This window comes from Octopus bimaculoides, chromosome 2 (genome assembly GCF_046866305.1).
Source record: "Octopus bimaculoides isolate indiv1 chromosome 2, ASM4686630v1, whole genome shotgun sequence".
NCBI classification, from domain to species: domain Eukaryota; kingdom Metazoa; phylum Mollusca; class Cephalopoda; order Octopoda; family Octopodidae; genus Octopus; species Octopus bimaculoides.
The window spans coordinates 74,838,171-74,968,198 of NC_142929.1; the positions used below are offsets into that span (position 1 = coordinate 74,838,171).

The 130,028-nt window shown below is 36.9% G+C and overlaps 1 protein-coding gene and 1 long non-coding RNA gene across 3 annotated transcripts in view; one reads left to right on the forward strand and one right to left on the reverse strand.

The window, feature by feature from the left end:
- Window positions 1–35,603: 35,603 nt before the first annotated feature.
- On the forward strand, window positions 35,604–113,670 carry LOC106874245 (MAU2 chromatid cohesion factor homolog). Of its 2 annotated transcripts, none has more exons than XM_014921901.3 (19): window positions 35,604–36,070; window positions 36,216–36,233; window positions 81,751–81,816; window positions 84,035–84,130; window positions 85,758–85,880; window positions 86,694–86,849; window positions 88,694–88,769; window positions 91,417–91,490; window positions 93,333–93,423; window positions 94,986–95,089; window positions 97,942–98,019; window positions 98,769–98,834; window positions 100,195–100,328; window positions 101,323–101,367; window positions 102,575–102,652; window positions 104,871–104,982; window positions 106,985–107,075; window positions 108,409–108,536; window positions 112,994–113,670. In XM_014921901.3, the coding sequence occupies exons 1-19, from the start codon at window positions 35,840–35,842 to the stop codon at window positions 113,051–113,053; spliced, it is 1,827 nt and encodes a 608-aa protein (XP_014777387.1). In that variant the 5' UTR covers window positions 35,604–35,839; the 3' UTR covers window positions 113,054–113,670. The 2 variants fall into 2 exon arrangements, with proteins under 2 accessions (XP_014777387.1, XP_089203154.1); XM_089347028.1 differs by having other exon boundaries at window positions 35,729–36,070; window positions 84,038–84,130; window positions 112,994–113,192.
- Window positions 113,671–123,373: 9,703 nt separating this feature from the next.
- The window catches only part of LOC149137123 (uncharacterized), a 102,801-nt gene continuing 96,146 nt past the window's right edge, over window positions 123,374–130,028 (reverse strand). The window contains exons 2-3 of the long non-coding RNA XR_016240643.1: window positions 123,616–123,684; window positions 123,374–123,496 (exon numbers count right to left, since the gene is read on the reverse strand). This is a non-coding gene — a long non-coding RNA (uncharacterized LOC149137123). The remainder of the gene's footprint in view (window positions 123,497–123,615; window positions 123,685–130,028) is intronic.

A 130,028-nucleotide genomic window follows, 5' to 3' on the forward strand; every position in this document is an offset into this window, starting at 1 on the left:
ATCAACGAAGGCGCCAGTAAAGAGAAATTATAATTATGAGAGCAAGCTTATATAAATAATATGGACTAGACCAAAAAAAAAAAAAAAATTTTAAATATACCCTTTAGAATAGTTAAGCAGGTTTGGTAACTAAATAAAACTACTAGGTTTCAAATCCAACGTAAGCTATGATAATAAATAAATACTACCATTGTATCCATATTTTTATTATTATTTTATATCAATATTTTTGTCTTTTTATTTTTATTTTTATTTCTATCATTACTATTATTATCACCATTACTACCATTATTACCACTACTAATACTATTATTTTTGTTCTTATTTTTATTTTTATATAGTTTTAGGAAGGTGGAGGAAAATTTGTGATTGCAAAAAGGGATTACCTCAATAAACTTATTCAAGGTTTTCGGCCCAAAAGACCTAAGAATGGAAAGGGATTCCCTAATGCATAGTAAACACTTGCTAATATTAGCCTTAAATTGGGGGGTTCTAGATAGGATTGACCATTCAAGATAGTACTTCTTATTCCTCCTCTTGAGGTCATGCAGGTAAGAGGCGAGTGTTGTGGAATTATATTTCTCATTAGAAAAAGAACTCATGTGCGCTCTATACCTGGCTTTAAAATTCACTGAGCTTCCAATATAAAACCTATTTTGCTTGTCCTCGTCTCTAACTACGCATTTATACACTACGTTTGTGGACAAACAAAAAAGGGTCCCTACAATTACATAATTTTTTACGGCCACCCTTAAGGTTATTTCCAACATCATTAACCGCCCTTACAAATTTATTCTTATCAGCCATACCACTTGTCTCATTCCCAGATTTAGGCATAATCCGAGGGAATGAAGAGCCCGTTCCACTATCGTCGCGTGGCTTACAGTTGGTTTTATTAGAAACAGGGTTTCCCTGAGACGGACATTCGCATATTTTAACTTATTTATTTTATTTCCTATTTAAAGAAGCAATAATGAATGCTAAATTTGGCATTCCAGAGTAGGAACACTTAATTGTAGACCTGTTACAAATACTGTAGTATTTGTGGTCCCTAGGAAAATTATTTTCCAAGATTCTAAAAAACATTTTTGGTAGATTTCTTACCCTGAGGGAAAAAAGTGGTGGTGGTGGTGGTGGTGGGGAACCAGATTACTTCTCTTATTCTGGGTCGCGAAACTTTTGTTTTAAATATCCCCATATTAGGATTTTCCGGTATCGTATGCCTATTTGAAGTGTCCTTACTTTTATTTATATTTTTATTAATATTTTTATATCTATTCTTATTTTTATTTATATTTCCACTGTTCCCAGTCCCGTTTCTAAAAGATTGCTTACTACGGTTACTACTCAACTAGTTTGAGCACTTCTTTTACAGCCTTGTATAATTTCTATTGGTTTTCTAATACAAAACTGTTAATATTGAATAATTATATATATATTCTATAATAATAACTACTGAGCTTCTTAACTTTTGGGATCCTCCTGGAAAGCCTTCTTACAAACTGGCATTGAAGAAAGTTAGTTTCATTCATGCTTCTGAGAAATCTGGATCTCCCAAAGCTGTGCAATGGAATAAGACTGATTGTCAAGTAAATGCATTCACATCTTTTGGAATCAACAATCCTCACTGGACAAGGAAAGGGAGAAAAATGCGTTTATTCCAAGAATTCCACTGATTCTAGCAGACATACCCTTTAAATTCAAAGGACTTCAATTTTCAGTAATAGTTAGTTTTGCAATGTCAATGACTATCACTCAAGATTGTTGGACTTCGCCTCATGCAGCACTGCTTTTCCCATGGTAAGCTTTATGTTGGTCGTTCTAGAGTTGGAAACGGCAACAATTTCTTCATATTCACACCAAATGTTAAAACTAAGAATATTATTTATCCAGCTGCTTTACAGTGATCTCCAAATGTCACAATGATGCAAAATTCTCCAAATGTGATATTTCTGTGATATAAATCTGAGATGGTAGGATACCAATAAATGCTTTATTATTATTTCTCTCTTTAGTTTTGGGCCGCAAACCCAATTAGCCCTTCTCAGGAGCTAGCTTAGAAGTCCAACGGAGCATGGCTTTTAAGCTAGTATATATATATATATATGTATATATATATATATATATATATATATATATATATATATATATATATATATATATATATATATATATATATATATATATATATATATATGTGTGTGTGTGTGTGTGTGTGTGTGTGTGTGTGTAACCTCGTGGATATCGGTGGCGACTTTTTCTTCCTCCGTTTTTCCCTTCTTTGGACTTTCTTTGTTTCCGACGAAGAGCTCCGATCGAAACGTCAAATTCTCTTTCTTTCCTGTCCCGAGCGTCTAGTAACACAATCTGTATCACGTCCTCACGTTGTTATTTTTTGTTGTTGTTTTTTTTTGTCTTTTTCCTTTTTTGAACATATATATATATATATATATATATATATATATATATATATATATATATTCTTTTATTCTAACTACATATATACACGACGGGCTTCTTTCAGTTTCCGTCTGCCAAATTCACTCACAGGGATTTGGTCGGCCTGAGCTATAATGGAAGACACTCGCCCAAGGTGCCACGCAGTAGAACTGAACGCGGAACCATGTGGTTGGGAAGCAAGCTTCTTACCACACAGCCACGTCTACGCGTATAAAAAATTTTTGGGGGGGAAATGGGTCGTGAAGCACATATAAAGCTATAGTGATAGCATGAGAATATTGGGTGGAAAACAATTCTTTTGAATAGGAAAAGTAGAAGTCTATCCAAAAGGGTTTTTCAACCCAACGTTTACATGCTATTATATACAGTTGTATGTATATAGCTTCGAGATCCAGTTCCAAAAAGAATTGCTTCTCGTTCTCTCAAATGGTTATAAATTCTTATGACCTCAACAACGTATGTATGTATAAATGTATATATGTATGTATGTATGTATGTATATATATACATACGTGCATTCACATATATAAGCATATATATATATATATATATATATATACACACACACACATAAGCATATATACATACATATATATGTATGCAAGTACGTACACACACACACACACACACATATATATATATACACACGCACACACATAAAATTTCTCATATGAATATCTCTTTCCATAACTATTCTGTCATTTAATACCTCTCCTCTTACTCTCTCCCCTACGTTTTTCTATGTACAAAGCAAAGTGTGGTACACGTCACTGACAATGCTCAAGAAAATCGAAATACATTTGCTGTGCTCTGTAGCTACTCCCAGGATAATTTTTTCCATCTCTCTCCATTTTTAAACGTTACGCGTCCGTACGAGATTTTATCTGTCCTAACTTGCCTGTCAACGATATATAATCGTTATATGTATATAGCACAGATGGTTGTTTTTATTAAATACTGTTTCAGTTGTGTTCTGATATATATATATATATATATATATATATATATATATATATATATATATATATATATATATATATATATATATATATATCTGTACAGATAAATTCCTCTATTTACATAATATCGAGATCTCTTTCTTTTGTTGTCCTTCCTATCAATATATATATATATATATATATATATATATATATATATAATTATTTATACATACATCTACACAAGCAAATGCATACATCTTATATATATAATAAAACGGATGATGTGTGTGTGTGTGCCTTTTTCTTGATCCCCCTAAAATCAATATTTTTCATACAATTTCGTTCCAGAGATGGTCATAGACTCTTCAAATTTTCCACATAATGAGTAATACCGCCACAGGGAACGAAAACACCTTCTAGGTAAATAAATACCAACGATCGTTGCTTCAAGGGACATTAGTTTTGATGATGTTAGTTATGCTACTTTCACTTGGTCTTCAGCTACAGTTTTTACAATGCCCATTCACTACAAACTGCTGATATTTGCATATTAGCACTTCCTTGAGGTAGCCATGCAATTTAAATCAACATTCATTTATTTTTAAAATGCCTTCAGAAATTAATCCATATTATATATATTCTCTGCTTTTACTCATACAAAGTTGTAACAGTTATACAGTTTTTACAATGCCCATTCATTGCAAACTGTCGATATTTGCACGTTAGAACAGGGCTGTTCTTGCACCTACAAATGCAGCTATCACCACTCTTAACTATAACTTACTCAGTAAGCTACCTTCTTAAGAACGTTGTTACAGATCAGTTGACACCGTTACCGACCTCGATCAGGTTATATACTTTCCAATAGAATTTCTCAACTCCCAACATACCTCAGGACACCCTCCTCATGAACTTCACTTAAAAGTTGGTTGCCCTGTCATCCTCCTGTGATATTTAAATGCACCCACACTATGCAATGGAATTCGCCTAGTGGTAAAACTAATGATGGACCACGTCGTTGAAGCCCAAATTATCACGGGACACTGCAAAAATGATACCGTTTTTATTGCGAAAATTCCGCTAATCCCAACAGACTGTCCCTACCGTATGCAGAGAATTCAGTTCCCTCAAACTCAGCCTCGCCATGACAATTAACAAAGCCGAAGGTCAGTCGCTCAAAGTTGTCGGATTGGACCTTCTCACGTGGACAGTTCTATGTCGGTTGTTCCAGAGTTGGCCATCCAGACAACCAAAAATGTTGTCTACAAAGCAATCCTACAGTAGTTATTCCTCTACTGCAATCTTCACATCTACGCCATACTGTAGCCGTTAGCAATCAGATTTCCCACAAGAACTTCATTGATATTTTGCTTCATTTCCATGATTGCTGTTAAGTGTACATTACTTTCAATGAACCTTCTTACTTCACACATGCTGTTCACTCATAAGCGTGCTCTGACATTTGTTTTTGTACATGCCATTATTTTATTTGTGTGTTTGTTACAAATGTTTGCTTTTGTTTATCATATATGACTTTCATTGAAGAAGTTTCAATTCAGTTGTGTCAGGCATTACGAGTAAAATAACTACATGCTACAAAATGCTTCAGGTAAGATATAAGATCCCTAATGCCTACTGAAATTGCGATCTCATTTCATGGACTTTCATTTATTACTAACTGCCAAATTTGTGTTGAAAAAACTTTATTCATTACGTAGGTTGTTTAATACCATATAATAAACTGCTAAAGAAATCGGTAATTATACATTTTACGTTTATCAACTTGAAGTGATTTCTAACTGCAGGCTAATTCAATTAAAACCGTCCAAAGGAGTGCGCCATTATAATAAATTACACCGTCCAAAGGACGGGTGCGTTTGCTAGTATATATATGAAAACCTCTATAGTAGACCGGCCAAATTTTCCTATTTCTCTGTTGATTGAAACAGTGAGGAACAACCTTAATTAAAGGTGTCTACATCACCTGACCAATACTAGAGAAAGAAGCAACCAGTCGTTTACGTATGCATTGAAACTAGTAGTTCTAGAGAACTGGAGCTACTAATTTGCATACTCAATATCAACGGCCTGTCAGCGAGGAACTCTGGTCCACAGTGTCAAAATATGGCGTAGTAGTGTCCCTAATATAAGTAACATGAGGACGAAAAAAACCCTGAGTTTACGCCCAGGAAGTAGGTGACATGGAAACATTAGAAGGAAAAGTCTTTTATGTTTCGAGCATAAGCTCTTCTTCCAAAAGAATTGACAGGGCGAGAAAAAGCAAACAAACAAAAAGATGAAGAGAAGACCACCAGTGTGTCTATCGAACGATCACAACATAGCGAGCTGAGAGAATCATTTGCGCGTCTGACAAAATACTTAGTGACATTTCTTCCTGCTTCTTGCGTTATTAGTTCAAATCCCGCCGAGATCAACTGCATAATTCATTCTGTCAAGATGCATAAAATAAGTACTGAGGTTGATGTAATTGACTAGCCTCTTCCCACAAAATTTCAGGACTTGTGCCAATGGCAGAAAGAAAATACATGTATAAAAGTTTAATCTGAAGGTAGGGGCTTATATACCCATGGTCTTGGCAGCAACCCCGAGCGCTTTCTGATCCGTGGTTAACTCTAATGTTTTTATTGAACAGTTTACTAACAATTTACTGTTATGACATTCATTCATTTCTCTTCTAATGTCACTTCTAGGACATTCATTCACATATGAAGTATTGGCTTACTTTGACTAGACACCAAGGATCGATCTGCTCCGCGCGTTTGTGTATTGGAGTAAATGTAATTGATGCTTTCCCTGAAAGCTTTAGCGACGAAAATAAATAGAAAATGCTACACCGTCAACACCAGCCAACTTAGGAAATATCCAGAAAAGTGACTGTGTTTTGAGAATTGAATCGTAGTGTCAGGAATGTCATGAAGGTGTCTCGGCTGTTTGAAGGTGATTAAACATATAGCGACAGTGACACAACATGCGTGTGTGTGTGTGTTTATACATACATATACACATACATACATACATATCTATCTATCTATCTATCTATCTATCTATCTATCTATCTATCTATCTATATATATATATATATATATATGTATATATGGAGGCGCAATGGCCCAGTGTTTAGGGCAGCGGACTCGCGGTTGTAGGATCGCGGTTTCGATTCCCAGACCGGGCATTGTGAGTGTTTATTGAGCGAAAACACCTAAAGCTCCACGACCCCACCCCCCAGTAGGGCGGGGGCGAACCTTGCGAATGGGTTATTTCCCTTGGTTTTGAAAATAAAATATATTAAATATATGTAAAGAATGTAAAGATCCATTCCAGGGGCCCTATTATCGATTTTTTCCACAATCTGAGTATTTCATGAGTTTTCCAGTTATACTCACGTGTCAAGTTTCATCAAAATTGATAAAACGATATAGGAGGAGTTAGCTAACAACTCCTTAAGCATACCCACAAACAGAATTTCCCTCATATATAGTAGATATAATGCTGATCGTCATGGCCTGTCAGAGAATGACCATTGGTTTCGCACCTATAAGGTGCTTAGCTGTTTGGGAGTCGCCTATAACTAACAACCCTCTAAATATTACTGCTCTAATGTTCCAGTTTGCTTCTCTTTCGGATATATGAACTACTGACCAATATATATACACACACATAGAGAGAGAGTTGTGAAGATAAATATGGTCGGTCTATGGAGTTACCCGGGTTTTACGTCCGTAAAGCGCTTAGCTTTACAACATTTCTTCAGACCCTAAAATCAGTTGGTCTATGGTCTCCCTGTGTATATGTGAAGGCGCATGGTTTAGTGCTTAGAGCGCTGATCTTACGATCGTGAGGTTGTGAGTTCGATTCCCGGATCGGGCTGCGATTTGTATTCTTGAGCAAGACACTTTATTTCACATTGCTCCAGTTTACTTAGCTGTAGGAATGAGTTGCAACATAACTGGTGCCAAGCTGTATTGGCCTTTGCTTTTCCCTTGGATAACATCGGTGGCGTGGAGAGGGGAGGTTGGTATGCATGGGCGACTGCTGGTCTTCCATAAACAACCTTGTCCGGACTTGTGCCTCGGAGGGTAACTTTCTAGGTGCAATTCCATGATCATTCATGACCGAAGGGGGTCCTAAATTCGTATATATATATGCATGGTGTTCATCAATTACCTTTTCAACTTCCACAATTTACTGTATTGGATCGTCTAGAATTGCGTGCAACCAATGGAGCCCACGTGGTAGTGTTCTGATGTTTTATATAAAATTTACTCAGCTGAGTTATCCTTAGTTTTCAATTTTTCTTTAGTGAACTTTTTATGTAAAATTAAGTTATGAACATATTACATACCATTTGACACTATGGATCTTCAAAACGCAGACTGGGATGCGATCGATCATGATCTTTCACAAGTTGATTGGGCCTTCACGCAAGCACACACCCAACCAACATAAACACATCATGGCAGACATTTGTAGATACCATAACAAATGTATGCGCAAAACATGCTCCATTAAGATCAGTATACAAATCTAAGTGCAGAATCCCTAGAAACAGAAGAGCAATTATCAGAAAAACAAAAAGAATTAACAAGAAAATCAACCAACTTAAATATTGCCAGCAGCAACGCACCCATTCGACTGCCATTGATTGCATCATTCGAATCGAAAAAACGCAACCTCCAAAAAAGCATGATGGTCATCATTAACAAACAAAGAGCAGCTGAGGAGAATTGAGCCATTGAGAAAATAAAACGCAATCTCAAAATGTTCTTTTCATCTACCCACTCAAAAGCCCCCAAAACATAAAGTCGCTGTTTCCACTGTTGGTCCTCTGGTTGATGAGAACACTCTACATGATGATGCAAAATCCATGTGTGAGATATTGTAGAGACAATACTGCTCTGTTTTCAGTAACGCCAATGCGGTAGATCTGGCTAGTACCAGTGATGTAAACCCTCAACTAACTATATCTGACATAACTTTTGGTGTTCCTGATATCCTAACAGAAATAATAAGATCGAGCACAACTCGACAGTAGGTCCCGATAAGTTCCCGGCCACTGTCCTGAAGATGTGTCGACATCAAATTGCAACCCCTCTACCTGAGCTCCGGACGAACTCACTTGATGCAGGCTACATTCCTGATCATTTTCTTTCCCAGTCTGTCGTTCCAGTCTTCAAAAAGGGAAACAAATCTCTTGCAGTGAACTACCGTCCGATTTCACTCACCCTCATATCATTAAAGTATTTGAGAGGGTGGTGAGATCGCCAATGACTCACTTCCTCGAAGACAACAATCTGCTGAACCCCAACTAGTATGGTTTCAGTGATGGCAGGGACTGCCTGTCGCAGCTTCTGCACCATTTTGATGACATCTTAAAAGTTTTGGGAGAAGGCTTCAACGCTGACGTCATATACCTTGATTTCAACAAGGCATTTGACAAAGTAGACCATAAAATCCTGCTGAAAAAATTGTCCAAAATTGGAGTCCGTGGAAAGCTGCTGCAGTGGATAAAGCGTTTCCTGACGAACAGAACTCAACGTGTGTTTGAGGGAATCCGATCCAGCTCAACCATAGTCAGTAGTGGTGTCCCACAAGGTGCTGTGTTAGGTCCACTCCTCTTCATTATCTACATCAATGACATAGTAGACGTCATCAAACATTCTACACTGAAAATCTTTGCAGATGATTCCAACCCCCAGAAAGCCATAAACGGTATGGAAGACCGAACATGCCTTCAGTCGGATCTATTTGCTGTTGTCTAATGGACGGAAAAATACAATATGCCTCTAAAGTTTAATTTGATCCACTTTGGAAAAGAGGATACCCTGAAACCACTATATGCTCTTCCCTCGGGTGACTCCCTAGTGTCATCCAACAACACCAGAGACCTTGGAGTAATCGTTGATAACAATCTAAGCTGAAGTTCCCACGTAAACAGCAAGGTTAACTTGGCCCGCAAGATGTGCTCCTGGATTCTGAGAACTTTCCGGTCTAGAGATGCCCACACCATCATCCTTCTCTACTCTACTTTTGCCCGAATACTGTTGCCCACTGTGGTCTCCCAACTGTGGTCTACCTTGAATACTGTTGCCCACTGTGGTCTTCCCATACGAAGCGACTCATTATTGAAGTGGAAGCACTCTAGAGGTCAATAACAAGAAAGATAGACGACATGCCAGGCATTGACTATTGGGGTCGACTTAAAATACTCAATCTCTACTCTCTCCAACGCCGCTGGGAGCGCTACATCATTTATGTGATGTGGAAAATATTCCATCAATATTTCACAAATGATGTTGGCATCAATTTTAAAATCCACCCAAGACTTGGCCCCCGTGCTATCCGCTCACTACAAAAATGAAACACAGGACACATAACATTACGGCACAACTACTTTACCTCAACTGGTCTAGTTTTCTTTAATACCATAACAAAATACGTCAAAACGGAAAGGGATCCCATAAAACTCAGAAGTTCACTGGACAAATTTCTTCAAAAAATCCCGGACCAACCTCCTACACCCGGACATGTCTCCAACAATAATAACTCTTTGCTAGAGTGGGCCATGGTGTCCCATATATGACTGAAAGACTTCACCAGGTGGTGCTATCAAGTTAGACATGGCCTGGGCCTATACTGGCCGAAACCTACCAAAGTTATCATATTGTCAGATAAGTGTGTATACATTCATACATACACACTCTCGCATATATATATATATATATATATATATATATATATATATATATATATATATATATATCAGTGGCGACTCCGGCACTCGGGCTGTTCGGGCTTAGCCAGAGTATCAATTTAGTAAAGTGAACGTGTATTTGCAAGCTGATTTAATTTCTAACAACACCGACTTCAAGTGTGTAATTGCAGCCAATAACACAGGCTCCTTTTATTGAGCTTGGTCGGAGTTCATTTCGTTCAGCGTCTGGCGGTGTCTTAGAAATGCCCTGTGTCAAAAAATATCATTCGTAGCAGATGTTCTCTCGACATCGTTCACACGCACCTAACTCGGGCTCAGAAGTTACAGCCCAAGTTGTTATCTATAATTGTAAAAATTAAAAGTAATTCAAATTCAATGTTTTCTTGAAACAATAACTTTCTATAGAGATTAGTATTTAAATTCCAATCTAAGAAAAGTTTCCATTCTACAATATTCTTAAAGGAACGAAATATTTTCCAGCAACTTGGGCTTATACGAACGAGCCTAGTAGGTGTAAAAAACTAACTGGCATCTCTTGTCAAGAGTACAGGCGACAGATCGCTGATGATTGGTGTGCACTCCGCTGTCGTTATTTGATTGCTGTTATTCTGTGCACCTATGTGTAAAGATCAGTTGTGTTTTGCAGGGTTGCTTTATTTTAACCCTCAACTTGGAAATGGAGAAAGACATAGTACTATATATAAAAAAAAAAGCCATTTGGGGCCAGAGATAAAGCGGAAAGCGTGATATTCTTCGAGTAGACATTTGTCTTATGCGAAATCTGTCATGAGCCCAAGTGACGCTGATAACCTGGAGTCGCCTCTGGTATAAATATGTGTGTGTGTGTGTGTCGTGTATGTATATTTGTGCTTGTTTTTATCCCTTCCCCCCATACACACACCGTATTGATTTCTTTACGTCCTCGTAACTCAGTGGTTTCGCAAGAGACCGATAGCAGAAGTAGCAGACTTAAAAAAAAAAAAATGCACTGAAATCGATTTGTTCGATTTGTTCAAAGCGGTATCCCAGTATGGCCGTAGTCCAGTGACTAAAGCAAGCAAAAGATAAAGATATTTACATACATAAATATGTATATACATATAATTACACATACATACATACATACATACATGCATACACACACACACATACATACATATTTATAAACATATATGCATACACATACACACACACAGATACAGAAAGGCATAACGCATGACATACTCGTGCACAAGTCAGTGCATGTGCATTTTGTATATGAGCGTATACACACACATACACACATACATACATACATACATACATACATACATATGTGAGTGTGTGTGTCAACATAGTCGTAAGTATCCTGTTACAATAACAGATCGAATTTTGAAGTTAAAACTGATCACAGTACGTAATCGATACTTACCAAACAGTTCGTTGGTGACCATGGCAACGTCATGATACGCTATGCTAAGCTAAACTAAGCTAAGCTAAACCGAGACATCAAAAGATTATTTGTCTTCAAGATCGAATTCATACATAAAATAACAATGGAAACGTGTCCTCCCTTCCCCACCTCGTTGTGTCTGAGATTTCGCAGACCATGGCTACTTGTTCGCATATGAGATCAATAGAACAGATCTTTACTGGCTACCTCTGCACTGTAACCCACTGAAATGTGTTATGGTGATGTGGCTGTTTTTTTCTTTTCTTTTTTCTTTTTTTTTGACAGAGGTGAACTGGTCAAGTGGAGGCGTATGGCCCAGTGGTTAGGGTGTTACACTTACGATCTGAAGATCGTGGCTTCGATTCTCGACCGGGTGCTACGTTGTGTTCTTGAACAAAAAAAAATAAAAACACTCAACTGTGAGTGGGTAACTCTACGACTGACTAGGGGTGGGGGTCTGTTGTGATCTTGGTTACTTATCCACTATGGAAACTGGGCAACCAACCCTATGAGTCCTAAGACACGAGATAATAATGTTAAAGAGATGATGATAATGAAGTATTCTACCTAGTGATCTGTAGCGAATTTACACTTGGAGAGACCTTAATTTAGGAGTTTAGATCATGGAGTGCACGTAGAACAGCGAGAATCCAAACATGAACGTGTCTATTATTTTCCAATACATTTTGGCAGATTCGAACGTGGTTGTCGTTTTCCGTCATCGGAAACAACTCTTCTCTTTAGACAACGTGTATTCAAAACACACATGAATTCACCAGTGTAGCAGTGCAGGATTGTTGCATGACCCATATGTAACCGTGGTGGCTGTCAAGCATCGACATACAAGTTACCGAATCACCTTCTCCGTTGCGTTTGTTGTTGGGTATAGTACATTGGAACGGTCTACCTCAGCTACTATTTCTAAAGTACTTAAGATATCACTATATGGTACTATAGAAGTAGATGCCTGTGGACGCGGCATAATGAAAGAGTTCTGCTAATAAAATTAAGGGATTACACCTGTTCGCTTTATATTCGTTTTATGTAACCATGGGATGTTACTATCGTCACTTCCGATCAGTTTACTTCCATTAAAAAAAAATCCTACAAATTGCATGTTAACCACAATAGGTACTGACCATACTAACAACTAAAATAAATCTCTATCGTTATGGCACTGGCGTAAAATATAGAATATTATATATTATATATTTTATATATCTATATATATCTTATATACATATGTATGTTCTCTCTATGCGTGCGTGCGTGCGTGCGTGTGTGTGTGTGTGTGTGTGTGTGAGTGTGTATATAATGTATATAATGTGTATATAATGTATATAGTGTGTATATAATGTATATATATATATATGTATATAATGTGTATATATATATATATATATATATGCGGTTTTTGTTCGAGATAAAGAAGAAAAAAAAAATTCACGTGGACGCACTGTGTTTAAAAACGCAACATATATCGGTAGGGGATTAAAAATCGTCCCGGGCGGCAGCGAGAACGGAAGATGCATTTCGGCTTTTGGGGGCCTTTTCAGTTACTTGTACTGGCTGGTAGCCATATGCATTGACGAGGTTTGTCGCTTCTGATATGTAGTAACTGTAAATAATGCATTTACTGGTTGTATTGCGAAAAGCCACCGGGAACGTTTCCTTTCTCTACAGCTTGTTTTTAAATACTGCCTATCCACAAGAAATTTTATTCCAGACGAAGCCGCAGTAACTTGTCGTTCAGCAATGTATTCACATTAAGTATGATGCACAGCTAGCTAGATATTTTTTAATTCAATACTGCTTCAATTGCATACATCAGATTATTTCATTCTGAGTAGACATGAATGACAGATATTTTAGAGGAATCGAACTGAGAAATTTGATGTTTAAAACCTTTGTTAGAGGGCTTTCGTATCATTTATGGAAGGAAATCGAAACTGTGTCTGCAGTCTCGGCTTGCTAGTAAGTCTATGACTCGTTTCTTACAAATTTGATATCGATTTTTTTTTTGTAGGGAAGTTGTTGTTATTTTATTTTGCCTTTAGAATATAAAACCTTTTGCAAGGAGGCGGTTTGGGAAGAAGAGAAGCAAAATGTCTTCTTTCCGTGACATTTTGCCGTTTGTTTTGTGTCTCCGAAAGACCCAGGAGGTGGAATATTTATTATTCAAAGTTCAACAGACGACCGACAGTAAAACTAAACTGTTATCTCTCACGTGATGGCTCAAGATTTTTTTTCTTTAACCTTCAATGTAAACCAGTACAAGTATGGCTGCGTTCAGCCTGCTCCACTTCTATTCCCCTAGTTAGGGAATAAGGCATAAGACCTTGCAAATTTGATGAGTGAGGCGGGAGTTAATCATACCACCGACTTCAGTGCTTGGCTGGTACTTTATTTTATTCATTTTATCAACTTCTAAAAGGATGATAGGCAAAGCTGACCCTGGTGGGATTTCGATTCAGAACGTAAAGAACTGGAACAAATACTTTTCGAGATAAAATAAAGTACCAGTGAGATACTGGAGTCAATGTAATCGGTTAACTACTCCCTTAAATTTGATGGCCTTGTTCCAAATTAGAATGAATTATTATTAATCCTCAACGACGAGGATCCTTGTGGCCAATAAAAGAAATTTTTATTATCATTTGGCGAGCTGGCATAATCGTTAGCACGCTGAACGAAATGCTTAGCGATATTTCGCCCGTCGCTCCGTTCTGAGTTAAAATTCCGTCGAGGTCGACTTTGCCTTTCATCTTTTCAGAGTCGATAAATTAAGTACCAGTGAAACACTGGGGTCGATATGATCGACAAGTCCCCTTCCAAACAAATTTCAGGCCTTGTACCTGTTGTAGAAAAGATTATTATCATTATTACTATTATTGTTATTATTTTTGTTTGACACAGGTTCGGTCTTATTCCTAGTGCGATTTATGTGGGTAGCGGATTACTACCTGTTACTACCTGTAATCTTAGGTATCCACAAGTTTCCAGCAGTCTTTCAAGTGCTTAGAACCCTCCTGATAGTCCTCGCTGTCCCTAATAGACAAACTTTCTGTAGGATTTCTGGCATTATATTTCTATCTCTTTCAGCAATTTGTCTTTATCTTTGTTTACTGTTCCCAACGCACTGGTTATTATAGGCACAACCTTTACTGTTCGCATGTTCCAAATTCTTCTTATTTCAAATTTTAAGGGTTTGTATTTTTTGTTTTTGCTTATTTTTGCTGGTTTGTTTGTTTATTTATTTATTTATTTATCATCATCATCATCATCATCATCATCATCATCATCATCATCATCATCATCATCATCATCACCATCATCATCATTATTGAAGGCGGTCAGATGGCGATGAAAATCGTCAGCTCACCGAGCAAAATGCTTAGCAGTTTTTCGTCCGGCTCTTTACATTCTCAGTTCAAATTCCGCTGAGGTTGATCTTGCCTTTCATCCTTTCGGGCTCGATTAAATAAGCACCAGCTGAGCACTCCTGATGATGTAGTCGACTGGTCCCTCCCCTCAAAAAAGGCTTATTGTTATATTTTCTTTTTTCTTTCTTTTTTAACTTTTGTCTCGTCTTATGTATATATATATATATATATATATATACTCTCTTTCCTTTCCCGAGCGTCCAATAACACTATCCGTATCACGTCCTCACTTTGTTGTTTTTTTGTTATTGTTTTTTTGTGTGTTTTTTAAACCTATATATATATATATATATATATATATATATATATATATATATATATATATATATATATATATATATATATATATGTAGTATATTGCCACTTAAGTGTGGCTGACCCCTAGGGGTGGATGTTACTGTTGCTTTTAGCCCCAGGAGGACATCTCCTCCAGCTGGCTTATCGACACACGACTGTGTCCTGTTTGCCAAGGGAGTTATCCCTCTCACCACGACCAGCAGCACGAACGTATCCGGATTTCAGGGTTATTTCCCTTCTTCGGCGTTCGACAGCTGATGACCTTGGTGAGAGAGAAAAACCTGGCAAAATCTTATATCTTCTTTTCCAGTGACATTCTTCACTGATATTGAAAAGGTGAAAACAAGCAATGTTAATTCTCTAAATGAAGTATTAACAGTAACTGCACGATAAAGTGTAGTATATTGCCACTTAAGTGTGGCTGACCCCTAGGGGTGGATACGTTCGTGCTGCTGGTCGTGGTGAGAGGGATAACTCCCTTGGCAAACAGGACACAGTCGTGTGTCGATAAGCCAGCTGGAGGAGATGTCCTCCTGGGGCTAAAAGCAACAGTAACATCCACCCCTAGGGGTCAGCCACACTTAAGTGGCAATATACTACACTTTATCGTGCAGTTACTGTTAATACTTCATTTAGAGAATTAACATTGCTTGTTTTCACCTTTTCAATATCAGTGAAGAATGTCACTGGAAAAGAAGATATAAGATTTTGCCAGGTTTTTCTCTCTCACCAAGGTCATCAGCTGTCGAACGCCGAAGAAGGGAAATAACCCTGAAATCCGGATACGTTCGTGCTGCTGGTCGTGGTGAGAGGGATAACTCCCTTGGCAAACAGGACACAGTCGTGTGTCGATAAGCCAGCTGGAGGAGATGTCCTCCTGGGGCTAAAAGCAACAGTAACATCCACCCCTAGGGGTCAGCCACACTTAAGTGGCAATATACTACACTTTATCGTGCAGTTACTGTTAATACTTCATTTAGAGAATTAACATTGCTTGTTTTCACCTTTTCAATATCAGTGAAGAATGTCACTGGAAAAGAAGATATAAGATTTTGCCAGGTTTTTCTCTCTCACCAAGGTCATCAGCTGTCGAACGCCGAAGAAGGGAAATAACCCTGAAATCCGGATACGTTCGTGCTGCTGGTCGTGGTGAGAGGGATAACTCCCTTGGCAAACAGGACACAGTCGTGTGTCGATAAGCCAGCTGGAGGAGATGTCCTCCTGGGGCTAAAAGCAACAGTAACATCCACCCCTAGGGGTCAGCCACACTTAAGTGGCAATATACTACACTTTATCGTGCAGTTACTGTTAATACTTCATTTAGAGAATTAACATATATATATATGCATATATATATATGCATATATATGTATATGCTTATATATATATGCATGTATATATATATATATATATATATATATATATATATATATATATATATATATAATACAAAATGGGACAAGAACGCAAAACATCCAGATAGACGATACAAAGAAAACAAGAACGGGTCATTCGGAGTTTTCTTTCCTCAGTCAAGTTCCTGATAATCTTTGCAATTTCGGCTGGTTATACTCGAGATTGCTCTAATCTGGCCAGCCCCAAGGAAAAACTAAGCTAAGAGCATTAGATTCCTTGGAAGAAAGCAGCGAATGCATATGATAACAAGGACTGAAAAAAAACGGAAAATGTTACACAAATACAAATAACAGGATATAACAACAGGTGTCTTTCGACTAAGGATGGATTAAATTAAGCTGGCGTGTGTGGAAGTAAAGCCTTACGGCAGGGGTACAGGATTTCACAGGCACAGGGAGGAATATAGATGTTGCACGGACAGCGGCCGAACCAAGAGAGAAAGGTTAGGCTTGGCCGAACAGCGGTCACGTGGGGAGAGAAGAGGGAGAAGTAGAGGCAGAGGGACAGAAGAAATAAGAAGGGGCGAGAAAAAATGACGGACACAGTGAAGTGAAAAGAGGAGGGAAGGTGAGCATGAAGAGAAGGCAAGGAAATGTGAGAGAGGGGGAACGAAAGAACGAAGTGTGGAATGAACGAAGTAAGCGTGAAAGGGCTGATAGAAAAAAATGCATATATGGGTACAGGACGTTACCAACAGTAAACAACATGAAGTACGAAAACAAATGACTTCAATACGCAAACAAAGAGAAAAACAAATGGAAAGCAGGAAAGTAGCACAAAGAACGACCCTTCATCAGTTGTCGGCTGTCTATCTACTCCTCATTTCGAGCATTGAATGACAATATGAGTCTTCAAAGACAGTTGCACCCATAAATACCAAAATAAAATTTTGGATTTATGGAGGGTCAAAGTTGGGAACAAAAACAGGACAGTGGAGACATAAAAGGAAACCGAACGAAAACAAATATGGAGGGTCGTTAGAATAGAACGAGGGTAAAATAGCGAATTCTGGAGAAATATTTTCTTTGAAAAGAGAAAAGATAGAAGAGAGAGATAGATTACGTCCAGTTTTAAGGACAATCCTGAAGGAAAAGAAAGATGATCACGTGATACGTAAAGGTTAGATCCAAGGACCCAGGTGTAGGAAGCTTCGAGCAGTCCGTAAAAGGTGTAAAAAAAAAACCCACTTTCAGGAATAATAGTGGTTTATTGGCGCAGAAGGTTGTAAATTTTTCCTATACCGAAGTTCGATAAGCTGAAAAAAGTTATTTTATAGTTCACGGTTAGTAACTGGGGTTGCTGTATATGCGGATACAAATTCAAATTTAGGGAATGGAGCAGATAAAATTCAGACTACATATGTTTCCTAGCTACCAGAACCTCGAAAGTAGTAATTACTCAATGAGGAGGGGGTAGTATTCCACTAGCTACTAACCAGGCTGAAGATACCTTAGTTAAATGAATGTTACATTGTCGTCAAGGGATCTCAAGTTAACTCGCAGATTTGATCGAAAATGAGTGGAAAGCACAGAGTGAAAGAACAAATGAAGAAAAGCATATGTGTGAAGAAATTAATATATAGAAGTGGGCGAATATCTAAAGTTGTTAAGAAAAAGAATAAGAATAAAAAAGGAGACGAGGAAGAGTAGGGAAAAATATATATACATACATACATATACATATATATGCGTAGTGCTTCCTTAATTTTTTCGTTCGTTCATCCATACCTGGACCACCACCACCACCACCACCATCTTTGTAACATCTAATTTTTTCCCATCGATATTTCTCAATGAAATTCAATTAATATTAGTTTCTCACAAACTAACAAATTCATTAAGCATGAATTCTTCAGTGAAATCTCTTGCTTGCTCATCATTTTAAAAATTTCCTTCAATTCACAAACCCTGAGTGAAAGGGACTTTCATGTAAAAGAATGCTTAAGAGCAATATTAAAAGTATTCCACAGGAAAGTGAGAATTCTTATTTATGAGGATCTGTTCTGAAAATTGTAAGGGAATATTAATGAAATTGAAAAGATAGAATTATGTATAGCTTGAATTTGAATAGAACTGTTATGTAATGCAAATGAATTCATGGACATATATGTATGAAATCGTCTATCGTATATTTAATGTATATTTTACCTATCAGAAACTCAAGCCTGTAAACAGCCGCTTGTTCTGTTGCAGATGTAATAGATGCTTCTTGTATCTTTTGTTGCTGTGTGGTCGGGCTGGACCATTTATAGAAAGACACCTTAGATTTAAAGACGCTACATAATGGAGAATAAGTTCAAAAGAAATAGATGTTAATGGAGCCTCACTGAAACAGACATAAAATGAAAGGTGATATTAATTTATTAGGGGTCTGTTTTGAAAATGAAAGAAAATTTTAATAAAACTGAAAATGAAGTTATTTCGAATGGAATTAACTGAAAAAGAAATAGCTAATCGAAATATCAAAAGAATTTAGACATGCGTGAGACATTAGAACAATATATTTAGAAAGACTGATGAATAAAGAAATGGGATACATTGATAATAGATATAGACAAAGAGGTAGAGATGAAGAAAGAAGACGGTGTGTTTGAAGAATAACCTTATTTAATATTTCGGAGTAAAAATGACATTAGTCCGCTCTTGTACAAGCTATGTAAAAAAAGAAGGAAGTTCAGATAGACAATAATTCTAATGTGTGTGTGTGTGTGTGTGTGTGTGTGTGTGAGTGTGTGTGTGTGCATGTATGTATGTATGTATGTATGTATGTGCATATATATATATGTATGTGTGTGTGTATATATTTATATATATATATATATATATATATATATATATATATATATATATATATATATATATATTAATAAATTTCAGGGTAGTAAAAAAAAATTTGAAATTCTTTTTTGCTACCAGTGGTCTAGACGATTTCATACATATATGTCCATTCTTTTTGCTACCAATGGTCTAGCGGGTTAGATGTCCTATTATGGACATCTGTTATGTGTTTAAATGTACACTGTATGTATATATACATACATACATATATATATATATATATATATATATATATATGTGTGTGTGCGTGTGTGTGTGTGCGTGCGTGTGTGTGTGTGTGTGTGTGTGTGTGTGTGTAATAAATGAAAAATTGTATGGTAAATAAACGACATAACGTATACTGAGAGTACAACCGGACGGGAGACAAACACAGAAGGTCCCTAATTCTTCTTCAGTTATCAACCAATTAGTAATACTCAGTTAATGATAAGACTGAGGGCTTCCCATATTGGCAGTGTCTGCATAATTTTTTTTTTTTTTGCGGGCAATTCAGGACCGAGAGCAAACAAATCAAAGCAAAACAACACAGAATGTGATTTAGAACAGTGGATAAGGACAAACAGACGAGCAAAATACTTCCTTAGAGCTCTCTCTCTCTCTCTCTCTCTCTCTCTCTCTCTCTCTCTCTCTCTCTCTCTCTCTCTCTCTCTCTCTCTCTCTCTCCCTATATATATATACTACATATTTGGAAAATCGGTGTGTGTTTGTGTCGTTGTTAGCTAACTCCTCCTACATCGTTATATTGATTTTGATGAACCTTGATACTTGAGTACAACTCATGTCTGGAAACCTCGTGACATACTTAGATTGCTGAAAAATCGATAATACTGCCCTTGGAAGGGACCTTTATATCTACCTCATATAGCTAATTTTTTTAAACACCCAAGGGAAATAACCCATAGCACCTGTGCAATATTTTTTTAAACACTCAATTTCATTGTTTATGTTCGATTACTTTGAATATTGATTTTTTGTGTGTCCTATTTATAATTTTTGCAGACAATGTCACTTTTATACTTTATTTGACACGTGATTAGAACTCATGTCTGGAAATATCGTGACATACTTAGATTGTTGAAAAAGTCGATAATAGGGCCCTTCCAATGGATCCTTCTATCTACTATATATTACTAATATTGTATTTAAACAACCCAAGGGAAATAAGCCATACCACCTGCAGATTTTAGCGAAGCGATCAATATTTGATTCTCACGATCAGCCGACCTATTTCTGCATTTCACTACTCACAGTTTTGAACTGCTAAACATTATTATTGCACTTCCTTAAAGACTTCATTCATACATTTCTATACATACATACTTTTTTAAATGCCAATTACTCCGATAATTCTGCATTTTTACAGTTACACTTTTTCCGTGAGAGTAGATAATTTTTTTAATCCACAACGTATTTGTAGCGGCTTCATGCAGGCATAGCGTAGATTCGATCCTTGATTGCCAAATTTCACTTAACACTTCAGCAACGCTTTTCTCACGGTAAAACAATAGTTTTCAGTGAATGACAGCAGATACACATTTCCCAGATGCCTTCGCTAAGCAGAATAATGTCTTTGCCTCTCGCCAACCTCCGACATCCTCTCTCACAAACCTCCGACAATCTTTCTTGCCAACCTCCGAAAACCTCTCTCGCCAACTTCCAACAATCTCTCCCTCCTCCAGCTGACAGTTTTTTTTATACCTTTACGTGACGGAAAATACACCTTTTGTGGCATTTATGACGGAATTGCTTTCTTATATCAGAGTAATTAGGCGTTTCAATAGAACATCTTTACCCCCAGAAATTACCGGATACACCAGCTAGTATACTACATATGTGGGAAATTCTGTCTGTGGGTGTGTTTGTGGAGTTGTTAGCTAACTCCTCCTACATCGTTATATCGATTTTGATGAAACTTGACACGTGAGTAGAACTCATGCCTGGAATCCTCATGGCATATTCAAATTGGTGGAAAAAATCGATAATAGGGCCCCTGGAAGGGATCATTATATATCTAATATATCTTATTTAAAAAACCAAAGGAAATAAACCGGTCGCCCCTGGAAGGGATCCTTATATATAGCCAAGGGAAATAAACCATTCATTTTCCTAAATTATTTGGTAAAAATCAAATTAAGTATGCTTATTTCTTAGTATTTGAACTGTTAGTTATTTTCGCAATTTATCCAGTACAAACCTTAAAGAAGTAAATAGCATTTTCCTGAAGAATAGATCCACTTATTTCGGTTAGTGACTTATTCACGAATATGCCAACACCAGCGCCCTTGAGGGTAATATTCTCTGGGAACGCACAAATGCCCTTTTCAGAGTTATTTATATTGAATTGTTATTATCTCATATCTGATTAGCCTGTTATTCCATAACATGCTTCACGATTTTAGTATACATACCTTATTAGTATTTCCTCCTATGTTTAATACTCTGGGAATGCATTAAAGCCTTTTTCGGGGCTACTTTATTTGAATTCTTACTATCGGGTAACTAATTTCATGTTATTACATAACTGACTTTACAATTTGGGTATTCATAACTTACTGGGAATTCCTAAAAACAAGATCCTGTGTAAGACAGTTCGGTATTCTCTGTAAATATACAAAGCCCGTTTTAAGGGCTACATACTTTGTATTGTTGTTATTGGATTAGCGAAACAATTATGAGAACGGAACCAATGGATAAGTCCCGCTTTCCCGAGAATTACTGGGTACGTCAGCTAGTATATATATATATATATATATATATATATATATATATATATATATATATATACACGTGTGTGTGTGTGTGTGTGTGTGTGTGTGTGTTAGTGTGTTTGTGCACACACACACACACATACACATTACTGGTTCTCGCATATAATCTGGTTAAGATGTTGCCGCCCGTTTCACGCCGAATATTGTTCCTGAAAAATTGCAGAAAAATGTTACTAAGGTTTAAAGTTTAATCAATTTTACTTAATCAGAAAACAGGATTTAGAAGTTGGCATTTTTTGCATGGTAGCTGTCTATCACAAAATGAAAGCAAAATCATTACGAGAAGGAATTTTTATTAAACAAACGAAAGCAAAGCATTAAGACGACCAAAGTTGTAAGAACTTCTGAAGATTTAATAAATTTTAATGAATAAACTCATGAGAAACGGTCGAACAGACATGTAAATAATTTAAAAAGAAAAAAAAAACCCTCAACGAAGTTTTTTGCTAAAAATTGCACAAATCTGTCCTGATCAAGAGGCCTATCTGTCGGGGAAGGCATGGTCTGACATGGAATAAACAAAAATTTATGTAAGACATTCTAGTGTAAAAATTGCCCGGGCAACGACGGGCTATTCAGCTAGTGTATACATACACACACATACTGTCTTTGTGTCTGTATTTGTGTCTCATCACCGTCTAACAACCGGTATTGGTGCGTTCATGTCCCCGTAACCTAGTGGTTCAGTAAAAGAGGCCGATTGAACAAGTACCAGGCTTAAAAAAATAAATACTGGTGTCGAGTCGTTCGACTAAAATTGTTCAGCATGATACACACATACGTATTTATACACATACATATTATATATATATAATATATATAATACACACACACGCGCGCACACACACACACATATACATATATATATGTATGTATGCATGTATGTTTGTATATATATATACATATATATGTATATATATATATATATATATATATACACACATGTATATGTATATATATATATATATATATATATATATATATACACACACATGTATATGTATATATATATATATATATATATATATATACACACATGTATATGTATATATATATATATATATATATATATATATACACACACATATATATATATATACATATATATATATATATATATATATATATATATATGTATATACATATACACACACATATATATGTATATATATATATATATATATATATATATATATATATATATATATATATATATATATATATATGTATGTATATATCTGTATCTATCTATCTATCTATCCTTATTTATGTCAAAGACCTATAATCCTTAATCCTTTATGTGATGTTTGTATCCTAGTTCTCCGGTCTATACCAGTGTTCAGTGAAAAACTAAATACCTCAGTTTTGTATTGATGTATATTGGTATTTAAGATATTTATAAATGAGAAAAAGAAAAAAATAGAGAAAATGATATATAACCGTCAGTTTATTCAAAGATATTCAAATCAATATATGAAATTTTTATCCCTACAGCTGTTTCCATGTCCAGTTAATTCAGTTAGAGAATTAGATTAATTAAGTGTTTTCTTATTGAAACTGGTTAATATAGTATTTCATCAGGGGAGAATTTCCAGAAAGGAGATACATTCCAACACGTTGGAATGTAACTCCTTTCTGGAAGTTCTTCCCTGATGAAATACATATTAACCAGTTTCAATATGAAAATTTTAAATTAATTTGATTTAATTTAATTTAATTTATTCCTGAAAAATTGCAAAAAAATGTTACTGAGTTTTAAAGTTTATTCAATTTTACCTAATCAGAGAACAGGATTTAGAAGCTATCATTTTTTGCATGATAGCTGTCTATCACAGAAGGAAAGCAAAATCATTACGAGGAGGAATTTTTATTAAACAAACGAAAGCAAAGCATTGCGACGACCAAAGATGTAATGAAATGAAATGAAATTAAATTAATTTAAAATTTTCATATTGAAACTGGTTGATATAGTATTTCATCAGGGGAGAATTTCCAGAATGGAGTTACATTCCAACACGTTTGAATGTAACTCCTTTCTGGAAATTTAATTTGATTTAATCTAATTTCTCTAATTGAATAATTGGACATGGAAACGGCTGTAGGGATAAGAATTTCATATATTGGTTTGAATATCTTTGAAGAAGCTGATGTCTATATGTCAGTTTCTCCATTTTCTTCTTTTTCTCACACACATACACACGCGCGCGCGCACACACACATGTGTATATCTATCTACATACAGGAGTGGCTGTTTGGTAACTAACTTCCTTACCAAAAAAAGGTTCCGGGTTCAGTCCCACTGCGTGGAACCTTGGGCAAATGTTTTCTACTATAGCTTTGGGTCGACCAAAGCCTTGTGAGTGGATTTGGTAGACGGAAACTGAAAGAAGCACGTCGTGTGTTTGTTCCCCCAACATCGCTCGACAACCGATGCTGGTGTGTTTACGTCCCCGTAACTTAGCGGTTCGGTAAAACAGATCGATAGAATAAGTACTAGGCTTACAAAAAATAAGTCCTGGGATCGATTTGCTCGATTAAAGGCGGTGCTCCAACATAGCGGCAGTCAAATGACTGAAACAAATAAAAGAATAAATAAAAGTATATATATATATATCATCATGTAACCTCGTGGGCATCGGTACCATTTTCCTCTTTCTCCGTTCTTCCATTCTCCGAACTTTCCATCTTTCCGACGAAGGGCTACGCCCGAAACGTCATACACTCTCTCTTTCCTTTCCTGAGCGTCCAATAATACTATCCATATCACGTCCTCACTTTGTTGTTTTTTTGTTTTTTTGTTATTGTGTTTTTGAACTATATATATATATATATATATATATATATATATATATATATATATATATATATATATATATATATATATATATATATATATATATATATATATATATATATATATATATATATATATATATATATATATATATATATATATATATATATATATATATATATATATATATATATATATATATATATATATATATATATATATATATATATATATATATATATATATATATATATATATATATATATATATATATGTATATATAGGCGCCGGTGTGGCTGTGTGAAAAGAAGCTTGCTTTCCAACCACATGGTTCTAGGTTCAGTCCCACTGCGTGGTACCTTGGGCAAGTGTTTTCTACTATATCCTCGGGCCGACCAAAACTTTGTGAGTGGATTTGGTAGTTGGAATCTGAAAGAAGCTCGTCATATATATATATATATATATATATATATATATATATATATATATATATATATATATTTATATATTTGTGAGTCTGCGTCTGTTTGTCTTCCCACTATCGCTTGACAACCGATGTTGGTGTGCTTAGGTCCTCGTATCCAAGCTTACAAAGAATAAGTCCAGGGGTCGATTTCTTCGGCTAAATAGGTGTTGCTCCAGCATGGACACAGTAAATAATGACTGAAACAAGTAAAAGAATAAAGGAATAAAAGAATACATATATAAATACATATATGCCAATCTTTTGGTAAAAGTCTATGACGTCATGAATGAGTGTGTGACATGGTATTTTATCTGCTCGACGGGGCTGAACAGTCAAACACACTCGCATTCATCCACAACTGACGTCATATACAAATACCGAAGCATTGCCATATATAAATGTATATACCTATATCTATATATTTACAGCTATCTATCTATCTATCTATCTATCTATCTATCTATCTATCTATCTATCTATCTATCTATCTATTTCTGTCTCTGTGTCTGTCTTTCTCCTCCCTCTCTCTGTATAAAAAATCCAAAAAAAATCAACGAGGCCCATAAAACGTACATATCAACGATGAAGCCTCTGAATAATCGTTCGACTTGTTAGAAATAACAGCCAAATCTTTGTAAGAAAAAAACAAAATAAAAACATGAACCAAAAAGACCAGAACGACACATTAGATAATCTAGATAACCTCCACCCTTTCTATAAAAGAAAAAAAAAAGATTAAGACGGAGTAACATCTAGAATTCGTTTGATCATAGGTTTACTCGATCAGTAGTGTCCTGTGGCTAAACAACAACAACAAGGCGTAAACAACGCCATATACTTCAGCATACCCAGAATGCTTTGCAAAAGTTGTTTGACGTCACAACACGAAGGTTGTGTCAGATTACGATCGGCAGTTTCCTCCGAATACTTCCTTGTTTGTTTTTCTTTATTTATCTATCACCACCACCACCACCACCAGCTCGACCACCATCAAAACCTCTACCACTAACACAAACGTTAACAATAAAACAACAAAAAACTCCATCATCACCACCACCACCAATACGCCAGCAGTAGCACTGTTATGAACAACCACAGCAACCGACGCTGCTACCACCACCACCACCACCACATTTACTACTACTACTACCACTACTACTACTACCACCACTACTACTACTACCACCACCACCACCACCACTACTACCACCACCACCACTACTACCACCACCACCACTACTACCACCACCACCACTACTACTACTACTACTACCGTCCACGACCTCCCCTTCGTCGTCGTTATTGTCATCGTCATCATGATCATATCATCGCCATCCGCTTTACCTTTGTTGTTCTTCTTTCGTTCTTTCTTTCTCCTGCTTCTTCCTACATTTATCTACCAGTTTTACACACACACACACACACACACATTTGTTTTAACTTCACCTCACCTGTCAGTTGTATTATTCAGATGTGTTATAGATTACCCTCAGCAAAGCCATCACCGTCATCTTATCGTCCGCTACTCTAATTTAATTTTCTCTCTTATATTCCTATATACGTTTCGTCTTGCTTGTTATATTTGAATTTAAAATTTTAGCTTTTTAGCCTTTTTAAAAAAAATTATGTTTGAAAAGTAACAAAAGTAATGTGAAATAATTGTTGAACAAAAATTAAATTTAATGATATACAATCTCAGTAATGATAGCGAACTTTTAAATTTGCAAATTCTAGTGTTTCTGCATACATGTATATGTTTGTGTGTGTAAGGAAGTGTGTATGTGTGTATATATGTGTGTGTATACATGTTTGCGTTAATGTGTGTCTGTATATGTATGTATGTATGTATATGCGTGTGTGTATATATATATTCGTATGTATGTGTGTATATACATGTGTGTGTATTTGTATATATATGTGTGTGTGTGAGAAAGAGAGAGAAAGAAAGGTTTTTGAAAAAAACTATTTTTCAAAGTCCCATACCTCATGGAAAAGGAAAAGGGTAGGTTTCCCCCATTTTGGGAAATATTCCTTTGTTTTATACAACAAAATTAAGATATTGACAAATTTTTTTGCCCCAATAAATCCCGCCCCCCCCCCCCCACTGTATTCTTGCCTATCCATTTCTGTACCTCTTTTTCCTTTTCCATTAAGTATAGAACTTTATGGGACTTCGAGGAATAGCTATTCCCAACACTCTATCCATAAATAGTTCCGAATTGGGAGCCCCGTGCCTCATGGCAAAAGGAAAGGATAGCTTTTCCTTAAGTTTGATCTCTTTAAATTCAATTTTGTATTTCCGTGCTTCTTAAAACGGATATTACAATTCCATCGCGCGTTTTTATATTGGGTTGTTAAATAAATCCGTTTTTTCCCCTGTTTATTTTTATTCATACCCATCGAGTAAACGTACAAGACGGCAGTATCATGAGAGCATCCCATCTGCTGGGCCAGTTCCCTTGTGGATTGGCACGGGTTTTCATTGTACTGAGCAGGTCGGCCGGAACGCAAAGTCTGTGAGATCGAATTTCCCCTCCTTGAAGAGTGAAAACCACTTCTGTGCAGTTCTTTCAGTAATACCACACTCTCCACACACAACACAAATGTCTCGAACAACTTTGGCAGTTTTGGAACAGTTATTGAAAACGAAGAGATGCAGGTGTCGAAAATGCTCGTTGTTTTATACTTGTCTCTCTCTCTTGTTACATCGTCATATGCCTGAACAGAGGTAAAAATTTATCCAAATTTCAAAAACGATAAACAAAAGTTGTAGAAGAAGAATAGAGATACAAATAAATAAAACATTACGATCAAAATGTTTTTCGTGTAAATTAACAGTGAAAAGAAACGAACGAATTAAGCTGTCAACTCGTTATATGAAATGAAATTAAATGAAAACGTCCTGTACCGATAAAATCGAGTTGAAGAGATACTAAAAAGGTTTTGTATTCATTTAGAAGGCCTGTCAGCCTGATTGAATCTTTCTCTCTCATGTCACAGTATCAACTTAAAATTCGAGAGTAGAAATATAACTGCTGTGAGTGAGTTAATAGGGAATCGAACTTGCTATGTTGGGATCGCTGGGAGAATTACTACAAATTCTGCGCCGCTTGTATCACTTCCAATATATTAATCCATGCGGTAATGGATGGGTAATTTTGGAAGTATACTTTTTGCCGCCATGAATAATACCAGGAAATATGTCATACATAAAATAATTATGATTTAACTTTTATCACATTTTTTGGTGCTTATACAAAATAATGAAATCTTTTATCGTTTACTTGTTTCAGGCATTTGACTGTGGCCATACTGGAGCACCGCCTTGAATTTTAGTCGAACTAGTCGACCCTAGTGCTTCTTTTTAAGCCTGGTACTTATTCTATTAGTTTCTATTCCCGAATCGCTAAGTTACAGGGATGTAAATACACCAACACCGGGCTGCTAAGCGGTGGTGGTGGGACAAACACAGACACGAAGACGCTCGCGTGCGTGTATACGCACACACACAACACACACACACACACACACACACACACACAACGGGCTTCTTTCAGTTTCCGTTTGCCAAATCCACTCACAAGGCTTTGGTCGGTCCGAGGCTATAGTAGAAGACACTTGCTCAAGGTGCCATGCACCTCCCCAACCGCGTGGTTGGGAAGCAAACTTTTTACCACACAGCCACGTCTGCGCCTTGAAAACCAATTTTCAAAAGAAAAGTATTTATAACCTTAAAATAAATTTCTCATTCATAAAACTCCTCCCACGACTACTCTGTCATTTACTCCCGTCTCATACTCTGTCCCTGTGATTTTCTCTCTGCGCGCGTGTGTAGCGTTCTTTTACTTATTGCCTGACGTCAAGCACTCATCTTGCATCTCTTACAACAGTCTGTGCATCTCTCCTTTACTCTCTCTCTTTCTCCTCTCTTTATACAGTTTAAAACAGTGGTTCTCAACTGGGGGTCTATATAAGATTTTTGGAGTCCACACAAGCAAAATAGTAAGTTGGGAATTCACAGTAATATATTAAGGATCCATGAAAAAATTTTGCTTTTGATGTATTTATTGGAAGAAACAGCTAAAATTTTGATTTAAAGTTCATGTGTGTGTGTGTGTGTGTATATATATATATATATATATATATATATATATATATATATATATATATATATATATATATATATATATATATATATATATATATATATATATATATATATATATATATATATATATATATATGTATATATATATATATATATATATATATATATATATATATATATATATATATATATATATATATATATATATATATATATATATATATATATATATATATATATATATACATATATATATATATATATATATATATATCTATATATATATACATATATATATATATATATACATATATATATATATATATACATATATATATATATATATACATATATATATATATATATACATATATATATATAATATACTATATATATATATATATATATATATATATATATATATATATATGATATTAGGGAAAAAAATTCCAAATTTACAGGGACAAATTCAATTTAATTTATCAAAATTAAATTAAATTTCACAATATATATATAAATATATAATTTAGAGAAAAACCACAATTATATGTGATTGTGGATTTTCATGGATGAATTAAATAATTGTGGTTTTTTTCTCTAAATTATATATATATATGATTAAATATTCAAATGAATATTCATATAGATATTATTATTAGGATTTTAATGCGCAGACACGTACTCAGTTTGCACCACCTGCAGCGATTTCTAGAAGGTGAACGTGTGTGGGCTCCGTTTGTGAGACCTGCCTTTCTGCAGCTCGTCTCCTTGACGGAGCAACAGTCCTGGGTAAAGGACAGGTCGAGACTGGGCGCCTGGCACTTATAATGTCGTTAGGCGCTCACTGTCCTCTACAAGTCGGGCAGTAGGCTCGGTGGATGTTCCACATTAGATATTTACTGAGGATTAGTAGCGGGGAAATGCGACAATGTCTTCGGGGAGACCCTAGGCGTCGACGAAGACGAACTGGCAAGTCTATTCCGGAGGACTTCCCGGTTGGGGACTGTTACGGATAATTTCCAGATGTCTTTGGCCTGGCAGTGCTACCGGGGGCCGCTACCGGGGGCCGCTACCGGGGGCCGCTACCGGGGGCCGCTACCGGGGGCCGCTACCGGTTTGAGATAAACTCTACAGGCACGGATGTGCTGTCAGACGGTCTTGTCGGAGGTGCTCGCAGAGCGACGAAATCGTTCTGCATGCACTCGTTCAATGTCCGGGCATTGCTGACTTGTGGAGTTATGTCGAACAGCTGCTGTCGCGTGTAGGACAGATCCGTCTGTCGTCCGAGTCCATAATGATGATTGCTCCGCCGCCCTCCTTTAATCGGACTGGCAAGACAGTTTTCCTTTGTCTGGTGGCTGTGGCGAAAGAGGTTATCAGGTGGACAAGGCTGGAAGGAATGAGGACAGAAACATTCCTCTTTGGTAAAGCCCTCATCGACTTTTTCAAGCTTCACTTGGAAAGGAAAGTGAGGTTGGAGAGGGAAGTGCTGTCCTCGAGTGAATTTATGAAAACGTGGGTGGAAGTTGCGAAAATGGCATGAGTGGATGGCACCACTCTGTGTAGACCTGTGAGTCGGAGGAAAGAAGTTGGAGTGGGCTCTCGTCCTTGGTTCTCAGGGTGATCTTGGATGGTGGGGTTTCTTCATTATCCCTAGAGGTCCTCCTGTATCAGGAGGACCCCATCACGATCACTTGTTTGCCCTCTTTTTCTAGTGTCATATGCTTTGCATACTTCCCTTCCACTAATGTACACCGAGTATACTTTTTATTTTATCATTCCATTATATGTAAAACTCCTACACTTTATGTCTGTCTTTGTATTTGACCCCCTCATCCTTCACCCTGTTGGCAAATAAAAATCATCATCATCTCCATTATTATTATTATTATTATTGAGTGAGAGAGCAGTGCATGCCATCAAAGTGACACTGGGGTAAAATATACGAAGCCCAGTATACCCATCATGACTACCTGTCTGATAAGGGTACACCAGGCACATGCATCACAACCATATGTGCGCGACATGATGACCTCATATCAAGATAAACAGAGCATGACCTCGCAGGAGGGGCCCAGTTAGACATTTCTTCAGGTCGAGTAGCCCATCCCGCTCAAAAGGTCCCTGAATAAGGTTTGTTTAAGGATGTTGAGCAAAACACCCATGTTTCCAAAGGTGAATTATTCAAACCCCAAAGAATTCCTCTCAACACATGGCTATGATGCTCCCCCACTACTTCTGCTCATGATCAGAGATGCACATATCGTCAGCCACCAAGGGACATGCTCAACTGGTTAAGGTCAAACAACTGACAAGCAAATCTGTGGTATTAAGCAGAATATTTGCTGTAGCCCATCTTTTATACCAAGATAAAACAATGTACATGATAACACTTCCAATCAACTAAGATCAAAAGCCATGAGAGCCACTGCATGGTACTGCATCAGGGCATTTATTATTATTATTATTATTATTTGCGGTAAATCTAAATCTGTTGGTCCGTTGAACATTTTCAGTGAGATTGGTGGACAAGTTGAGGATTTTGACTCTCCTTTCTAGCAAGCTGGTGCTTCATGTACCCTCTATTATAATTATATGTGTGTGTGTGTGTGTGTGTGTGTGTGTGTGTGTGTGTGTGTGTGTGTGTGTGTGCGCACACGAGTGTGTGTATGTGTGTGTGTATGTATGTATGTATGTATGTATGTATGTATGTGTAATTGTAAGATCCAGGGATCTAGGTGTAGGAAGTTAATAAGCTTCGAGCAGTCCGTGGTAGGTAAAAAGCACTTTCAGAAACAATAATAGTTTAGTGGCGTAGAAAGTTGTAGATTTTTCCCATATCGAAGTTCAATATATGTATATATATAATCTGTTACTTGTTTCAGTCATTAGACAGTGGCCATGCTGGGGCACCGCTTGGATTTTTGTCGAATGAATCGACTCCAGTGCTTCATTTTTAAGCCTGGTACTTATTCTATCGCTCCCGTTGCCGAACCGCTATGTTACGGGGGCGCAATCACACCAACACCGGTTGCCAGGCGGTGGCAGGGGAACACACACACACACAGAGGCGCAAGAGTAGCTGTGTGGTAAGTAGCTTGCCTACCAACCACATGGTTCCAGTTTCAGTCGCACTGTATGATACCATGGGCAAGTGTCTTCTACTATAGCCTCGGGCCGACCAAAGCCTTGTGAGTGGATTTGGTAGACGGAAACTGAAAGAAACTCGTCGTGTAAATATATGTTTGTGTACCTGTTCCCCAATATCGCTTGACAACCGATGCTGGTGTGTTTACATCCCCGTAACTTAGCGGTTCGGCAAAAGAGGCCGATTGAATAAGTACTAGGCTTACAAAGAATAAGTCCTTGGGTAGATTTGCTCGATTAAAGGCGATGCTCCAGCATGGCCGCAGTCAAATGACTGAAACAAATAAAATATATATATTACGGGCTTCTTTCAGTTTCCGTCTATCAAATCCGCTCCCAAGGCTTTAGTAGAAGATACTTGTCCAAGGTGTCACGCAGTGAGATTGAACCCGGAACCATGTGGTTGGGAAGCAAGCTTCTTACCACACAGCTACATTGTATTTTTAATGCAAGAAATCTATGAAGTGATTTCATCTCAGACAATTCCACAGTGTCTATACATTTAGTATGACACACAGGTGGCGACTTTTGCTTATATAGTTTTTAACGTGATAAAAAAAAAAGCGTCGGCAGAAAGGTAACATGAATCAACAAAGTGCAAAGCAAACGGTTTCACCAAAAAAAAAAAAAAAAAAAAAAAAAAGGAGCTTGAAAGTCGTTACGAGAGAGAGGAGAGCAAGCTGTTATGGGAAAAATATATCTCCACTGTCTGTAAAACTGAACTTGTGGAGAGACTTGGAGTGCGATGTAAAATTGGGAACAAACTGGATACGGAAGGAAGAGTCACCGTTTACAAAGCGCAAGTCCGAAGTATCATGGAAGAATGTTTGTTTCTAACGGATGACTGCTTCGCACAACATACTCAATTAACTCAGCTGCATCGAAAAGACAACCTTCAGGATAGTCGTAATTGTTGGAGCTAAGACTATAGAAACATTTGCTTTCATCAACTTACATTATATAAGACATGTTGTAATAAAAAAAAAAGTAGACAAGATGTATTCAAGCTACAGTTCATCGGAACTCCAGTGCCACTACAATATAAAAGAAGTCGTTATAGGAGTGCAAACATCTTCACACCTGTACACTTCCTCTCAATACCTGATGCCAAGTGTCACACACCGGCCAGGAGTTTCTTACCCTCGGCTATTTTCATGGAACAGATCTCTGCAGGCTACAGTCGGAATCATTTTAACTGACGGAATATAGTTTTAAATACCGAAGGCACAAACACCTCCTGTCACCTCCACCCTCTCTCTATAATGCCGTGAACCAGCGATTGGTCTGTTGGACTCCTCTTTCAGCTTAAATGTCCAATGAGGCTATTTGTTCACGAATACATATAACAACAACAACAACAACATTATCTATCTATCTTAACATGTAACGTACCCGCACACACACAGACACATATGTAAACATACTTATACATGTGAGTGTGTGTGTATATATATATATGTATGTATATGTGCATGCTAGTATGTATGTAAATATATATATATATATTTATATGTATGTATATGTGTGTATGTGTATATAAACACATATATATTACATAGACAAGTATACATATACTACAGGCAGATAGGAATGTGAATGAATTTGTGATTTAATTTTATATCATTAAAAATCAGATAGTGAATTTTTAAAAATTTCTTTTATTATTTTTTTTCACCGAAAATACTATCAGACAGAGCAAATTTGCAATAAGGTATTTTTGTAATTTCAGAAATACTCTGGTCTTCAGTCTTCGATCTGCATTAAATTTCGTATTTCCACCACCCAAACAATCCACCCACACCTCACATATACATTCTTGGCCCTTGCTTATCAATATGTGTGTGCCTAATGCATTGAATTCCAACTTTCACACGTGCATTCCCAGCCATCTGTTCAAGTTATAAACACAGACATTATTATTAAGCTGTTAAGACTAAATAAATACAGAGAAGAGAAAAGAGGAGAGACAGGCGTGCACACACAAACACAAACGTGCACATACATGTACATATATAGAAGTTATTTAAATTTCTGTTGCGGGTGTATGTTTGTTTATAAATTATTCTAGCAACAAAACATCAAACATCGCTTGACTTGTTCAGTAATATATACAATTATATATATATATATATATATATATTTATATGTATACGCACACACCCATATATATATATATATATATACATATATATATACATACGCACACGTATATATATATATATATATATATATATAATATATATATATATATATATATATATATATATATTTACTAATACACATATATACAATAAATTCCCATATGGGTCTTTTTTTAAATTTTTGCTGTACTTTTAGTCCCCACCTCCTCTCCGAAGAAAAAAAAATTATTTTTCTATTCTACAAGCATGAAACCTGACATTTTTAATTAGAGGAAAGGGAAATGAGAAGTTATAAAAGTTAACATGCGTTTGGCATAAAGCAGTAAATGAAAAGAAATGGCTCTTGGCGAAATCGAAACCAGACCGAGAGCATTCAACTTGTGTGTGAAGGTTCTTTATACAGACATAAGAATGACACACGTAATTCACTGTATATACAGATATACTTATGTGTATACGCACACAGAAACTATATACATACATACATATATATATATATCACACGCATACATACATACGTATACATATATGTGTGTATATATATATATATGTATACACACACACATACATATATACATACACACGTATACATACACCAACTTATCAACACATCGTCCAGTGAAATCCATATAACGCAGCTTGACCTAGATTGGAGCAACTTGGCTCTGACCTGTCGAGTGCAGGGGAATGAAAGTTTTCATAAAATAATTAAATCAGTAATATTTAATAAATGGAAATTAAATTAATATTTTATTATTTAGAAAATCTTTCCGAGATAAAATTAATATTTGGAGCGTAAAATAAAAAAAGATCAGCTCAGCACCACTATTCCGCATTCAAAATTTAAGCTAGCAAAATGGCGTCGGCCGCTGATGCCGAACCTTGGTATGTTTCCCTTTTAGGTTTGGCAGAAACATTCCGGACGTCGAACCCTCCTAATATTCGGTTATGTATTCATTGTCTACAATCTATTTTCAATTTCAAACCACCTCCCCGGATTGAGTCAAGGACACATCTACAACTGGGTAACATATTACTGGCCCATACAAAAAACATAGATCTCGCTCAGACGCATTTGGAAAAGGCGGTATGTTTAATTCTTTTTTGCTATTGCAACTCACTCTTTTTCCGCTAGTCGTTATTGTTTTCGAAATATGCGTTTATGTTGTTTTTATTAATTTATTTACATCTGAGAGCCTATGTTTATATTCCACCCTTGTTTTATTTTGCAGTGGACTCTATCATGTAGCGTATCCTTTATACACTTGTAACAGTCTGTTATTGAAACGATGCAAATCATTCATACATATATACTTACACACTCATACATAATTACAATTATATATATATATATATATGTGTGTGTGTGTGTGTGTGTGTATCCGGCTTTCATAACTCGTATACTTTGCTGTTTGTTTTTATACATTAATAATAGTTCACTTTCATACACACACGTGTATATAGTTTTTCAGCTATACTCTATGTTAAACATATATTGTTTGTTGTGTTATGTATGTAGGAATATGCTACAGATATAGACTATATATATCTATCTATCTATATATATATATATATATATCCACACATTACACCTTATTGAAATGATTCCGCAAGATAAAGCAAGCTAAATTGTTTGTAGCAAGACTATATATATATATTTATTTATACAACTGATAGACTAGTGTTAGTCCTATATCTAGTTATTTGTTTGTGAGAGACCGACCAAAGTGTTTTATCGCCGCCAATCATTCACTTTGCATAGAGGATCTTTTTCACTTTGTTGATTTTACTTTACTCCATTGTAGTTAGTGAGTTGTAAATATTATCGATTTTGCGTGGCATTTTTTTTTCTTTCCCATTCCCTCTTATCAATTGATTAACGATTGAGTTCAGAAGAGCTTCCCCCTGTGTACGTGACATTGTGTTATTTTACATTTCGGACAAGGTGGGATTAAACAACAACAATAATAATACATATGAACCTCGATATTGAATCGATAATTTCACTAGGAAGGTGCCGCGATTTAGATGTTTTCTTTATATAGGTGTATATACTCGTTTATATATAAAGCCTAATTGTGTTTATCTGCAAGACCCTGTCTCTCGCTATATATATATATATATATATATATATATATATATATATATATATATATTTATTACGGGTTAGTTTTTCCCATGGCTATACAGTTATATAAAGGCTTTATCCTGTGGGGTATACAGCTTTTAATAATAATATTCTATCTCTTTGCTGTAGTATGTAAATTTATTGATATATATTTTTTGTTATCCCGTATCAATATTAATACTTTATCTCGGGGGCATATGCTTTTATTAATTCTTTAACCTGCAGCATCACATCTATTAATACTTTATTGTGTGTGTGTGTGTATGTATATATATATATATATGTATAAATGCTATTAATGTTTTTTCTCTCCATTAGGGCAAAGAATGCCGTTTATTATGTTTCATCTCATTCGAGTATAAAGATACTATTTACTAAGCTTTACTCTCGTGGCCTGTACAACATATTCTATTAAAGCGTTGTTGCATCTACACTATTACACCTATATTTCTAGTTATTATTTGGGTAGTAAAACACTGGTATTATGAAGCACACGGTCCCATGGAAATCGACATAACGCTCAACACTCTCTCCACCTTATAATCTTCCCCCCTCTTTCTCTCTCACTACTAACAGTTTGTGTCGTACATTAGGACATTTGTTGGCGCTATATATATATATATATATATATATATATATATATTGTTTATAGTTTCAGCTCAGAGCTTCGGCCATGCTGATGCACCATATATATAATATAGTGTGCCTGTAGCGCCAACAAATGTCCTATATATATATATATATATATATATATATATATATATATATATATATATATATATATATATACACACGCACGCGCGCACGTACAAACATGTTTTATTTGTGTTGCTAATGATTTTTAGATAGACAGGAATAAACATCATCACCTATTTCACCCCCCCCCCCCTTTTTTTTAAACCTCGGGCTTTGTTCTTTACTGAAGAAATATCAGTGTTTACACTTGAAGACAGGTGGACGAGGTTCGCTTGTGAAAGCTTTCTCCTCGCACTGCCGTCTTCTTAAAAATAAAAGAGAAAAAAACGGTTATGACAGGAGGGGGGAAAGTCTTTACTACATAGATCAAAGCTTTGATGTTCTCAAGAAGTGGGGAGGGGGGGGGAAATGAGATTGTGCGAAAATCATGCATTTCCCCGAACGTTAGTGACGTGTGTGAGAACGATTTCTCCAATTGGAAATCGAAACTGGTGTCGTGCGCTTGAGTTTCTAACCACAGAGCCCCGTCATAACAACAGCAGCAGCAGCCGCCCGCCGCTGTGACGACTTCAACAATAGCAATAATATAATAAAACTTTTTTTTCTTTTTTTTGTGAGACTCATACTTTTCAAATGAGTTTTTTGTCTCATTTGAAGAGCTTGCCTATTATATGATTGAAATTATTATTCAAACTAGCAGAATAGTTTAGCGCGTCGGATAAAATGCTTAGCGGCATTTTGTCCGTCTTTACGTTTGGGTCCAAATTCCGCCGGCGAAGGTAAAGAATACGCACACCCGGTGCTTAAGAATTTAGGGTTAGGGTTACGCCGACAGCGGGTGGTGTGCGTATTTTTTACCTCCGCCATTCCGCCGAGGTCAACTTTGCCTTCCATCCTTTCGGAGTCCACAAAATAAAGACCCAATCAAGTACTAGGGTCGATGTGATCGACTTGTCCCTCCCTTCAAAAACCATTGTCCTTGTGCCAGAATTTGAGATCATCATTATTATTATTATTATTATTATTACTATTATTATTGAGGTGACGAGCCGGCAGAGTCGTTAGCGCGCCGGGCAAAATACTTAGCGGTATTCTGTCTGTCTTTAACGTTCTGAGTTCAAATGCTGCGGTGGTCGACTTTGACTTTGACTTTATCATCTTCTCGGGATCTTTAAAATAAGTACCAGTTGAGGAGCGGGGTCGATGTAATCGACTTACCACTTCCTTCGAAATTGCTGGCTTTGAGCCAAAACAAAAAAAAAAAAAAGGGATTGTTATTAAGATTGCGAGCTGGCAGAATTGTTAGCGCGTCCGATTAAATGCTTAGTGGCATTCCTTCCGGCTGTTTATGTTTTGAGTTCAAAACCTGCCTTTCATCTTTTCGGGGTCGATTTTTACAGTACTTGTGAAGTACTGAGGTCGACGTAATCGACTTACCCACCTCCCTAAAATTGTTGGCCTTGTGCCTGTTGTAGAAAGACATTTTAGCATCATCATCATCAATGTTATGGTTATCTGTAAATACCGTGGCAGTGGGGGGAGGAGTTACTGTTTTTTCTCTTCTATCTATCTATCGTATTCTTGCGATCTTCGTCTGGACAAGCAGAAAGTTTTTTTTTTTATATATATTATATTAGCTCATCGCTCCCCCCTCAACATTGTTTAGTTACGTCGCCTGACTTTTTCATTCATTTTCCTCTTCCCTCTCTCTTTCTTCCGTCCGCCCCCCTCTTTATCTTTCAATAATACTTTCTTTATAATCTCTTACTCTCACAAAACATACCTTTCATTCTCTATACACATTGTGTGTGTTTGTATATATATATATATATATATATAAATAAATTCAAAAAGGGATAAAACTCTTACAAGAATTTTATCAAGAAGCCAGTGTGTAAAAAAATTCATAAGGGAAATTTCTATTCCCAAGAATATAATTATTCGTTTATATTTATATAAAAGGCATTATTACAGAAAAATAATAACGCCACACAGTGGACTTCTCAAAATAACCACATTTAGTACCTAATGCGAGGAAAAACAACCAACAGAAGATGACCAACTTTCTTTTAAATAAACTTAACTGTGTATCGACCGATTTCGCGATTACTAGAATGAATCTAGATTTCGTTCATCAGCACAGTATTGTCCCAAAAATATATATAAATAAACAGAATTCTCACGTCAAAATCACCGTATTAGCGTCCACTTCTCCATGCTTACATGGATCGGACATATATAACGCATTCTTATATACAGCTTAGCCAAGGGCAAAACTAAGAGTGGACTTTCAGTTTTCATATAAATATATACATATTCATTGTACCTAACGTATTGAGGTCTATATGAGATATTTTTTGTACTAAGTAAAAAAATAAATTATAGTTTTTGTTTTTACAACTCTTCTGTTACTTTGTGTCTGTGTAACAACACACACACAATTTCTCGGGAACTGTAGTACGTGTTGTCTCTATAGCTAGCTATATACATATTTCTCTCGACCGCTCCGCTCGTTCAATTACTTATATCTATAGACTCCCCCCTCTCTCTCTTATATCTGTCCACGTTTAATTTATCTCAAATGCATTTTTTATCGTTTCCACACACACACACGCATATATATATATATCTATACATACATACATACATATAAATATATCATCAACCTCCCTTTTTGACTTCCCCCCTCTCTATTTCTATTCTTTCTGGCTTTATACTCCTCCCACTACCATTAGTTTCGTTCACCCTTTCCCTATTCCCCTCTACATAACATGTCTTGTTTCCACCCCTCCCCTTCACCTCGTCTCGTTACATTCGACTTCCTTTCTGTGCCTAGAATTCCGTGTCTCTGGAGTTTTGAGTTCTAATTTCACTGGCCCAAAGTCGTCTTAAGTTCCCGAAGGAGGTGAACCCGCGACCCAGCTTCGATTTCCAGATGAAACCAGCTTTTTTTTTTTTTTCACTTTGATTTAAAGTCTTCATGGTGTATAGACGAGGAAATGCATGAATGTCACTGCGCGATCTCATTTTTCATTATATCACCGATGTTTTGTGTTTTTTTTTTTTTTTATATATCAGCAATCTACGATGTTTGGTTTGTATGGGCTTTGATTGTTGCTTAACCCCTGGTCAGTTCTGATAGAACAGACCTTTGATCTAAAGCATTCTAGTGATTACCATCTCGTTTTCCCGTCTTTCCATTTTTAAAGACGTTAGGCCTAGTTTCATATAGATGATGCTACTGTTTCCAGCAGGTTGAGCGACTAAATAGAGCTTCCTTTATTTGCTTGTTAGTGGTTGTTGTTGTTGAACTCCAGGTCAGTCCTGATTGAGCAGACCTATATTCAAAGTATTTCAGTTGTGACTATCACGCCTTTTTTTTTTTTTTGACATAGTTTACTCTGGACTACATTAATGTGCTCTTTCCACCACATATTTAAAAAAAAATATTTCATGTGTGTAGTTTGAGGAATATTTGACTATTATAGCTAACATGTCGAGTGGTTGGTTGGACAGCGGAGAACCAGATTTCAATAGATTTGTTTAGGCTATACAGCTTTGCATCATGTTTCTGAGTTCAAATCCAGTTGGAATTGGACCATGTCAACCGATTCTTCCCAAATCGATAACACACTTATAAGTAATATGTTATGGGTAGAATCAGTATATTTATATATATCCGCTGTGTTAGAGAATATGTATTTATATTATATATAGATGGATAATAGTAGTGAGGGTAGCTGGTAACAGCTGTATAGCGTTTTAAAATGGTTAGTGGTTATTATATATATATATATATATATAGATATAGGTAGGTCATAGTAACGGCGGTATGAGGAAGACAGACATGATGGGGGTGGGTGTCTGTGGTATAGTATAGGACTGGCGATGATCATACGGGACGGTGATCGTTTTCGATGTCGGTAGTGGTTGGTGCTGCTTGTTGTTGGGAGTCGTTTGCGGTGTTGGGAAATGTTTGTCATAAATGGTGACTGTAATTCTTTTAATTGTTGTAACGGTAATAGCAGTAATAGTGGTGGTGGTTGAGTTGTGCTATCAGAAATGGTATTAGTAGTTAACGTTGTTGGAAATGGTGTCGTTCGCTGGTAGCTCTATTCCATATTCTGAATAGCTATTGTAATTGTAGTAGTAGTGGTAATGACTCATGCATGTTATTTTATTTTATTTTTTTTTGTTATTTAATCAATTTTCTTTGTATTGTTCACTTGTTTTCTTCTCCCTTTCTTGCATTAGCTGTGCTGTACACAAAATAAAAGTAGCTTTGTTGGGGCCTTTTTTATCTTAGAATATTTCATATGTAGTCTCACATGGTATCTTCAGCATGAAATATAGGTCGCTTATGCCAAATGATATGTTGTTTACACAAACCCACCTATGAGAGAGAGAGAGAGAGAGAGTGCCCTTCGTCTCCCTCTCGCACTCCCGTATAATGTAAGGCTTTTCATACCTTTCCATAGCTAAAGAAAGTACAGTATTTTTTCGGATTCCCGAATAATTATTTAATCATGTAATATCGTCTCAGTGTTGTTAATCTACGGCACTCGTATAGTATACATGCACACACACACATATATAGTATAGTATACATGCACAACATACAGACACCTGAATCTCTGTATGTGTATACCGAAGGGAGAAATCCTTATTATTGAAAATTAACATTGCAATTATTTGTAAATAGAATCTCATAGAGTAGAATAAACTCTTAGTAAGATGAGACTAAGGGTGTGCATTTGTTTCCCAGTTGTGACCTATTTTTAATACTTCGAAAGGTATGGGCATAAAACAATCTTACCTTGCTCTCCCCTCCCCAAAGATTCTTGAACTTATTTCATTTACATAACTAATGCCTTCAGAGAAAGCATTGTGTGTATATGAGTTACAGGACTTTTTTTCCTAAGATCAACCAACCATAGTACATGTAGCCTTGATTATCACTGGTTCAGTCGTCACTGATCTGGGATAACATGGTATGTTCAGTTGTGAACCATGTTACGCTTATCGCAGATTGATCTTTGATAACATGGTTTGGCGATCAGTTAAAAGTTCTTGTACCACAAAAATGTGCCCCATCAACCACCCGCAATGCTCAGCTATCGACATTGTACTGACTTTGCTTGCATTTACATGACCATGCTGTGAAGCTGCATAATTTTTTATATGGATTTCTGTACACGTGCTCATCAACATTGGACCAGTCAATAGAAAGAAATATGAAGATGTCTGATCCTAACAAATGATGCAGATGTGTGTATTCTCTACAAGAAACAGTAGAGATGATAAAGAAAATATGTGACACTGGAAGATTTGCTATTGTGGGCTGGGCTGCAAGTTTGGTGTCATTAAATCTACCATCTTATTTATTTACAAAGTGTGTGATGATGATTAATTTATCACTTTTTTTTTAACCAAATCCATGTGATAAATAAAAATAGATGTATGTATGACTGGAAAATAGCTAATAGGGAAAATGTGTGGTTTACTGTGCTAGTGTTTATGTATTTCTCTTGCTGTATTTCCTGAAACCTGTTCTAATTGTTAAGAAGATAAATATCAGTATGTTTCTCAGAATTAACTGATATCTTGTTTAAGAGAATTGCCTTCCGAGATTTTGGGTGAATTTACTAATGCCACCATAGCCACTGATTCATTTAATTAGATGTGTGTCTGAAATAGACTTTTTTTAGTCCAGTCTTTTGTTAAGAAATATATTATTTGATGGGTTATGATAGTGGATTACTGATAACTGGAGAACATTGCGGAACATATCAAGAAAACAAATAGTATTGTAAATCCATCTCATCTTAAAGATGATACAAAACTAGAACCTTCATGGTTGCTACAAATTCCAAGTCCTCACCAACACTGCAGGCCTTTCCTTTTTGTTTATAATGTGTATAGCTCTGTAGCTATCATCTTACAGTAAGAAATCTGTTCAGTTCTGGCCCCTTCTCTCTCATCATAACCCTCATTATTGCATAAAACTGCTTTCCTCTCTTCTGTAACCCAACTCAGTCATAGGGGTCCTAGGCTTGTAGATTACATAACAACCTCTCTAGTGCTGGTGCCATGAAAAATAGCACCCAATACATGCTGTAAAACATTTGGCATTAGGAAGGGATCCAGCAGTAGATGATGGAGCATGATACCAAAGTAGATATTGGAGCAGGATGCAGTCTTCTGATGCATTGGATCCATTCAAATTATCCAACCTATCCCAGCCTGGAAAATGGACATTATATCATGATGATGATAAGACATTCTACTAATGATACTATTAAATATGATACGAATGAAATATTCAACAGTTGACTATTAATTTTTGATTGATTGCATTTACTTCTTTTATTCATTGTGGCTGGATGAAAGCCTGTTCGGTGTTTCTTTAACTTTTAATGCTTTCCAAGCATCAAAAAATGTTTGACTTTGCTGTGTACCATGAAACTTTTAAAGATATAAATCTTAATAATATTTTCAATCACCTGGGGTTAAATTAATTTGATTGTTTTAATGTTTTGATTTACATTTGAGAGAAAGGGATTTTATATATATATATATATATATATATATATATATATAATCATCATCATCATTTAGCATTTGCTTTCTATACTGGCATGGGTTAGACGGTTTGACCGAAACCGGTAAGCTGGAGGGGTGCACCAGGTTCCAATTTGATTTGGCATGGTTTCTATGGCTGGATACCTTTCCTAATGCCAACCACTCCAAGAGTGTAATGAGTGCTATTTATGGTGCTAGTTATGTACCACCAGCATCGGCCACGACTATGATTTCACTTGATGGGTCTACTCAAGCACAACATATCGCCAAAGGTCTTGGTCATTTATCATTACACTCACACACACTTACATGACTGGTTTCTTTTAGTTTCCATCTACGAAATCCACTCACAAGACGTCGTTCAGCCTGGAGCTATTGTAGTTTACACACTTGCACAGGATTTCATGCAACAGGACTGAAGCTGAAATCGTATGGTTGAGAAGCAAGTTTCCTAACCACACTACCATAACCCACATCAACAGCTGTTTATAAAATTTTACAAAATACCTAAAATTACACACAACAGCATCCAGCTCAATTACCATTGTTTTATATGATTGCTCAATCACAACTGAGCAATAGCTAAACAACAACTACAGCAATAACATCCTAACTGTTCTAACTTTTAATGTGTTGGGTCTGATAAACGTATGTCTTATTGTGACTATCCTAGTGAGGATTTTGAGTGACTCAAATTTGCAGGTTACAGATTGTATTTTGCAGGTGGTTTGACTGCATAATTTATCTTACATCATGTTTAACAGTGTTAATTGTCTGTCAGCTCACCCAAGGCTATTCCTGCTCTACAGGTGCACTCATTAATTTCATTGCCTTCTCTACTAAATTTGCCTGCAGTCCCTTTGTAAAACAAAATCCTATTCCTCAGTATTTTCCATTGTATGTAGCTTTAAATAAACATTAACCCCACAAGTTGTTCGCTTTCTATGTCTTTTTATACTTCAACTAAGAATCCCTATTTTAAAATTATTACTTTACTTTTAAGTGTAAAGTTTTTGTGACTAGCATTACAAATGCTAGTATTATAATGTTGGTGTTTTTCTATCATCATTAGCGTCTGCTTTCCATGCTGGCATAGGTTAGACAGTTTGGGCTACACCAGGTTCCATTCTGATTTGGCATGGTTCCTATGGCTGGATGCCCTTCCTAATGCCAACCACTCCAAGAGTGTAATAGGTGTTTTTTTACGTGCCACCAGTCATATTAATGTACATAGAGTTTATTAAGGCAGATTGTCTATGACCAGGTACTCTCCATTGCCAAAGCCTCACCTGTTTTCAAGCAAGTTAATATTTCCACATGACCAGACATGTTTTTATAGAATATTGGTAATGAAAGACACTGTCTGTATGACAGTGACACATATTTAGAACTATCATGTGATGATGAGACAAGGAGACACAAATGTAGACATATTCACACGCTCACAGATATGAACATGATGGGCTTCTTAGTTTCTCTCTACAGAATTTGTTCACAAGGTTTTAGTCAACCCAGGCTTTAGAAGAAACTTAACCACGTGGTTAGGAAGCAGACTTTTTAATCACATAGCCTTAGGAGCCATGCAATCCTTCATCCTTTTGATACATTGCTAAACTGAATTTATATTCTAATCTTGTTAGATTCTTTTGAAAACCCTTTTATAAACAGTTTTGTATATTTCAGCTTTGTCATTTGCTCTTGTAACTATTTACCATCTTCATTTTAGATGTTTTTCTATGCTGACATGGGTAGTACATCTCATTTGTTGTGTTCCTTTGTCATTTGAGAGACACAGCAACAGAGAAAGTTACCAACCTTTGTTGTTGTAGTACATCTCATATTATTTTTGCATGTCATGTACAATGAATGTCATTTCTATCACCAGCTACTTTATAGCGTTGATTGAGTGCATTTTAGTGTGCTACAGCAATGGACTCTGCTCCTCAGAATTAGCTGGTCTTGTGTCACCTTCATAAAAGTCCTCCCACCTCTTACATCTTTCTTCCTCCTTGTCATCTATTTTCTATTCAGTCCCTTCAGGCACTACACTTATCACTACACCCAATCTTGCCTTCCCAGAATATCATCCCTCTGAAGTTCCTTTTCTGACCTAAAAGTAGGTCATGACTAAAGGATCCCCAGTATCCTGTATAGGTTTTGTTCAGAGATAGTGCCATCTTAGATAAGGTTTCCTGTAGCTTGTGGAGTTTGTCTTTGTCATACCTTTTTTTTTATTAATAATTAATGGAATTTGTATACTAGTTTTTTCTGGACTCCTCATTCACTTAATTTATTTTTATTCAATTAAGAGGGTTCTACTGAAAGTATGTTAGTAGTGTAGCTTTTCCTGTAAAAAGTTCTACTTGACATAGTCTCCTTAAGAGATGCATTTGCAACATTGTTGATTCAAACTCAAATCTTTGAAAAAATTTAGATGCAACCTGTTGTACCCACTTCTTCACAATCACTTTCACTCATCTTTGTCATCAGATCATGGTCCCTGAAGGCGGCGAGCTGGCAGAAACGTTAGCATGCCGGGCGAAATGCTTAGCGGTATTTCATCTGCTGCTAATGTTCTGAGTTCAAATTCCGCCGAGGTCGACTGTACAGTGGATAGGGGACTCTTAATCTGTCAGTTGCTTGGTTTGTTGCCAAACGTGTAGTTTCTCATTATCATAGTGAATGTGGATTATTTTCAGATTCTTGGGTCTCTTCCTCTTAATGGTGTCTTTAGACTTTGTGAGTATCTAAATGTACTACTCACTGCTCAGAGTACAACCGCATTGCATAAAATCAAGGAAAATGATCCTCTTGTCATCTCCAAACAGTCACCATGACTTTTGCACCAGTTGCTGTCTCTCAAACTTCTTAGACCATGGAAATGAGGTGTGACACTATTCCATAGGCTGAGCCTTTATTTCCAGGCCTTAAAGATACACCTACATTTCATTCCTTGTTACCATATTGCAAAAAAAAAAAAAAAAATGCATGTCTTCGTTTACTTCAAATGTTTACAGCTGATCAGAACAGAATTCCCCCTTCCTCTCCTGAGGTACCTAATTTGCATACACTTTCTGATATCCAAAGTCTTCCATCATCTTATGCAATGCATTGTGACTTGCTTGACTGTGTGAATTATTTTGTCTCCTTGCTAGTGGTTGCAGTTGATGGTCTCTCACTGATGTATATGAAGTACCCTAGAAAAGCACACAAAAAATAAATGAACCATAACACTATTCTTTTAGCTTTGTAATAAGGTAGACAGTTTGTTTAAGATTCCCTTTATGGCAAAGCTGAAGTTTGTAGTGATAAGAATTTTTTTCTCTGGTAAAATACTTATAAAAATATTTCTTAATTGTCTTTTACTTGTTTCAGTCATTAGACTGCAGCCATACTGGGGCACTGCCATGAAAAATTTTGTCGAATGAATTAACCACAGATTTTTTTTTTTTAAGCATGGTACTTATTCAGTCAGTCTCTTGCCAAACCACTAAGTTACGGGGCTGTACACACACCAACACTAGTTGTCAAGTGGTTGTGAGAGACACACACACATGATGGGCGTCTTTCAGTTTCTGTCTACCAAATCCACTCATGGCTTTGGTCGATCCGAAACTATAGTAGAAGACACTTGCGCAAGGTTCTGCGCTGTGGGACTGAACCTGGAATCATGTGCATGGGAAGTAAACTTATCACATTGGTATGCCTGCACCTATATTAAAATTTATATATTTCAGTTTAACACCAACGTTGCCTTCTAGCACTTGTGCTGGTGGCATGTTAGAAAATCATTCGAGCGAGGTCGTTGCCATTGCCGCTGGACTGGCTCCCGTGCAGGTGGCACATAAAAAACACCTTTTTGAGCGTGGCCGTTGCCAGTACCATGTGACTGGCCCTCGTGCCGGTGGCACGTAGAAGCACTCACTACACTCTCGGAGTGGTTGGCGTTAGGAAGGGCATCCAGCTGTAGAAACTCTGCCAGATCAGATTGGAGCCTGGTGCAGCCTTCTGGCTTGCTAGTCCTCAGTCAAATCGTCCAACTCATGCTAGCATGGAAAGCGGACGTTAAACGATGAACGAATGGCTTGTTTTGTTGAGGATTGCAACACACTGTCTGCTATTGTAATGTTCTCACTATTTGGAAGATATATACTGAGTTGATTGACAATTTGCTGTGCTTGAGAAGACCCGTCTAAGGAAAATTGTGACCCTAAAGGCATGTCATTTATATCTATGCCCCTGCACACAATCTACTCTCGATAAATCTCTCCCTTCACAACTCATCTTCCTAACACCCCCTTCCTCCAACTATAGTCACCACTTACTGCAATCCCTCCTACCTATCTCTTGTCCTCCTTTTGCCCTCTTTTGAACTTACTTGCCCACTCACCCTATCCAAATCTTTGTACCACTTAGATACACCTCCCTCTCACTTGATATGCCTCAACACATCTTCACCATCTCTCTCTCTCTCTTCTTCCATCTGGAGTAGCCATGTACCTCCTCCATTGCAAGACACTCGTTTCTGTCCCTCTGTCATACTCTAACTACTAATCATCTAATACAAAGCCATTCCCACCTCTCATTTGAGGGTCTTGTTTGCAAGCTATGTGGTGACCTCATTGTGGTTGGTGACAGTACACTTTGTAAAGTGATTGGCATTAGGAAGGGTATCCAGTTGTAGAAACCATGCCAAAGCAGAAATTGGTGCCAGTTCCTGTTAAACCCATGCCAGGGTGGAAAGCAGGTCTTAAATAAAGATGATGATACTTTTAACCATTATGTCTCTTGTAAAACAAAACAAGGGTTTTCTTTGGCACATTGTCAGATATGTAGAAGGAATGCATTCAATATTGATACTTTATTAATCCCCAAGTGATGAAAGAAAGACTTGATCTCGGCAGAATTTGAACATGGTACTATATGTATCATAAAACTTGATATTATAAACCATTTAACTATTTAGTGCAACATATTTTTTCATTTAACCATCTTGATATCAACCTGCCTCCTTTGTACGGCCACACCTCGAATACTGCTGCCCCTTGTGGTCTCCCCAAACAAAACAAAACATCTCGAGGATTGAATCGCCCCAGAGGGCACTCACCAAACAAATTGAAGGCATGACTGATCTTGATTACTGGGACCGCCTTAAAGCCTTGAAGCTCTACTCTCTTCAGCGCCACCGCAAGCGGTACATCATTTGTACGATGTGGAAAATATACCGCCAGCATTGCCCAAACGACCTGAACATTAGTTTCAAGGTTCATCCAAGGCTGGGACCACGAGCCATATGTCCCCTGCCCAATTCAGGATCACAGCATATAGGTACACTGCAGCATAATTTCTTTTCCTCATCAGGCCCTGCCCTGTTTAACATTGTCCCGAAACAGATAAAAGAGGAAAAGGATCCTATCAGCTTTAAACGGAGTTTTCTTCAAAGAATACCAGACAAGCCACCTGTACCTGGATACAACTCACTCAATAAGAACTCACTACTTGAATGGACCATAAACAAAACTTGACTGTAAAAAGGATTTAGATAATCATATCAGGTGGTGCTATTAAGTTAGACATGGCCTGGACTAATCTTTAGTCGAAACATATCTAAGTTTTATCTAAGTTTTTATAAACTTAACAGGTGATTTCTAATTTTAAGAAATTGTACACCAAACAACTGTTTCGTTGGTGCTTTGAAGTCACTGACAATACAAATCTAACACGTGAGTTTTGGAAGGAGCACTACAACATTGTAAATTACCTGAAAATCATCGATATAGCCTGGTAGGGTGTAATGAGGAGAATGCTGAATTCTGCATGGAGGAAACTGGCCTGACTGCATATCCCAAAGAGACTTCGAAGGATTTGCATCTCAGACACCTGTAGTTAAGATAATGGGACAAATTTAACTTGTACTACGAGATATCACTCTGTCTGTCTGTCTGTCTCTGTCTTTCTATATATATATATATATATATATATAAATAAATAAAACAGTCTTTCAGTTTCTGTCTACCAAATCCACTCAAGGTTTTGGTTGGCCCAGAGCTATAGTAGAAGACTTCTGTCCAAGGTGCCACTCAGTGTGACTGAACCTGGTACCATGTGGCTGAGAAGCAAGCTTTTCACCATACAGCCACATCTAACTAAGGGATAAAATTAATGTAAATTGTTCTGCTCTTAACTATCCTTTATACTGCTCCACCAACACTCAGAGAATAGTAATATATGTTACGTGTGATTGGTTGCTCAGAACCTGTTATTTTGGCCTGGAAATCTCTTTATTTTTGAGGTACTTATGTATGTCTATTTTTAGGGACTCATTGTCTAAATCTGTTTAATCCTTAGGTTAATGACAAAATTAACTTACTGTTTGAATATGTTCACGACTAACAATACAAGTATTCAGATAAACAATGATTTTTAACTAAAACTATGCATCATTTATTTGACTGTTGTTTTTTTGTTATTATTTATGAAATGGAAGTGTGGTAAGAAGCTTGCTTTGCAACCAAGTAGTTTCAGGTTCTGTTCCATGGCATAGCACCTTGAGCAAATGTTTATTAATATAGCACCAGGCTGACCAATGCCATGTAAGTGAACTTGGTAGACGTATAGAAACCTGGGATAATTTACACAAGGGATAATTTACTGATTTGTATGGAGTTACTTTCTCATAGATGAATAGTTAAGGAGTTGAAGGGCCTCATTTGTTCTGGGCCTGTTAGAGGCAATTCTGTAGCATGCTAATTGACCTATAGCTAGCACCCTGGCAGGTGCAACTATTCTGGATCAGATCTGGGAACAATAGTAACTATGAAGCAGTTCCACACTCCTCAAAACTTTGAAACTTCCAAACATAAGCAAGTATTAAGTGCAATAACATGATAATGTGTTTTTCATTAGTCCTCAAGGATCTATGATCAAAAAGCATTCTCACTATGAACATTTCATCTGTTTGTGGGTGTGTAGGACTTTTTAAGATTGCTTGAAAGAGATTTGGCTGGTATTTCTAGCAGACTAGACAACTACGTGGGGTCTACATTCTTGACTTGAAGTAATTGAGTTGTATATTTTGGTAACTATTATGATTTATAGCAATTGGTCCCTCCCACACATAGATACAAGGCCCTAAACAGGGAAGGGGTCAAATCTTTTATTATCAAGTCAAAAGTTTGATATTTTATTGTCCTTGGAAGGATGAAAAGCGAAGTTGACTTTAGGGAAATTTAAGCCCTGAATATAAAAAGGTGTAACTAAATACTGCAAGGTGTTTTACATGTATTTTAATGACTTTGCCAAGTAATTATGTCTAACATAGGCACAAGTCCATAGATTTTATGGGAGAGTTACACTAGATTATATTGATCCCAATATATATCTGGTACTTTTATTTTATTGGCTTTGGAAAGATGAAATGCAAAGTTGACCTTGGTGGGATTTGAACTCAGAATGTAAAGGTTCTATAACTAAATAGCACAATGTATTTTATTTGATACTAGAATTTAAACTGGTCCATGTCTGGCTAAAATATTCTTTGTTTAATGCTCAAACTGGCCAAATCAAGTCTCTTATACCTACCCTACAATGTCATACTAAAAGCAAACAATCACATTATATTAATCTTGAATCTATGAAATAATGCATGATTAATTCAAAAGAATGTAAATAAATAAGCAGTACATTTGACAATAATCTGAATGCTAAAGGGTTAATGATTTGTCAATCAAAATAAGGCAGATACAGTTTGTAACAATTTAAAGCATGATGACATATATTGTTGTTTTTTTTAGCTTGCAACTCACTGTTATCTTGCAGTGTGGAAGTCATGTTGACATACATGAAAAAAAAAAAATCTGCCCAAGGCCACAGAGGGGAGTGGTTGATACTTATTTTGTTTTGCTCTCATTCTAAAACCTTTAAAGAAATACTGAAACAAAAGGCTATATTTTGCTGTAATTGGGTCGGCACAAGCCAGTCCAGGGGCACTGGCAACGATCTGTAGGATTTTCGAGCGTGATCGTTGCCAGTGCCCCTGGACTGGCTTGTGCGGGTGGCACATAAAAGACACCATTTCGAGCGTGGCCGTTTTCGTGCGGGTGACACGTAAAAGCACCCACTACACTCTCTGAGTGGTTGGCGTTAGGAAGGGCATCCAGCTGTAGAAACTCTGCCAAATCAGACTGGAGCCTGGTGTTGCCATCCGGTTTCACCAGTCCTCAGTCAAATCGTCCAACCCATGCTAGCATGGAAAGCGGACGTTAAACGATGATGATGATGATGATGAATCTGGATTTATTGTTAAAAGCAGAAAAGATAACATTCATGCTCTATTGTGTACTCTGCCATTGTGATTTTGATGGATGGTAAGGCAGTTACAGGACATGGTACCCCAGACAAACTAAAAGACAAGCTGAAGCAATGCAACGTTCCCTGGAAAAACAGAGCATCAGAATGCAGGACCTGGTGTCAGTCCTGCTTCTCCTCAGTTCAAAGATTAGAGCAAAGTTGACTCCAACATCAGGACCAATTTTCTGCAAGCATGAAGGCACACAGGCAAAACGCTGCTCCTCTAAATGGAAACCTTACCTGTCATTGTGGTTTTGTGGCATGAAATAAAGCAGGCCTGCCATCCACTTAAGAAAACACATAGTAAATGATCCACAAGCACTAAAACAAACTGAATCCTCAACTTGTTCCATTTGCCAAAAGGTTTACAAGGCATCAGCAGGCCTCAAGAGACACCTTTGTGTCCATAGAACATGATTAATGCTTCATTGTACTGAACCCCCATTTGTTATTCATGAAAAGAGAATCCATCATGTGTGTGTGTGTGTGTGAGAACACAGAACTTGATGAGCTAAAAGTAGTATTTAGATGTTCCTGAACCATCTTTCAGAAACTTTTATGTCATCTTGAAATGTTGTGATGCTCTGTTGAATTTACTAGTGATCTAATTATGAATAACTTTTAATGATGCAATGTTGAGTGAATCAAAGTAATGTTATGAACTACAGCAATTAAACTGAAATTAGTCATATATAGGTGTATACATATACTATTCATCAGGTGTCTCGACTACTAAATCCACTTACAAAGCTTTGGTGGAAGACACTTGCTCAAAGTGTCACACAGTGGGACTGAACCTGTAACCACATAGTTGAGAAGCCAAGTTTCTTAACCATACAGCCACCCCTGTACTTTGAGCCAAATCCAAAATTTGGTTCTGAGTTTGATAATTTTCTTTGCTTACATTACTAATGTCATTGGAAAATGTATGAAGACTACATGTTCCAATTAGATTGTTTTTTAATTGAAAGTTGTAAGCATGGTTGTGTGATTAAAAAATTTGCTTCCCAACCTCATGGTTTCAGGTTCAGTCCCACTGCATAACATCATGGACAAGTGTCTTGTGGGTGGATTTAATTGACTGAAACTGAAAGAAGCCTGTTTTTCGTTCAGCCATTTCATCGTGTTGAACTGTTAATCCCTACACATTTTTTGTTCTCTCTGTTTTTTTCCTCTCAATCCTTTCTGTTGAAGAGCGAAGGATCAAAACATCAAAGACTTTTCCATTTTTCCCAAGTGTTAAACTAATACACCTGCTTGTTGTTCCTTCACCCATCTTTGACTTTTGTTTTCTGTAAATTTGAGCTATATATATATATATATATACATATATCATCAGCATCATCGTTTAACGTCCGCTTTCCATGCTAGCATGGGTTGGACGATTTGACTGAGGACTGGTGAAACCGGATGGCAACACCAGGCTCCAATCTAATTTGGCAGAGTTTCTACAGCTGGATGCCCTTCCTAACGCGCCAACCATATGTATATATATATATATATATATATATATATATATATATATATATATACATATATATATATATATATATATATATACAGACACACACACACACACACACACACACACACACACACACACACACACACACACACACACAAGCTGAATTACCTGGTAATACCTGGAGAAGCAAGGATTATTTCCAGTTCCCATTCTCATTACACTGTTTCATGTCCTATCCCGTTCCCTGTTCAGTCACCCATTTTAGTTGCACTCCCCAATCATCATCATCATCATCATCATCGTTTAACGTCCGCTTTCCATGCTAGCATGGGTTGGACGATTTGACTGAGGACTGGTGAAACCGGATGGCAACACCAGGCTCCAGTCTGATTTGGCAGAGTTTCTACAGCTGGATGCCCTTCCTAACGCCAACCACTCAGAGAGTGTAGTGGGTGCTTTTACGTGTCACCCGCACGAAAACGGCCACGCTCGAAATGGTGTCTTTTATGTGCCACCCGCACAAGCCAGTCCAGGGGCACTGGCAATCCTATGCCAATATATAAATTTTAGAATCAGTTAGGTGTAAATAAGCCATGGTTGTGTCTTCAGCTTCTCTTGCGCATTGGTGTGACTTTCTATCTGCATTAAGACTAGCTTCTCTCTCTCTCTTGCTGTTCTGCTTGCCTTTACTCTTTAATGGGCTGCTCTATCTGCAGTTAGGCGAGCTTCTCTCTGTTGCTGTCTCCTGATGAAATACAAAAAGGATAAATAATTTTACTTGTGAGTAATCACCTAAACATATAAGTTTAAAAATTTGTTCATTTTAGTCATACTAATGTGGGTAATATTGGATGGGAAACTGGGGAGTTGTGGGACATGGGATGGGTGATTTGAAGTGGATGATATGGGATGGTTCACCTGGGGCAGGTGACATGGGATGTGTAACATGGGATTGGTGCTGAAGTACTTCAAAAAGCATTGCTTTTTTCTGAATTTATAAATGAGAGCAATAATTGTACACAAAATGTGAAACAAAACTTGTAGGGCTATACAGTAGGATGATCAAAATCCAGATTATTTAAATTCTTTACCCACTCTAGTCAATTAAGCTTAGTAAAAAAAATCAGTCTTTGCATGAGCATGGTATACCTGTGAACGCCTTTACCACATTTGTCATTTGCGTGCAGTTTTAGAGCTAAGCTTTGCTCACTTTCGTGGTGGCATTGTGTTCTTGTACTTCAAAGCTAGGGTAGGAGGAGAGAGCGCACCATTAGACATACACATAGCTTTCTTTTTGTAGTTTAAGGATTGCAAATTAAATTGTAGTTTAAGTGGTAGCAAATAAAATTATGTACCTTTTAAAGAAAACTTCTTGTCAGAAAATCCACATATTGTAGCTGGGATTGTAGCGTGTTGTAGCTTATCATAGTATGGCCGTATCTCGTGTTGCGTGATAAAAATGATTAAGATGTTATGGTGATTTGGATTCAATTCATCAAATTAACCTCATGGTGAACCAACTTCCAGGTCATTGGTCATTACATTGTTCCATGTTCTATCCATGAATCCTGTAGTTGACCGTGTTTTTAATGTGGCCTTAGTGTGACATACAGGCGCTGCATGCAAAATTGTTTTCCTTTTGGAAAGCCAAGTTGTTCTCACGAAGGTCGCACGCTGTTTATATGAAGGAGTGCATGTTTGAGCCTTGCACAAACCTTACTTGATTCATGTCAGTAGATGTCTTATTGATTTGTAAACATGTACTACAACCCCACTCTATGGGGCCCATTATAGATTTTTATTGAAATCCAACTAGCCTTATAATTCAACTGGGTGTTAGTTTGACATGTATGCAAAGTTTCTAGAAGAATGGTTCATTGGTGTAGGCAGCAAGGTAGTATCAGACAGATAGACAGACAGAAATTGCCATTTATATATATATATATATATATATATATGTATATGTATGCACGTCTGTTTGTGGCTCCTTTTCTTAGCATGAAAGTTGTAAACACGTGTCATTGTCATTACAAGTGGTGAGCATCATTTTCAAACTTCTGTGAAATCTTGTCTGGCCATAAGAAAATGTTATCTTGCTTGGATACTGGTGAGGGTGGGTGACAAGAAGAGCATTTGGTGGTAGAAAATCTGCTTCAATGAATTCTGTCCTACTCATGGTAGTATAGAAAAGTGGACATTAAAATGATGATGATGAAAGCCTTGTGCACGCATAGGAAATTATAAAGAACATTTAGGGGTAATAGAGCAAAATTGAAAGAAAAAAAAAAATAAAATATTCAAAAATAACAAATATTGAAATTTATGGAAAAATTGTTAGGAATGACTAAATAAATAAACTTGATTACCCTGTAGATAAAACTGTATGATAATAAGCTGCTGTCAGTGTCACATCAGCTTTTTTTTTAGTCAATCCATTTGGACATTTTGGCAAAAACACCTAATAGGTACTTGTTATGATCACCTATTTGTGTTTGTATGAATGAATCTACTTGAAGAGAGAGATGATGACCCACAATCTGTAAGCACAAGGTGGTATCAGATAGTTTTGAGTGGTGAGTAAATTGGTTCCATTAACAACTTAGACTTAGCTTTGTCCCATACCCTAAGACTCATAAGGCTAGTTTCCCTGGCTTATAAGTGATCTGAGACTACAACACTCCGGAATGAGATGTCAGTCTGTCACAGGATTAACTTTCCAGCTATTGCTGGAATTCATTTATTGCTAAGTAGACTGGAGTAGCATGAAATGAAGTGTTTTTTTCTCAAAAACACAATGCACTGCTTAGTCTGGGAATGGAAACCACAATCTTATGATTGCGAGTGCAACACCTTAACCACTAGGCCATGTGCCTTCACTCAACTGTATTATATTAAATTGATATATATCTGAGTGGAGCTAACCAAGACTGCTCAACTATATTATTAATCATCATACAGCTTTTGCTTGGCTATGTTGGCCAATATCCCAAATATGTTGGCCTTTTTTTACCAGATGGTCTCTTTTTTTTTTTGACAGGCCACTTGTGTTGATGTTGGCATGGAATGAAGTAAATTTAATTCTTCCCTCTATTCTACTTGCCAACTGTTGTCTATAAATGTTTCTCTCCATTATGATTTCTAATCGTATTTTTTTATTTTTTTTAATGTTTTGCTTTTGTCAAAAGAACAAACAAATATAAGACCACTCCACTGGCACTATCGCAAAAGGCTAGTGTTTTTATTCTAATTTAGTATTTTATCTTGAAACTGGTTCGACCATGCACTTGTCTTCTGCATGTAATTTCTGTATTGAAGATTACTGGGTCCTGAATGTGTTGTGGAAAGTAGAGCTGATTGAATTAGATGCTTTACAGTTCATTGCCCCATTTTGTTTATCATTTCCCCAGTATTGCCATAATGGATACTAGTAATATACTGGGCTTGAATTTGTTGATTCTGTATTTGATGCTGTCCTGCTGTAAAAGACCCACTCCAATAATTCTTACAAATAACACACAGAGATGCAATTCTCTGACTGTCTGTGTGAGCAGTAACTTCTGAACATGTGCTGACTCTAACTGTAGTGACCTGTCCAACCCATGCCAGCATGGGTACTGAACGTAATGATGTATGAAATAACATTCACTAAGTTATTGTAAGATAAGAAATCATCATCATCATCATTTAATGCTTATGTTCGTTGCTGACATGGGTTGGATGGTTTGATAGGATCCGATGGGCCCAAGGACTGCATCATACTCAGTGTCTGCTTTAGCTTTGTTTTGACAGTTGGAGGCTGTTATTAACCTGTCGTGGGCCGGCGGGGTTGGAATTACACAAAAGGCTATTGGGGTCCTGAGGGACGCCCTTTATTTTTGTGCATTTCCTCAGGAGTGGCTGTGTGGTAAGTAGCTTGCTTACCAACCACATGGTTCCGGGTTCAGTCCTACTGCGTGGCACCTTGGGCAAGTGTCTTCTACTATAGCCTCGGGCCGACCAAAGCCTTGTGAGTGGATTTGGTGGACGGAAACTGAAAGAAACCCGTCGTATATATATATATATATATATATATATATATATATATATATGTTTGTGTGTCTGTGTTTGTCCCCCCAACATCGCTTGACAACCGGTGCTGGTGTGTTTACGTCCCCGTAACTTAGCAGTTCGGCAAAAAAAGATCGATAGAATAAGTACTAGGCTTACAAAGAATAAGTCCTGGGGTCGATTTTCTCGACTAAAGACGGTGCTCCAGCATGGCTGCAGACAAATGACTGAAACAAGTAAAAGAGTAAAAGAGAATATCCATAAAGTAATATTTGTTTAATCTTGTATGTATGTGTGAGTGCATGATACAGAACAAGAAATTTAGCACCTTATAGGTATATATTTGTAATTATTAGCATTTAATGGAGGGGAATTAAAATATAATTTATTGACTGAAAAAAAAACCTTTATTGAAAGAAATCAACATCTTTTATAGTTTTATGAGCTACACATCATCATCATCATCATCGTTTAACGTCCGCTTTCCATGCTAGCATGGGTTGGACGATTTGACTGAGGACTGGTGCAACCGGATGGCTACACCAGTCTCCAATCTAATTTGGCAGAGTTTCTACAGCTGGATGCCCTTCCTAACGCCAATACATATAGCACTAAATATAAAATAAAACAAAATTGTTTAGTATATTGATTCATACTAGTACAAATACAAAGAAAATTGACTTATAGTTCATTGGAATATCTGAAAGAAGAGCAAGAAAAAATAATTTCACAGAAGGCCAATGGAGTCCAATGACCATATTTTTATGCCATAACATCCATATGGCTGGAAATTTTTAACTTAAAAATTTTATGCGCATACATGAACTATTGACAAGAAAAATCATGAGATATAAAATCATTTAAATAAAAGAATGTCGAAATTGCTTAACTTTTAAAATTTGCTGGGGTCTCAAGGAGCCCCACCTGCCCATGAAGGGTTAACACCAATCATTTTACAGTGTATACTTGGTTCCTTTTTTCATGCCACCACCGTTAGTGAAGTCATCATGCAGTTTATTAGACTATGAAACTCTGGGGTGGCAGCTTAATGCTAGGAAATGAAGGGTTAAAGTATGAGAAGCAAAAGGCCAGAGCAGTACAGGTTTCCTATTGCAAAGAAGCTTATAAGACTGCTCAATTTTTAGAAGAGTGGTAGGAGTGATTGGGTGGAATTGGAAAGGGATAACAATAATAGTGATGAGGTGTCTGGATGGACCCTCAAGGTATGAGATGAGTGGCGAGAGAGGAACCAGAGATGTGAGTGGGTAGAGGTTGCAAGGGCATATGACAGATTGAGAAAAAGGCGGCAAGCTAGCAGAAATGTTAGCACGCGGGGCGAAATGCTTAGCGGTATTTCGTCTGTCTTTATGTTCTGAGTTCAAGTTCTGCCAAGGTCAACTTTGCCTTTCATCCTTTTGGGGTCGATAAATTAAGTACCAGTTACGTACTGGGGTCAATATAATTGACTGGCCTCCTCCCCCAAAATTTTGGGCTTTGTGCCTAGAGTAGAAAAGAAGATTGAGAAATGAATGGGTGAAAGGAGGGGAGGTGGGCAACGACTGTAAACTTTGGGTAGGGTTGAGGGTGGATATGTTGAATGATATTGTTGACATGTCAAACGGGAAAAATACTGGGTTCATTTGGAACTCTCCGTTGATAAAGTTATAAAACTCATCTTATTTAATCTGCAACAGTTGATCCGTCTTTACTTTTATTTATTTCATCTTCCACTCCTTCCTTTCTTCAAACAAGGTTGCTTTGCAATCATGTGGTCTTGGGTTCAATCCCATTGCATGTCACTTTGGGCCTGCGATGAATTTGGTAGACAGAAACTGAGAAAGCTCATTTTGTGCATGTGTGTGCGTTCGTCCATTCCCCACCACTTGCTTGACAACTGCTGTTGGTTTGCTTACATCCCCATAACTTAGCAGTTCACTAAAAAAGGTCAATAGAATAAGCACCAGACTTATTTATTAAGTACTGGGGTGATTTGTTCAACCAAACCTTTCAAGGCAGTGCATCAGCATGGCTGCAGTTCAATGTTGAAACAAGTAAAAGACAAGAGATTTTATATACCCAAGGTGGGTCGTTTTCTTTTGTTTACATTTATATCTTAAGAATATTGTGAATGATTCTTAGTTAGACTAACTTTATTTAGTGTATTAATGTGTCTGAGAGGATTAGGGTTAATACTTTAGCCAAATGTTTTTGTATTTTATAGATGCAGGTGTGGCTGTGTTAACATGCTTGCTTCTCAAACCATTTGGTCTAGAGTCCAGTCGCAGTGTATGACAGCTTGGGCAAGTGTCTTCTACTATAGCCTTGGGCCAGTCAAAGCCTTGTGACAAGCTGAAAGAAGTCTATGTGTGTGTCTACCCTTGATTTGATGTGTGGTTTTAAATGAGTGTCGCTGTTATGCAACTGATGTTTATTTCTAGTCCTCTACAAAAAAAAAAAAAAAAACCCATCTGGCCAATAAGGAAATATCTTGCTTGGAAACAGATAAGGGTTGGCAACAGGAAAGGTAACTGGCTGTATAAAATCTACCTCAACTAATTCCATCTGACCTGTGCAAGTATGGAAAAAGTATGGATGTTAAACCATGATGATGATGATCAATTTTGATCCTTACAGTCACGTGTAGTAAAACTTTGTTTTGAGTCTTGTCTACTTTGCAAAATAAGGTGATCAACTTAGATTGAGTAACTGCAACTAAGACTTGGAATAATAGACTTGACTCTGTTGATACTAAATCACCTGAGAACAATCTGGTTGTGTAATACAAACTTTTTTTAAAATGATGTAAATTTACACCTCCCACCAAACTTGCATTTTAATTTATTTGCCAAACACCAGCTTATTTGAAACAAAACATTGTATTTTAGCAGAAATATGGTAATGAAAGGTTTAAGGTAATCTAAATTAAAACATTCTATCAAAATTACATATTAATTTTTGTTCGAAACAGTAGCTTAGTAATGACTAAGTTATTTTACTTAATTCTTCATAAATTTCAAAATTAATAGTAACAGAAGTAATGTATTTCAGCAGACATGGTAACAGAATGGTTAGACATGTATTGATTCATTGATAGACTATTGGTCTAAGACTCTAATTGATATTCTGGGTTAGAGTTCAGATTTTACTTTTGATTACATTCGTTATCCATCTTGCTCTTGAAAGAAGCCTGTTATCTCTGTCTCATACGTGTGTGTGTGTGTGTGTAGGTCATCTCTACAGGTTTTCTATTGAAATTAGAACCAGCACTGATTTTGTTACAATGTTTCTTTCGTATCCAAGTGCTGGCTATAATTTCTATAGAAAATCTGTAGAGATGACCTTAACACATGGTTTAAGTGCATTGCTAACACAATAGTACACGCTATTGACTTATAAAAGCACTTAATATACTTTATAGCATATTATGGTTGCATAATGAAATACCGTGTGCCTACAAGTCATTAATGTGTGTGTGTGTGTCTGTGTATTGTCTTGGTTTTACATGGTTGTTGTAAACAAATCTCACTGTCATGCAAGTAGTGTCCATTTCTAATCTTCTGTTAAAAAAATTATCTTGTCATGAGAAAATATTTACCTTGCTTGGAATGAGGTGTAGGTTGGTGACATGGCATACAGCCATATAAAAGTTTGCCAAAACAAACTGTGTTCTGACCCATGTGAACATGGAAAAATGGATGGTAAAAACTAGGATAAGGGATTTAAAAAATAAGTAAAAAAACAATGTGCTATGAGATAAAAAAAAAGTAATACCTATAATTTTGAACTCAGTTCTTCATTGGAGAGTCAACTCCATTAGTTTTCATAAATTCTAGACCTATTCTTTTGTTGGTTTGTGTCATTGGAGTGAGGTCCTATTGGGGCACACCTTCAAAAACTTTTAGTTGATTAGTACTTACTTCACTCTAGTGCTTAATTTGTCAACCTTTATTTGTCTGACTGCTCAGTTACAAGTCATAAACAACAATTTTATATGCAATTGAAAAAACAAAAAATTATTTTGAGGTGGTTCAACACATTGAAATTAGGTAATTATTTTGTATGTTAGCTTAACCTGGCATCTTGGGAAAGTCATTGCCTAAATTGATCTGTATGGCGTTAAATGTGTCACAATGCATGCAAACAATTTGAGTTGAAGAAAAAGAACAGAAGAACTACATCCTACAACCAACAGACATGATTACCCAATCCCAGGCAAAATGAAAATCATTGTTGCGACTTCATAGCAAAATTCATACCTGGGCTAAAATTACATTCATGCATCCTTTGCATATAGATGCAGCTTCTTAGTGTTTTTTTTCTTTCTTTAAGACCTCTCCTTCAAACACTCATACATCGAAACTGATGGGAGCGACCATCATATGTTGATCAGAGCCACAGGACATGCAACTACAGGTAAAAGTGAGTTTAAATCCACTGCAGGTATTTTATTGCAATTTATGTGCAAAGCACTTTATTCTGCATTGTCATAGTTTGCATGTCCACCAGAAACAAGTACCAAATCATCTGGGAATATTAATTGCAGAGTGTTTTGGCACAGTTGTTCTGGCATTGCTGATTCAATACTGACTTAAATGACAGGAGACATTTTAATGTTTCTCTATTGCTCTCCCTATCCCTCTCTGTTTATCTGTATGTGTATATTTCTGTATGGGTATACATTTGTGTGTGTGTTGTGGAGGCGCAATGGCTCAGTGGTTAGGGCAGCGGACTCGCGGTCATAGGATCGCGGTTTCGATTCCCAGACCGGGCGTTGTGAGTGTTTATTGAGCGAAAACACCTAAAACTCCACAAGGCTCTGGCAGGGGATGGTGGCAAACCCTGCTGTACTCTTCCACCACAACTTTCTCTCACTCTTACTTCCTGTTTCTGTTGTGCCTGTAATTCAAAGGGTCAGCCTTGTCACACTCTGTCACGCTGAATATCCCCGAGAACTACGTTAAGGGTACACGTGTCTGTGGAGTGCTCAGCCACTTGCACGTTAATTTCACGAGCAGGCTATTCTGCTGATCGGATCGACTGGAACCTTCGACGTCGTAAGCGACGGAGTGCCAACAACAACATATCATTTGTGTGTATTTGCTTCCAGTGCCAAAAAGTACTGCTGTTAAAGCAGGCCGAATGTCCAGTCAACTCTGTTAAATTGTCAGCATCCAAGCAGCTGCACCAAATCATCTCATTCCAGTAGTTTGATGCCTTATCCAAGAGGAGATGAATTTAATGTTTAAACTAGAGATAAGCAGTAGCATCAATATTTCAGATGAAAGGATTAAACATTGATAAAAATCCACACCCAAGCAGTTAATATGATAATATTAACTGTTATACATCTACTTGTTCCATGGAAATAGAGCCACTCCAAACTCTTCACTATTCTATGTTGCTAAATTTGAATGTTGAGTTGTTTTCTTTTAACAATTTTTTTTTTTGAGCCATCTGACTGTATATAACTCCTTAAATCTCAATTGTTTCATTGCATCTTTTCCTGTTACTTCCATTGTCTCATTTCCTGGACTTGGCAATTTACACTGCACTCAATCTTTCCTTGTTTTCTAGAATTTTGAACTTGTTGGAACTCCATATTTTTGTTTTTTCCTCAAAGTGGCTGATCATCATAGGTTCAACCTGAACATTAACCATATTTAACTTCTCCCAGTTGTCTTCCGTCGTCATCAGATAGCTGTTTTAGATCAATATTTCCCTAACTCTCTCTCTCTAATATATATATATAGTAAAATGCATTCAAGCTGGTGCCACATAGAATGCACTTGTGCTGGTGCTATGTAAAATGTACTTGTACCAGTGCCATGTAAAATGCACTTGTACTGGTACCATGCAAAATGCACTTGTGTTAGTGACATATAAAATGAACTTGTGCTAGTGCCATGTAAACGCACCTGTGCCAGTGACATGTACAAAGCACCAAGCATACTTTGTAAAGTGGTTAGCATTAAGGATGGGTATCCAACCATAGAAGCCTTGCTAAAACAAACAATTAGAGCCTGGCCAGCTCTCTGGCTGCTCAGCTCCTGTCAAACCATCAAACCCATGCCAGCATGGAAAATAAACGTTAAACTTTGATGATACTGTTTACTATAGCAACAAGGGATTTTGTTTTTCTAAGTAGGAAGAAAGAAAGTGTAGGAAGTCCCTTTTTGAAGCCTTCGATAAAGCAGAATAATTTGGACTTTTGTGAGTTTGTGAGTTCTCCTGAATTACCCTAGGTGGTTTTTCCCTGCTACTGGGTAATTTATTGATAATGTAGTTATATTTGTAGTTTTGTTGACCTCTTTTTGCTTGATGTTAACCCTCCCCACCACCTTTCAGCATTTTGGGCCTTCTTGGCCAATAGAAGAAGTCATAATAATAATTATTAAGGTTGTGAGTTGGCAGAATCATTTGTGTGTTGGACAGCAGTTTTGAGGAGAGAGACCAGGTCAGTTGCTTTAACTCTAGTACTTGACTGGTACTTACTTTATTTTATTGACTCTGAAAGGATAAAAATCAAAGTTCGCCACGGCAGCATTTGAACTCAGAATGTAATACTCTCTCGGTGTTTGTAAGGACTAACTCTTGTAGTGGTGCATATAGTGGTTGTCAGGTATTTTCTGAACATTACCTCAAAAATTGTTCTTAGATACTATTTTAATTTAAGTTACTGTTTCCAGTGGGTGATCACTAATATACTTTACCTCTTTTCTGATTTCTTGAATAAAATCTTATTTTGGCATCACGTTAACCCTTCTGAAACCAACCATATCTGTGACTACTGCACCTAGTTCTTTGATATGAATTCCGTTTTAAAACAATCTAAGCTAAAACTTGCCATCAAAATTTATGCTTATGTGTTCCAATGACCAGCAAAGTTGTTTTAAATTCTTCATTATTTTCAGAATTAACTAAAATCATCATCATCGTCGTTTAACGTCCGCTTTCCATGCTAGCATGGGTTGGACGATTTGACTGAGGACTGGTGAAACCAGATGGCTACATCAAGGCTCCAATCTGATTTGGCAGAGTTTCTACAGCTGGATGCCCTTCCTAACGCCAACCACTCCGAGAGTGTAGTGGGTGCTTTTGCGTGCCACCGGCACGAAGGCCAGTCAGGCGGTACTGGCAACGGCCACGCTCAAAATGGTGTATTTTACGTGCTACCTGCACAGGAGCCAGTTTGGCGGCACTGGCAGCGATCTTGCTCGAATGTCTTTACATGTGCCATCTGGCACAAGTGCCAGGAATGCGATACTGGGCACAGGTGCCATGACGAGTTTGCTTTTGCTTGCCCCAACAGGTCTTTGCAAGCCGAGTTTTGTGTCCAATATGGTAACAAAAGGGTAAATGCTGCCCTCTTTCAACAAAGACATAATCATGGCTGATATAAATGTTCGTTGATTCCTCCAGTCTGGCTTTACATGAGAGAGGAGGAGAAAGAGGGAGTAAAAAGAGATACAGAGTTAGCATAAGAGGTGCGGGATGAGTGTCATAACTTCCTGAAAAGTACAAATTTTTTAATGAAATTTTGCAGAAATAGGTGTTTTATTAAGTAGACTGGATTATGTTGATAAAATTAAGAAAAATAACAGCATACTTTTATTGCAAATATACAAAATATACTTCCAAAGTTACCTGTCATTTGATGGGCAACACTCTTGTTATGTTAATAATACTGGAAAGTTAAGGTAAAGTTGTAGCAAATCCATAACCCAGTTTTAATTCATCATCGAGGTCATCCTTTACTGTCCGTCTTCCATGCTAGCATGGGTGGTAATTCTGTATTGTAATTGTTTCACCTTCTTTATATTGCTAATATCCTTAAGAAAAGCATGAATGTCTCTCCTCATTAAGTCTACAAGCTTGTTTTTAGGAAGAATTTCAAAACTACAGCCTCCTTCATATTGGTATCATTCCCCTCCTCACCACCTATATCTTTTATCTTTTACTTGTTTCAGTCATTTGACTGCAGCTGTGCTGAGGCATGGCCTTGAAGGGTTTTAATTGAACAAATTGACCCCAGGACTAATTTTTTTTTTTTTTTAAAGCCTAGTACTTATTCTATCAGTTCCTTTTGCCGAACCGTTAAGTTAGGGGGACATAAACACAGTAAAACTGGTTGTCAAGTGGCATTTCTTTATTGCCCACAAGGGGCTAAACACAGAGGGGACAAATAAGAACAGACAAAAGGATCAAGTCAATTACACCGACCCCAGTGCGTAACTGGTACTTAATTTATCGACTTAGAAAGAATGAAAGGCAAAGTCGACTTGGGCGGAATTTGAACTCAGAACATAAAGACACTCGAAATACCGCCAAGCATTTTGCCCGGCGTGCTAACGTTTCTGCCAGCTCATCGCCTTGTTGTCAACTGGTTGTCAAGTGATGGTAGGAAACAAACGCAGGCATGAACACACACACACACACATGACAGGCTTTCAGCTTCTGTCTACCAAATCCACTCATAAGGCTTTGGTTGACCTGAGGCTATAGAAGACACTTGCCCAAGGCGCAATGCAGTGAGACTAAACCTGGAACCATGTGGTTGGGAAGCAAGTTTCTTACCACATAGCCATGCCTGTGCTCATTATATATTATTGTGTTTGAAGTTCTCAGTTTCCTATTTTTTCTATGCATTCAGTGATTGTTATTATTCTTAGTGCAACAGAAATATGTTAACAAAGGAGTTAATCTTCAGTTATTCCATCAGGCTAAATGTGTGTGTGTGTCAGTTACAAAAGGAAACCTAGAAATATTTCATTATCTACATATAATTTAAAATTTAATAATATTTAATGAAAAGTTGTTCAATTATCTCCTTGCTGTCTTTCTTGTATACATTCTTTGACCCCTTTTTGTTTGACTGTTATGTTGAATTTTGTATTTTTTTTTCCTTTGAAGAAGTAAGAACTATGGCCAAACTTTGTTATAGAAATTTTAAAGTTGTCACTCAACACTGAAGATATAAAATTAACCCTCTTTAATACCTCTCCCCTCTATAATTACTCTATAATTTTCATTTTCCACTTTACTTATATAGTGTTATGACAAATATATACTGGAATGTTAGGCTATTATTTTTCAGTTTTCTGAAAATTGTCTTCCAAAAGGAAGAAAAAAGTTTCATAGTCAAGCATTATATTAAGGTCTCTAATTATTGGGCATTTTAGTTTAGTGGCGTGAGAGTTACAATGGTATAATCTCGTAACTTTTCATGAAATCATCATCATTTAATGTCCTCCTTCTGTGCTGGCATGGGTTGGATGATTTGACAGGAGCTGGCCAGGCAGAAGCCTGCACCATACTTCTGTGTCTGTTTTGGTATGTTTTTTTTTTATGGTTGGATGCCTTTCCTAACACCAACCACTTCACAGAGTGGACTGAGTGATTTTTATGTGGCATCAGCACACAAATGAGGTCAGTTTTGGCATGGTTTTTGCAGCTGGATGCCCTTCCAAATGCCAATCACATTACAATATGGACTGGATGTATTTTAAATGGGCACCTGCACTGGCAGTTAAGAATTTTTGTTTTACACCTCTTGAGGTCTGGAGGGAAGCGGTAGTGTCCTTGGATTTTGCAGGTCCACCAGAACAAGCGAGATTGATGTCGTTATTTTCTTGAACCTTTGTAAGTCGACACTTGCAGGGAAAGATATGAGTAAAAAGGGAATTCCAGAGGGATGATGTTATGGAGAGGACAGACTGGGCATACTGATTAGTGCAAGGTCTGAGGAGGGGGAGGAGTTGGCTATAACAAGGGCAATGGGAGGCAGATGAGGATGAGTAGGGTACAGTAGTGCCTGATCAGTTGTGGCATGAAGCCAGCCAGCAGTAAAAAAGGTGGAGAGAGGAGACACCATGCCTGTAGAGGCTGGAACCTGTCTATTAGTGAGTCTATACCAGTCAGTCAGGAGGCCCTTTTTCTGGATGTAATCTAGGATATCTGTATGCATAGAAAAGACATTCAATTTCAGAACCCAGTTGTAACTTATGAATATGAATGCCACATTTGAAAATGAAAACTGCTTGTCACTTGTGGCTTTAAAAACCATTGTAGGTCTCAAGGTCATGGAGAAAAAAAAAAAAGACCAAACAGGCTTGGAATCAATTATTGGCTGGTGACAGGAAGGGCATCACGCTGTAGAAATAATAGAAATAAGATGTCAGCAATCGTCCCAATTGTCTGAGTTAGCAGCTACCACGCACACACACACATGCACATGCACAATTAGGTGTAAACGTTTCCTGAGTTGACGAGGAGAGTAATTGTGTGTATGTTTGTAGCTCCTTGACATTGCATAATGGTTGTAAATGAATGTCATTTATCATCAGTGTTCTGTGGAAGCATGTTAAGACAAAGGGAACTATTGAACAGGCTTGGAACCAAGTATTGGCTGGTGATAGGAAGGGCATCACGCTGTAGAAAATCTTTGGTAAACTGTCTGATCCATGCAAGAGGTGGACATTAAATGATGATGATTTATATGATAAATGACTGTTGTATATTGTTGTGATCTGAAATGAAGTAAGGACTTGTGCTTTGGGTTCTGCTCAAATAGAAGTATGTCAAAAACGATTTAGCCCTGTTATTTCCTGATTGTATGGTGGGGTTGGGGTTAAGGGGATTAAGTGCATCTTTTTAAACTGAGATGACCAACAAACGGCTTCATTATCTTAACTAATCATTGAGTGATAATTGTCAATTGAACTGTAGTATTGACTTACTAACTTCAACTAGTTTACATGGCTGATAAGAAGAACGGGACATTTATAGTGAACAACTATTGCTGTTGCCTGGAATATTTGCCTAACTTGCTGAATGCTACAAAAACTGGGTCCACAATAAGGCAGTTGGCAATCTGTATGGCTATTCTCCACCTTAATTAATCCTTTTTTTATACCAACCTACCTGAAACTGCCCCTAGCACTATGATACAAACTTTTTGTTTAACCCTTTAGTGTTCAGATTACTCTGTTAAATGTAATACTTTTTCACTCAAATTGTTTTTAATTAATCATGCATTATCTTATAGCTTTGAGGTTTCAATGATGTGATTGTTTATTTTTAGAATGTCATTGTAGGTAAGGTGTGAGAGGCTAGATATCGCCAGTTTGAATATAAAACATGCAGAATATCTGGGCCAGATATGGCCGGTTTAAATACTAAAGGGTTGAACCCTTCAGCATTTAATCTGGCCATATCCGACCTGAATATTATACTTGTTTTATGTTAAAACTAATCAGATCCAACCTCTCACGCCTTCCATACAATACCATTCTAAGAATATACATGCATACCATTGAAATCTTGAAGCTACAAGACAATGTGTGATTAATTCAAAACCATGTGAATAAATAAGCAATATATTTGACAAAAAAATCTGAATGCTGAAGGGTTAAAATGATCTTAACTAGACCTTTCCATTGAAATGAAATATGTTAATTTATGTCCCAAACACTATCTTAATAGTGACAAAGTTAATTTACTAATTTCTTTATTATTTTCCAAATTATTTGACACAATGGCACAGTGTAATTCAACAGAAATATGGTGAGAAAAGGGTTAATCTTCAGTTATTCCATTCAAATCCCATCCAAACTGAATGTTTTTTTTTTTCCTTCTGTGCCAGTTCATCATTGTTTTATCATCACTTTAGCATCTACTTTTACATGCTTGCATGGATTGGACAGAATTTGTTGAGGCAGATTTTCTGTGGCTGGATGCCCTTCCTGTTGCTAACCCTCATCTGCTTTCAAGCAATTTTCTCCATGGCAAGACATGACTTCACAGAAGTTTGGAAATGAAAAACATTGCTTGTATGGCAATGATGCTTGTTTACAGCTGTTATGTGATGTCAAGACATGGAGACACCAAAACACACACACACACACACACACACATGCACGCGCATGTGACAAACTTCTTTCAGTTTCTGTCCATTAAATCCACTCACAATGCTTTGGTTGGCTTGGAGGCTATAGTTGAAGACACTTGTCCAAGGTGTCACACACTGGAACTGAACCCGAAAGAATGTGATTGGGAAGCAAACTTCTTTAGCAACTCACACTTGCTCCAAGTGGCTTAGAAATTGTACTACAAACTTTTTGTATTGGGGTGTTTTGTAAGTTTTTCACTTGTGAATCTGTTACTGGTTCCTAAATTCTCATCTTGAGAATATATTAAGATGTATTTATTGTTGACAGATTGTCATCTTAACTCTTTAGCCTTCAGATTACTCTGTCAAATGTAATACTTATCTATTTAAATTTGTTTTGCATTAATCATGCATTATCTCATAGTTTTGAGATTACAATGATGTGTATTTTTAGAATGACTTTGTAGTGTAGGTGTGAATGGCTAGATCGGGCCAGTTTGAGCATAAAACAGATAAAGAGATAGAATATTTGGACTGGATATGGCTGGTTTAAATGCTAAATGTGTGTTGATGTGTTGTAAAACAAAGTTGATTCTAATATCTCAAGGATTCTTTTAGTCAGAGACATTGTGCCTAGAATGTTAGTCCTTCATGCTACATCTACCTCTTTTTTTTTTTATTGTCCTCTATTCAATATTAACTATGTACTTCAGTGACCTGTGAAAATATTGGTATATGGACACAACTAAAAATCATCATCATCACCATTTAATAGATAGTAAATACTAGGTTGCACAATACAGTTGGATCTAACAAGTAGGAGGACCTACTTCATGCTCTACAGTCTGTTTTGGCATAGTTTCTACAACTCCATCTGTGACAGGTGGAGGGAGAGAGAGAGAGAGAGAGAGAGAGCTGAATGTGAATTAGGTTGGTACTCCTTTCCAGCTGAGTAGATTGAAGCAACGTGAAATGAAGGGCCTTGTTTAAGTATACTATGCTTTGAAACCAGGACCTTAAAATCACAAGCCCATCACTCTAACCATTAGGCTACATGCCTTGTGATTGTAATTATTCAAATTATTAACCTCATTTTTAGAGATGAAAATTTTAAAAATATTTTACATAAATGCTTAGCTGTGTAGTTAAGAAATTCGCTTTGTAACCATGTAGTTTTGCATTCAGTTCTACTTGTGCAGCATCTTGGACAAGTGTCAACTAAGCTCCAGACTGACTAATGTCTTGTGAGTGAATTTGGTTGGTGGAAACTATGGAAACCTGTTATATATATATATATATATATATATATATATATATATATATATATATATACATATATATATGTACACACACATACATACAGTGTGTGTGTGTGTGTTTGTTTTTTGTCCCCCACCATTACTTGACAACCAGTGTTGGTTTGTTTATGATCTCACAACATAACTTAGTGGTTTTGTAAAAGAGACCATTAGAGTAAATGCTTGACTTAAAAATAAGTACTATGGTCAATCTGTTTGACTAAAAGCTTTGACAGTTTCCCAGTATGATCACAGTCCAATGACTGCAACAAGTGAAAGATAAGAGATTTCTTAATTTGATCTCTGTCATCAGGTGTCTTCTTTGTCGACATATGCATAGTAACATTGGATTTGTAAAGGTTTACATTTGTAGTTTGCACCCTGTTAATTGACAAATACAAACTGTCCACAAAGAAAAATGTCTTTTAAATGTAATATAATACCATTCGAAATAGTGTTTAGATAAAAAAAAAATCTTTTTTTGGGTTTTTTACAATTTAATTTACCACATGAGGTAACAAATACATTTGAATTTACTTTATTCCTTTCTCTTCCTCCTCCTCTTCATATTTTTTTTTTCTTTCACATATCCCTTCTCTTTTTCTCACTTCATATTTCACACACACATTTAGACACTTTATTTTATATAATATATAATCCTTATTGTTCTGCTATTTGTTTTCCTCTTAAAAACCCACCAAATCCACTGAAACAACTCGGCAGATGTTTCTATGAAACAGTCATTGTTGTAGGGTAGAGAGAGCTTAGATGGTTTCTGCTGCTAGTTTATCCTTCTAGTCAAACAGTAGCAATTAAAATGTTTAAAGAAAAAGTTACCTTTGCCTCCTCATTTATAGTTGAAATTATTACCTTTCTATTCTTACCCTACCTTCCATTAATAAGCAGTCTGGATATCTGCAAGTGATATCTTATGAGTTTATGTAGTTACCAGCTAGCTATTACTGCAGGTGTAGTTATAGTCTTACCCTGATTTAGAAAACCCTGGAATATCTGAATATCTGTGAAATACCAGACTTATTTTGTCATTGTTGTGTCTGGTTGTTCTTTGAAATCATTTGTTATCAAGACTTACATGATTCCTGTTATGCTGAAAAGGACCTGAATTTTTAATAAACATTATAATTTAGATGAGATGCAGTTTGGGTTCGTGCCAGGTAAAAGCACTACTGATGCCTTATTTCTAGTGAGACAGTTGCAGGAGAAATACCTAGCTAAGGATAAACCTCTGTACCTGGCTTTCGTTGACATGGAGAAAGCCTTTGACAGGGTCCCCCGATCCCTTATCTGGTGGTCAATGAGGAAACTTGGGATAGAAGAATGGTTAGTGAGAGCTGTGCGAGCCATGTACAGAGATGCTGCCAGTAAGGTGAGGGTTGGAAATGAGTACAGCAATGAATTCCGGGTAGAGGTAGGGGTCCACCAAGGTTCCGTCCTCAGCCCCCTCTTATTTACCATAGTCCTCCAGGCAATCACAGAGGAGTTCAAGACAGGTTGCCCCTGGGAGCTCCTCTATGCTGATGACCTTGCCCTAATTGCGGAGTCACTATCAGAACTAGAGGAGAAGTTTCAGGTGTGGAAGCAAGGTCTAGAATTGAAGGGCCTTAGAGTCAACCTAGCTAAAACCAAAATCCTAATAAGTAGGAAGGTAGATAAAACACAAACCCCTTCAGGTAGATGGCCCTGCTCAGTATGTAGAAAAGGAGTAGGTAGTAACTCTATAAGATGTACCCGGTGCAAGCTATGGACACATAAGAGGTGCAGCAACATCAAAGGCAAGTTAACTAGCAAGTTAGTTTTTGTTTGTGGCAGATGTTCAGGTGCAATAAAGACTGCAAACAAACAGGAAACAACTTCTATCTCATTCCAGGGTGAACAACTAGAGGTAGTCGATAGCTTCCGCTATCTGGGCGACCAAGTTAGTAGTGGGGGTGGGTGCGCTGAAAGTGTAGCTGCAAGAATAAGAATAGCCTGGGCAAAGTTTAGAGAGCTCTTACCCCTGCTGGCGACAAAGGGACTCTCACTCAGAGTAAAAGGCAGACTGTATGACGCATGCGTACGAACAACCATGCTACATGGCAGTGAAACATGGGCTGTAACTGCTGAGGACATACGTAAGCTCGCAAAGAATGAAGCCAGTATGCTCCGTTGGATGTGTAATGTCAATGTGAATACCCGTCAGAGTGTAAGTATCTTGAGAGAAAAGCTGAACATTAGAAGCATCAGTTGTGGCGTGCAAGAGAGACGATTGCGCTGGTATGGACATGTGGTGAGAATGGAGGAGGATAGCTGCGTGAAAAAGTGCCACACCCTAACAGTTGAGGGAACCCGTGGAAGAGGTAGGCCCAGGAAGACCTGGGCTGAGGTGGTGAGGCAAGACCTTCGTACATTGGGCCTCACCGAGGCGATGACTACTGACCGAGACCTTTGGAAATGTGCTGTGCGTGAGAAGACCCGGCAAGCCAAGTAAGATCGTTGCCAGTGCCCCTGGACTGGTTCTTGTGCGGGTGGCACATGAGATGCACCATTTTGAGCGTGGCCGTTGCCAGTACCGCCTGACTGGCTCCTGTAGGATTTTCGAGCGAGATCGTTGCCAGTGCCCCTGGACTGGCTTGTGCGGGTGGCACATAAAAGACACCAATTTCGAGCGTGGCCGTTTTCGTGCGGGTGACACGTAAAAGCACCCACTACACTCTCTTAGTGGTTGGCGTTAGGAAGGGCATCCAGCTGTAGAAACTCTGCCAAATCAGACTGGAGCCTGGTGTTGCCATCCGGTTTCACCCGTCCTCAGTCAAATCGTCCAACCCATGCTAGCATGGAAAGCAGACGTTAAACGATGATGATGATGATGATTATGCTTTATTAGGCACAGGTACAGGCTGTACAGTTGAATACTGTTTTTGATGGCATAAACAACACATGTGCATATTAGATGTACTCCAGTTTCAGTGTATATTCAGGAAGAAAACTTTTTACAGCATTAAAACCCTGTATTATAGACCCAACTTCATGTGGAACCCAGAGTGATATTTTTGAGACTTTTTAAAAAAATAAAAAGTGCTTTATGTGCCATCAAGTGTCTTCAATAGTCCTGGCCAACCAAAGCCTTGTGAATAGACTTGATTGTCAGAAACTGAAAGAAGCCTGTCATTTGTGTTTGTGTGTGTGGTTTTGTTGTACTGACATCATGTGATGGGTATAAATGAGTGTTACTGTCATACAAGCAATATCATTCATTTCCAGTATTCTGTAAGAACATCTCTAGTCATGGGGGAATATTACTTCACTTGGAAACAAGAAATCTTCATCACTAGATTTTATCTGACCCATGCAAGCATGGAGAAAAGTGGATGTTAAATGATGATGATGATTATTACAAATGTTACAACTGGATGTTTTAAAATGATTTATTTGAATCTTAGAATATAAATATAGATGTTTTCGATCTAGTTGAGATTCTTTGCCATCACATTTGAATTCTTTGCAATCAAATTTGATGGCAAAGAATCCAAACTAGATCAAAAACATCTATAAAATAAAATTTCTTCCCAACCTAATAATATTTCGTATATCCATCTGTGTCTTGGTAGTGATTCTCTGTTATAAAACACAGACATAAAGATTTAAATTTACTGGGGAGATATAAATGATTATTTTTTAACCCCAGTATTTGACTGGTATTTTCTTTTATTGACCCCGGAAGGATGACGGATGTTTGACCTAGTGGGATGTAAACTTGAGAACATAAGGGTTATAACTAAGTACAGCAATGAATTTTAACTGATGCTTTTACATACCTTCCCAGAAACCCATTATAACTCTTCTAGTCTGTAGTATTTTGTTTACTTAAAATAGTTAGAACCACTTTTAAAGAGTACTAGAAATTACAATATTCAAGTTAGTGAATTAGACTCATCATCATCACCAGAATCACCACTATTGTCTTTATTATCACCATCATCACAACTGCCACCATCATCATCATATTTGTCATCAATTTAATGTTTACTTTTCTAAGATTGCATGTATGAGAACTTGTAGAGGCTGATTTTTCTTTGGCTGGATTATTTTTCTATGAACTGACCTTCACCTGTCTCCAAGCAAGGCAGTATTTCTCCTTACCCTTCAAACAATGAACAGCTCAATGGCTGAGCATGTGTTTGCAGAAGGTTGTTATAATAACGGCATTGTTTATATGAATAGTAATTTTATTTTTAATCAGTGCACAGGTGTGGCTATGAGGTAAGAAGCTTGCTTCCCAATCATGTGGTTCTGGGTTCTGTCCCACTGTGTGGCAGCTTGGGCAAGTGTCTTTTACTATACACTTGAGTCAATCAAAGTCTTGTGAGTGGATTTGGTAGATGGAAACTGAAAGAAGCTTGTCGTATATGTGTGTGTGTGTGTCTGTATCTGTCTGTCTTTGTGTCTGTGTTTATCAACTGGTGTTGGTGTGTTTACGTCCTCATAAGCTAGCAGTTTGGCGAAAGAGATCAATAGAATAAGTACCAGGCATAAAAAAGTACTGGGATTAATTTATTTGGTAAAAAAAATTTTCAAGGTGGTGCTCCAGCATGGCCACAGTCTCATGACTGAAACAAGTAAAAGAGATAGAAATGTGAAGAAGACAACTACACAACCATGCCTATTCTATTCTTTTTTCTTCTTTTACTTGTTTTAGTCATTTGACTACGGTCATGCTAGAGCACCACCTTGAGGGGTCTTAGTTGAACAAATTGACCCCAGGACTTTTTTTTTAAAGCTTGGTACTTATTCTATTAGTCTCTTTTGCCAAACTGCTACATTACAGGGGTGTAAACATACCAACAGCAGTTGTCATCAAGCAGTGATTGGCTACTCTTCAAGAAAAGACACAATGTGTATGATGGTTTATTGAAACAAAATCAGACATGCAGACCCAGCAAAACTACAGGATTAAGTATCCATAAAGCCATGCATGGCACAAGAAATTTACGGAAACAAAAACATTGAGTATGTATATATATATATATATATATATATATATATATATATATATATATATATATATACACACACACACACACACACACACACACACACTGCTTTTAGTTTCCGTCTACCAAATCCACACAAGGCTGTGGTTGTCCCAAGGCTATAGTAGAAGATACTTGCTTAAGGTGCCATGCAGTGGGACTGTGTGTGTGTGTGTGTGTATATATATATATATATATATATAATGTGTGTGTCTGTGTTTGTGTGTGTCTCTTTGTGTCCCTCTTTGTTCACTCCCCCATCACTGCTTGACAACTGGTGTTGGTGTGTTTATATCCCTGTAACTTAGCACCTTGGCAAAAGAGACTGATAGAACAAGTACTGGACTTGAAAGCTAAGTCCTAGGCTCGATTTGTTCAACTAAAACCTGTCAAGGCAGTGCACCAGCATGGCCTCAGTCAAATGACTAAAACCAGTAAAAGAACAAAATATATATTGGGTGTCCATAAAGTCTCTACAATTTCAAAAATTTATTACAAAAGCAAACATATAGATAAATCTGTGGAAATTATTAGAAAAGGAGTAAATATTGAAGTTATTTTGCCTCATTTAAAACATCTAGATGGGCACCATTAATTGCACAAAGCACAGCAAGTTGATAAGCAATTTCTTGCCATGTTTGCTGTAGCATAGCCTTATCAATGGTGGCAATAGCATCAGTGACCATTTGCTTCATATCAGTGACCATTTGCTCCCATATCTTTGTTCGATACACAATGTGTTTAACAAACCCCATAGAAAAAAAGTCCAGGGTAGTGATATCTGGGGAACAAGGTGGCCAGGGAATTGGGCCATCCCTTCCACTCCACCATATCTGGTAATGTTTGATTTAGGAACCCACGAACATGCAGTCCCCAATGTGGTGGTGCACCATCCTGCTGGAAAATGATGTTTGGTTGATGATCATCCAGTTGTGGTGCCACATATTCTGTCTAAAGATCATGGTAAACATTTGGAGAAATTGATCCCTCCATGAAGAAAAATGTAACAATGATTTGATTGTTCATCATTCCACATCAGACATTCACCTTTGGACTATATTGGTGAAGTTGTCTTGTCATGTGAGGGTGTTTTGATCCCCAAATCCTCACATTATGTGTTCAGTTTCCCTGAAACATGAAAGGTTGCCTCATCACTTAAAACGCTCTCAGGTGAGGAATGCTGCATCCTCAGAAATTTGTTCCAGCATGTTAACTGCAAACTCTTTTTGTTTTGGTTTATCATTTGGTTTGAGTGCTTGTATGAATTGCACCTGGTAAACATACAATTTCAAGTTACTGTGTAAGACTTTGTACACTGTTGAACACGGTATCTGTGACTGTCTGGCAACAGTACGTATGGACTTTATAGGAGATATTTTCCTCAGATAATTTTGGTTGTCCACTCTTCCCTTTATCCAATACTGTTTTTGTTTCCATAAATTTCTTGTGCCATGCATGACTTTATGGATACTTAATCCTGTAGTTTTGCTGGGTCTGCATGTCTGATTTTGTTTCAATAAACCATCATACACATTGTGTCTTTTCTTGAAGAGTAGCCATTTTTTAAGGGTTTCATTTAACAGAACCCTTTTCCACCAACAGAGTACCTGAAAAACACAAATGCAATGTGGTTAAAACTTTTGATAACCACTGAGTACATAGAACAAATCTATTACACATATCCAATCAATTGCCTTTGTAATAAATTTTTGAAGTTGTAAAGAAACTTTATGGACATATATATATATATATATATATATATATAAAAATAAAGTGTGTGTGTGTGTCTTTGTCTCCTCCACATTTCTTGACAACCAGGGTTGGTTTGTTTACATCCCTGTAACGTAGCAGTTAAGCAAAAGGATTTGATAGAATAAATATCACACTAAGTACTGGGGTCATTTTATCTTGTTTGACTAAACCCTTCATGGTCGTTCTCCAGCATGGCCATACTCAATGACTGAAAGATATTTCTGTTGAAATACATTGCCTTTGATTTGATTAATTTTGAAAATAATGAAGAATTTAGTTAAATAATGATGTCATTATTAAGTTGGAGTTTGGAATCTAAATTAACAAGAAATTTTGATGGAAGATTTTTATTTAGAGCATTTTAAAACTTGAAGTTTGTATCATAGTACCTGATGCAGTTTCAGGTGGGTTGATATCAAAAGATTTAACTTGGACACCCTGTTCTCAGGTGTCTTGCTGTAGAGGAGGTACATAGCTACCCTAGCAAGAAAGAGAGAAATGATGGTGGAGATAATGTATCAGGGTGAACGCTCAGGTAATTGTATAATTAGATACCTATGGGCATAGTACAGAGAGAGAGAGAGAGAGAGAGAGAGAGAGAGAGAGAGAGAGATTATATGAAAACTATATATTTATTTATATGTACTTGTAATTTTAATCTTTATTTTTGTGACAAAAGGTACATGTTAACTAGATTTTATAATTATATTTCAAATGTAGTGGTGAGGAGAGAGACATTGTAAATTGTTTAGGGAGTTTTCAGTCATCTGAATCTGCATTCAGGTTTATAATTCCCAGTTGGGAATGTTTCATGTGTGTTGATAATACCTTTTGAGAAAAGCATTTTGCACATTGTTTTACTTTGAATATTCTGCAGCTTTCTACTTTCCATAGCAGCTTCAAGCTAAAATTCAAGTAAATAACCTCATCAAGGGGAGATTATTCCCATTGGTCTCTTGAACTTACTAAATAGTAGCAGTTATTTTTTATTTTGTTTTTCCATAATAGTGGTGATTTAAAGATAATATACATCTAGTTTGGGTTTAGATGTTTATTTTGTGCATTTTATTGTTTTTAGACTGTGTACTTGCGTTCACCTAGCATACATAGATTCTCTATGATAGCTAAATTTTATTGTGATACAAGTGTCCAAGAAAGATTCCTCTCTTAGTTCAGAGTTACAAAAATATCACAATTATATCTAATGCACAGCTATTTACATATCATTGGTATCCATAGAGGTCTAACTTTTTAGTAATTTTATGCAATATCTGGATTTTATTTTAGTTCCGTTTTATCCATAGATTAAGGTGGATCTTTATGTTTATAGATTTGAGCAGGTGCCCCTCACCCAGCCCCACCCCAATCTCCCCCTACCCTCTCTTTTGGAATGTGAGTTATCATGTAGCTCTTTTACAGTGAGAAATCTGTTCTGCACTGGTCCCTTCATAAATCTTTTTCTGCGCTAGTCCCTTCATAATCTGTTCTGCGCTGGTCCCTTTCTTCATCTTCTAACATAAAGCTGCTTCACTTGGGGTTCATAGTCTTGCAAACTGCATGGCAACCTTGTCAGTGCAGATGGCATGGAAAAAGCATCCAGTACATATTGTAAAGTGTTTGGTATTAGAAAAGGCATTCAGCTGTAGAAACCATTCCAAAGTAGACAATGGAGCACAATACAATCCTCGGATGTCTGATTCTGTCAAATCATCCATCCCATGCCAGCATAGATTATGGATGTTAATGATGATGATAAGGTGATTATTGTCCTTGTATAAGAGTATAATATATTGTATTTTGGCAAAGTATTATTTAATAATCCAACACCACAAATACTCATCCTCTTCACACCTTCTTGTACAAAATTAAAAACTATTTTTCTTAAGTATGCTAAGATACAAAAAACATTTTCACATGCTTTTATTTGCAGAAATATTACATAATCACCTGCTGTCAAAAGGAGCGAGTGACCAAACCACTTAATCATTAAACTTAGTCTAGTTTCCCTTGATAATCTTTTCATAAATCTGTGATCTCAGTTGAACTATTTTAATCATTCTATTCTATAAGTTATTTGTTTTCTTAAAAATGAAGAAAAAGTGCTTTTAACCTCTTTTCCCCTTCACTCATCTTAATGTGGGTACCATGAATGGCTTTTGTTATTTTAAATATTTGGCTGATGTGGTTAAGACGTCTGCTTCTTGATTTCATGGTTTATGTTCAGTCTCACTGCATGGTACTTTGGGCAAGTGTTTTCTTCTATAGCTCTGGGCTGACCAAAGCCTTGTTAGTGGATTTGGCTGACAGAAACTGAAAGAAGCTTGTGTGTGTGTGTGTGTGTGTTTGTGTGCCCCCTCACTTGATTATTGGTGTTGGTTTATTTATGTCCCCATAACATTGCAGTTTAGTAAAAGAGACTATTACAATAAGTACCAGACTTGAGAAATAACTATTGGTGTTAATTTGTTCAACTAAACCCTTCAAGGCATTGCCCCAGCATGGCTGCAGTCCAATGACTGAAACAAGTAAAAGATAAAAGGTACAAACACACTTTTATATCAAGTTATAAGAAGAGCAATTGCAATTTAACATTAAACTAAAGGATTAGTGAATACTTCTTGTAGAGTACATATTTATTATACATTTATAAGAATAGTGGTGATAGTATTTTCAGCCTGCTAGCTTTCCTTGGAGTGTTACTATCACCACACACACACACACGAACGTATATATTTTTATATATACACAAAGACGTATATACGCTTATACATACACACATATATGTATGTATGTCCTGGGTATGACTTTAAACAACATCCGGTAGTGGGGTCCTCCGTTTCAGGAGTTCCAAGGTTTTGAGGAGTGTGAAACCACCCCTTAGCCACTATTGTTTCCAGGTCTATTCTGTCCTTGAGTGGTAACACCTTCAGGGTCCCAGCTGTGGGTTAGCTAACACATGAGCAGCAGGCTGTAGAAATAGTTGGGTTGGTGTTCGAGGGCACATTAAACTCACTTGGAGTGAAGGATCCTTGATCTTTGCTAAGGCATCCATCTAGGAGTTGACTAACTCATATATAAAACCTGTTGCTCTACTGAGTTTGATATCTTGCTCTTTGCTTGTCTCTGGGCACTTCTTGGTATTGCTAGTGAGAGTCATTTTGGTATTGTGCAAGCTGCACTCAACTTAAAACCATTGCTTGTGCACAGCTGACGCTGACCTGTCAGCAGTGGTCATGCTCATCTAACAAGTAGACATCCATCATGTATGTATACACACATATGCAAATGTTTTTGTTAAACTAATTTTATACATTATAGTGATGAAGTTTTGTGTTGACAATTTTCTTAGTGTCTACCTTGAGTATTTACTCTTGACTCATGCCTGGTTTGTTTGTAGTTGTGGATATATATGTGTACACTTACATCACATACTCTCAATCATGTAATGAGTGCTATCTTCACTTAGGCATTGCTTCATATAATAAATATCAATGTTTTATACTTGTCAATATATTGTCCTTAATGTTACAAAGATGGCTGCTGCAGATGATGTACGGTTTGAAGCAGCTAGTGTTTTGGCACAGATTTATGAAAAGCAGGTAGGTGCTTCTTGTTTTTATATTTTTTAAAATTTCTTTTTCAGTCCTCAGTTCTGACAACATTCCCTCCATCTTTCTTGTAATTTCTTTTTCACTTGAATTTCCATTTTAAATATTTCTGTTAGATGTGTACATTTGAAGATAAATGGTTAAAGATGGGTTTACTTGGGTTTACTGTTAAGTGGCAACTGTTTTATTATAGCTTGGTAGACTTAAGACAATCAGGGCACACTGCAGTTGTTGTAATTGTTTGATTTCATAAATTAATGGTTTGTAATGCAAGAGATTAAATATTAAATTATATTGAAATTATAATTGTGTGCTGCATTGTAAAAGTTATCAAAGATCTCTGTATTGTCATTTACATTTTATGAATGATATCCAAAATTCCTTGTCTTGCAAGTTACTTGGTAACTTTGCTGGTGCCCTGTAAAAAGCATCCAGTCCACATTATGAAGTGGTTGACATTTGGAAGGGTATCCAGCTGTAAAAACCATGCCAAAACAGACACAGTAGCCTGGTGTAGTCTTCTGGCCAGCTCCTGTCAAACCATCCAGCCCATGCCAGCATGGAAGGAGAACCTTAAATGATGATGATGACGAACCAGTTGTCTGTTGGCTTAGAAGCCCTGGAAAGGCTAGAGGCACTAATCTTCCTCCCCTGGAGACTAATTCATAATTGTGAAACCCAGAAACCATTTGGTTGTACAGGTGCCACTGAAAATTCTCTGTTTTATATATAATATGTTTAAAGTTAGTTAGTTTGACAGAACTATACTTACAAGAGGAACTGAACTGAACACTCATCAGGTTTACAGTGCTACTATTTCTTACAGCAAGGACTTGGTCATTTTATTGGGTTTACTTCTGTCTGTTACTCACTTCAAAACTACCACTTCATACCTTGGGTACCGTTGGTGGACCTTATTCTTTTTGCAAGTATTTAGGCCAGATGTTTGGTCTGAAGATACCCAGACTCCCTCCCAACAATCTTGGAGGCCCTGTGAAGGCACATCGACATTGCCTTTCATTCTGATTCAGGTTTCCCAGTTTGCCCGGTGTATAAGTGACTGAGATTTCAATACTTCCCCTTGAACAGGACACTGGTTCATTGCAGGGTTAACTTCTCAGCTGTTGCTGGAACTCATTTATAGCTGGGTGAACTGGAGCAATGTGAAATGAAATGTTTTGCTCAAGCACACAATGCACTACCTGCTCTGAGAATCAAAACCATAACCTTGTGATTGTGAGTGCAACATCCTGACCACAAGACCATGCATTTTCATTTGATTACTAAAAGTTTAAAAAGAAAAAAGTTGTTAACTTTTGTTCAGTTGATGTTGAACACATTTCTTTGTGGCTCTGAATTGGATTTTGATAAAACAGAGTAACATCCATCAATTTGCTATTGGTGCTGACCTTCCTTCATACTGGTTGTTGATCCATTAGCTAGTGTGGCTGTGTCTGCAAGAATACAGAGGCTGTTGGCTGGTGCGGTTACATCTGTTAGAATGCACAGTCTGTTAATATTTGGTATTCTAAAACAGCCTGTGATCAGGAGACATGGAGGGCTGGACCTAGTTTCTTAGCATAGTTAGATCTTACCCATGTTGGGTTGGTGGTGATAAGGAACTAAACTAGTTGAATGTTGGGTCTGAGGACTTGTGTCCCATGTCATGTTTGTAAGTTTACTAATGATGTTGTGAGCACTCACTTCTGCCTTTGTTTTTAAAACTACATTTTATGGTTCTGTTTTTAACCAGGTTGAGTGGACTATTTGTGATTTGAAGTGTGTGAGAGTGTGAGGGGATAAATCTCTCATATTTTACATGGCCATTGGTGTGTTATGAGTGAAGTTTGTCAGGTGGTAATGGTGCCTTCATGTAGCAAATGTTTTACAGTTTTTTTTTCCAGGTACCATGATTTGGATTGGTGCACACCATGCATATTTGTTGAAACATTGGTCAACCTATAAAATGTGGGAAGTTTGTTTGTTGCACTCTGTATCTAAATGATTGAAAATTATAAGCGACAGATGAATAGACTAAATTGAAAATTTTGTTAAAACAACTCAGCTAGGAACTTTGGTCATAAAAAATCCTTTTGAGGAAATATTTGAGTTTACCTTATTCGTTAAACTATGTTAGATATATGAAATCTTTTTTTTCTTTTGTGATCCATAATCTTGTCTTACACGAGTTTTTATTGATCTTTTATAGCAGCAAGTAGACCGTGCTAAACCTATTTTGAAAAAGGCAATTGAGGTGTCACAGCAAGCTCCCTATTGGCATTGTCGACTTCTTTTCCATCTTGCAGTAAGTATTGCTTTTTATGTTGGATAGATTTGTGTTGAATAATGCCTTCTGAGTGAATTTGATAGATGGAAACTGTAGGAAACCTTGTGTGTGTGTATGTCTCCGTCTATGTACATGTAGGTGCATTGATGATGTTTACACTCCTTGTTGACACTGTTACTGGTTGTTCTTTGCTTTTGAAGACCTGTGAAATAAAAAAAAAATCCCTTCTTTAAAAAAACAAACAAACAAACAGGTGAGAATTGGTAATAAAAAGGGCATCTGACTAAAATCCTGCTTCAAAATCAATTTCTATCCAAGCCATGTTATGGAAAAACAAACAATGTAACAAATGGACTCAAACACATCAAATCACCAAATTGCTTCAAGTGATTGTGGCCTTTGGCAGTTTGCCAATAAAGGGCCTGAAGAAATGCTAAGCATTTTGTTTGATGTGCTAACATTGTCAGTTTTACTATCTTAACAATAATCCTTTCTACTATCAGCACAAGGGCTGAAATTTGTGGGTAGGGGCTCTAGTTGATTGCATCGACCCCAGTGCTTGACTGGTACTTAATTTAGCAATCCTGAAAGGATAAAAAGCAAAGTTGATCTCTGTAGAATTTGGATTCAGAATGTAAAGATGAATGAAATGCTAAGCATTTTGGCCAGTGTGCTAACGATTCTGCCAGCTCACCACCTTAAATGTTAGCTCGCTTATAATAATAATAGATCACTGACATAGGCACAAGGCGACACATTATAAGGGGCGGTTTAGTCATTGAATGAATCCCAGTACTTAGTTGGTACTTATTGTATCAATGATGAAAAAAATGGTGAAAGTACAAGGCTTGTTCTGAATACTCTAAATCTCTACCATTTCTTCAGTTCCACTACTCTATCAATGAGGATAACATTCCCAGGAGTTGAAACAATAATTTAATTGTGGCATTAATATTAGTTTCTGCCATAAATAATGAGACCAGGAATTTTGAGGAAATAGAAATGTATATTGTAATGTTTGTGCCTTTGTCAAGGACATAAGTTGTGGAAATAAAATGAAGTGGTTCCAACTGGGAATCAAATCAACTGGGAGTTGATTTGATTTAACAGGATGTTTATAGCACACAAGCTTGTCAATTATTATTTACATGCCAACTAAAAAGAAGGTTTTATATATATATATATATTAATATATAGCAGAAGTAATAGAGTGACTCAAGGACCAAGAGTTTTGTGCATTGGCACTTATCAAGGCTGAAAGTTTTGTGTGTTGGCACTTATCAAACTAGTTTGATAAGTGCCAATGATGTCCGAAACTCTCATCCCTTGAGTCACTCTGTTGCTTCTGCTTAATATCAATGAAAATATTCATTTACTCATATTTTGAATTCTATTTCTTCTGTTTGCATCACTGCACCTGTGTGTATACATAGAAGGGATCCATATAGTGATCTCTCATATTTATATATATATACTTTTAGTTAAATTAGGAATTAAAGCCTCTGCCTATAAATTGATAAATCTGAACATCTCTGCAACTAGATCTCAGTTAAATTGACCATTTTATTTGGAATCATTTTGTTTATTGCATTGTTTTAAATAGAATTTGTTTTTATTGTTTTTTGTTTTTTTTGCCTTTGATCAGCAAATCCATGCCTCTGAACGAGACTATGTGTCTGCATGCCAGTTATTGGGTGTTGGTTCCGAATTTGCTTTGTCAGCCAAGTCTGATTACCTACGCCTATTGTTTCTACTCAGTAAAGGAATGGTAAGTTCCATCTCATTGCAAAGTCATTGCTCCTTACTCCACCTGTAGTTTAATTTTTTCTTGGCTCTCCTCTGAATATTTTTAGTCCCAAATTATTGCACTGTGGTTTATTTGTAGGCCTTCCATTGACAAATCTTTTACTCATCTTTGGAAATGTCCAGCGGGTAAGGCATAATGAATTTGAGGAGCAATAGCCTTTATACATGTATTACACAGGGCCACCAATATATGAGATATTCTCTGGTGTTACATGAACCAGTCTCCTTGCCTAAGGGTTAAAGCTTAAACTGTGGTTAATCCTTTCGCATTCAGATTTTTTGCCAAATGTATTGCTTATTTATTCACATTGCTTTGAATTAATCTTGCATTATTTTGTAGCTTCAAGATTTAATGGTGTTTGTATATTTTTAGAATGACATTGTAGGGTAGATATGAGAGGTTGGTTCTGGTCAGTTTTAAACATAAAACAGATTATTTGGGCTGGGTATGGCCAGATTAAATGCTAAAGGGTTAAGGGATAAGCTCAGGAGAGCAGGGGACTAACAGAGTAAACTTTAACTGAACAAGCAGAAGGCAAACAGAAAAATCACTGTTGTATCTTTCACAAGAAAAATCATAAATGTTAATACTTGGGCATGGAAGTTCATGATCGTTGATGCCCTTATGCATGGCACGTATAGAGAAGAGATAACAGATATGGTTTAAAGTTGAATTTCAAGTTGGATTAATGTTAGTGTTACTTTTTAAATTTCATTTTGTCTGTCTTTATTGATTATTTGTACCTATTTGATTTTCTTGTTTCTTTATTTCTAGTTACTATTAGTTGATAAAAAGATGCCTGAGGTGAAGGAGGTTCTTTCAATGGCCGGTGCTTTAATTGAACGTTATCAAGGATCACCAACTCAAAAAGAATCTCTTAATGTATTTTTCTTAGTTCTTCAAGTTTGTCACTATTTAATGGCTGGGCAGGTGTGTATATAATATATTGTTTTTTCCTTTCTTTTTTCTTTTTTGGCTTTTGTCATTCAAACTTTTAATTTTCATCATTCAACCTTTAAGTGTGTCAAGCTAAGTGAAATCGTATCTGTGGCCATTGCTGGTGACATGCGAAAAGCACCTGTGCTGGTGACACATTAAAGATACCCAGTACATTCTGTGGAATGGTTGGCATTAGGAAGGGCAACCAGCTGTAGAAACCGAGCCTAAACAGATGGAGCCTGGTGCAGCTCTCCAATTTACCATCCCCAGTCAAACCATCTTACTTATGCCAGTATGGAAAACCGATGCTAAATGATGATAATGATGATGTATCATTTCCGTTGTTATTGATATATTTCATTCTTTCTAAGTAAGATATTTATTGGAATTGTCTGTTGATTGTGATATATTCTTAACTTGTCTAGGCACAGGTGTGAGCATAGATGTAGGGTGTAGCCATTGGCACAGAGGTAGCTGTGTGGTTAAGAAGTTCACTTTGCAACCATATGGTTTTGGGTTTAGTCCCACTGTGTGGCACCTTGGGCAAGTGTTTTATTAATCTAAACCCTTCAGGGTGATGCCCCAGAATGGTTGCAGTCCAATGATTGGAACACGTAAAGATAAATTGTTTTAGAATTATTTTATTACTAAAGTGTTTAACTGTTATATGATGAGTAACTTTGAAGTATACTTTTGCTACAGTGGGTAATAGCAGTAAATATGACATACATATATTAATTATAATTCATCTTTTATCGCGTTATTTGATGCTTATACAAAATGAGGAAATGAATACTAATTTTCAAAATGAAAATATGTATCACTAAAATGAAATTAAATAAACCAAATTTCTCATTTGCATAATTATTATGATTTATTCCCTCTCCTCTTCCTCCTGCCACCAAGTCTAGTTTATGCACCTGCCCTATACCTCCTATGTTTGCTCTATCTCTCTTTCATTCTCTCACTCCCTCTCTATCTGGTGTAAAATGTGACTGGTTGTTGTTGTTGGCACTCCGTTGCTTACGACGTCGAGGGTTCCAGTTGATCCGATCAACGGAACAACCTGCTCGTGAAATTAACGTGCAAGTGGCTGAGCACTCCACGGACACGTGCACCTTTAACGTAGTTCTCGGGGGATATTCAGCATGACACAGTGCGACAAGGCTGATCCTTTGAATTACAGGCACAACAGAAACAGGAAGTAAAAGTGAGAGAAAGTTGTGGTGAAAGAGTACAGCAGGGTTCGTAACCATCCCCTGCCGGAGTCTCGTGGAGCTTTAGGTGTTTTTGCTCAATAAACACTCACAACGCCCGGTCTGGGAATCGAAACCGCGATCCTATGGCTGCCATTGTGCCTCCACTAACGTGACTGGAAAAATAAATCAGCCAACATTTATATTGAATTATATTATATGCAGATGCTTTTCTAAAAACAAAAATGTATATCAGTAGAATGGAGCATAATCTAATGTTTGTTTTAATTAAATATTTAATTCTCTTAGCCCTTTTGATATCAACTCACCTGAGAATGAATGCCTCTGGCTCTATGATGCAAACTTCCTGTTTTGAAGTGATCTCAATTAAAAGCTTTCCATCAAAATTACATGTTAATTTGTACTCTAAACACCAGCCTAATAACGACTGAGTTGTTTTACTAAATTTTTCATTATTTTCAAATTTTGAAATGAAGGAAGTGTACTTCAGTAGAAATACAATAATGAAAGGGTTAATATCTCCTGTTAATTATTAATCAATTAATTCTTATTTCAGTATCAGAAATCAGTTAATTTAATGCCAAATCAGTTGTTTTTTAATTTTTTGTTCTCTTTCAGGTAAAAAGTGTAAAACCATGTTTAAAACAGTTACAACAGAGTATACAAACAGTTACCCAGTTACATTCAGATGATGGTAAGTTGAAAAAAATTTTTTTTATTTAAAATTGAAAGATGATTAATAGAACTAAAGACATTAAACTATTTAGACATGACTCTATATTTAAAATCCAGTGTTATTTTATTATCATGAGATACCATTGATGCGTCTAATTCATTGATCATATATCATTTTCATCCTTGTTTAATGTCCACTTTTCCATGCTTGCATTGGTCACACAGAATTTTGTTGAGACAGATTTTCTTCAGCCAGGTGCCCTTTCTGTTTCCAAGCAAAGTAATATTTCCCCATGGTTAGACATGTTTTTCTTAGAAGACTGGAAACCAACAATATTGCTTGTGTGATGGTGGTGTGCTCATTTACAATCATCCCAATGTTATGACAAGAGACCCCACACACACACACACACACACATATTGGGTCATCCCATAAATAATGTGGTTTTGTCAATTGCATAAACTAAGTCAGACAGGAATGGGATAAACTGCCTGCATCAACTTGATAGAAAAGCAGATAGTAATTTTACCTTTTCTTTATTCTTAGTGCAAGTTTTGGAGAGTGCAGTTGAATTTTTAAAGTTATTTTTTTCAAAGCTATAATGGAAGTGATAAAGGAGCATATTTTGCTTTATGAGTTCAATAAAGGCAACAACACAACAGAATGTGCGAGGAATATTAATGCAGTATATGGGAATCAGACAGTAAGTGCAAGCCAGTGTCAACGGTAGTTCCAGAAGTTCTGAGAAAGAAACTACAGCCTAGAAGATGAGCCTTGTCCTGGAAGATATGTAGAGCTTGGCGAGGACGTCCTACAAACCCTGATGGAATAAAATCCCATTGTAACTGTTGAACTAGCAGAGAAACTTGGATTTGTTATTCAACCATTCATCAACACCTGCATACCATCGGAAAAGTCAACAAATTGGGTCAATGGGTTCCTCACAAACTTTCCGAGTCTAATCATGCGCAGAGAGTGAATGTGTGCTCTTTTTTGGACTGAATAGTGGTTGGTGATGGAAAAATGGGTTCTCAAGTGCCATTGACAGTGGTTAGGGAAAGGAGAAACAGTGGCACCCCAGGCTAAAGAAGGTCTTCATCCATGTAAGTTGTTATCTGTTTGGTGGGATATGAAGGGTTTAGTCCAATTTGAACATTTAAACCCAAATGATAACAAAGGAGATCTACTGCTAGCAGTTTGAGTGGCTCAAGTTGGCACGAGAAGAAAAACAACCATCTTTGGTTTTGAAACAAAAGATGTTCTTCCATCAGGATAATGCTTGGCTACATATAGCTAGAATAACATTCCAAAGGCTGGAGCAGTTCGAATGGGAAACGATACCCTACTTGGACATTGCCCCATCTGATTATCGTTTATTCTGCAATCCTCAAAATCATTTGGACAGAAAAAATATAAATTCTGTAGACAAGGTCAGAACAGCACTAGAAGAGTATTTTTTGTCATGGACAAGTAGACTTTTGAAGAGGGGCCTTGCAAGTCTACCAGATAGGTGGAAAATGAAGGAGAGTATATTTTAGATTAAAAAAGAACTTTATCTTAATTTTGAAAAATAAAAGTATAAAAAAAACATTATTTATGGGATGACCCAATATATATATATATATATATATATATATATGAGTTTGCAGGGATATACTATCCAAGCAGATATCATGTTTGCTCTCAGTTTGGTTCCATTCTCATTATTATTAATGTTATATATATATATATATATATATATATATATATATATAAAATCAACTGACAGTCTGTCAGTTACTACAAAGTGGGTTCCAGTTGATACAATCAACAGAACAGCCTGCTCATGAAATTAACATGCAAACGGCTGAGCACTCCACAGACACGTGTACCCTTAACATAGTTCTCAGGAAGCTTCAGCATGATAAAGAATGTGATAGGGCTGGTCCTTTGAAATACAAGTACTACTCATTTTTGCTAGCTGAGTGGACTGAAGCAACATGAAACGAAGTCAAAAATTGAACTCACGACCTCATGTTCATGAGCTGAATATCCTTACCTCTAAGCCTATATATACACACCCACAAAACAGAAAAATGAAATTCTTTGGTATTATTTTATCTCCATTACACATGTACCAAAAAATTTCCATTTTCTTGTTTTGTTATTCAGCAACTGTGCAAATAATATTTCCATAATTCTCAATTTTAATGTGTTTTGATCTACATACAACAATGACTATGGATGGATACATATTGATTATGATAATGGAATAAGCAGATGTGCTCCAAGAGGAAACAGGTGGGAGTTATCCTAAACACTTATTTATATTTACACACACACATGATAGGCTTGTAGTTTTTGGCTACCAGATTCACTCACAATACTTTGGTCAGTCTGTCAGTCTGGGGTTATGGAAAACCCCAATAGGGGGTGCTATAAAATCGCTTTGATGTTTTAACATTTTTTTCCTCAAGCAAGAATTTTTCTTAGTGGCAGATTGCAGTGAAAATGCCCTTTTCTCAGGTCAATGTGTTGGAAATATATTTAAATTGACTGCAAAGTTTGTTTATTGAAAAAAGAAAAAGAAAATTCAATATCAGACAAGAATTTCTCTGTTCTGCTTCATATGTATATAAAACTGTGTTGCAAGTTTTTTTGATGATGTGTTTCCTGGTTTTTTCAGAACCACTTTCTAGCAACCAGATAGACCAGTTCCAATGGTTACCCAAAGAACATATGTGTGTCTTAGTTTATCTTGTGAGTATGACTGAGAATTTTATTTGATACCCCATACTGACTTGAACTCAAATCATTTAGATTTTTTTTTTTCTGAAATGATATTTAGATATTGGTTATTGATTAAAGTTGTATTAACCATTGATTACATTGGTCTAAAGTTTCATTAAAAATTCATTATATCATGAAAATCAATCAATTTCAGGTATTGATCATTCATTATCGGTTCAATATTTGTTTAGCATTGTGTATGAAGTATTGACTATCACAAACAATGATTTTATTGAGAACAAAAGCACCACTGATACCACCACCAACAACATCGTCATCATCAACATCGCCATCATAATTGTCATCTTCATCATAATCATTTTACATCTTTTCATGATGGCATGTGTTGGAAATGTTTTCATGGCTTGAGTCAGTTCTTGTTTGGAGGTTACTGCTCTCCAAATGGGTGGGTGGTATCATATTTTACTTTATGTTCCATTTTGAATGCTGCTACACAGCATCCTTTGCTAGGGAATCAGCTTGATGATATACCCACAAAGAAAGTTCATGCCTTCTCTACCTCCCTGAAACAACACTTGTTTTTTTTAAATTGCTACAATTTAATGAGAGAACATCCTCTGAAATCTGACAAGTGATTCATAGAGTGAGGTTGAATATACATTTGGCATGCATTAGATCTCCCCTGGGGAAAATATCTGTCTGGCAGTGGTTTCATTATATGTTAGTCAGCTGACCCATCAACAATGTGGATGTATATATTCATGGGTCTATGTGGTATACTGTATAATTTGTAATAAATGTAACATATCTTACATTGGTAGCAACTTCTACAGACTGCACATCTATCATTAAAGATTATCATTATCACTTTAATGTCTATTTTACTATGCTTGCATGGGTTGGATGAAGTTTGTTGAGGCAGCTATTCTACTCCCAGATGCTCTTCCTGTTACCAACCCTCACCTGCTTCCAAGCAAGATTGTATTTCCTCATGGCTAGTCATGTTTCACATTGGAATGTTGGAAACAAAGGGCATCAGTATAGTGACAAACGTTTGCAACTATTATGCAGTGTCAAAATAATGAGACAGACAGATAGACACACCCACACACACACACACACACACACACACACACACACACACACACACACACATTCATTCATCTAGGTCGACTAACAATGTGAAGTGAAACACCTTGCCTAAAGACACTGCTCCCCGGTTCAGGAATTGAACCCATGACATGATGATCATGAGACTAACACCCTGTTGTTGTTGTCAGCACTCCATCGCTTATGGCGTTGAGGGTTCCAGTTGATCCGATCAACGGAACAGCCTGCTCGTGAAATTAATGTGCAAGTGGCTGAGCACTCCACAGACACGTGTACCCTTAACGCAGTTCTTGGGGATATTCAGTGTGACACAGTATGACAAGGCTGACCCTTTGAATTATAGGCACAACAGATACAGGAAGTAAGAATGAGAGAAAGTTGTGGTGGAAGAGTACAGCAGGGTTCGCCACCATCCCCTGCCAGAGCCTCGTGGAGCTTTAGGTGTTTTCGCTCTATAAACACTCACAACGCCCGGTCTGGGAATTGAAACCGCGATCCTATGACCGCGAGTCTGCTGCCCCAACCACTGGGCCATTGCGCTTCCACATGACTAACACCCTAACCCCTTCACATATATATGACTGTCTTAAGCCTTATTACTTTAATTCAAAATACTTGACATTAACTGATATATCATCATCCTTATTTAACATCCGCTTTCCATGCTGGCATGATCAAACAATGGGTAAGTCAACTCTGTATGTCTCTAACATCACTGTTGCTATTCTCTCCCTTCCACAGGTTACAGTGATGCATTCCATGCAGGCGGGCTACATGGACAAAGCACAAAAATATACTGACAAAGCTCTCATGCAGATTGAAAAATTAAAAAGTAATTATGTTTTCATTATTTTGCATTTTATATTTTTGTATGTGCAAGAATCTTTTACTTATTTCTGTCATGTGACCGCCACCTTGAGTTTTACTTGAATAAATCGACCCCAGAACTTTTTTTTGAGCCTGGTACTTATTCAACCAATTTTATTTTGCTGAACTGCTAAGTTATGAGGATGTAAAGATACCAACACTGGTTGTCAAGCTGTGGTCACACACACACACATACATACATACATACATACATACATACATACACACACACACACACACACGCACATACACACACACACACACACACACATACACACACACACACACACACACACACACACACACACACACACACACACACACACACACACACACACACACATGATGGGTTTCTTTCTGTCTACCAAATCCACTCACAAGGCTTTGGTCAGCACAATGCTATAGTAGAAGACACTTGCCTTCTACTATAGCAGTGGGACTGAACCGGGGAGCCAAGCTTCCTATCATAGCCAGGCCTGCGCCTCTGTTGATAATTTTTTTTTTTTGTTAATTGGATACATTTATATATAGCAACATATTTTGACAAGAAAAGAAATAAAAAGAAATTAAAGTATGAACTGTCTCATCAAGGAAACAAAGAGAAAAGATGGAGTGGTGGGGCAAGCAACAAAAGATGGGCGGGGTAGATAACCGGTTGTACACCTCAGACCAACTGACTTGTTCAGCTGCACCTCATGGACATAATTCTGTTTAAAAAAAAAAAATTAGTAGAGGCATGGGAGTGGCTGTATGATAAGTAGCTTGCTTACCAATCACATGGTTCCGGGTTCAGTCCCACTGCGTGGCACCTTGGGCAAGTGTCTTCTACTATAGCCGCGGGCTGACCAAGGCCTTGTGAGTGGATTTGGTAGACGGAAACTGAAAGAAGCCTGTCGTATATATGTATGTGTATATATATATATATATATATATATATATATATGTGTGTGTATGTTTGTCCCCCAACATTGCTTGACAACAGATGCTGGTGTGTTTACGTCTCCCGTAACTTAGCGGTTCAGCAAAAGAGAACGATAGAATAAGTACTAGGCTTACAAAGAATGAGTCCTGTGGTTGATTTGCTCAACTGAAGGCGGTGCTCCAGCATGGCCGCAGTCAAATGACTGAAGCAAGTAAAAGAGAGGAAGAGTTTCGTCCCTTCGCTACCTGAAGTCGTTCAGTTTTGCATTTTTCACTGGGTACAACTGTTTATTCACATTCCAATCCATACAGCCTCCTGTTACTGTTCAGTCACCATTTCTTCTTTCAACTACTAAATTCTCAGACCTCATTTAGAATATTAATTGCATTAAAGCTGGAGTCCATTCACCCTGCCCAACTTTTATGCACTGTCAAAGCTACATGGAACTGTCCTAGATTCAATAGTAAGAAATACTTATTTTGAGCTGTTCCCTCTATTAGGCTCTAATCCTTCTGTTGTTTTTTAATGTACTAAAACCTTTCTGAATGCAACGTATTTTCCTGCCTATTTCTATTATAAAACCCTTCTTTTTTTTGCCTCTTCAGTGCTGGACGCCCATCCACTCTTATCATCATTCCAACTGATGCTGCTTGAACACATCGTCATGTGTCGTCTAATAATGGGCAGTAAGTCTGCCGCCATCCAAGAAGTAAGTCAACTAATTTTCCAAGATTGTTTTCTCTTTTTCTATATTCCAGGGTCGTTGCCAGTGCCCCTGGACTGGCTCATGTGCGGGCGACACATGAATTCTTTCGAGCGGGATCGTGCCAGAGCCCCTGGACTGGCTCATGTGCGGGCGACGCCCCTGGGCCGGCTCTTGTGCGGGTGACACATGAGGTTTTTCAAGCAGGATCGTTGCGGGTGCCCCTGGACTGGCTCATGTGCGGGCAACACATGAAATCCTTCGAGCGAGATCGTTGCCAGTGACCCTGGACTGGCTCTTGTGCGGGTGACACATGAAATGTTTTGAGCGGGATCGTTGCCAGTGCCCCTGGACTGGCTCGTGTGCAGGCGACACATGAAATCTTTCGAGCGAGATCATTGCCGGTGCCCCTGGGCCGGCTCTTGTGCGGGTGACACATGAGGTTTTTCGAGCGAGATCATTGCCAGTGCCCCTGGACTGGCTCTTGTGCTGGTGACACATGAAACTTCTTCGAGCGAGATCGTTGCCGGTGCCGCTGAACTGGCTCTTGTGTGAGGTTCTGGGATTTTTCGAGCGAGATCGTTGCTGGTGCCCCTGGGCTGGCTCTTGTGCGGGTGACACATGAGGTTTCTCGAGCGAGATGAGCGTGGCCTTTGCCAGTACCGCCTGACTGGCCTTCGTGCGGGTGACACGTAAAAGCACCCACTACACTCTCTGAGTGGTTGGTGTTAGGAAGGGCATCCAGCTGTAGAAACTCTGCCAAATTAGATTGGAGCCTGGTGTTGCCATCCATTTTCACCAGTCCTCAGTCAAATCGTCCAACCCATGTTAGCATGGAAGGCGGACGTTAAACGATGATGATGATGATGATCTGTATCCTTTGGTGTTTCATTTACAGCGATATAGGACAGTTCACGATAATGTTTAGATCAATAAAAAGGAGATTAGTAATATGGGACAGTTAATGTCAATAATACTGTTAGAAAAAGAGCTTTGTTCTTATATATGTCAAACATATGGGTTTAGATAGTCATGTAATGTCACTTGCTTCTGATAGGACACTTTGGGGGAAGAACCCAGGACTCTAACCCCATGAGCTTCCAAGGAATAGTGGGTGGTGAAAATGAATGGATATTTGTCAAATTCTAGGGTTGTGTAATTCTGTAGTTTCATAGAGAGAGGATGAGTGAGTCATGCTACCACAGAAAACCAGCATTAAACAAATGAACTACACACACACATATATATATATATATATATATATATATATATACACACACCACACACACACACATGTAAAAAGTATGGATTATGTAACAAAATCAGACAGTAGATATATCAGGTGGGTTTGTTGTCTTAGAATAGGCTGAGAAATGAATTTCACATGTGGATGACTCTAAAATTTTGTTTGTTGACAAGTTTTCTTTTGAGATTCTCTTAGAATCTTGTTAATTAATATTGATTAAAAACAAAATCTGGTGCCTTTTAAACCACATCTCATGTTGACTGTTCGGTCCTTCAAGTACAACAAAGGACTTATAAAAAAATCCTGTTGCTAAGAACAGAAGTTGCTGCATCACCTTGTTGCAGATATTTTGGGTTATTGAGTGAAGGAGGAATTAGATCAGAGTTATTTTATAGTTGATATAATGGTGAAATTTCAGAGCACTATGAAGACATTTCTAGGATTCTGTCATCCAAACCAAATCTGTTTGTAAATTAGCGCACTTATATAATGAGTTGTAATTTAATGACTGTGTTCTATAGTGGTATAAGATGAACCATTTCATAGGTTCTGATGGGTCCAAGGGCCACATTGTGTGGCACCATGTAAAAGCACCCAGTGCACTCTAGTGATTGGCCCGAGGAAAGGCATCTAGCTGTAGAAACCATGCCAAATCATACTGGACTCTGGTGCAACACCCTACCCGCTCTGGCTACACTGTCCAACCCATGCCAGCATGGACAACGGATGTTTGGCCACACTGTCCAAAACAGATGTTAATTGATGATGATGATGTCTGTTTTTGACATGGTTTCTACAGCTGGTTGACCTTCTTAAAACCAACTGCTTTACTGTGTGTATTGGGTGCTTTTTCATGCTACCAGCACTTGGCAAGGTCACCATGCAGCTTTCAAAACTATGAACCCTGATCCTGAGGGAGCAGATTTATAATAGATGAGGGATTAAAGTGTGAGAGAAGGGGCTAGAGTAGGGTGGGTTTCTTACTGTAGAGGAGCTACATGACTACATACAGTTTAGAAAAGAGAATAGGAGTGATTGTGGACCCTTGAGGTATGAAGTGAGTTGAAACAGAAGAATCAGGAGTGTGGGGGTGTATGGGATTATGAGAGGTGGGAAATGGATGAGGAGGTGAATTTAATGAAGGAAGAACAACTGTTGTGAGAGTTGGATCTAGTAAATGATGGATAAGGGTTAGCAGGGGTGATTAATGTTGCATGAGTGTGTTTGTGTGTGTGTGAAAAGCACCATAATAATAACCGTATAATATTTTAAATATTAACCCATTACCTCCCATAATTCTATTAACTGGAATTTTTTTTATAAAACTTTGATTTCTAGCATAAAACAGCCTTAGAAACATTTCAAAATAAACATTTTAAATAGAAATAAGCGAGATATTGGGTGAAAAATTAGCAGACCTCATTTGAATATCGGAGAAATATACCTAGTAGATATAGCAAAAAGGTTAGATATGTGTAAATATTGATAGATAATTACGAAATTTGTAATTTTTAAGTGATCTCATATGAGATCACTAGTAGGTAATGGGTTAATGTAATGATTATAATAATAATAATAATAATATTTATTTGCATTTTCTGTCTCCTTTCAGATCTTCCAGGCTTGTAATGTCTGCCAACAACAACCCAGGTTATTTTCAACTCATGGAGCTCAAATACACACACTATTAGTGAGTGACCTGTCTTTAGTTATTTTCTACTTCTTTGTTGTTTGTTTTATTTAACTCATATACACATATTATGTGTATATATTTGTATCTGTGTGAATGTTTTACATTCTGTGCTGAGCTGAGCTGCAGATGGTATTGTTGGTTGACATTAACCTCATCAACAAATTACCCAGTAGCTTTGCGCTCTTGAAGATAAGTTGATTGAAAACTCCCTTATTTGAAAAACAGATAAGGATTAGAAACAGGAAGGGCATCCAGCTGCAGAATAATCCCTTGGTTATATGTATTCATCTAACACAGGGGTTCTCAACCAGAGTCCATAGGGCACTTGAGGGTCCATATAAGATTTTGTTGTTAAAATTTATCTGCAATAAATTGGTTATACTTTTACAATACACAAAATATATATTTTTTTAATGCAATTCCTAATAATTTTTAATTATAAAAAAAATATAATAGGATATTTTTAAACATTGCATGACCAGTAGGGACCAGGAGGTAAAATAGGGATCAAAAGGGGTCTGTAGGCAAAACAAATGATTGAGAACCACTGATCTAACCCATGACAACATGGAAAAACAGATGTAAAACAAACAAATTAATGTCACAACTTGATATTTTTTCCTGTTTAAGGATAAGACATACTTATTGGACATAAAGGTAACATTCACTGAAACACATGCACACACACAACATAAAAGCTTTTCATGTACTTTTATTAATATTTTCTGTCTTTTCCTTCCTTCTAGGGCCTTTATGCTATGTCTATGAACTGTATGGAGGCAGCAGAGTCACAGTTTAATACAGCTTTTAAAGTAAGTTTTCTGCTGCAAATTCAACCTTCATTTATGTTAGGCAAAAATTCTGTAGATGTTACATCTTATGTTTTTTTTCTTTGTCTTTTTTTTGGGGGGGGGGCTAATTCACTGATGTTATATTCTCTAGAATTTCTCTTTCAATGAAGTGATATTCAGTTTTAAGAATCAAAGTAAAATGATGTTCCACTGTATAAATTTAAGAATAAGGGAGTTGCTATGTGGTTGACTAACCTGCTAGAAATAATAGTTAAATTTCCCTAAACTGAAACTCTAACATTTTGATATGGAATGCTTGGACACCTCAGCTAAAGTAGTCCTCTGTATATTTTGTTAAAAGATGGTTGAAATGTCATCAATTGATCAGACATCTGCTTGGTTTAAACAGCTACAACTGTTGTTGCTGGACCAGTGTTGAGACAAAATTAAAATGAAATGTACCAAGTATCTCTTATTGGTAGAACTATCTTCTTTAAATCTTCATTTGGAAGAAATCTGATCTGTTGAATGTGTTAACTAGAGTATGGTACAAGAGCCATTTCCTCTCTTTGATGTTGTTTCCTCATCACAGAACTGTAAGGTAGGCAAGTCACACAAGTTGCCTCTGCGGAACAAAAGGTAAAATTGATCTTCAATAAAATTCATAGAAAATAAGCTTTTTAAGATTTGCTTTAATGTTCAAAACAGAAATATTTATTCATCTGCCACATTAAATGCAGGCATTGATTTAGTAACAATTGGGTGAACTTTACATATATATTCATTTCAAATTTTGGCACCAGGCCAGCAATTTCAGAGGAAGGGAAAATGGATTACGTTGACCCCAGTGCCCAACTGGTACTTATTTTATTGACCCCAGAAAGATGTAAAACAAAGTCGACCTTGGTGGTATTTGAACTCAGAAGGTGAACTCTGGTGGCATTTGAACTCAGAAGGTGAAGTCTGGTGGTATTTGAACTCAGACGAATGAAATGCTGCTAAGCATTTTACCTGGATGCTAGTAATTCTACCAGCTTGCGACCTTAACTTTAAATATATTGACTTCACTTGGCTAACTACAGTCTGGTTTGTTGTTGAACTTTGATTATTTCTGATCTAGCAGACTTATTAAATATGTTTCAGACCTAAATCATCAGCATCATCATTTGTACATATCTCGGACTACATTATCCACGATGTGGACAAAATAGGTTTTAGCTTCTATTTCTAGTAGGTGTCAAGCAATCACATAATGGTTCCTTTACTGTCTTTTGTAAATAGATGAGAGGCATCATTAGTTGAGTGTGTGAGCTGACCCAAATATTTTTCTGTTTAACTTTTCATTTTCATCATTTTGTTTCTTTTTTTTTTATCCTTGCAGCTTTCTACCGATGTAGATTTAAGAACATTTGTAAAACTGAACCTTGCTATTGTATATTTACGAACAAATAGACAAACAGATTTAATAAGTCTTCTGGAAACAGTAGTTTCACCCCAGAAGGTTTCTCCTTCCACGTAAGTTATATTTTTCAACTGTTCTTTATTTCCATAAGCATAAATTTTAGTTAATGAGTTTTTATCTCATAAAGCTAGTAAACATTTAAATACAAAATAATCGTAAAATTGTTGTTTTCAACACCTGACTTGAATTGTTATGAATTATGTAGCCCAACATTAATCCCTACATTCAGTTCTTCCATCCCAGAATGTCAGAGCTGTCTGGAACACTCTCCCTGCTCATGTCTTTTGTGCAGATTTTGAATTACAAAGGTTCAAGAGGAGTATTAAACCTTTTGTTATCACATTTCTGTTGAAATACAATGCCTTTGCTTCAATTGATTTTGAAAATAATAAAGAATTTAGTAAAATAAATTTGTCATTATTAAGCTGGTATCTGGAACATTAAGATTAACATGAAATTTGGATGGAAGGTTTTTGTTTAGATCACCTTAAAACAAGAAGTTTATATCTTAGAACCAGGCCAGTCTTGGGTGAGTTGGTGTTAAAAGGGTTAGCTTGGAATTTAAATGAAGGACAGTTGTAATGTTGATTGTTTAACAAGATGGCAATCAGGTGCATAACAGTGGCCAAACACATTTGTTCTTGCGAGTCACTGCTTTGATGGTGTTTATCTTGCTCGAATATGTATTGTTTTCAACACAAGTCTATGGAAAAAGTTTATCTTAGACAATTACACAGCATCAGGCCTTCTAATGGTGTATATACATATACTATGATATATATACATGGCAATTTTAATTTAATGCTATAATCATTTTCTCCTCCTCTCCTCTTCATCCCCTTCTCCTCTTCATCCCCTCCTCTCCTCTTCATCCCCTCCTCTCCTCTTCATTCCTCCTCCTCCCTCCTCCTCTCCTCTTCATTCCTCCTCCTCTCCTCTTCATCCCTCCTCCTCTCCTCTTCATCCCTCCTCCTCTCCTCTTCATCCCTCCTCCCTCCTTTGTTTTATATAGCTGTCATTAATTATTTCTTAATGTGCTGTTTCTAGAGATAGAAGGTTGTCAACAGACAGTGAAGTAATGAGCCGAATCGGGTATGTATAATAACCATCTTATTGGAATAAAAATTATATTAAAAGTTGTAATGACAGAATATTGTTTTGAGAAGATCTTTAAGCAATGCAGATGAAGTTAGGTACAATATATAAGAGATGTCAATAAATGAAGACAAAGACAAGCTATTGTATTACCTTGAATAAGTTGTTCAATAATGTTCTTATTACATATTGGGAGTGATTTCCCTTATCAAATGTAAGAGAGAAAATAATCCAAGAGTTCAGAGAAAAAGTCTATTACCAGTAGGCCATTCTGGTGTGTTTATGAGGCTTCAAGCAAATTAGTTATCTGAAGGATTTTGTATTTTCTAGTTCAGCATGGATGTAAATTGAGTTAACTTGTATACATGGAATCAAAAAGGGATTGTCTTAAAAATATAAAATAAACTGTAAATAAAAGTAATTTTTCTAGAGGCAACTATAAACTTTTTGGAGACAGTTATTGACAATACAGTTCTGTATTTAAGAGATGAGGAATTATGTACATTATTTACAATTGACGGATATTTGTCCTCATCTTGCTTGTTGTTAACCCATGTTCGAAATTTCCCCAAGACACCTGATGAAGGCTGGAGGGTATATCAGCCAAAACATTATGTTAACAACAAACAAGATGAGGTCAAATATCCGTCAATTGTAAATAATGTAAATAAAGTTATTGACAAGTCTATTTCGTATCATTTTCAGAAAAAAAAAATTATTGTTGAGGTTTTAAAAATTTGTTTTATATTCTATCTAACCCTTTAGCATTCACATTATTCTATCAAAAGTAATGCTTCATGCATAATTTTGTAGCTCTAAGATTTTGATGAGGTAACTTAATTTTTAGAATGACATTGTAGAGTTGGTGTAAGAGGCCAGAGCTGGCCAGTTTGAGCATAAAACGGGTGGAATATTTTGGAAAAAAAAATATTTTAGATTAGCTTAATATGCTCATGTACAAAAATGGATTTAAAATATTAATTAAAAACATTGCTGGATGACTGTAAAATTCACATTGGTAAGAAAGAAACACATATAAGAAAGTGAATGAATAGATTTTAAGTGCCTCAGTAATGCAACCCAATGCCCCCGCAAAGAAGCCTTTGGTGTTTCTTGAAATTAACTTTTCTCAAGATTAATTTTTGCTTCACTGTTTCTTTCATCTATTTGTTCTTGATAAAATTTGCCTTAATCTTATTTTCAGCTCGCACAGTTTACGGGCTTCTGCATTTTATGTTCGTGGATTGCAGGCATTCTTTCAGGCAGGCTATAATGAAGCCAAGTAAGTAATGTTGTTTAAAATGAAACTTGTGGTTTTAGCCTTTAGGATTCAGATAACTCTGTCATATGCAATGCTTATTTATTGACTTTGTTTTTAATAAATCATGCATTATCTTGAAGCTTTGAGTTTTTGACAATGTGATTGTTTAGTTTTAGAATGACTTTGTAGGATAGTGTGAGAGGCCAAATCTGGCTGGTTTGAACATAAAACAATATTTGGGCTGAATATGGCTGGTTTAAACGCTAAAAGGTTTTAAAAACAGTATTTTAAAGGGAAAAAAAGCATGAAAAATGATTACTTCCCAAGTTAATTGGCTGTGTTAATTATTTATTTTCTGATGTCCAACCCATGCTAGCATGGAAAGCGGACGTTAAACGATGATGATGATGATGATGATGCTGTATCAAAGTTTTGGCTTGGTTTCTACAGCTGGATGCCCTTCTTAATGCCAACCACTCTACAGAGTGCACTGGGTACCTTTTATGTGTCACTGACTTGGGTGCCCTTTACATGTCACTGGCGCTGGCCATGATCACGATTTCACTTAGTTTGATGTGTCTTCCTAAGCACAGCAAATTGCAAGAAGTCTTGGTCTCTTTGTGAGATTCAACAAGTGAAGATCATATTTCACCAACTCATCTCTCATATTCCTCATAGAGATCATTAAGGTCAATGGATTAAGTAGAATGAGTGACAAACAAAATAAGTTCCTACATTTAGTTTCATACCTTCATGTTATAATGCCAGTTCTCTTAATGTGCATCATTAATTTTTTTTAATGTATGACTGTGAGACCTTATTTTTATATAGGCTTTGTGGTTATATAAGCAATTAACAGTAATGAGGTTTTGTGTTTATAAAAGCGATTAATACTCATGAAGTGTTTTGTTTATATATATAAGCAATCAATATTGATGTTTAATCTTTGTAGAAATAAATATGTGGTATGTTGAATTGAGTTTGTGACTGTGATCAAGAGAAGTTCACCACACAATTCCCTATTTTCTCAAACTATTGTTTTAAAACTATCTTCTTTTTGGTTGAATTTGCTTTAAAATCAAAGATAAAAATAGAATGGTTATAAAATTTAGGGTACTAGATTACTTATTGATTGGTCAGGAGGTAATATTTTATTATCCTTTGTAGCATACTGCTCAACAAGGTACATATCTCTTGTTCCACACTGATTAAAAAAAAAAATACCCTCAAATCTGTCTTGCTTCTTCACAGTTAAATTTTTGATAGTAGGAAATATCTTCAACTGTAAAAACAATTATTCCAACTTAAAAAAAAAAAAAAGAATCTGTTTATGCAGGTATTGGAAAATGGATGTAAAATAGTAAAAAAAAAAGATAAGTTGAAAGTTTATATTTTCTAGACATGAAGTGTGCTGTGGTGATGTAAAATTATTGTAGCTAATCACCATAGATAATTTAGAACTTGACTTTAATCTGTTCTTTTAACCATTTTCTTTCATTTATTTCATTTGGAGAAAGGCATGAATGTCATATAATTGTTTGCTCTTCCCTATAAATTTTAATATTTATGACTTTTTCTCAACTCATTCTTCATACACTTGCAGTCCCTCTAACTGTCACAGCTATTACGAGGTTAGATAAATCATTTTGTCATAGTTCAAAGCAGGTCTAGAAAATTGAAATTGAAGAAATTTAAAGAAAAAGTTGCATAGAACTTGCATTTGTTTTTGTTTACTTCATACAACGTTCATAAAAATCATTGGTTATCATGAAGCATTATTTCATTCTTTTTAGAAGTGATCATCTGCATGACATAACCTCTGGCTTATTAAACATTTTATGAAGTGAGACATTTCATCAAAGATGGAAAACGTCTGGAAGAAATTCATAGAATATGCTTTTCTTTTCCCTACTTAGAATGGTAGTAGGCAGCGAGCTGGCAGAATCGTTAGCACGCCAGGCGAAATGCTTAGTGGTATTTTGTCTGCCGTTACGTTCTTTGCCTTTCATCCTTTTGGGATCGATAAATTAAGTACCAGTTACGCACTGGGGTCGATGTAATCGACTTAATCCGTTCGTCTGTCCTTGTTTGTTCCCTCTATGTTTAGCCCCTTGTGGGCAATAAAGAAATAAGAATGGTAGTAGTTAAGTGGGAAAATTGATAAAAGTATTGTAGTTATTCTCTTCTTGTATTTGGTTTTGTTAACCCGTATTTCTTTATCTCTGTATTTTTTCTTCAGACGCTACCTACGCGAGACGCTGAAAATGGCCAATGCTGAAGACTTAAATCGTTTAACATCATGTTCACTGGTTTTATTAGGGCATATATTTTTATCATTAGGAAATAGCAGGGTAAATATAATTTGGCTTCATTATTTTCTGTTATTTTTGTTCTTTTGCTATTTTTGAAAATTTATTCCACTTTTTCTGTTTACGGTCTTTTGACATTTTTTTATATCACGATTGGTGTACATTATTTATTGTCAGGGATTACAAGTAACTGACAGATCAATCATTGGTTCACTGTATTTATGTTGGTGGCAGTGATAAGGGATTGTAATATACTGATAATATACTAGTGTCACTCAGTTGCTGATATTTTATCACTACTATTTTTAAAAAAGAAAAACAGTATGAATATGTGGTTCCCCTAATGGGTACAGCTATTACAAGGGAGATAATTATTTTGTCATTATATAAAATGGGATTAGAAACTTGAAATTGAAATTATGGAAATTTCAGGAAAAAATTGCAAAGAATTCACTTATTTTAGGCGCAGGAGTGGCTGTGTGGTAAGTAGCTTGCTTACCAACCACATGGTTCCGGATTCAGTCCCACTGCGTGGCACCTTGGGCAAGTGTCTTCTACTATAGCCTCGGGCCAACCAAAGCCTTGTGAGTAGATTTGGTAGACAGAAACTGAAAGAAGCCTGTCGTATATATGTGTGTGTGTGTGTATATATATATATGTATGTGTGTTTGTGTGTCTGTGTTTGTCCCCCCACCATCGCTTGACAACCGATGCTGGTGTGTTTACGTCCCCATAACTTAGCGGTTCGGAAAAAAGAGGCCGATAGAATAAGTACTAGGCTTACAAAGAATAAGTCCTGGGGTTGATTTTCTCGACTTAAGGCGGTGCTCCAGCATGGCCGCAGTTAAATGACTGAAACAAGTAAAAGAGTAAATGAGTTCTTTAACTTTTTTTTACTTAATATGAATTTCTTGAAATTCTTATAAAAACAACAGGATGAGTCAGCAAGGCTGCTCAACCTGCTAGAAATAGTTAGTAAAATTTCTTCTTGTCTTAATGAAGTACAAGGATAATGTAGTCTGAGATGTGGAAAGTCATGTCTAGAGTCTCTATGAATATGATGCAGCTGGATCAGAGTGGATCTGGGTTCAACAGCAACAAATAAAGCTGTGACTAATCAAAAGAAGTCAGTATGTTTGAAGTTTACAAAATGTTACTAAATCAGTGCCAGTGTTTTATGTGGCAAACAAATCTTAAGATGTTAGTTTTGTATAAATCTTATTGAGGTCCAACTTTGCCTTTCATTCTACCCAAAATCAATAAAATAAGGATCTATCATACACAGAAGTTGATCCAGTCAGCAATACCCACCCCCGTTTTTACCCATATAAGAAATCTTGACTTATAATGTCTGCTTTCTGTCTCTTCTTTTAACCTTTTCTGCTGAGTTTAAGGCTGTGAGCTGGCAGAATTGGTACCACGCTAGGCAAAATGCCTTGTGACATTTTGTCTGTCTTTACATTCTGAGTTCAAATGCCACTGTGGTTGACTTTGCCTTTCATCCTTTCAGGATTGATAAAATAAATCACTGGGGTTGATGTAATTGATTGCTCCCTTCTACCAAATATGCCTATAATATGAAAGATTATTATTATTATTGTTGTTGTTGTTGTTGTTTTGATTCAAATTCTGGTCGAAAGCCAGTGATTTTAATGGGGAAAGGGAAATTTGTTACATTGATCCTGAAAAGATGAAAGGCAAAGCTGACCTTGGTGGTGTTGGAACTCAAAACATAGAACTGGAAGAAATGCTGCTAGGTATTTTGTCTGATGTACTAACAACTTTATCAATTTGTCTTTATCATCATTGTTAGAAGAATCATTAGCATGTCAGAGAGAATTTTTAGTGGTATTTCTTCCAGCTCTTTATGTTCTTAGTTCAAATTCTGCTGAGATGATGTTTAAGAAAGAACTAATAGAACCCAAAATTTCATCCCAGACAAATCCAAACAGTAAAGCCCTACTTTAGTTATCCATTTCTTCTATATATTTCTCTAGGAATAGTTCTCTCTGCTATCATCTGCTATGTTTATTTTCTGTTGCAGGAAGCCATGAACATGGTAACTCCAGCCATGCAGTTGGCTGGTAAAATCCCGGATGTACATGTTCAGCTCTGGGCCTCTTCATTACTCAAAGGTAATTTTACATGTTTTAATTAAGTTTGTATTACCTAATGAGGGAAGTTACTCTTTCCAGTTTTCTTTACCTTCTCCCTATTGTTTTTTTTTCTTTGTTTTGGTTTACTTATATTTTTCTGTGGTGTCCAAACATCTTTATGCTCTGACATCTTGTCAGCTATGTCTCTATCTTCTTCCCAGTGTGGTAGCCATATATCTCCTCTAAAGCAAGACACCTCTAGTTGTTCCACACCTCCCATAAAGCCACCTACCCTTGTAGGCTTTTCCTTTGTCTTGCAAGTTACTTGATGACTTTAACTCATACTGATCACACAGGAAAAATCACCCAATACACTCTGTAAAGTGGTTGGCATTAGGAAAGGCATCCAGCTGTAGAAACCAGGCCAAACCAGACACTGGAGTCCAATGCAGTCATCTGGCTTATTGGATCCTGTGAAAACATCCAACCCATGCCAGCATGGAAGACATGCATTGAATGGTGATGTTAATATATTTTGGATCATTGCCACCGCATTCATTCATTTATCTATTTAATATCTATTTTCCCATTCTAGTATAGACTTTCATCATTTTAACCCTTTTGATAGCAATCCACTCATGACTACCCTTGGTTCCATGATACAAATTTCCTGTCTAAAAGATACCTAGATTAAAGCCTTTTTTTTCCAAACACCAGCTAAATAACAGCAAAGTTGTTTTACTAATTTAATTGAAACATTGACAGTGTATTTAAAAAATAGTGTTAATACCTCTTTTTCCACTTTGGCATGAGTTGTACAAATTTGAAATAAAATCTCTTTCTATATATTGTGATTTTAAACAGAACAATCATATGATGTTTACTTTTAAACCTTGTCAGAACAATTCACAACTATGAACCACTGTCATGTAGATATGAAATGTGTTATGTTTCAGCATTCTGGCTCTTGTCCTGTCATCATTGTAACACGATTCTGCCATAAGCTCCAGGATTTTAAACATTTGGTCCCAATTTTAAAGCTGGCGAAGAATTTATTGAGGAAGATATGGCTGCAATATTGAGAGACAATGTGATTTGAAGTAATATTTGTTGTTGGGTTACTCTTGTGTTAACCTTGATTGAGCACAGCTATGATAGACATAAAGATACTTGATCAAACAGTTGTGCTCCACTGATCCATATCTTCTATACAGGTAGCATCTGCCTAGCTGAAAAATCCCATGTTAATCATATGGATGTTGTGTGACAGTCTAGACATCGTTGTGGTAGTGTTGATGATGATTGTGTTGCTATTTCTAATTACTGTTGATGTGCTTAATTTCATACTGTTTTTTTTTCTTCTGTATTGTAGACCTATATCGTTTGTGTGGGGACCAGGTAAAAGAGGCCGAAGGTTACAGGATGCACACCAGCTTTTCTCAAGATCTCCTTAAAGATCATTTTCAGTCATCACAGTTATCTGAACATGGCTTAATACAAGTAAGTATGAATAAAAGCACTCATGCTCACAAGTGCTTAAACATAACTATGGCTTAGGCACTTCACCACACATTTTTTATTTTTTTTATTAGTTTCTGTGACCCTTCAAGCCTGATTGAGAATGATGTTTATTTTCAGCATCTAGTGTTGGGTACATGGAGTGTGGCCAATGGAGATTAATGAAAGAGGAGCTGTAGGGTTAGCGGGATGTAATTTTCTGGTTCAGAGGAGCAGATATTGTTTTGTCAGGGTTAGAAGAGGCAGAGATAATAAAAGAAAATGTTTGTGAATCATAGCACCGCCCTTGCTAAATCAGTTTTTGGATATGATGGATGTTTGTGTGAGTATGGAGTAGCATCACTGTATCAAATATGTGGTTGATAACGGCAATGTAGTATATCTGTGGAGCTGTAGTAATGTTCCAGATACATGAATAGTAGTGTGTGTGTACAGCCTTATCTTAACATCATGTGATGATTGTAAATGTGTATCATTGTGTTACAAAGCAATGTTTGTTTCTAGTTTTCTGTGAAAAATGCTTGGAAACAGATGAGGGTTGGCAACAGGAAGGGCATCTGGCCATAGAGAATCTATCTCCAGAAATTCCGCCTGGAAAAGGCATGAAAAAGTAGATGCTAAATGATGCTGTTAATAATATTCTAATGTCAGTGTGCATACTCGACAGAGTGTTAATACCTTGAGAGAAAAGTTGGGCCTAAGAAGTATGAGTTGTGGTGTGCAAGAGAGACGATTGCGCTGGTATGCTCATGTGGCGAGAATGGATGAGGATAGCTGTGTGAAAAACTGCCACAGCCTAGCAGTTGAGGGTACCTGTGGAAGAGGTCGACCCAGGAAGACCTGGGATGAGGTAGTGAAGCACAACCTTCGAACTTTAGGCCTCACCGAGGCAATGACTAGTGACCGAGACCTTTGGAAATATGCTGTGTGTGAGAAGACCTGGCAAGACAAGTGAGACCATAACCCGTGGCCTTTACCAGGGGTGTAGCCAGCCCACTTATGCGTACCTTTCCTTCTTTGGACACAAATCCCTGCTTGCGAAGACCTGTTGAGGCAAGTGAAATCGAAATCGAACCAAATTCGGCGACTGGCACCCATGCCAACCTTCTTTCATTGGACACTAAACTCTGCTTGCGAAGACCTGTTGGGGCAAGTGAAATCGTAACTGAACCAAATTCGATGACTGGCACCTGTGCCAGTGGAGCACTAACAGCACCATCCAAGCAGGATAACTGCCAGAGCAGCAGTCTGGCTTCTGTGCCAGTGGCACATAAAAAGCACTATTTGAGCGTGATCTTTACCAGTGTTGCCTTACTGGCACTCGTGCCGGTGGCATGTGAACAAAACATTCGAGCGAGGTCATTGCCAGCACCGCTGGACTGACTCCTGTGCAGGTGGCGCGTAAAAACACCATTTGAGCGTGGCCGTTGCCAGTACCACCAGACTGGCCATCATGCCGGTGGTACGTAAAAGCACTCACTACACTCTTGGAGTGGTTGGCATTAGGAAGGGCATCCAGCTGTAGACACTCTGCCAGATCAGATTGGAGCTTGGTGCAGCCATCTGGTTCGCCAGTCCTCAGTCAAATCGTCCAACCCATGCTAGCATGGAAAGCAGACGTTAAACGATTATGTATGTATGTATGTATGTATGTGTGTGTGTGTGTCTGGTAGCAATACTACCTTGGATATGTGAGCAGTATTCCAAAGCTCTCTGTGTAGTAGTAGTAGTAGTAGTAGTAGTAGTAGTAGTAGCATCACTACTCACTCAGCTGTTGTAATTATGAGAATATAACTATACATATTTGATGTGCAATGTCAGTGTACATGTGTGACAGTGCTGAGGGAAATGTTGTATTGAGGGAAATGTTGGGGATAAGATGAATTAAATGCAGTGTGCAAGAGAGAAGACTGCACTTGTTTGGTTATGTGATGCATATGTATGTGGACACTTGTATACAGAAGTGCTGATCACTTAAAATGGATGGATCTTGTGGAGGAGGGAGACTCAGGAAGACTTGGGATGAAGTATTGAAAGCCGATCTCAAGACACTGCACCTTACAAAGGAGATGACTAAGGGACTGAGATATCTGATGCATTGCTGTACTCAAGAAAACACATCCACCATGGCAGAATTAATACTACTGCTGGTGCCACATAAAAGGCTCCTGATACACTCTGTGGAGTGGTTGACATTAGAAAAGACATCCAGCTGTAGAAACCATGCCAGAACAGAAATTGCTTAGATGGTGAGTAGGGCATGCTGGGCCAGCTATAATTGGTCTAGTTGTAAATCTTTTGGATATAGCACTTTTATGTATTCACTTCCTTGTTCTTTTACTGCCTGTTGAATATCTTCTGACTTATGTATTTTAGGTAAGCTGTAAAAGTTACTGGGTTTTGGTTCGAAATTGGTGATGTAGTCTCTTTCGTTGTCAGTGAGTGAGTTGTAATGTTTAGAAACTAGGTGGTTGATCTTCATGATGTGGTGGTCTATATTCGAGGGTATTTCACAATAGAAGGTTGTATCCTTTAGTTGCTCCTCAACTAAATCCTTGTAGTATTCCACATCTATGATAACGATTGCACCCCCTTTATCTGCTTGTTTAATTATTATTGTTTCATCGTTTTATATGCGTTTAAGTGCAGATATCTCTGATTTGTTAATGTTCGGCCTAACTTTGGTATTTTGTTTTAGGGGGAAGTTTGATAGGGTGTCAATATATTGGTCAAGGTAGATATTTCTGCCTTTTGGTGGGGTGAAATTTGATTTATTCCTCACTAAAGAATCTTCGGTTTCATTATTATTATTATTATTATTATTATTATTATTATTGGTGGTGAAGAATTCCACAAGTCGTAACTTGCGACAGAATTTCTGGATATCTTCCTTTAGTTCATGGTGGTTGACTGTTGATGTAGGTGTAAATTTCAGGCCTTTTAACAGAAGTTGGGTTTTATCATTGTCAAGATCTCTTCTGGAAAGATTAATTATCTTAGGATCTATATGTCCAGTTGTTTTGGGTATGTTTCCTCTTGGGATGTTTCTTTCTCTGGTGTTTGTTGTCCTGACATTAAAAAATGAATTTTTTTTTTCTGTTTGTGGTTTCTATTTTTGTTGGTGTTGACTTAAAGTTTGTGTTTTCGTTGTGTTATTTTACCTGGCGTTGTTATGTTTTCCGTCCTATTTTCAGAATTATACATCTTCCTTTTCAATTTGTTAGTATTGGTTTTAATGATCTGAGAGGATGGTCTAGTATTGTGTCTGGTTCTAGGTCGGTTTTTTGCCCAGTTTTTTGTAAGTTGTCTTTGTTGAGGCTTTGAAAATGATCTGTCGTTCCTACGTCTAATGGTCTGATCAGAGAAATATTTATTTTGTTCATGTTCTTTGTTTATAATGTGTACATTAGGGTCTTTGCGTACAAAAAGAGAAGAGTTCTTACTGTAGTTCCTCTTTGATTCCTGGTGGAATGGGCGTTCATGTTGCCTCATGCTCTGGCTTTTGTTACGTTGGTGAGATTGTTCTTTTTTACTGTTATTTCTCTGGGTTCTAAATTCTTTACCGTAGTTGGTAGAATATTTATCCAGGAACAGTTGTTTCTGCTGCCATAATTTTCTTAATTTGTTCTCTTCTCTGGAGATATCTTTTTATATTTAAAAAAATTTTTATTCATATATATATATATATATACATATATATATATATATAAATTTGCACGAAGCGTAATGATGCTTAATAAGCATCTACCTGCTAGAAATAAGAGCTAAGTCTTAAATTAATCCACCGTAGCGCACCAATATAACAGAAAAACAGTATGCGAGGAAAACAAAGAATTAAAACATTTAAACAGCACAAATAAAAATATTATGCAATTAGGGATATCCATAAACCAGGTTTCGGCTTTTGGGTATTTAACTCTGAGCCTCGTCAGTGAGGACTACCAGTTTAAATCCGTGACTGTTCATGTTAGTCTCTGACTGTGCAACTGGTTTTGTTTTGCGCCACATATATATATATATATATATATATATATATATATATATATATATATATATATATATATATATATATATATATATATATGTGGCGCAAAACATATATATATATGTGTGTGTTTGTGTTTGTGTTTGTCCCCCCACCATTGCTTGACATCTGATTGTAGTGTGTTTATGTCCCTATAAGTTTGTGGTTTGGTAAAAGAAACTGTTAGAATAAATACTAGTAACCAGTACTTAAAAAAAAAAAAAGTACTGGTCTTGATTTGTTTGACTACAAAAAAAAAAAAAAAAAAAAAAAAAAAGAGGCGGTGCTGCACCATGACCGGTCTAATAATTGAGACAAGTAAAATATATCAATGTTTCATGTGAACTAATATTACTTCTACAATGTTTGTGTTTTATTTATAATGATTTTCTTTGTCTTTTTGTTTTGTTTTCAGTGGACTGAGGGTCCGTGTCCTTTCCACCTGTCATCAGAGGTGTCCAGTAGCATTTTGTGAGAAGATGCAGGTGAACCTTCCCTCCCATCTGTTGTTTTAACCAACTGGCTGTGCAGCTGATCAAATGAACACCTAACTGGACCTGTATTGCTGCATGTTATGATGCAGTGGTGTGCAGGTTTAAATAAAGAAATAATAGGGGTGATGGAGATATTTAATGGTCCTGGAGTGAAAACAGAGAAGAGACAAAGAAAAGCAGAAAAGAAGAGGGTTGGGAGGGAGGGGGTGACTACAAAATAAGTAAAAGTTTCTACTTCATCTCTCTCTCTATTTTTCTTCCTCCTACTTCCTTCCTCCTACTTACTGCCACCTTTTCCTGCTCTCTGCCTGTATTCTCTCCTGTGTCCACCACCACCACCACCATCATATTATCATCATCTGTTACACTCCATTACTATTACCAACATTTGTTTAACATATGCATGTACATGTGTATGTGAATATGTTACATTTTTTTTTTACTACATGGTTTTGCATGACACCTTGGGCAAGTGTTTTTGTATTATATCCCCAGGCAGATCAAAGCCTTGCAGATGGATTTAATAGACAGAGGCATGTGTGTGTGTGTGTGTGTGTGTGTGTGTGTGTGTGCATGTGCACATGTATATAATGTGTGTGTGTATATATGTGTATATATGTGCATATATATGTGTATATATATCTATATTTGTGTTTATATATATCTGTGTATATATGTGTGTACATGTGTATATATATGTGTGTATATATGTGTATGTATATATATCTATATATATAACTTTGTGTCTGTGTTTGTCCCTGTAACTTAGCAATTTGGCAAAAGTGACCAATAGAATAAGTACTAGACTTACAAAAAGTAAGTCTTTGGGTCAATTTGTGCGACTAAAGGCAGTACTCCAGCATGACCACAGTCAAATGACTGAAACAAGTAAAAGAATATATATGTATATTTATGTGTGTGTGTGTGTGTGTGTGTGTGTGTGTGTGTGTGTGTGTATGTATGTATGTATGTATGTATATATATATATATATATATATATATATATATATATAGTGCACATACATATGCTGTATGTTGCTTCTGAAGATCATGAGCTACAATTACTGTTGATTATCATTTCTCCTGTCAATAAATCTTCCACTGGATTTGTTCCTTTGAAGACATGTCAAATTACAGATTCCTAATTTTGAAAAGCAAATAAAGATTCGGAACAGGACGGGCATCTGGCTGTAAAACAGTGCCCCAGTAGCATATTTCTCTAACCCATGTTAGCATGGAAAAGTGGATGTAAAAACGAAACGATGTCTATGTCTGTGGATGTGTGTGCATGCATGTGTGTGTATAAAGCATCTTTTTAAGACTCTGTCTCTCGTACTCCCTTCCCTCATCATTTCTATTAGTTTCTACCATTGTTGTGTGTTTGCATGATTTGTTTATACATATACTGTCAACAGAGTACACTCTCTGTGTTTGGACACACAGTTTGCAACATACTTCATAAGTAGGCAGTCTGCATCCAGCTGGTGCTGTTGTTACACTTTATATTCAGTACACCTGGAGTTGCAGCAGAAGTTGATTGCCATGCACACTGGTGCATGCCGTCATTAAGTTCTTTAGTAGAACAGTGCAGTGCTGTGAGAATGAGATAAGATTGTGTTCTATATAGAGGGGGAGAAAAGGAGGGAAAATAAGTAGAGGTGGAGCAAGTGTGAATGAGAGGTTAGAAGGTTATTATCGTTAAAGTGCGATACTGTGATATAGCCAAAAAAAAATAATAATAATAATAGCTGTAATTAATTTGAATAAATAATGTTGAGCAAAATATATTTTAGTAAACACACAATATACACATACATTCGTTCTCTCTTTCATTTTCTCAACCCCTTCTGCTTTGAGGTACAAGCAAAAGCAATTGAAAAGGCACAGAACAATTTGAGATGTTAGAGTAGGGCTGAGCTGTAGTGGAGGATGATGATTGAACAGTATGATTCAGTGTTTTACTACTGCTTCCCTTCCCAATATTTGCTGTTTAATGTTTTACTATTTGGCAATTTAACTAAAGAGAATTGCTGAAGGAAGGTTTTAATTTAGATCACTGTAATCCTTTTGCTGCCATATTTCTTTTGAAATATACTGCTTTCGTTGTAATTAGTTTTGAAAATGCTAAAGAATTTAGTAAAATAGCATTGTCATTATTAAGCTGATATTTGAATATAATTATTTTAAATAATATTTTTAGTAAATACAGAAATAAAATTATCATGGAATTTTGGTGGAAGGTTTTAATTTAAATAATTTTATAACTTGGAGTTTGTATCATAGAATCAGTGGATGGTCTGAGGCAGAATAATTATAGTTAAGGTGTATACTTGAGGTCTTGTCACTTGCTAGAGTATGTCCACAATACAAAGCCAGATTTATTTGTTCCCTGACTACAGAGTATAACATGACCCATCTGCAATCTGCCTGTCTGAGACACCTCATACTATTCTGTTTTAAACCTTAATGACAAATAATGGTTCTTTTCTTGTGTTTATAAAAGTCTATTTTCAAACAGTCTCTCTCTCTCTGTCTGTCTGTCTCTCTCTCTCTCTTTCTCTCTCTCTCTCTCTCTCTCTCTCTCTCAGTTTTTCATATTCCTTTTCTCTCATTTATTGTCAATAATAACTTTTTATGGTAACTTTCCAATAGCATCATGCACATACAAATTCTCTTTCTCTCTCTTACACACATTTCCCCTCTCTCTCACTTTTTTTTCTCTTCTTAACTTAATTTATTTTCTGATGGCTGTGTTTGATTTTTATTTCTTAGCTTCACTTATTGCTGCATTGATTGATTTTTAGTGACCTAAAAGTAGGAAAGACAACACCTTTTATATATTCTGTTGCCGAGTGTATGAGACTGATGGAAAGGAGAAAGCAACTTCATCTTGGACATCTGCTGCAAATGCTTTCAGCCAGGTGGCCTTCACTAAGGACACCCAACAGCCAAGTGATGGTGTTAAGGCAATAAATTGAATTAAGGAATTATATGTATGGGTTGTTACTGTTGAAGTTGATGACTTTAGTTCTGCTGGTGTCAGCTGTGTCCTTATTAATTAGAGTCAGTCACCTTCACTGAATCCACTGGGCAGTTTAACTTGATTTTTAATTCTTTTTCTGCAACCCCATTCCTTCCTGGTTTGTTTGTTTGTTTGTTTTGTTGGATTTCTATGCGGTTCGTAGATGCCTTGTAATGTTTATTTTCTCTGAGAAATCTGTTACCATTTCTGGTGGGATGGAAAAAAGACCACTATTGTTTGATGATGATGGTATATTGGTATCTGGAATCCTTTTGTTTATGTCATTTCTGCCAATCAATGCTTCTGCAATGTTCTGCTTTGTTTGAGAGGCAAGGTTGTTTGGTATAAATTAACCCTTTAGCATTCAGATTACTCTGTCTTATTTATTCATATTGTTTTGAATTAATTATGCAATATCTTGTAGCTTTGAGATTTCGATGATGTGATTGTTTATTTTTAGAATGACATTGTAGGGCAGGTGTGAGAGTTAGGATTTTCCCAATTTGAACATAAAACAGGTAGAATATTTGGGCCAGGTATGGCCGGAGGCTTTGTTGTTGTCCACAGTCAGACAGGACTGTTAACATCTCTCGTCACTTGTAATAAATATCTTCATGTTTTGGCATTTAAAACAAACAACTTGTTCGTATCCTTGGTTGTAGGGGGAAAAACTTGGAAAGAATCAACAGATATTCCTGCTAGGAACATGAAACAAGTGACCCAGTCTTGGAAAGCATCTTTCATCTTCATTATTTGAAAATATACCATCATTGTTTCTGAGCCCTACTTTAAGGACATAGACATAGCAAGTTGTCCAGTAATTAATAATAAAAAAACTGTCTTTCTGACATAGTGGTCAACTATGTGTATCTGCGTGTACACACACACACACACACACACACACTAGCCTGTTTCTAACCATGGAGCGGAGCCAAGCCAAGCATGAAATGTCCAGTTCCAGATGTCCATTAGATGGTACTGGTGCATCCACTTGGCTATGATGTTCTTGTATCAGATGAATTATTCATTGTTTTATGGTTATATTTGGTACCCTTCATTGGGAATCATTTTGTGTGCTGTTGTTGGTTCTGATATGGTTGGGTATTGTTTATAGCATTGGTATGGTTTTGTTATCAATGTTTATTATTATTATTAAGATTGCAAGCTGGCAAAATCATTAGCATGGTGAACAGAATGCTTAGCAGCATTTTTCCCTTCTCTTTATGTTCAGAGGTCAACTTTACTTTTCATCCTTATATGTTTGATAAATTAAGTACCAATCGGGTATTGGGGTGGGGTGGGGTGGGGGGTTTAATGTAATCAACTTCCTCCTCCCCTGGAAATTGCTGGCCTTGTGCTTATAGTAATATTATTTATGAAGATAGGAGGATAATGCTGTGCATTCTTTCTTGCAAAAAAAAAAAAAAGCAAACAAAAAGATATTTAGAAGAAAGAAAGGGTGAGTGTGTATCTATGTCAAATAAATGGTAAGTGAACTTATCTGTGATAACTGTTAACACTAAAGTTTCTCTGTCTCTCCTTTCTCCTCCTCTCTCACTTGCTTACACAAGTGCTGTAACTCCCTCCCTCCACTTAACCAGACTTTTTGGGGGTCTTTTCTGTTGCAGTCACAGTTTTTGAAAGTTTTATATTTAGTGAAAATTTTCAAATTTGGTATATTGATGTGATTTTTCATGTTGAGTCTCATTTTCATATTCACTTATTCCAGAGAACTTCTAGAAAGGTTTAAAACCAGATTTGGAAGCTGGTATTTTCTGTGTGATAAGTCTTCTATCACAAAAAGAAAGCAAAACATTACAACAACAAAAGTTGTAAGAAGTTTTTAGGTTTTAATAAAGTCATGTGAAACAGCTGAACGAACATGTAAATGATTTAAAAATGAAAAAAATTCTCCATGAAATTTTTTTGTGAAATATTTCAAAACAAACTACTTTAGGGTTGGGGTTTAGGGTTAGGATTAGAGTTGTGGTCTAGGTTAAAGGCTTAAGGTTAGGATGTAGGGGTATTAGTTAATTTTAAATCTAATGAAGAATTTAGTAAAAAGAAAATGTCATTATTAAGCTGTTTGTAATATAAATTAACAGTGTTCATGGAAGATTTTAATGTAGATTACTTTAACCCTTTTGTTACCATATTTCTGTGGAAATATATTGCTTTTGTTTTAATTAATTTGGAAAATAATGAATTTAATAAAATAACTGTCATTATTAATCCATTATGAGAAACAAATCAACATGAAATTTTGATGGAGGATTTTTTTAGTTTAGATTATTCCAAAACAAATTTGTATTACAGAACCAGGGGCAGCCTCAGGTGGGTTGAAAAACTTAACCTCCATCCCTGCAACCCCCCCCCCCCCCCTTGCCCCTATTTATTCTTCTCTCTCTCTTTGTCTTTTAGATTTTATTTTTCATTGTTCCTCTTACATACATGTATGTCTGTGTACACTTCAATTGTGCCCTCTTTCCATATGTGCATGTCCACACTGTTCATATGGTGGCTCAAGAAGAAAGTGTGCATGTTTGAGGTTAACTATATGTAATTATTATTTACTATTTGGGGAGTGGTGAGGTTTGAGAACGTATGGAATATGAGAGAGAGTCAAGAGACTGAGCTTTTGTTTTTCTCCTTACATATTGCAGTTGTGTATGTATGTATGTCTGTATGTGTGTGTTTGGATGTTTTAATTAATGTTACTCCACACACATACAACTTCTACCACATATTTACAGATTTTTTGCATTGTTTGCTTATTGTTTTTTTTTTGTTTGTTTTTGTCTCTTGTATCTGTTGATCCTCAATCATCATAACAACCCCAACAAAAGAACAAAAATAACACCACAATCACTATATCTCTTTTTACCTAATTTGATGACATTGCCTTTCCCTTTTTTCTTGCTTATATTTCATTTTTTCTTTTCTTATTTAAAAAAAAAAAATCGAGTCCCCTCCTCTTTCTCTAAATATAGGAAAATATAATTTACATGCAGGAGGTGTACCTCTCCCTTAGTTTCCTTCATTGTAAAAATATTTTTTCTTCCCTCTTCCATTCTGTTTTCATCATCTTCTCTCTCCTTTGCTTTCAATTTCTTCCTCTTTTGTACATACTCTCTTTAATCACCCCCAGCCCACCATTTCTCTCTTGCACACAATTTCTCTCTAACCAACTTTCTCTTCCTTTCACATTGTATGAAGTGTGAAAGGGAGAGAACTCAGTCCTTTTTTTTTTCACCTACCTTTCTTTCTACCTAGCTCATCTCTCTCTCTCTTTGTCCTTCTCTCTCTCTCTCTCTCTCCACCGTATAAGCGGGGACTGCCAGTAACTTCAATAACAAAAACAACAAACGAAAGAAAACATTAAATTTTTTTTTTTTTTAAATAAAGATAAAACCGTTACTCTGCTGCTGTCCACGACATTCTGTGTCGCAGGTGTCGCCTTTAAAACTGTCGACCATCACTACCACCACCACTACTACCACCACTACCACCACCACCACCACCATCTGCAACAGCTGTTGTTGCAGCGGTGGAACATTTGTAAATAATCATCACTTTTATGTGCCACAGACCACAAGAAACTCGTTTTTTTAAAAATAGTTAATAAACCAAATTGTCACTGTTACAAATGTGTGTTGATGTGTTTCTTTCACTGGTTATCTGTTTGTGAACTATTGCATCTATGTTATGGGGTGGAGGGAGCGTCTGACGTTCCTGTCATATTTGACTTTAGCCATTCCAATGCTTTACTAGTAAAAGGTAAGGAAGAAATGGGACAAAACTTGAACTGTAGATAAAGTTATAAATAATGATGCTTAGAATGTTGGGTAATGAAAAAAAAACGTTGATAACTGCTCGAGGGACTCGAATCCTCATCGTTTGCGAACATGACAGACGTGCTAAAAAGTTCATGAAAACAACTCTTCAAATGGTCTCACTCCATTTTGGATGCTCTGTTTACATTATAAAGACTTAGACACTTAGAGAGAATTAAAATAATTCTACGTGGAACTCGAAGTAGATAAAAGTATAAATTATAGTGTGTGGAATATTGGGGTTAAAGCCCCTTTGAATGGGCTGCCCATCTGTCATGTGCTTGGTGTCCCACGAGTAGCCTTCAACTTTTTTAAATCCAAAGTTTTTTTTGCTAAACTCAGTATTCTGCATGTTATTATTCATAGCTTTATCTACTTCGAATTTCACCGGAAAAAAAAAAGACTTCCGTTTCTCTTGAATGTTTTAAATTCTTATAATGTAATGATCTTACATTTATATCCTATGTTTTTTTTTTCTTTTTAATTTATAGCTTTTTCTTCGAGTCGGACGTTAAAAGCAATTTCATATTTAATAGTTTCCATATTTACTTTTACCGATTATATTCTGTTTCCGTCGCTAGATAGCTTTGATAAATGAAAGTCACCGAATCAGTTTTTTTTTTTAATAAAATCTGCCTTTTTTAAAAAATATATTTTTCTGCAAAAAAGAAAATCACTAAATGTTGAAGTTACTTCCCTTCATTCCGATGGTTTAAGGGTAGACAACTCTTGAAATCTTCATTGCAGTTCTTATTTTGTATGTAACATACTAAATATTTGTTAGTGTCTCCTTGACTCGCAATGATGAAAGATTCATTTAAAGTTAAGTCAAGTGAAGATAGGACAGTTTGGGGAAGTATTATGATTATAGAAAGTCTCATTCCACCTTCTTTAATATAAATGAAGTTATTGGCCGTCGCCTTTTGGATAGAAGGAAGATGAAGGTAAGTATGGGGCTTTCTGCAAACATGAGAATAAGTTATGATTCAATGATTCTGCACCATTTGTTCACAATATCCAGAAATCTTGTAATATAAAACAGTCAATTAGTTCGGGAAGATAACATTTTACTAATACTTATCTCAGCTTACTGGTCATTGAAAAAGACATCGTCTGCTGGTTAATTTATCTCGAATTAGTTATTATTTACTCAGTTAAATGTAGCTTTTATGCTTATAAATAAGATATTATAAAATTTTATGCCATCTGAATCCTGGCTTTAGCCCCCCCCCCCATATAACCTGTCATAACTTTTATTTTTAGGAAATTTTTGCGAACTTGTGATCTACACACAGGAATTAATATGATTATGAAAAAACAATGGATTTTGTGTTTGTGTGTTATTTAAAGGCGATTTACCTGTCATTTTTAGCACAACTCCCGTCGGCCTGATACCTTCCTCGTTTCATTGTCACTCTGACATGCACTGATGTTTTTCAATACCTTCCACCCGATAAGCACATTTAATGGAATGAGGATGCATCCAAAGGTTAAATCATAGGCAAGAAAATCGGACTGTCCGTATTTTAAACTGATTAAAAAAAAATTGGGAAAGAGTGGGGCTTTTAGGATTTAGAGTCATTATCGTCTTGTGAATTTAAAAGAAACACTGGATGTTATCAGAAACATGACAAAGATCAAACTAAAAGTAATTTTTAGAACCCTGAAATCCGGATCCGTTCGTGCTGCAGATCGTGGTGAGAGGGATAACTTCCCTTGGCAAAGAGGACACAGTCGTGTGTCGATAAGCCAGCTGGAGGAGATGTCCTCCTGGGGCTAAAAGCAACAGTAACATCCACCCCTAGGGGTCAGCCACACTTAAGTGGCAATATACTACACTTTATCGTGCAGTTACTGTTAATACTTCATTTAGAGAATTAACATTGCTTGTTTTCACCTTTTCGATATCAGTGAAGAATTTCACTGGAAAAGTAGATATAAGATTGCCAGGTTTTTGTCTCTCTCGCCAAGGTCAGCAGCTATCGAACGCCGAAGAAGGGAAATAACCCTGAAATCCGGATCCGTTCGTGCTGCAGATCGTGGTGAGAGGGATAACTTCCCTTGGCAAACAGGACACAGTCGTGTGTCGATAAGCCAGCTGGAGGAGATGTCCTCCTGGGGCTAAAAGCAACAGTAACATCCACCCCTAGGGGTCAGCCACACTTAAGTGGCAATATACTACACTTTATCGTGCAGTTACTGTTAATACTTCATTTAGAGAATTAACATTGCTTGTTTTCACCTTTTCGATATCAGTGAAGAATTTCACTGGAAAAGTAGATATAAGATTGCCAGGTTTTTGTCTCTCTCGCCAAGGTCAGCAGCTATCGAACGCCGAAGAAGGGAAATAACCCTGAAATCCGGATCCGTTCGTGCTGCAGATCGTGGTGAGAGGGATAACTTCCCTTGGCAAACAGGACACAGTCGTGTGTCGATAAGCCAGCTGGAGGAGATGTCCTCCTGGGGCTAAAAGCAACAGTAACATCCACCCCTAGGGGTCAGCCACACTTAAGTGGCAATATACTACACTTTATCGTGCAGTTACTGTTAATACTTCATTTAGAGAATTAACATTGCTTAATACATATAATAGATAATAAAATGGGAAAAGACTGAGTATTTTGTTGTCTACAATTATCTCCCTTGACAGTCTGATTTTTTCCCCCCTCCGTTTATCTTTGTAGGGTCTTCAAAATAAACTACCCGTCAAATATTGGAGTCTCAATTTCTATTTATACCGTGGGGTGGCAAAAAATCTCCAAAATCGATCATCCTCGATAAATGCAGGCGTAGCTGTGTTGTGAAGACGCTCACATAGCGACCACATAGTCTTGATTTCAGTTCCACTGCATGGCACCTTAGTCAAGTGTCTTTTATTATAGCTTTGTGGGTGTGTAGCGATGCATGCATGCATACATGTATGTACACACACACACATATATATTCTTGGATGAATCTTGAAACATTAGTTTCAAGGTTCATCCAAGGCTGGGACCACGGACCATACGTCCTCTGCCCAATTCAGGATCACAACATATAGGTACACTAAGACATAATTTCTTTTCCTCATCAGGCCCTGTCCTGTTTAACATTGTCCCAAAACGGATCAAAGAGGAAAAGGATCACATCACCTTTAAACGGAGTCTGGACAGATTTCTTCAAGGAATACCAGATAAGCCACCCATACCTGGATACAACTCACTCAACAAGAACTCATTACTTGAATGGACCTTAAACAAAACTTGACTTAAAAAGGATTTAGATAATCCTATCAGGTGGTGCTATTAAGTTAAACATGGCCTGGACCAATCTTTGGTCGAAACATATCTAAGTTTATATATGTGTGTGTGTGTGTGTGTATGTAATATGAGCAGGCGTGGCTTTGTGGTAAGAAGCGTGCTTCCCAACTACATGGTTGTGTGTTTAGTCTCACTGTGTGTTTGTGTGTTTACGTTCCCTTAACCTAGCTGGTCGGCAAAAGATACCGATAGAATAAGCACTGGGGTCGATTCATTCGACTAAAATTCTTGAAGGTGGTGTTCCAGCATGGCATAGCATCAGTCCAATTTCTGAAAGAATTAAAAAGAATACAAAAGTTATTTGTAGCAATCTCTTCTATAAATGAATGAATGAATAAATAAATAAATATCAAAAAAAGCAAAGAGGATGATGAGAAATAATTCATTACCTAACTTCCGGTCTGTTAGTTTCATATAATCTTCCGTCTTCGAATACATCTTGGCTAAATTCCATATGTCTGCTTTGCAAAAAGAACGATTAATTGGATAAAATTATTGTGGTTTGCTGGTGTATTTGTGTTACAATGTCAGATATGCTACAAGTAATGTCTAGTTGAAAGACACTAAGATGTTTAGCGGTTATTTTGGTCTCTCTATTTGCAGTAAACAGCCTAATTCTGCAACCTTTCGAGTTATTCTGCTTAAATGTCAGCTTGTCTTTATCGTTCTTTTATACTAGTTTCAGTCATTTGACTGCGGCCATACTGGGGTACCGCTTGATGGGTTTTTAGTCCCACAGATCATCCCATGTACTTATGCTTTTTTTAAAAGTCTAGTACTTTATCGCTCTCTTTTGCTGAACTGCTAGATTTACAGGGACATAACTCAACACCAGCTGTCAATTGGTGGAGGTAGGGTCAAACAAAAAACACAGACATTCCTCCACCACATACACACGCACACGCACACGCACACACACACACACACACACACACACACACACACACACAATGATGGATCCTTACGTCGTAGACGACTTGTGAGTGTTCAGTTTTTGCCGAACTATCCGCACAAATGATTTGTTTATAGTAATCAAATGTATGTGCTGTACACTAACTCCCTCCCTCCATCAAATCGACGTTGCCTGGACAGGTGTACAGTGTACCACGCGTCAGGTGTCGTTCATGATTTGATACAGCTGACTGAAAATTCTGTTTGATTTGGTAACAGCACTTTTGGAAGTGAACACACTCACTCGCGCGCGGGCGAGTGAGCTCAGTGGAAGGTAAATGTGACAAATCAAAAATACCCCTAATCATTTCCTAGACGTTTTCAACTGTTTTCTATTAAATATTACTATTATTCCGTTATATACAGCAGAAACAGCATTGGAATGATATAGCCATCTGTGTATCTACTTAATGCAGAACGCGAAAAGGCATATTAATTGCAGTATTCGCCCGGAGATAACATCTCTTATGGGCATACTGTGTTAAAAACACAAATACCTCAGTAGCAGACGAAAATCATTCAGCAGCGCCGGTAATAATGCTAGATGCACATTTCTGCTTCGTTGGGCATTATCAATAACATGTACGCACTGTCAACTGCATGCTAAGACAAAATCCGTCGCTTGGTGGTTAATTGCAACACCAGTGATTTTTTAATCACTGTATTCCTATATCTATAGTGATATATTTTGTTCTAGCAGGCGGTTGGCAGTAAATACATGCTACTGACAAAACCCAACGAAGCAGAAATGTACACCTAGCTTCCTCACCGTCGCTGCTGAACGATTTTCGTCTGCTGCTGGTATAGTGTTTTTAAACACAATACGTCCAAAAGCGATATTATCTCCGCACGAATACCACAGTTAATATGCCTTTTCGCGATGTATTTGCATTAAGTATGGTAACAGATGACTGTTATCATCATTGTGGAGGCGCAATGGCCCAGTGGTTAGGGCAGCGGACTCGCGGTCATAGGATCGCGGTTTCGATTCCCAGACCGGGCGTTGTGAGTGTTTATTGAGCGAAAACACCTGAAACTCCACGAGTCTCCGGCAGGGGATGGTGGCGAATCCTGCTGTACTCTTTCACCACAATTTTCTCTCACTCTTACTTCCTGTATCTGTTGTGCCTGTAATTCAAAGGGTCAGCCTTGTCACACTGTGTCACGCTGAATATCCCCGAGAAGTACGTTAAGGGTACACGTGTCTATGGAGTGCTCAGCCACTTGCACGTTAATTTCAAGAGCGGACTGTTCCGTTGATCGAATCAACTGGAACCCTCGACGTCGTAAGCGACGGAGTGCCAACAACAACAACAACAACAACAACAGCAACAACAGTGCCAACGTTATCATCATTATAATTATTGAGAGAGAGAGTAGCGCATGCCATCAAAGTGACACTGGGGTACAAATATACGAAGCCCAATACCCATCATGACTACCCGTCTGATAAGGGTACACCAGGCACATGCATCACAACCATATGTGTGCGACATGGTGATCTCATATCCAGATAAACAGCGCATGACCGTGCAGGTGGGGTCCACTTAGAATTTTCTTCAAGTTGAGGAGCTCAAAAGGTCCCTGCATAAGATTTGTTTAAGAATGATGAACAAAACACCCATGTTTCCAAAGGTGAATTGTTTAAACCCCAAATTCCTCTCAGTACATGGCTATGATGCTCCCCCACTACTTCTGTTCGTGATCAGAGATGTACATACCGTCAGCCTTTGAGACATGCTCAACTGGTTATGGTAAAACAACTGACAAGCAAATCTGTGGTATTTAGCAGAATATTTGCTGTAGCCCATCTTTTATACCTAGACAAAACAATGTACATGATAATACTTCCAACCAGTTTAGATCAAAAGCTATGAGAGCCAGTGCCTGGTACAACATCATGGCATATTATTATTATTAATATTATTATTATTATTAGTGTTGTTGTTGTTATTGGCACGTCGGACAAAATGTTTAGCGGCATTTCGTCTGTCTTTACGTTCTGAGTTCAAATTCAGCCGTTCAACTTTGCCTTTCATTCTTTCGGAGCCGATGAAATAAGTACCAGCTGAGCGCTAGAGACGATGTGACAAATCCTCCCACAAAGTTTCAGTACTTATGCCTATAGTAGAAATGATTGTTGTTGTTGTTAAATTACGTTATCGAAGCTGCAGATTTGCCCACTCGGTAGCATTGGATAAAGTGGACGAACCAGTGGTTTGCCATGAGTGGGTTGAACGCTGGGACTAAAATAACCACGATTATTTTAATTAACATAATTGTTGGAGCAATTGGACGTGTTAAGTGACAGCCTGAAAAAGCTCGGATTCTCAGGCAAAAAACAAAACAAAACAAAAAACAAAACAAAAAAACATAGTAAAACAAAACAAGACACACACAAAAAAAAACGGTGTGTTCACGTGAATTTTACAAATAGAGTCTGTAAGATGAACACTAAAATTGTGAAAGATTTTTATGAAGTTTAACATATAATAATTATCGCTGTTGTTCTAGCAGGCGGTTGGCAGTAAATACATGCTACTGACAAAACCCAACGAAGCAGAAATGGCCCAGTGGTTAGGGCAGCGGACTCGCGGTTTCGATTCCCAGACCGGGCGTTGTGAGTGTTTATTGAGCGAAAATACCTAAAGCTTCACGAGGCTCCGGCAGGGGATGGTGGTGAACCCTGCTGTACTCTTTCACCACAACGTTATCTCACTCTTACTTCCTGTTTCTGCTGTACCTGTATATCAAAGGGCTAGCCTTGTCACACTCTGTGTCACGCTGAATATCCCCGAGAACTACGTTAAGGGTACACGTGTCTGTGGAATGCTCAGCCACTTGCACGTTAATTTTACGAGCAGGCTGTTCCGTTGATCGGATCAACTGGAACCCTCGACGGAGTGCCAACAACAAACATCCCACTTCCAGCGATGATGCTTTGATCCATCAGTGATGGTCCTTCATTGTAATAAGAATTCTAATAATTGAGAAAAGAAAAAAAGAAAAAGAAAAAGATACTGAATATGTGTTTGTTCAACGCACATCCATACATACGCACATATATGCATACATACATTCTTACATTCGCACACGTACACACACGCAGACATATATAACTATATACGTACATACATTCACTGCCTCCCAACCATATGGTTCCAGGTTCAGTCCCTCTGTGCGGCACCATGGGCAAGTGTCTTCTACTATAGCTTCGGGCCGACTAAAGCCTTGTGAGTGATTGATTTGGTAGACTGGAACTGAAAGAAGCCCGTCGTATACATGTGTATATAGTCTTCAGTCAAATCGTCCAACCCATGGAAAGCGGACGTTAAACGATGATGATGATGATGATGATATACATATATACATACATACATACATATGTGTGTGTGTGTGTGTGTGTGTATCTTTGTGTGTATGTGTTTGTTCTCTGCATCACCACTTGATAACCGGTGTTGGTGTGTTTACGACCTAATTCTTCAAGGTGGTGCCCCAGCATGGTCGCAGTATGATGACTGAAACAAGTAAAAAATATAAAAAAAGATATATAGGTGCAGGCGTGACTGCGTGGTAAGAAGCTAACTTCTTAACCTCATGATCCAGGGTTCAGTCCCACTGTGCGACACCTTGGGCAAGTGTCTTCTACAATAGCCTTGGGCCAACCAAGGCTTTTGTGAGTGGACTTGGTAGATGGAAACTAAAAGAAGCTCGTCGTATATATACATATATATGTGTTTGTGTGTGTGTGTGTGTGTGTGTGTTTGTATTTGTCCTCCATCGCTGCTCAACAATCGGTGTTGGTGTATTTATGTCTCCCGTAACTTAGCGGTTTAGCAAAAGAGGCCGGTAGAATAAGTACTAGGCTTTAGAAAAAAAAAGAGCCTTGTAATTACGGTGACTTCAAAGCACCGACGAAACGTAGATTTTTGGTATAGAATTTCTTAAAGTTAGAAATCAACTGTGGTGCTTCGTAGCTTTAGTCAAAAATGACTGAAACAACTAAAAGTTATATATATATATATATATATATGTCTGGTCTTCGAAACGTCTAGATAGAATAGAGACAGCTGATGAAGGGATATTCCAAGGGGCTTTCCGTTTTCCTATGTGTTCGTTGCGTTGTCTGTAGTTTATTGTTCTAACGTCCTGTACCCTGATATGCATGTATATACACATGTAGATGTAAGTATGTACATATATGTGTGTATACATGTATATATATTCTTTGTATTATATATATATATATATATATATATATATATATACAGTGATATCTCACAGTACGAGTTTAATTCGTCCCATGACCTAGCGCGTTTTCGATTTACTCGTTTTACAAATCAATTTTACCAATTGAAGTTAATTAAAATATAATTAGTCCTTTCCAAACTCACTCAAAATTCATTTCTTATGGGTTTTAAAACAGAAAAGGTGCAGTTATAAGGAAAATGACAATTATAAAAACACAATAAAAGTGAATGCAAAAGAAATACGTAAATTGGTTTTATTAATTTAATTACCTCAAAGATGGGACGATTTGTGCGCGAGGAGGAATATGGAGCGAGATGGAGGGGAATCATTGTTTGGAAGGAGAATTTCCTTCCATTAAGACTTCAAGAAGAACAATTCCAAGCGTTTTCTCTCTCATTTCGCTTAATTTAGGCTTTTTGGATACACTTTCTTCATTTTTCACACGTGTAGGTCGTTTCCTTAGAAACATATCAAGAGAAGTCTTTCAAAATGTTACGAAAATGCGCCAGAGCAGTGTCATTAAATAAAACAGCTGTACGACCTGTAGCTACTTTTTCCAGATGATATTTTTCTACAAATTCAGAAATATACTACCACTTTGCCAACACTGCCTTTATGTCACTCGTGGAGATAGTCTTCTCCGTTTTGTTGTCCTCTTCTGGGGTGCCAACCTCGTCCACCGCATCCAAATGCTGCTGCTCCTGATACTGCAGAAGTTCATCTGTCGTAAGCTCTTTTGAGTGTTACTCGACGAGTTCGTTAATGTCTTCTACGTCAACCTCGAGGCCCATGGACTTGCCAAGAGACACTATCCCCTCGACTACAATTGTTTCAGACTCAAACTGTTCGAAGTCTCTTTCGGATACATAGTCAGACCACAGCTTCCAATATGCAGAATTGAGCGTTCTCCTCGTTACATCCTGCCGAAGGGTTAGACTTGTAATCACGGTTACTTCAAAGCACCGACGAAACATAGTTTTTGGTATAGAATTTCTTAAAGTTAGAAATCAACTGTTGGTCCATAGACTGCAAGATAGGGGTGGTGTTGCGTGAAAGGTACAGACTTTTTGTAAATTCAAATTTCTCCAGAATATCATTTTCGAGGGTAGGAAGGTAAGCAGGAGCATTATCGAGGACGAGGAGGGCTTTGAGAGGAAGATCGTTCTCCAGAAGGTACTTCTTCACTGCTGGTCCGAAGACACGGTTGACCCTCTCGATGAACAATATCCCAGTTTCATCACAGTTTAATATCTGTTGTGCGATGTACCACTCAGCTGCGATGAGCTGACGGAATTCACGTACGAAATCCTCAGGTGCCTTCGTGCCTGAACTCGCTGCTTCTCTATACCTGACGACTCCATGAACACCAGTCCTCTTCTTGAAATTATCGAACCAGCCGCAACTGGCCTTAAATGCGTCTGCTTATGTCTCCTCCATCGATGTTCCAGGGTTCTATTTCAGGAGATTCCCATACAACACACGTGCTTTCTCGCACATGATGGTATCTGTAACCGAATCACTTGCTTCTCTATGCTCCACAGGAGAAGCAATTTTTCCATCTCTGCGTGGACAGGTGTGCATTGCTTGGAGAGCCTTGAGA

Excerpts from the sequence above, each read along its gene's own strand:
- LOC106874245 (XM_014921901.3), top strand. The coding sequence starts at position 35,840 with ATGGCGTCGGCCGCTGATGCCGAACCTTGGTATGTTTCCCTTTTAGGT. Across the intron at positions 85,881-86,693 it reads TTCTACTCAGTAAAGGAATG|TTACTATTAGTTGATAAAAA; the intron begins GTAAGTTCCATC and ends CTTTATTTCTAG. Across the intron at positions 104,983-106,984 it reads TATCATTAGGAAATAGCAGG|GAAGCCATGAACATGGTAAC; the intron begins GTAAATATAATT and ends TTTCTGTTGCAG.